This window comes from Pyxicephalus adspersus, chromosome 2, assembly GCF_032062135.1.
Source record: "Pyxicephalus adspersus chromosome 2, UCB_Pads_2.0, whole genome shotgun sequence".
NCBI lineage: Eukaryota > Metazoa > Chordata > Amphibia > Anura > Pyxicephalidae > Pyxicephalus > Pyxicephalus adspersus.
This window is the reverse complement of record NC_092859.1, coordinates 40,267,442-40,381,046: the sequence shown is the minus strand read 5'-3', so window position 1 is coordinate 40,381,046 and position 113,605 is coordinate 40,267,442. Positions and strand designations below refer to the sequence as shown.

The following is a 113,605-nucleotide window of genomic DNA, read 5'->3' as shown; positions in this document are numbered from 1 at the left end:
AATGCCTATGGGATAGAAATGGAAGGTAAGAAATAGGAGGCATTTGGTTGTCCGATTTGGAGGCAACCTACAAACATATGGAATAGCAGTTTGTTTACTGCTTGGATGTTGTTTCCCATGTCTTCTGAATTTTTTGTCCTCGGAAATTTGAGTATAAACAGGTCAGGGTGGACACAAACCTTGTCACTTTGCCCTTAACCTCCCTGGCGGTCTGATTATAAAAGTATTTTTAAATGTCAAAGCGGTACATTTAAAAATACTTATTTTTAATTTCCCGCCTGGTCCCGCCCCCAGCTGCTTGCTCGTACGTCCCATGCCCACCCGGCATCTGCATCACCCGGGGAGGCAGATGCCGGGCACCGCTAAAGGGCGCCACGGGCACGTGGGGACTAGGTAAGCTTTCCAATCCCATTTGCAATTCCACCCTGAGTGTGGCTCGGGGTTACCGCTTTTGGTACTGAAAAAAAACCCCGAGCTTAAATGGTTACACCTGCAACCTTTAAATTATTTTGCATATGCATGGACTCTTGTCTGCTCCCTCGTCATGATCTCTTCTCTTTCTCCATAGTCTACCTAAATCATTGATATGTGCAGAAAGAAGGGAATGCATTGTGTGGGTTCCATCATGTAGAGCAGCGTTGTACACCCCTTAGTTTGCCCTGGGTGGCAGCCCCCTTGTGTGGTGGTTTCTATTGCACCTCAATGCTGACTGTCTGCAGTGCTGCCATTGCCTGGGCAAGAGAGAAGGTAGAATTAAAGAGTCCTGCAGATAAGGTATTGCCTTCCCTATGGTCAGAGTATGTATCATTTTTTATCATGGTAAATATACAAAACTATTTGCGGTCTTTAAGCAGTTCTTGTAATGTCCATATTATTACCAGGAAGATAAAGCCTTATCAGGCCCTGTAATAAGTGAAAATTTAAATTTGGTTGGTAGCATACAGCCTGAGGGTAAAAGATAGAACTTCTGTAATGTGATCTACCAGTGCAAATGCCACTGGATAAATCATATATATCATATGTCTGACATAAAGGACACATAAAGGACACACAAAGGGAAAACTTCAAAAAGGTAGAAAGTCCTAAGAAATTGACATGTGGTATTTTTCAAGCCTAGGCTCAGTAGAAGAACACTATGTCCATAATGTGGCAATTCATCATTAGAAATGTAAAGAAATCCCCCCATAATCTGCACCCTACTCCCCCAGCATGTTAATGGACATTTCCCTCAGTAATCATTGCATGGATAACAAAACATAAAAAGTGTCACTATGTCCATAATTTAGTCAGACCTACAATTTCTCTAAAGGGTGCACATTTGACTCCATCCCATTTGTAAAATTTGGCTGTACAGAGTTTTGGCCTCTTATAAAACGTTTAAAATTAAGTTGGCAGCTTTGCACTATTGGAGAAGGAAAATGTAAACATTAAGGTGGCCAGGGACCATGGTGATAGGGAGATTTTAAGTCTAAACATAGACTGATGCTCAATTGGATTACTTGGAGAAGATATTACAAATAAAATAGGTAAATTATTGGTTTGTAAATGGCAGAAAATAGCAGGGGCACTCAAATGTGCCATAGTAGAATATGAAAATGTGTATATATCAGTACATAATACCATTTCACGGGGGAGGATTTTGCATGTTATCTAGCAGAACAGAATATGTAAGATCATTTAATTTCCTGCAGTATCCAATCTCATTAACCCCAGGGTCTGCCATCAGCTTTCCATAATATCCATAGTAAAATCAATAATGTCATTATAAAGCTATGCAAAGTGCAGTAAATATGTTCCACCTGGGATTCTGTGCTCGAAATTCGAAATGTCTTGCTTAAAATATAGGCTGAACTTTATTTCCCCTTTGCTTGCATCAGAATGGAAAAAAAGGGTAACACTATGTGAATAGTTACAGACCCCGGCCCTGATTTTAGATGTATCATATAGAAGATAGGAGCCAATCTCAGACATCTTCCTAAAAAGTTAGATACATCAGCAGAGAAACTCCCCCATTTGAAGTTTACCTCTGGCAAAGTGGTGAAATGTCTGTCAGGTTTTACTATGATCCCCAAAATGTGTTCTGTTCTTCTAAAAGTGTAATAAAATATTCTAATTTTATCAGTTCACAGTTTATCAGCTTGAATACAGGCACTGCTCTTCTTCATGCCCATAGACCTCATGGTCCCATACGTTTCCTCGTTCATGAAACACTATTTTGTAAGATCAGATACTAGAGGGTAGCATAGAGAGGATGAAATTGTTCTCACAATTGTTTTAGAATTCCAACACTGCCAGCCCTTTGTCAAACCACAGCTATGTGCAGGTGTCTTCATATCTTTCTTCTCTTGAACCACCCAAATACAGCTTGTAGTGTTTAACAATAAGAGAAGGGAGAACACATGCTTTAAATTTGTTAAAGGTTGGGAACTGTTGGAAAATTACATTGTTGTGCATTGTGATATCTGGAATATATACATGCAAACTTTAGGGTTGGGGGGGGCATTAGGTTGGGCTCTGCTTTCTGCTTCAAGAGCTGATCTGTGTTCTGGTTTACCTGGATCATCTACAAGGCATACCACCCTGCGTAAGCTCCACTCCAGTTCAAAGTAGGTACTGACCCTATTCTCTATTGTCTTTAGCTTGGTTGGACTGGACGTGTAGTATCCTTACCGAATCCATAATTTAGCTTCTCTAGAAAATGAAGCCTACTCTACAAATCCCAGAAGCATAATTCCAGTCTGATGGTACCTTCAAGTTAAGCTTTAAACAAGGCTAGGATATGGTAGCTTATGTAGACATTGTACCTGTGAAAGGCACGTTGTGTGTTCCAGTGGTGCTCCAGGGATTACACTGCCCCAAAATTACCTCTAATATCTGTCATCAAGGCTGGGTAGATTGCCTTTTGTCAGGAGAAGGGACTACATGGGCTAACACTTTGTATCAGTTAGTGGTTTTTCAATGTATGTTTCTTTTTGTCAGTGCTGATTCTCTCTTGCTACCTTTAACTCTGCAAAGTGCCATAACAGACCATTCAGTTTCTTTATGTTAAAGGTTAATGTAAGTAGAGATGTTTCTACTAAAAGAGTGCACTATGGCTCACATAATTTCATTAGCAATTCAGTGTAACTGGTATAGGGACCTCATAAGCAGAAAGTAGAATTTGACATAAAGCATGCTCTTCTGGTTTAATATCACATCAACTGACCCTTATATGGAAGGTCCATCTTTCCATGGAAAAGGAGGAAGTCTAATTCACTACCTGGGGCATAGACACCTCCAGGAGGGAATAAACTCGAAAGTGGGATTTTTAAGGTACTAGACAGTGTAGTATCATCAAAACATCTTTTTAAGGTCCCTCTTTATAAGCTGTATAAACCTTGGATCAACTGTACCGATACGTTTGTGAATGGAATTTTTTTTTTGTGTTTGTGCCATGAGGAAAACAAAGTACACCCTCTTTCAGTTCTAGATTTCAATGTATCAGAAACAATAAAAAAAAATATTCTGGTCCATAGCAGGTTTTAAAATGATTTAAATCTAATCTCAGGTGTAAACAACACACAACAAATTTCAATTTCATTTTTTTTACCAAACATGTTAGACAATATGGGAACCCTATGTGTAAAAAAAAATACGTATACCCTATTATTCAGCATTTGGAAACAATAAATTGAAGTTATCATTTTCTCTATGATTGTATCTGTCTCTGACATCATTATGGAGGAATTTGGGTCCACTCCTTTTTACAATATTGCTTAAGTTTATAGGCATATATTTATGCACAGCTCTCCTAAGGTCCCACCACAACATTTCAATTGGGTCGAGGTCTGGACTTTTACCGGGCCACTGCAGCACCTGGATTCTTTTTCTCAGCCATTCTGTTGTAGGTTTGCTGGTGTGCTCGGGGTCGTTGTCATTTTGCATGACCCAATTTCAGCCAAATTTTATATGTTGTGTTTGGTTTACACCAAATGTGGTACTGGACAAATATATCCACCTCGGATACGCATGTGAGAGAGATTTGAAGATACTTTCTTCTGTGGAAGTCCCATGCCTCCTGAGGAAGTAATACATGTTGTGAAACTTGTCAAGAAACAAATAATGGGACAAATGTTTTAACACCTTTATTATAATGTAATTTAAAAACTGTATACTCAGATCTCATGTTAAAAAAAAATAAAAATATTTTTTTATGTAAGCAGATGTAAGTGATACGTGGGTTATGTGATACGTTTGGGTTTTTATGCAATTTCTCTGAGCATTACAGTACACTCTAGGGAAAACTGGCAACGATGTTGAATGTTTTGCACTGTGAATAATCTTCACTGTCACTGAAGCTAGATGGACTTCAGATTTTTTGGGAATGGCCTTATGGCCCTTTTCAGATTGATGGGCACCAACAATTGAAGCTGGTTTCATGTGTCTATCATTCCCTTACTGGCCAGCAAAGCATAGAATTTACTATGCCCTGCAATGAGATGCTGTTACTGGTGACAACTTACCTATGACAGTTTTTGCTATTGTAACATGGCCATAGTGTTCAAACAGCCACTTGTAGTTCCAATTGGATCCTTTGTCAGGATGACAACACAGGAACATGTTTGGGAGACCAGGACAAAGCACTGACATTTTTCTAACAGGAAATGTCTGACATAGGGACCCTCATGGCAGAATCACAATCTATTATTTTATTGAAAGTTGCAGATTTAAAAGAATTTTTAAAAATGGGTGAATATGTTAAAGCCTTTTTGTGATTGGGTTACCATGCTTTAAGCAGGAAGCATTGTGTCTGCTATTGTAGCTGTAAAGTAAGAAAGTTTCCTGACACAAATCTCAATTCTTTTTTTTTTTTTAATGTGTCTTTTGACATGATCATAAATGACAAAAATAACCAATAGTGCAGTCTGTCACTAGCAAACCGGAGTTGTCATCCACTATTTTGTTTTTTTGCCATAGAGTGCTAACTACTTATGTATATAGATACATGCACCACTGACCTGGCCCTGTTCTGGATAAGGAGCGTCGAAGCAACCATTTTTACAATGTCACTATATATCCCATAAAAGTCATAACATATTCCTGGTCAGAAAACCAAGCCTTTTGCTGAAAATCTGGAAATGCTATTTAACCGCACTTACAGTGTACTGTATATATTTACCTATACTAATGGTAATTATTCTCTGTGTGCTTTGGCTCTTGTGAAATTTTCATTTTAGGGGTAGTTGTTTTTTTTCAGGTGTGCAGTTGCCAGCTAACACGTAATAGCTGGGTGGTTTTTAATAGGAAATCCAGCACCCATGATTTATGGGCTTGTGCATAGCCATCCCCAAATCCGTGATGGTAACAAACAGCAATATCCTATTTACTTGCATTTTTTGGCTTCATGGACACAGGAAGCAGGCCAATGGGCTATCAGAGAAGCAGGCCAATGGGCTATCAGAAAGTTTAGGTCTATTCCCTCTTCTTTTACCAGGTATGCTGACAGACCTACATTTTAGGCCTCCGGGAATTTAAACTGACTGAAAGGTAGTAATCACAATCTCTACATGAGCCTGCTGTCAAACTTCCCAAAAGTAAAGGGTATTTATTGAGACACATGACAATCATTTACCAGCGCATGTGTAGTAATACTATGTACAGGTTGTTTAACCAGCAAAAACCCATAAAACAGAAGATAATACATATATATTAAAATATTTGTTTGGAAACATTTTAATATTCAGTTTAACCTTTTCACTTTGTGTCCTAGCCTGGAGTTGTCATTTCCAATGTAACAGTATAGTTACACAAAGAGATTTAAAATTCTGTTTCTTTTATAACTAATCAAATACCTATTAAAATTGTCATCTTAGCCGTGCAGGGTGAAATTATAGTAAAAGAACCCCCATGACCCTACCCAGCCAGTGCTCCACTGCTGCAACATATCTGGCGTGTTTGGGTATGTAGGAACATGTGACCTTCTCTTATGTGGCAGCCCTAACCAATTGTTAGACCCAAGCAGTCAGATCAAGTCATCATCCTCTAGCATCTAATACCAGCCAAACCAGGGATTTTTGTTTTGGTTGTGACAGGTGAAATGGCAAGGGAGATCTGGCAAGGTGAGCCAATGTATGCCATTCTGTCAATGGGCAAAGTGGCAGTGTCTCTTTAAATCATAGGTGAGTTCACAGCTAAACTGAATCCAATAGGCCTGGATATTCAAAGTCCGAGAACCCCAGAACTGAGATAAATATGTGAAATGCCAATCTCAGACGAAACTTGCTGACTTCTTGCTAAAAATGCTAATCTAGATATCTATTTTTATTACTTACTGATGCATTGACCTGGAATAAGTTAGCAGCAAGTGAAGTCAGACCTCCTATACCAGAGGTCTCCAACCCCAGGTCTCCCTTCAGGAGAAGGGCCCCGCTCTGTATCTCGGAGCACAACCCGGCTACTCTCCCATTACAGGCTCAGACCTGCGATAGAAGGGTGGGCGAGTTCTGGGATCATGACATCACTCTGGCGGGAAGTTTCTTTCCCTTTGAGTGACACATGGCTCCTTGCGCATGTGCAGTCTGGAGTCAGTGCATTTAGTGGTCCGTGACCTGCAAAAGGTTGGGGACCACTGTCCTATAAGACATATGTGTTTTAGGTAAAATACTTAGGATGCATGGAAAGTATAGGATCAAAATAACAAACAGGCAACATACATTTACAAGACAGCAGGTTAGCTTCCATGCTTTCTTCAAGGTAATGAGAGGTCATAAAAAATACTGCAAGGGTAAAGGTTAAGCCTAACTCCAGTCAAAAAATATACATAAAAAACTTTTTGTACAGCAGTGTTAAGATAACAAAATCACATTCATTTATTAGGGTGGGGAACAATTAGAACCCACTGCCAGGTTTTCATACCTTTTGTGTATTTTTGTCCTAGTAACATCTTCCACAGGTGAGGGGAAATCCCCCCCAAAAAAGAAAAACAAATTGAACCCTGACTTTGTACATTTGGCTTTCTAGATCACAAGGGGGTGGGGAGTAGTAGCAACTGGGGTACAAACTCCTTCACAGCATTAAAACCCCAAGCCTCATTACTTGGTAATCATTTGATAGAAGGAAAATACTTGTGTGGTACTTTGAAGCGACCCTTTAATTTTTTTAAAGCTTTTTTTCCTGTAAAAGGCGGCAGTAAATACTCACTTTTTTCATGGTCCAAACCATTTAATAGTCCTGTTCCCTTCTTGAGAGCAAAACCAACACCTCCAGATGTGTCAATCCCCATGGCCCCCTGCACCTTTCACTGGTTCATCCCTTTGTCCTCAGGTCGCCCCTCCTTCTTGAAGTGACATAAGGAACCAGTGATAGATGTGGGAACCCACGGAGACTGATGATTCCAGAAGTGCTGGGGGATCATGGCAAAGTTTGCCAGTGTGAGTAAAGGTAAAATGGCTTTAAGGATGATAATAATATTAAAATGACCAAACGAGGTCTGCTTTAACACAACCATATCAATACACACACCACTGAAATATTTGAGATTCTGTTGTACAGGAGATACAGGTGACTACAGAAGCTGCAGTTACATGAAGTGACGCTTCAACAAAGGCAACCACCAAGAGAACCGTGTCAGCTGTCAGTCCAGGGTTTTAATTGCTTTTAAAAGGTGCAGTTCCACTAGGATGGAGAACAGACAAACAGGTCAAATCACACCAAGGGTAACTGAATTTCATACATTGCTGTACCATTTTCCCCGCATACAGGATTACAGAAATGGGAGGGGCGGAGTTAAAACATTTCCACTGTTTTGTTGTTAAAAGTTCATTAAAATTTACAGAGGCATTATCTGTTGTATTCTTTGACATTCATCATTGTGCAATCTAAGGCCTTAAAAGTGACATTTCTGAAAACAAAAAACGATAAGGCAAGTTAGTGAAATCATCAGTGTTATAATACCTTGCCTCTTGCTCAGAAAACCTGCAAAAACCAAGTATCCATCACGTCCGAATGAAATGTTCAAGATTTAAAAAATTGCCATGAACGGTGAGAATTGTCTGGCTGTTTATTAAATGGTGTAGACAGATACCACGTGTAAAGAAGGCATTCATTTTAATTAAGTGCAGCATTATTCACACAACAAGCCACTGTGAAACAAGCTTGATGTATATTGGTATATGAACATACAATCGCTCTAGGAGCAATTGCTCCCCATGGGGTAAAACCAGCAAGCTTTGGGTGCCACGAAACAAATGTCTTTGGTAAACAAACACAAAGACTGCACCTCCACTATTTCCCTATAAAACCTTATTGATAAGTCATAGTACCAAAAATGATAATGTTACCTCACCAGCCACATGTCCCTGCCCCTCTGATGCATACCCCCGAATAAACTTCATTGTGAAAAGAAAAGTAGAGCCTATTTTACCTTTCTAACTTCAGATAAATGAAAGTCCTAGAAAATACCAGGTACAAACAACAGCCGTATCACCATGACTGCTTCCATACTAACATACCTCTCACCATGGGGGACATTAATTAACAGAATACAGATGAACAATAATTATATTTATATTTCTAATATCAATTAAATCCTGGTGGTCCTACCAGTGAGGTATATCAATTTTCTTTCCTAGGGTGATAACCATAGGAACTGCATACAGAGTCTACAGAATGTGCACAGTACAGGATCAAAAAAGTGGGACAAGGATAAAACTAAATAAAAAATAATGAAATCTTATCGATTTACAGTGCACTACAAAATAAATTATTCTTTTTTAAGAGTTAGTTTGTACTTTCCATAAGCAGGAAATCATCTAAGGCCTGTAAATTCATTGCCTTGTCTGACCACTAGAGGGATGACAAAGCTGCAAACAAGCAGTCAATGGGATCCCAAATTTAAAGACACACCACAGCTGCTTCGTACTTCCCAATTGTCTGTCCATATATTATAAAGAGTTTCTAACATGACAGAAACATCTGAACATTTCCTACTAGGCATAATGGATACTCTGAGGACATAAAAAGGCAAAAATTGAACAAAATATGAAATGGTTGTGGTTAGGTTAACATAGGTTACATTAACAGTTTTCTTACACAGTACATACAGCAACATGGGACTGCACCTTTAAAACATTAGCACGTCTTGTTAGTGTTTGGTTGGTTAAAGAACGGCATATGTACAGAAAAGCCAATAATACTGGGGTTCACAGGACTCTCACAGGCGATACTGTACAGCAGGACTAGGCAAATGTGATCTCTAGCTAGATCGGCACAGCAGAACATGCTGGGAATGGTAACACCACAGCTAGCGTCACATCATCACCTTTCCTGTCTTAGCGGTTTGAAAACTCCAATGTAAAGTAACATTTCATCCAAAAATCCCTGAATGTTTATTGCTACAACATACTCTTAGTCAGAATCCCATAAAGGCAAAGTCACATCATTGATCTCCTGGCTCTTGTGCCCTCCAAAAGTAGAGATGAATGGGCAAATACTTCCAGATACTCCGTTTCGAACCTGGAAAGACCCCAAAAGCTTCTCTTTTTTTTTTTGTTTGTAAAAAGAAAAGCTTTCGTACCTGCATCAATAACAGTGCCACAGAAGGCAATTTAATTAGTAAATAATTCAGTACACTGCTAGCACCAAACTGTACACTAAATACACAGATTCTGAGGTTTCCCCACTCCCCCCGGACCAATCAAATGTGTTCTTTTTAATCCCCAGATTTCAAGACACAACACTTTGAACCATTATGGAAACTTCTGCAGTCTCTTCTTGGGAAGACCAGGAATTATTTGTGAAATACATGGTATTTCTTAGCTTTGTGGCACTTCCGTCTATGGATGGACAGGTTTGGAGATCTATTAGCAGTCCACAGTGTCAGAGTTTGTTTTGTTCATTGTTGTTGTTGTTGTGGACTTTCCTTCACACCTATCCAAGATTCACATGTAGCCCACATTTTCCAATCACTGGAGCTTATTACATAATAAGAAGTGGTTGAGTCCATGTAAAACAGTCAAAAGTGGAACCCCTACAAGCAGGGATCCTACACAGAATAAACAAAGCCTCTAAAACAGGCCTTGCAGAATGAGAATCAGTGGCTGTGCAGTGCCCTCAGGAAGTGAGGGGTCTTAGATGTTCATCTCAACAGGAGTCTTTCCATTTACAATGACCGAACGTCATCCGCCAAGGGGACAGGCTTTAGATCTTGATCGATGTTTGAGCTTGGCCATCCCTGGAGAATTTCTAAGACCATACCTTCGTCCCAAAAGCAGCAGCCAACAGCTACCTCGTGTTCTGCAGCTCCTCCCGTAGCCAGGTAGGCAGAGTCTGGCCCATTTTGTAGAGAAGCTTGGACAGCTCGACGTTGTGGTCCCTATAATAGTCTGTTAGGAAAGCTAGAGACTGCAAATAATAATAAAAAAAAGGCTATTAGCTGCTACTATAAAAAGTACGTGTGCACAGAACTTTCTAATTTTTAAATTAACATAAATTAGTCAAAGCAGTGATTCCATTTCTTTATTGTGCCTGAAAACATCACAGTATCCTGCACCAGTATTTCCTCAAAGGCTCTCGTTTAAGCAATGGGCTGAGTCTTGGGAGAAATTCTTCAACTATCACAATGCTGGAATGGGTGGAGAATTGGACATTATGAGGTACTTATACCAGACTTGTAATGTAAGACCTATATGTTAATGCTAAGCCTTCGTGAATGAAAGAACTTAAACCAAATAAGTGAAAGGAGCAGGCTAGGGACAGTCATGTTGGAAAAAGAAATGCCTGGGTGATCCTGGATGTCCTCAATGAGGGAGGCTCTAACCGACACCATGAGGCTTCTAATGCACACTGTGAAAAGCTGACCATATGGAATGAAATCAGAGTAAGCAGCTTCAGTACAGGAGAGGAGCAAATATAACTAGAATGAAAGGTAAGGTTGTAAAATAGTTTTTTTACACATAATAAAAAATATATCACACACTCACTCTCCACATTTTTCCAATGGACAGTGAAGCAGCTTATCATAAGGATGGGCCAAATAGAATTTCAATTGGGGGAGTAGGCAGATTATGGATTGTATATGCCCAGACTAGATAGTATCAAACTTTTTCCTGATCAGACCAATCTGGTATTCTTGTAATGGGGACATTAAAAGCAACTGTATGTATTGGCACTCAGCAGCTTTGTTTCTTTAACCTATTATCATCAAATACACCTTGCAAAGTTGCAGTGGAAACTAAACAATGAATCAGATGCTGAGATTTTAGTGATTGACACGTACCTTGTGTCTGATTTTAACAATGAGAATCTAATGCAAATAGATTGTAACATTAAAGAACTAGTACAGTTTTATAGTGTCAGTTTGCACTTGTGGGTTTGCCAGTTGCAGCCATCTGCAGAGATTGAGTTCTATACCACATAATATGTTAGTGCTTTAAAAAAAAAAAAAAAAAAAAGGTAATATTAATATTAATAGGAAACTTACATCAGAGTCCATATCTGGGTATTTCCTTCCCTTGCTCTTCCCCAGGCATTTGGTTTTCCCACCATCCAGAAGTTGGCACCAAAATCCTTTCTTGGAATCAAACCTGGAAAAAAAACACCAATGCCGATATTATGGACTTGATATAGTCCTTTTTAATGATAGGCTTGTACTGCCAAGCGAAAAGCATGAAGAATGGAAAAAAAAGTGTGCTGCTCCTTAACATATATGTAAAATCAATTTTAGATTTTATATGAGCAATAAAATATAGTATTTGTTTTACAAGTGGGAACTTGCAATTACAGCTAGGTACACATCATTGCTTGGATTAAATGAATGTTCGTTATAGTGTTTTTCAACCTTTTTTTGAGCCACGGCACATTTTTTTCATTGAAAAAATTCCGGGGCACACCACAAACTAAAACTCTTGCAAAATGATACTCTATAGCCTAATACAGTATATAAAATGATAAAATAGTTTCTCAATTTATTTATACTCACTCGAAACCTGGGCCAGTTTAGAAGACTTGGATCAGGATTGCCTACACTTTTTTGGCTTGCGAGCTACTTTTAAAATGACTAAGTCAAAATGATCTACCAACAATAAAGATGCTAAACATATATTTATTTTTTTATATACCGAGTATACTTTATATTTAAAATATATATTGTTTACCTTGCATACCAACATGAACATGTATGGCACAATACAATTATTATTTTTTGAACATGTGCAAACTTCTGGCTCAAATAGTGACATATATAACTATGTTGCCGAGTAACTAACAGTTGCAAAATTTCAACAATACGGGTTACATTAAAAATTCTTTAATATAAAAATTAAAAACAAACAATAACACAGCAAAACATGCAAACCACATATGCATTAATTATCCTCATGAATTATATGGCAGATAATTCATGCATATGTGGTTTGTTGTGTTATATATATACATATACATACTGCTTTTAAAGTCTCTCACCTTTTTTTCCCTATTATTTGTAACACAGGCTGAAAAGGTGCTAAGCTTTAAAATAATAGAATGCAAACATTTTGTGCAAATTGTGTCATATTTTAGTAGGTATATTTTTGTACTCTTCATTCATGTCTGTTAGTTATATTCTGGAATGGTGCATGGTTTCTTCAGTACCCAGTACATGGTATACCCAAATATTCAAATGCTAAAAAAAATTAGGCAGCTTTAAAGCTTGACAAAAATATTTGTCAAGTGACATGTAGCAGCCACTCTATAAAAAAATGAATGTATATTTAGATCCCCTGAAAGTTAGAATTTTAAGAACCACTAAAAATCAAGATACTGGATACAGGGAAAGAAACAAGTATATGCCTTAAATTTATAAGAATATACATAAAAGAAGTTCTAGCTAAGGTGCAATATGACTCACCCAATGGGAGAGCAACCCTTGCTGACATGAGTGGGCGGAGACAGAACTGAGCCAGGGCTCCGCGATCAATTCACGTAGCCATGACGATACACTCCCGACTTGGATAATCTCCCACGGCACACCTGAAGATCTCACACGGCACACTAGTGTGCCGCAGAACAGTGGTTGAAAATCACTGCATATAGGGTTTAGGGAAGTACTGTCTGCTTCATATACAGTTTACACTGTACTGTGCAGTAAAGAGAGGGCAACATAATAAATGTAATGTATCAGAGCTGCAGAATGACTGGAGCTTCTTCATAGCAGCCCGATAGCAATCAATGATACTCACGCCAGTGTTTTGTGATAGTCCATGACATTAGCAACTCCTAAAAATTTCTGTACAGATTCCATTACACTGGCAGGCTCAGTACGCAGCAACTTGCCATCTAAAACCAATATCTGGAAGATAAAACACAGTCAGGATTGAGGTCTTACAATCACCTTTAAGAAAACATATATAAAAGTTTAGATAATTTGGAAGGATTGTCATCATTTGTATATTGCCTTATATTGAAAACTGATTATAGCGGCTGCCACTGTTGTGTTTAATTAAAAAGCACTAGAAAAAGCTTTTGCGTGGTTGTGCAGCTGTCTGACCTCACCTGCCTTTAAGCTTCCTGTTAACAGATTGTGGTCAGGTAATTGTTTACCACCTACCTACTGAATTGCATCTACTACTAAGTTCTGCTTCCTCATTTAGACACATGGTTTCTACCGTAATGCAGGGATAAAAAACTAGTATTTTTCTTTGAGTGCCACAAAATTTGGAATGTGGCAGGTCCTTATTGGGAACAGGGACAGGCTATATCCCTTCTGCAATAAGTAATCTTACCTGCCTGATCGCTGCCCATCAACGAACATGTTCGTTTCAATGAACATGTGCAGCTGGTTGTCAGGCATGCCTGGCAAACCTGGCTTCCAAAGATCAGAATGCAGAAGAAAAGAAAGAACGGGGACAGGTGAATATCTCAGGGTTTAGTTCACACTTTAAATTCCTATTAGATAGTAATATATGAACGGAGAATCTGCCCTTTTACACATTACAAAATCGGGGATCGTTGATATAATTATTAAACAATTTTAGTGAAACTGTCTAGGCTTTCTCCATATTATTTTATTGAAAATGAAATTTTTAAAATATACATGTACTGTTTTGTATACAATAATGTACAATTTAACTTTCTGAGACTGATTAACTGACTTTAAGATTAAAAAAATAAAATCAAACATTGAAATGCATTCAGAGGCATGAAAAAATGTTCATGCAAATATAGCTATAACCCACCAGGCGATTCCTCATAATATAATCTGATTGTTATAAGTTTGAGCAGTATGAGCAACGTTAGATATATTTTGAGTCCTTTCAATTCATTGTTTGTGTGTTCTAAACCCCAGCCATTGTAGTTTAAATTTTAGAGGTTTTACAGATTTGAATTGTTCTCATAACAGCAGGGAAACTTTGTAGTTTGCTAAAAATGGTTGCATATCCATTATATACTTTAAATGGGGCGACATTTAGTTTGTTAAAACACTCTGTAGCATAAACACTATGGTATGGGATTCCTAAGTGAAATTTTTGTGATTAGAATGACATATTTTATCATGAGGTCTACTATATGGGGGTTTTAGACAAAAAAAAGCACTTGTACTTTAGTAGTAGCACACCAACAACCCTAAATTAGAATGTAACCCCCTGGCAGGTTTCATGCCTGCATCTATTTCAAGGATTTTTGGCTGGGATGTACCTTTAATGTTCCCAACAGAGAACAGTATGGCTTAGTTTGTGATGCACATAGATTATGAAAAAGGATAAATTAACAGTAATGGAATCAGTCACCTGGTTAGCGTGAAAGTGGTTTAGCCAGCGTTCAATATGAGTGGAGTACCAACCCGGGACAAGGCACCTGTTCTGTAGGGCTCTTAATTTTGGAGGAGTGTCAGGCCCAGCAGTAATGACTTCTTGGAAGGTGTATTTCAGGGCCACAGGGTCATCATGGGCTCTCTGATGCTAAAAAGAAAATACAACCTTAATATTAGTTTTCTGATCTCTAAATATTCATACAATTACTTTAGAGGCAAAGGGGGCCACACAGGCCAGAGCCAAGGACCACGTCCCCCGTATGGATCACAGGCTCAGGGAAGTGGGCGGGTTGTCTCTGGACACAACCCGCCCACTCACCCATCGCAGGCTCAGACCTGCGACGGGAGAGTTGGTGGGTTCTGGCATCATGACGTCATTAAAGGGGAAGTCTCCTCCCCTTTGAGCCACACCCAGCTCCCCGGGCATGCGTGGTCCAGAGCCGGTGAATTTAGTGGTCCGCCAGCCCGAAAAGGTTGGTGACCAATGACTTAAACATAGGTTAGGAAAAAACACTTGGAAAGGCTTGTCAATGCACCCCATGACTTTGTAACAAAAATCCCTTCATCTTACACCAACACCCTCTGAAGCTCTGTACACATCCCATTGGGAAGCAGATAATATGCTACTTACAGCGAATTGGTAGGTCCCAGCATATACACCAGGCATGGCGAATGTGCTATTTATTGTTCATTTGGTGACAGTACTAGAGTATACATTGTTCTCATAAGTCACTAATTTTTTTTTTTAACATTACAGGACAAAAATATGGAGGTGGTCACTGCATATACCCTATTCTAAAAATACGGTATTGGTTTTTTTTTGCCATCATGCTGATTTATTGGAAATTATTTTTTTTTCTCTTTTTTTATCATCTGTTTACTGTTCATCTTACACCATACAAGTCATGATGTGTATATTACAATAATGACTCTTGAAAAGTTTAAACTCTTTTGGTATATAAAACATTAAACATTTATGCTTTTCAGCAAAATACTTAGCTTTTTGCCTAAAGTACAATTTTAAATTCCAAAAATTGTTTCTGTTCAAGTGATTATATGTATATAATGTATGTAAAAAAAATAGGAAGAAATAACATAGTCTATACTTTTGTGCTAGGAAAGCTGAAAATTGAAAGATGTATTTGTGATCTAACAAATTACCTGATACCAGGAGTAAGCGCGGTCCGCAGGATTAATGAGGATGGTGATGAGTTTGGCTTTGGGAAGCAGTGCAGCCACACGCCTAGGAACTACATCTGAATCAAAGTAGTTGGCGCTTTTCTCAAAGTACAAGTCTGAAGTGGTGTTGGAAGGAATGGGAAAAAACTCCATATACCTGGAAAAATTTAAACAGTTTCATTTAGTATGACTGTTTTCACATGATTCACGGTGTACTTTGGCATGCTTTGGTATTTGCTTTTCTACATTTTAACCCCCTAAGAGTTGACTAAAATGAATTGAAAGGGTTGTGATCAAACATGTTCCTAGAAAGTGAAAAAAAAGTTGCTAACATAACAAAAGAACCAACATACCAGTCAATCCCCTTGTGGTAATTCTGCCCATTGAAGAATTGGATCTCCTCAAAAGTCTCAGAACTAGGGTAGTTACTGCTCAGGTCTGGGTGCATTCCTAGGAAGAGGTACAATGCAGTGGTTCCTGGGGAAGTAAATGGTGACAAAATGATTTAATATTGTAATCTCTGTCAGCAAACATTACCAGAATGACAAACACAAATATATTAGCATACAAAAGGTTAATGATACATTCTGAAGACGGGACCATAGACTTCAGAGGGAAGACTTATGAAGAAGTATGATGTTATTAATCTTAGATACCTGTAGTGCAGTGCCATGAAGAATATTTGATGACAAGTTTATTCCTATGCAATAAAGAGTGGCATGCAAATTCCAGTGTGGTTTTAAGAAAACAACAGTGCCCAGGTAAGGCTTTCTAAAGCTAAGTATACACATGATTGATTCTCGTCAGAGTATCGCTTCAGGTCTAGTATCAGACAAGAATTTGAGGTGTGTACAGCGGCTGTTCAACATCTTTTATGGATCTGTCCTGGCGGATTCAAGAACAATGAACAACCGTAATGGAAGTAAAGGGGAGAGAGCACAGCAGGGTTCCGCTTGCTCGTTTTCCCTCCTACCTAGAGCAGAATGGCGCTGAAGGTACAGTGCATCTTCTAGATCCTTTCCAACATCAAAAGTCTAACGTGAGTATGTAGCCTAACTCGTCTGATAATTCATTTTTCTGGGATAAATCTAGGCCAGTTTTGTCTTCAGGCATCTAGACATAGATATGACATGGCTAATAGTTTGGAGGCACCTGATTATCTGTATGGCCAAAGATTTCCTCCACATTACAAAGCTCAGGCTTTTCCAATGAATCATACTGTTAATGCTTCAGCATGTAAGGACATTTTAGACAACTGTGCACTTCCGAGGTTTTGTCAACAGTTTAGGGAAGGCCTTTCCTGTTCCATGATGATTGATGCCTTGTGCACAATGCCAGCTCCATAAACATGGTTTAATAAGTTAAAAGGAACTCAGTTGGGCTGCAGAGGGCCCTGACTTCAAGCCTACTAAACACCATTTAGATGGACGAGAAGACCTGGCTCAGAATCTGTATTACCATTCAAAATGGTCTTACAAATGCTCTTTTGGCTGAATGGACACAAATTCCCCCACACGCACCAAAATACTGTGAAAAGCCTTCCCAGAAGAAAAAGGATTTTATAGCCATGAATGAGGAACCAACTCTTTAATAATGTACATTAGAATGGTCCTTCAGGAATATACCAACTCCTCTCTCACCCTCCTCTGACGGCTCGCAGAATCAAACCTAGTTGAAGGTGCTTCATTCCCAAGTCTCCTCTATCGTTTTAAACAGTAGGTGGCCTTCTTCTTGTGTCCACATCACTGCCTGCATGACGTGGAGTCTAGCTGTTGGCTGTCTAGTGATGGGGCAATGACCCTATTGCAAGCAGTCTCCTAACGACTAGCCAGCACAGGCATTTAAGTGTTGCTGGATTAGAAGTACTAACTGTTGTATTTGGTTGCTTCAAAGCCCACCATTCACAGACCTGCACAATTTATGGATTGTGCCAGATTTTCTTAATCTAGAATAGTGTTTCTTAGCCAAGGTTGCTCCAGAGGTTTCTGTGGGTTAATTGAGCAATAAGCAGTTTGTGCCTCTCAGGTCAGTTTTAGTGACACCAATGATCTTTTTTGGCTATCTGTAAAGCTGACATTTCTCACATTGGCCAGCAGTGTAAGAGGCATTCTTCCTACTAACCATAACCCTAATATACTGTAAGCTGTGGATATAGAGTTTTTTCAGGAGTTACCCCATGTTAAAAAGAACCAAGAAAGGCTAATCTAGAAGCTTATAGGTAATATATGTGGCCCCTTAAGCAATTATACTAGAGGTGAGTCCTAATTTCAGGGAAAAAAAAAATATTCATGACACAAGTTTTTACTAATTGTTTTAGTTCTTTCACGTATTACATTTTTCTTTGCTACTTTTGTGATATGTGTTTTTTATAGTGGATCTCATACAGAAGAAGAGGAATATCACATTTGGTTCCTAATTTTTTTAGGGGTTATGGGAAGGTCAACAGTGAAAGTAATAATTTGTTATGGTGATCTTTATCAGTCCCATGTAACATGTCTCTAATGATTTCCTGGAGTAAGTTCTCCAATCACTCCTGTAGCATGCCTGCAGTCTTTGACTATCTCCTGTAATATAGCTACAGGACTTTTTTTGTAGCATGGTATAAAAAGAAAATTATGTACAGCCTATTGGTGATGTTAGGAGCTGCATGGAGTAAGATGACCACCACTAGTCAACAGACTTTCATATAAAGCAACCACTGCAGCTGCCACACGTACCAGCAGCTGTGCCAACCAATCAAATGCTTCACATTCATTCTGGTTCATGATCAGTCACTAACTGACAACTCTTCTTTTCCCACATTATTTTCACCCACCTCTTAACATCCTGTACTAATCCTGGCTCCCGCTGTGCACACACCACATCCTGTATTAATCTCAGTTTCCTCTCTTTTCATACTCTGTATCAAGTAGTAATCCTTCCTCTCTGTCTCCTCTGAAAAGCCCTGACTAATGATCCCCTTCCCAGGGGAGAAATAGCACAGTACACTAGAAGGTGTTACAGTCTCACACACACGCACACGATTAGAATTCTATCCCTCCGCTGGGCATTGGACAGGAGTTGGGGGGAGATACCTGTTTTCTGAGGTCCGACTATAAGAAGCTTGGGAAATCGGTCACACGTCTTCTCCTTAGACCAAATGTCTTTATGTCGTTTATCCTCACAAGGATCCTGTAGAAAAATCATAATTTTGTTACTGGGCTATAAATCACATAAACTTATTTCACCTATGGGAATGGAAAAGTCAACAACGCTGAATAATAGAGTCACCAGCCCGGAAATGATATTTCTTACTTACTTCTGTGTTCTAATCTAATTTACTAAGGAAAGAGATGATTGAGGTCTGCAGAGAGTAACCCCTCACCTTCCCTTAGGACTTGTGGATTGCAGCGGGCTTGGCAGCTCTTCAAGTCCCAATCATTTTAGGCGGCCAAGTGGTCACAGAGAACAAAATGGATGCACAGAGCACACTGGGATGTATAGAAAGCTATTACTGCCAAGTCACACTCAATATATTAAAACATCAGGTAACATAAGGTGAAGTGTTATGGCTAACTTCACAGATACGAAATGAGCAATGTGATATTTCAGGGAGCAAATTACTTAAACACTGGAAGAAAGAAATGTATATTTACACAGAAGTTTTATCCCTTTATTTTAGACCACAAAACAGAGTAATTAAGTTTAAAGTTAAAGGGATATACGGATGAATGACTTAACTTCTATCAGTTAGGCAATACAGCTACTTCACTTCCCCACCCTGTGATTGGACAGCGAAGAAGCAAAAACAGCCTAATAAGGTTATCTCTCTACTTTGTTTCCATCAACATGTTCCTTACCAGCATGCCTGTAGCAGAGCCTTAAGCTACGTACACACGTCAGATTTTTATCGCCCGATAATCGGCATCGGCCAAATATCGGGCGAAAATCTGCCGTGTGTACAGTCGGTGTCGTCCATCGTCCGGACGACCGACCTGCCGGATCCACGGATGATGGACGACAGCCGATCCTAATGAAAGGGAAGGGGAGAGCGACGGAGCGGCACCCTGCTGCACGCTCTCCCCTTCCCTTTCATTAGGATCGGCTGTCGTCCATCGTACGTGGATCCGGCAGGTCGGTCGTCCGGACGATGGACGACACCGACTCCCCTCTCCATAGAGCATGAACGGTGCTGTATGTACAGCACCGTTCATGCATCGTGCACTCCCTTGTCGTTGGAAAGGATCGTGAAAGATCCTTTCCAACGACAAAAATTGGCAGTGTGTACGCAGCTTTACTGTCTTCCAGTGTTTGCACATGGGATTTAGACATTTACAAAAGACACACATCACAATTTCTTGGAATCCTAACTAAATGATAATGTGTTAGTTTACCTGTCAGTTTTCATGTTCAAGTAAAAAATAAACCAATAAATTATATATAATACCAAAAAAATACAGGATATCAATTTATAACTTGTAAATTCCTTAGCGTCCAATAATCCAAATTAATACATTTTCTGATATTCTCCTCTTAAGCAAACCTTGGGATTTGATTTAACGCAACTAATGATACAATTCCCTTCCCCAACCTGAAAAAAAAGCTCAGTAAAATACCTGTTTAAAAAAAAAATAAAAACATCTGGAGATGCTGAGGTGTAGGTTATGGTAATATTCTTGGTCCTCACTGTATGATCTGGGAAAGCTCAGGATCCTAAGCTGCATTAGGAGACCAGCAATGTGCAAGAAAGCATTTTACAAAAATTTGGGATGCTCATCTTCCCCAGGATCATGTAGGAAGATTCAGAGATGTCACCTATGCCTAAACAATAATGCCAAAACCTGAGATAAAGGTATTGCTTACAATACCACCTTCCAAGGATGGTTGTATTATAGGTGGGCCTAGCAATTTCTAGCTTCAAGCCGTAAACTAAGTGAGACTTTGTGGTTGGTATATTGCAGCAAAGGCCATAAGTAATGCATTAAAACAAAGTTCCCCCAATGCTGCCAAGCATAAATGTGCACTAATTAGATTCAGCAGATTTAAGGATCAATATTTCTAAGTGCCTGAGCAATGGAACTGGTCTGGGTGTCAGTGGATCTTCTATACACAGATAAGAATCTATCTGGTCCATTACAGGATGCATTTTATAGATACGGCTTCAGCTAAATGACTGGTAATAGATGCCAAGGAGAAACTATACAGTTGTCCCATTCAATCTCTTGTTCTCTAGGTGTTTTAAAGGGCTGTACACCATCATCGCACACATACAGTGATTATATCCAGTAAACTTTTGAGAAAGACTGATCTAAACAATGTGAAAGGCCATGGCAGTCAGATTTTGCTAAGTATGTAGCAGACAAGATATGTACTGTATCCATCTTTAAATGTAGAGAATTTGCGCCTTTGTAAATTCTGTGACATTTTATTCAGGTTACAAGTACAGTTTACCCAGTGGTCCTGTATAAAACTCAAAAACTTTGTCATCCAGTGTGTTTTCCTACCTGCCACAAGGGGTCCTTCTCCTCGGGAAATATCTGGAAATACTTGTGAGCGAGCTCTACAGGAGGCAGAGTCTGTAGCTTGAGGTTTGTCCAGGTGTTCAGAAACTGCACCAAGTGCTTAAAAGTGTACAGGCCGAGACGGTCATTACCGTAGTTAGACAAGTGGGTCATGAAAATGCTGATCTGAAACAACATTGCGTCACACATAAGTCAGAAGTTTGAAAGAAAATGCAAGCCATGCATAAACAAAAAAAGTTAATAAATTAAAGTATAAGAAGAAAGCAGGCAAAATAAAAAATGAAAATCCACTATAGTCCCGAGGGGGAAAAAATACATCATGCTTTCTCTCTAGAGGGAATCTGTATCTGTCATTGTTGTCCTTTACTGAAATTGCTTGGATGCCATGCTGATTTAGAAAATTTATGGGCAAAAAACCCAGAACAAATATGCAACTCTAAAGTTTGACATTACTCCGACTTGTCCTAGGTCTGCGACTCAAAGTAATAAAAACTGCCAGGTAACTAGTAATTATCAAAGGAGGTCAGCAGTTTCAGCCTTTATATTTCATTCTGTTTATTATAAATACATTCCTGTATTATGCATCAACATGGACAGAGCTGGATTCATACTTTTTTTTCCCCCTGGGGCCAGCTAGCTTGTGCTGAACCCCCCCCCCCCCCCCCCCAGGACAGTAGATTGCCACTACATTGCAGTTCCAGCACCTTGATGACTGATCATAAGACTAACTTAACAGAATTACACATCTTTTGCTAAGTAACACAATTTACTGTGTACATTTGATTAAAGTTTTACTTAATGTTAGTTTTTACTTTTGTATGGAGCCACTTAACAGGACAGAATATTTGCTGTACTCGAAGGAACGTGAAATCAGTGATTTGTCAAGCCCAGAACAGAACATTGCGATTCCCGGAGTCAGTGTCCCAGCTGCCTGATAAACACCTTCCAGGAAATCAAGCTTGTTCTCTGCTATCTAAGAGAAATAAATCTCAGAATTTTCAAGCAACTTGAGCATTATGTGTGTACTACAATACATTTATCCCAGGAAGAACCCTGAGGTACAATTGCTGCTTCATTAAATATTAATGCTGTATTTAATGGTACTTTTATAGCCTACAACAACCTGCAGTTTATTGATTTAAGGGACTGAAACAATCTCAAAATTTGCACCCGGTGTTCATCACTGGCAGCCTTAAAGTGAAACTGAAATTACAAGGAATAATAAAGCTACATGTCTAGCTTTAGGCCTAGTTTAGGCATGCGTGCAGTTATCTGCTATTTGGTGCATATCAAACTATTGCTATGTGCCCAGGAGTGGCAAACTACACCCTAGGCCAACGCCTTAGCACGCATTTCTCTTGAGGATGTAGTTCTTTCTCCAAAGGAGGAAATACAACTGTGCAGCCAGAAGCCATGTCATGTCCAAGATCCAAGCCACAACCCCACAGCAAACATGAATATATCCGTGTGGATAAAATAGTTCCCAACTGCTTCTATTTTGTTGAATATTAGTAGCACAGATGAGCAGCAGTTTACAGCACATCTGAATTTACCCTGGGAACCTTTGCAAAGAACGCTTGTCTAATTTGCACCACTTTCCAACTTTATTATGCAACTAATGGGATTTCTTTGCATCCCAGTCCCTTGTGTATCTGATTCTTCCTTTCAGCACCCTCTACGTTCCTCTACCCTCTTGTCTGTAAATACAAGAGATTTGTATTTTGAACTCTAATATTTGTGTTCTTTGCATATTGTTTCAGATCTGTGCATTATTCCAGGGTGGAAGACTAGTCACTGCCGTACTCTTCATGTACAATATAGCTGGTCTTATATGAACCCTGCTTTCTGCAGGTCCCTGCTGACTGTGCTTGGTCTGTCCCACAGCTGTATGTTGATCAAAGCCCAAAGGTATCAAGACAAACAAAGTGCTCTTCACTGTATCTGTTCCAAAATATTGTATTCCTGATGTATGTTTCTGACTAAGAAGCTATTTACTTTCTTTTTATTAACAAACTGTCCATTTAAACAATGATGGAAAAACATTTAAACAAGGATGAAAGTTCCAACTTGAAGCTTGCACAGGAATGACAATGTGACAGCCTTAGGTTCCTGAGTGGCCAATTATGGATGCTGAAGGATAGTGAGCAAATATCCGAGGAGGGGGAGAAAAATCACCTGATGTCCAGTATTTCATGGACGTAAACTATTATGTTACCTTCAGGGGTCACTTTGACAGCGCTGCTAACAATGTTACTAGAATTAGCTGCACAGAGCTGCTACCGAGTGCCCTAGAGTTGATATTTTTATGTAGGTACAGGAACTCTTATGGTTTCTATTTTTACCTTTTTGCACTATACAAGTAAATGGGAATGAACCCAGAAGTAACTGAAATTCCTGAAAACATGCTTTGTTTACTTGTCTACACAAGCCCCAATACACACACATTTGTAAATGGTAAAAGTAGCTCTTTCACATAAAGTTATGATTTTCATTTAAGGTTTAATTGTCCATTACAATTTTGTAGAGCACAATTGGAACAGACATTTCTTTTTCAGAAAAAACAATAATTTATTGGTGGTTTTTACATGTACCCAGGGTTCTGTAAAATCAGAGGCTTCAAACAAATTCGTCAGCACTAGTTACATTTGTTAACAAAATTTACGGCCAAAACATGTATGTACCTTACTGAATCTCCAAATCAATATTGTGGGGGCTTATCCTGGTCCTGAGAGTGTTAGGCTATGTTCGGACTGGCAGTGAAGTTGTGGTGCGGTTACTGTTTCCTTATGCCAATGAGCCATTGTTTGGGGAAGATGCTACATGTAGATTCTACTCGTGGCAGCAGTGAGTGGTTTAGTACCACCGACTGATACCAGTTCCTATATGTGCAGATGCTCAGCAGTTCTCTTTTATTTAGACAACTGCATGTCTATATAAAACTATACATTGTCATCTTACATCCGAACGCAGCCAGTTTTTGCTCCTAGACACACTTTATGCTCAACCCTGGTTTGAAAATGACATCCTCCACTTCTGACTATCTACTGAGAGTGCCTTAGTTGCCTATAACAGAGTTCTTATTGGCTTGTGTTCAGCAGGAGGATTGGAACTCGAAGTTGGAAAAGTTGAGGCCTCCATTATTATGTAAAATACATATTCAGGACTAGAGGTCGGCCCAGGTGCACAGAAGATAATTTGGAACTTCAGTTGCCAGCACTTAATATACAAATGTAATTAATGCGGACACATTTGCCTTATAGGATCAGGTAAAACAGATGTTCAGCAATACCTGATTATACTTCTGATACCAAAAGCAGTTTATGACTTACAAAGAACACAGTAAAAAGTCACAAGGGGTTACACATGTTCATAGACTTTGCTCATCCAGACACACAGTATTTTTTGTACTTACAGGATTTAGCAATACTGTAAGGAAAAGTTCTCCACCGTTAATAATCTTGTCCAGTTCCACAGGCCCTCCAGGATATTCATTATAGAATATGGTGTGTGTGAAGAGGCCACAAGTCTGCCGAGGTAGGACCTGAAGGAGAGATAACAACACGTGCCAAGTAAGGAATCAAAATTTCAATTAGGCTCGGCATTGCAACTCAAGAATCTGTGTTCTAAGTAGTGTTCGCAAGAGGAATGAAGTCAGGAGGTACATAAGAATGGTTTTCTGCCAGCACAAGATAGGAACAAGCAAAGGCAGATCTTTATGGACTAATTTCACCAGAAATAATCACACCTCAAGGTGTTGTATCACTCTATTCTTCTATACAAGATACCTAAAATCCTCTCATTCCCTGGAAGTTCTGATAAGAGATCTGCACGCTGCTGTGAAATAAATCAGTTTGTGAATTTAAGCCATTACTACAGGAAGGTCAAGAATTTTATTCGGTAGAGGTTAAATGAAATTTAACAATATTTCTCTATAAAAATAGAAAGTATAGTCAATCATTTTTTAAAATTACATGTGTGAGGTCTACGGCACATTTGCAAGAATCAGAATTAGACAGCAACAAAATAATTTTCCAGGTTAGAGAAGAGTTGAAAAGTAAAAATCACCCCTCAGAGATATAAGGCTATGATCACACTAGTGGTTTTTGAAATCAGTTTTAAGCAGCTTTAACGCTTGCAGAAAATGGTTAGCATTGTAAGTAAAGGGCCTGTATTTTTTTTTTATTTTTCAGCCAGTTGAAGTGTTTACATTCGTTTTCTTTCAGATGCTATATGCAGTGTCCAAGGGTGGTTTTCTGTCCCAGCCACCTAAATGGACTTGAATTGAAACTGCTTGTCTTCAATAATGAAAGCATATTGTTGAATGAAATGTTTGCAAGCATTTTTTCAAGTAGTTTCAATAAAAAAAATAAAAATAAAAAAAAGTGCACAAATATTTACAAGCACCTGAAAAAGCCTAATTGTCACTGTTACCTCTCCCAAGCCCCAAGAAGTTGCCAGTAGGTGCCTTGGAGAGTAAAATGCAGTTTTACGGCTAGTCAGAAGATGCCCTAAGTATATTTCTATAAACACATATACAGGAGATGAAGTTTATCTTGTGTCTGGACAATACCAAATGTCACTTACCATGATTCCATTGTGGATAAAGCCCCTCCTGAACCGTGCAGGCTTCAGATGAGGGTACTCTTCTGTACTGGTCACCTTGATTCCCCAGATCTGTTTCCAAGCTTCATATAGTTGCACATGAATGGGATAGACACCAGAATGGTGAGGGGCTACAGCATAGCCCATATCAGTGGGGATACCATGCTCCTAAAATGAAAACAAAAACATTTTTCTAATATCAAATAAATATTCTGTTGACCAAGTAATTGGTGGAGGACAGTTTAAATTCAATCCCAAATATTTATCTAGCCTATTGTTGGACAAAGTTAGGAGCAGAATACTTATGAGCCATAATACCTGTACTTTGCTTTCTCCTCCTATTAAGTTTCCTGTCAGCACATGTGCACTGCAGCGGAGCTGGGTTACTAGTGTTGGTCCTCCTATTCCCAAAAGATTAAGAACTTTGGGGTAAATTGCAAAGGACAGCAGAAGGTAACTCTAATGTGTTAATTATGGTAGTTCTGGCACTAGTCTTACTCTAAATTTTACTATAGATTGTAACTTCTTTCTATTCATATAGAAGAGATAAATTGTTAAAGTGGTGGAATTAGAAAAATAATTATTACCAACACACAGAGCAGGGATTTTTGAGATGTATATAAAAATATGGAATATTCTGCCTTTATTATGGCCAAATAGGAATTTCTAGCATACCTTTAATCTGAGGCTTATCTCAAAAGTATCCAGCCAAATATTAAAATATAGCCCCTGTTGCAGGGCATGCGTGGAATTTTGCTTCAAATACTGTACTAGACTAAATAATAAAAACACAGCAACAAAAAATAATTCTGGGAGAGTGCTGTACTAAATATACAAAGTACATATAGGTAGCTATACTGCAAGGAAGCTACATTTACATCTTTATCCATTTTTAGCCAATGTGGAGTTTTATGTTAAATGCTGTCATTTTGAACTGGGTTTATTGTGAGCAGCATAAAACATGATGCCAGTGCAATCACAAAGACAGCACAGCTGGAGTTGTGAAATCTAAATGGAAAGAGGCTGAAATCAACATCTATGTCTTTGAGTAGCCGGCGGGCACAACATACTGTTGGATGCCAGCGAGTTCCTCATGGAGACAAACTGTGGCCAGGTGGCACCATGGTTAAAGAGGCGTCAACAGGAGGCCAACATTAATCCGTCATGGTTCAGTACAAAAAGCCATATAAACAGCAGCTGTTGTTAATGGGGAGCCTGTAGGCAGGCTAACCCCACATGTGTTACTACATGGAAGAGAGAGAATATTTTAGAATATTCTCTTCCTTCCATGTAGAATAATATTTTAGGATACAATAAAAAGAATGATTTATACAAAAGGCATTAAGGGTGTTTTCACAATCCATCAAAATTATTTTGGAAATTGCAGAGTCACATTATTTGAAACTGACCTGTCATTTATGTACAACAGTGCTGAAGTGGAGTAGTAATGTTTGCAGGTTATTCCTTGTGGAATTCTTAAGATCCTAGGCTAAAGCTAATTGGCATCGGCCAAATATCGGGCGAAAATCTGCCGTGTGTACAGTCGGTGTCGTCCATCGTCCGAACGACCGACCTGCCGGATCCACGGACGATGGACGACGACCGATCCTAATGAAAGGGAAGGGGGAGAGCGCGCAGCAGGGTGCCGCTCCGTCGCTCTCCCCCTCCCCTCTCCATAGAGCATGAACGGTGCTGTATGTACAGCACCGTTCATGCATCGTGCAGTCCCTTGTCTTTGGAAAGGATTGTGAAAGATCCTTTCCAACGACAAAAATTGCAAGTGTGTACGCAGCTTAAGACTGTACAAAAGACATTAACTTCTTCCAAATTAAAGTTTCACATTAGGCTCTGCTTTAGTAGGCAGTTTTTGACAGGTAAATGAAGGAGGTAGGAGTAGGACCATGGTCAGCTTAATACCAGCTTGGACAGAACACAGGACAATGTCTAAAGCTTGGACCTACGATCCAAAGGAGCCCAACAGAACACTGAGATCAATAAAACCTACACTTTAGTACTGTCATAACTCAAACTGACCAAGGCAAATTCCATCACCAATCAGGCTGATAAGTGAATATGGTGCATAAAGGGAAAAGTGAATGGAATACCCATTTCATGGGCTATGTGTGCTTGCATATTGCATTTCAGCTATTATCTCCCAACTCTGGATTCAGCCAGTGAGAGGGTCAATTTGATATATAATGATCATGTTAAAGCCAAAGTTGTAGGAACAATAGATTTAAGACTACATTTCCCAGCATCCCTTAATCACAATAGACACTATACGTCTACTTGAGGATGTGGGATTTTTAGTCACAGGAAATAGTTGGTGAGCAATTGTCTGTTAAACGAAAACTAGAGGTCCTGGCTTTGTGGATGGGTGCGTGGTTACAAACAAGAACAAACACACAATGGATTTTTGAATTTGTGAAATTCAATTAAAAAGTTAATCCTGTATGCATTAAGTAAAGCTGGGTATAAGAATCTCCCAAAATGAAAAGAGACTAACCACAGCAAACTTTCTGTTTAAGGCCATCTGTTCAGCCAGTACAGATTGGTTGTGGAAGAGGTGAGGTTGCATGTGACTCCACATGTGAGGGAACCACCAGAACTGTTTGACATAAGACAGCAAGAGGTCATCTCCTTCATCTTCTGCATCAGTACCTGTGTAAACAATGCAAGGAAAACACAAAATTAAACTGGAAGAAATTATTATATATATATATATATTAATATTACCATAGAAATTATTGTTATTCTGCTAATCTACTGAATCTGCCCTTCTACACCACGCAAGAAGTAACAAGAGCTAATTAGACCTCAGAAAGTGTGCACAGGACGGCTCTCAATTTTTTACATAACCAGCAGCCATTTGATTTTGAACATGTGAAAGAGAAATGGGGGGGTTGAAGATGTCAGAACACTGCAGTTCGCTGTGGTTCTGAAATTGTCCCTACTATATTTACTGTTGCATTTTCTAAAATCCTATAATTCTAAAGCAAATACAATAACTTTAATACATCACATGTTTATAGGTTTTCTCACTCACCTGTGTGAAAGAACTTTCCAGAAAAGCCTAGATTGAAGGTGAAATTGGGGATGTGAGCTCTTAACTCATTTTGGGTGTCATACAGTGCCTAAAAGAAAAAATGGTTGAAGTCACACAAATATCACACAGGAGTCTTAATACAAGATGAAAGCTTACGTCACCATATTAAGCAATCCTACCTTTACATCTTCAACTTTCATGCGTGTTCCTTCCTTTCCAACAAATATATCGTCAATATCCACCAGTACATAGCGATTGAGGGGAAGAGACAACCTTTTCCCAGTCAAGAATGACACTGCATCCACAAACACAAGTTTATGGAGCCAGAAGTTCAAGTTGTTGCCAAAAAGCACCCTTTGGATGCCATCGTGCAGTCCCAGGTCCTGAACCACTGTTGTGTGGAGGGCCGCGTCTACACTGAGGTGTGGTATTGTTTCTGCTGACTTGGTTTTGGCCAATAGAACTGGTTCATAAGTGGTGTGGTTGGACTGAAACACTGTCCAGTCTTCTCCAGGTAGGTCACCTTTTTCCACCTGGTTGGGTTTGGTTATATACAAGAGAGGGGATTTGGGGTTGATACTGCAGTCCTTGAGGCCGAGATTGGAGTGAAGGTACAAGGGGAAGCCTTTCAGCTGAGCACTAAGCAGACTGTTTTCATTGGCCTGTAGAAAAAAAAAGGGCACTTAGAAATGTACATTCAAAGTCAACAACAAAACAGCTCTCTTTTGTCAGAGAAAGGTTATGAGCGATCTAAAAAAAACTTCAGATAACATTTTTGGATGTTGTGTAACATTTTTGGGCAATTGTGATTGCCTATGAAAGCCTACTACATAAAGAGGATTCTCACTCTGGGCAAATGATTCATATTCTTTCTCAATGCGTTTCACAGAAACTAGTCTGCTTCTTCAGGAGTGTAGGAGGTATGTATTCTACATAACAAGAAATATTAATAATAGTAAGTATATATAAGTATATATTCAAAAGTATCAAAGCTGACACTTATATAACTTATATTTCTCCAAGCTAAATAAAGCATCACTTACGCCTAAAAGGCAAAAAATTACCACCAAAGTTGTCAACCCTGCAAAATCCTTACTTCTATTTTCCAACTAATAATTTAGTACAGGTTTACTTTAGGCACACTATCCTTTGACAACTTGGCGAAACGCAGTCTAAATACTGCTAATTACAATCTGAAATTCCAATGGATTTAATAGGAATTTTATTTCACTTGTCTACACAAAATAGTCCATAACCTCGAAGTGTAAAGAATCTTTACAGTTTTTCAAATTATCTACAAATTAAAACTGAAAAGACTTGATTGTGCGAGCATTCATCTCCTTAGCTATAAAACTCCTAAATAAGATTTGTTGCAGCTAATTGCTTTCAGAAGTCACGTAATTAGTTAAATGGAGTCACCTGCGTACAATTACCTATCATGGGATCACATATTGGATGCACCTGTATCCGAGGGGTTCTGCGGTTTGTAAGGGAACATAGCTACACAAACAGTAATGATCAATGATAAAATATGTTAGGATTACATTCCTGAAAAGATCAAGTATGTACTGGGATATATTAAAATATTCCTAACTTTCAGCACCTACATATCCATGATTCAAAGATGGGATAATTATGGAACTCAGGTGTAAGATCACCCACTAAAGCAGGGGTGTCAGACTTAAGTACACAGTTGGACAAAATTAAATACTTTGACTAAGTCACGAGCCAACCTTGAAATTTATTGAAAAAAAGTGAGGTGGGCTAAATCAGAGTGGCCCGCTGCTAGAACTCAGGCAGAGAGCCCGTTGGTCTATAGGCGTGAATGATGCCGGGGATTGTAGTAGAGGCGCTATTTCAATGCAGCGGCAGGCCAGCTGCAGTTCATATTTAGGATCACTTTGGGGGCCAAAAAAAAAGGACGTTGAAGGCAAGATTTGGCCCTTGGGACACAGTTTGACACCCCTGCACTAGTGCTTTGGTGGACTAGGTAAGAGGGCATTGTATGTGGGTAACGCTAGAATAATTTTAAATCGTACATTTTACACCTATTTATTTGCCTAATAAAGGGCGATTTGTAAAGGGGAGACGACCCAGAGTGTACCCTGTACTTTTCTTCAAATTCTGCTGTAGGTGGTTATCCAGTAAGAGCTAAGGTGAGAGAACAAATATAACCCACATGCTTCTCAAAACTGGAATTTAAGGAAATGTTAGCCATTGCTAAGAAACCCTGACATTAAAGCGTATCTACAAACAAACCCTTTCCTTAGAATTCTCCAGATTTATTTTTGTGCTGTCTGTGGCTGTTTGGAAGTATTACCCTCACTTCCTGTACCTAAGATACAACAGGAAGTAAGGGGAAATCTCTGCAAAATGAGGAGAACCCCTCTTACTTTTTTAGACTGAAACCTGATGTAATAATAGTCACTGGCATTGAGGTTTCCAGTGATGGTAGAATTACTGAGAATTATAAAAGCAGGGTTGTTATCAACTTTATTTATAAAACACCAACACAATACATAGGGTTGTACATGAAATGGGTTGTAAATGACAAACCTGCCTATTAGACAATTACAAATACGGACACAGGGATGGGAGTACCCCCCCTAAAAGAGCTTAGAAATATAAGAGGTGGGCAGAATAGTATACAATAAGATGGGGTGGCTAAGTAGTGATGGGTTAAGAGACAAATGAAGACGCGTAGGCAAGCTTAAAAATGATAAGTTTTAGAATATTTTTTAATGTGTGGGAAGTAGGAGCAAGCCTAAAAGGATTAGGAAGAAGCAGCACTAGAGAAGTCTTGGGCCGTGCATGTGACGAGGTTATGAGTGAAGAAGTACATAGTAAGTCATTGGAGGAGTGGAGAAGACGGTTAGGAGTGTATTTTGTGTACCAGGTCAGAAAGGTAAATGGGACAAGCACTGTAGAGGGATTTAAAGGCAAAACACAATAGCTTCAACTTATTTTGTAAGGTTATGAGGAGAGGATTAATTAGGAATGTTTCCAATTAGGAAACAATGTCAGTTGTTCCTGGCAGTCAGTTAGTGATCCGTCCTTCCAAAGATTCTCACCCATGATTACTACAAATGTTAATCCCAAAGTGATGAAAACCTAGCATCTGTACACAGCTCGAGATGTTGGCAGATAGATGAAACAAAAGCCTGTCAATGGCCTGCAAAATGTTCATAGCTTTGTGCATACAAATGAAATGTATATTCTACTAAAATGCTACACTTGTAAAAAAAAAAAATTTAAATATACACAGTGTTCCCCCCAGCACTTTTCAGTAACCATCCGGATGTTTTTGGGTGGTTACTGAAGAGTTGGGTCACAATACAGGGGCTGGGTTTAGGATTGTGTGTATGTATGTCTTTATATATATAAAAATATATATCACTCGCTATTTTATATACATATAATCCCATAATTGAGTGATGAATTGAGTGGATGGTTATTTTAATAAAGACAAAATTCCACTCTTTCAGCAGAACTTCTCTGCTCCCACCTTTTTATTATTATTATTATTATTATTAAACAGGATTTATATAGCGCCAACATATTACCCAGCACTGCACCTTTTTCCAAGGGTCTTCCTGCTGGTCCTATGATGATGGTGGTAATTGTTTCTGTAATTAATATTATTCACTGAATGATACATAAGCACTGCTTAGTTCAGCTAGTGTGATGACCTCCCTTTAATGTTTGGAGAATATGGAATAAATAACAGGCCCTGATCTAGTTTGGAAGACTAGAGACATTCACAGGTGGAAAGGAACTACTGCGGGAGACGGATTTGGAATTAATGTAAGTAATAAAGCAAAAGCTTTAATATTTTCTTTTTTTGCAAGGCTTTATTTTTACCTGGAGTTCTGCTTAATATGATTTCCCTTAGTTCAGTTTCTCTCACTATTACAGATCACACTCACCTACACAGCTTTGCTTAGCCAGCAAAAAGAAATTTGCACCTGCTCATTAGTGGAAACAAGCTGCATACTGGGCTCCGATGATGATGAGAGAGCCATTTGTTGAATGCCGTTGCTTTCAAAACAAAATTACAGATGTTTTTTTTATCACTTTTTTTGTCAAGTGTTGCACACAGCAAGACAGCAAGATAATGTTTTGTCAATAACACTCTCAGCTTGCATTTCAGTACCAGTTGTCTATTCGAAGATGCCTATTAGAATGTAACTTTATCACCATCTGATCAGTGGTTGAAGGGTGCCAACACCAAAAGTAAAACACTAAACTTATATATAGACAATAGCAAATTCATTCAAATGCACCCATTTTATCAGTGTATTGGGCACCAATTCGCCATAATAGGTGACAAATATATACAAATTTTGGGACTGACAATTCTGGCAGTAAATTATTCATAAACTTATTGTAGACTAAAATAAGGATGGTCCCCATTGACTACAGTCACTACTAGTACAATAAATGATGGCAATTTCAAAAGAAATCCAAGAACAAGAGGTGAGTGGGAACAGAGGACAATTGGGACATATGTGAAAAAATGTATAAGATTTAAAGTCATCGCATTTTGGGAAAATTCCCTATTAAATAAAAAAACAACACTTTGGCTATATATAACTTCGAAAATTATTTGTCACAACTACATTGTACTCAATACACAACTTGCCAGTGCAGTGGTACTTCTATACAGAAGATACCAGCTTAAAGGAGATTATACTAAATATATATATAAATCTACCCTACTGGCAGCCTGTTTCTTGAAAAGTCATTTGTTGGGTGGTAGACTGTATGCTGTTCCACTCATATGTACTAAAGTATGAACCGTAGGAGAAACCACAGTGAGTGGAGGTGAGTGAGGGGAACAGAAATTTATGCATGCTGAAACACATGAACCATTGGCTTTTCAACACATGAACCATTGGCTTACAGGCCGCATAAAGGTAACAAGAACCTTCTGTATCAGCTGTAATAAAAGCCTCCAGAAAACTAAAATTCCTGACTTCCTGGAACACAGTTGCCTGTAATGCTGGTACATAAAAATACTCCAAATCCTGGAAACTGTCCCCCTTGATATTGCTGCCCCAAAGCTGGCATTGCTTTCAGGAGTAGGTGAATAGAAGGATGCAAAGCAGCCCATCATAGTGATGGTCCATGTGGTGGGAGAGGACAACCAAGCACTGAAAGTGTCAGATAATTTAACCATAGGCAGTGTCTTTTTTAATTTTAGTGGATTTACCTAAAACTGCAGATCATCTCAGTGCTCAACCCAGAAATTTTTTTGAGCCGGGAGGGAAGAAATTGTAGGCGGGTATTAGCCTCCAGTATTGTGATCCAACTCTTCAATAACCACCCAAAAAACGTGAGGTTACTGAAAAGTGCCGAGTGGTCCGCCCACGGGGGCAGGGGAGAACACTGTATCTTCCATCTTTCTCAGTCTTCTTGCCTCCTGCTAGAAGGAATGATTGAAAGCAGGAGAATAAGACAATGCAAAATGTAATGTCTTGGGAGGAGTAATGCGAAACCATGCAAGACCACATATTGTGATGATTGCAGAGGATTTCTCTTGCATGCAAACCGATGTGGAGCACAGCCAACAGCCTCTGAGCTCACCATCTTTAGTAGATCAAGGCACAGAGCTTCCATAGAGTTGGTAGCTCTTCATGCCATCCAGGACACATGCAACCACCAGGAAAACCCTTACTAAAGATGAATGTATGGGTTGCAGTACTGCTTTAAATATACACAGCAAAAGTCGGCATTAAAGTGGAAAAAGTTATCTGGGGCACCTAGCATTTCCATTAATGATCTGTGACATTGAACTGTAATGGAGTACAGTTGAAGCAAATGAAGCAGCACAAAATGCTTAACAGCATCTCTGAAAGAGTCCAAACATGAATGAGCCTAGGATGGACAGATACACAAGCAGAAGTTATCAGATGTAAAAAACACAGGTCAAGCTAATCACTAAGGGATTGTTCACATACAGTAAGGCCCACGAGTATTGCATGTTAAAGCAGAGCCACCTTATGCATATGAATGGGCTGCAGTAATGCAGAACATGGAACACGCAGGCACACATGTGGGAGCGTAATCATTCCGATTAACTGCCCAACATTCAGCCCTACGATGGGCATAGTGGTGACAACAAAAGCTGCAAAACCAAACCAGAAATCTGTGGTGTCACCCGCTGAACAGCACAGCCAAGCCACATGGATCGAAGGATTGTTTACACTGAATTACAGATTCTTTGGCCGGTGAAGCACATTATATATATATTTATTTCACCTCCGTGTTTCGTCTTTTGCTTGGATCTTAAAATTAGGCACACATTAGGCAGCAAGCCAGAGGGAAGGTAATCTACGCAGAACAACACGGTAACCGACATCATGTTTGTGGATTTCAGAAATACGCACAGAAACAGTCTATTTATTTTTCCTTGGCCGCAGCTGATGGCGCAGGATTACTTGTGAAAAGTTAAGTAAACAGGTGGCCCGTGCAATTCCAGCCATGGCAGTAAATATCGGATTACAGAGAAACCTGCTGACACGGCCAGACCTCATGTGTTGTGCAACATAAAATCTATATTGTTACTGTAATTCCTGACATATGGCTACACCAACAGACCCATCTCACATACTCTGTGGATCTGCTCCGCACTATGCAGCTGCATGTGCTAAAATCTGTGCACGCCAAGAATGGCCATCTAAAAACGCCCACCGCAGTATACGAGGGTGAAAATGTTTTGGTTGCCATCATAATAAACCCAATATTAAATATGAAGATAGCAACTTTAGAAAACAAGTGAAATTTATCAGCATCATGGAACCCCTCCATTCTGTAATATCGCAGTTTTATATAATCTTCAGGCCAGTTGTTTTACAGACTGCGTCTTCAGAGCTTCTTCAATTGATGATGGGCCTCATACATGGTCTCTGCATCACTATACAAAAGGGCGCTGTGGTGACCCTCTAGGGGGGAGAGTTCATAGTGCACAGCATTCCCAGGATCTCCTCAGTATTCCAATGGGACATCTTGTGCTGTAAAGAAATTATTGCAATGACAGCACAGGTCAGGAGGTGAAAATCCTTGCCAGAGCTTTAGTTTGCCACAGCAATATATCCATCTGAAATTTCTAGTTGAGTTGTTCCAATGCTGATCCAATGGCTTCAATACTTTTTAGCCCACCTCCAGCTCCAAGCCAACCCAATCCAGTGACCTACCTTGAAATGTATTTTGTATTTTTTATTTAACTTATTTTTATTTTAGGACATTGTCTGGTCAATCACATGATGGACTCTGGCCTCTTTGGACTTCTCTTGGAAGTGGGTGGTAGATGATGCAGAGAGCAGCACTGACGTGATATAACAGCATCTGCACCACTTTCTAATTCTGGACTACTAGGAGGTGACTGTTCTCAATTAAAGGTGAGTATTGTAGCTATGTAGGAATACACATCTGAAAATCTGACTGTACTTGTTGCATTCTTGTTATAGCCAGAGATAGCCAGGGAATAAACATTTCTGGAGGACAACCATGGTGGCCTATGTACAGGTATCATTTAGGTTAGTAAGTCAGTAATGGTCAATTCAACCAAAGTGGATCATATAGGTTTTGGGCTGGCGGTTCCAAACTGATTTTCTTGTATCCCTTGTAGGTTAAACTCAGCACAACATATATTTTAAGTGAAGTACTCATTTTGGATGAAGTGATTTCAAACAAAAAAATCTACCTGTTAATATTTTAGAAGTGTTTGTAAAGATTAGAATAGTTGGTAAGTTTCACTGATAACTTGTTTGATTGCTGGGAAAAATATAACCAACCTAATGTTTAAAGTGGCACAAATACACCGGACAGGAAGAGAATCCTCCTACGGGGTCACAAAATATTAAAGATAGAAGCAGCCACTAAAAAGTAATGTTACAGGAATTATCCTACAATTACCTTAACACCCATAAAGACATGACAAGATTTCTAAACCCTCCCAATCTACCGAAAGCTAAGCTTTTTTCCCCTATAGTGGAATGGTGTCTCTGTAGGTAGCACTCTGGCCTTGCAGCCCCAGGATCCCAGGACACGCTCTCTATGAACTTTGTATGTTCTCCCTGTATGGTATATTGGTTGGCACTCAAACTTTCCCTTAAAAATACACAAACCCAACAGCCGTTAACTACGCCTAGTAGACAAAGTGTTGTTCAGCCAACCGGGAGGCAAAGGAAGGGGTATTTTATGAATAGAAAGCTGAAAGCAGGCGTCCCAGTAAGGCCCTTCGCCAAGAATAAAGGCTCATTTACAACTTTGTCTGAGAATTGCGGCCACTTGACCTGGATTAATAAGATGCATTTTGGTGATGCCGCAGAAAGAGAATGCATGAGTCAGCCTTCACTCAGGAAACCATGTCAGTGCTCTTAGAAAGCAAACTACCAAAGACTGTGGGATCTTTGGCAATCACCCTTGGAAAGTACACAGAACAAAAAATGAAATATTTTGGACCAACATTTAACTTTAAATCATTCTATTGTGTAAAAAGAAGTTGCCAATAGGTTTGTAACACCAAACAAACTAATTTTCTTTTGTCAGATCATCATAATATTTTTCTAAAACTTGTTGAACCTCCGTTGCTCCTAAATTAATTTGTGTGCTTTAAACACAGTGCATTTGTTCCCCTAAAAGCTCAACCAACAATGTCACCCCTGGCTGCTGGACTACAGAACTCTCCCCCTTTCCCTCTGTTCTACTCAATTTGAAAACATTGAAACCCCCCAGCAAAACAATGCTGTAAATGCCTATTAACACACTGGGCCTTTAATAAAGCTCTCCAAGGCTGGATAGATCACACTTTCAGCAGCCAAGCTAGATGATCCAGCAAACCTGGCATGGATCTGGTCCAGGAATGCAAACATTTGCTAACCCCCCTAGCGTTCTATTTATGTTAGTATTTTTATGCAAAAAGCGTTACAATTTTTTGCATGAAAATTTGTTGTTTAATATTGTGGGCCTTAAATACTTACGAATACCTTCCGGGTATGATAAAGTTTGAAACACAAAATAAATAATAATTATGAAAAAAAATGAAATAATATACCAAAAATGTAATTTAAAAATGTTATTAAATCAAAAACACTACAATTTGTCCAAAATGTAAATCAGGACACTGGACAATGATAATGTATGCACTAAAAGATGTACTTGCACATTTATTATTATATGTCACAGTATTCAAGCATTTAAAAGCACACTACATTGATCACCCAGTTTCACTGATGAAAGTGTACCCTGGCCAGTCTTGGGGAGTTTTAATAAATCAGGCCCTCTGTGTGTAGAGGCATCTTGGGGGATGTAGTTCCGGGGTATGCCTCAATAGAAATTGACCTAAAGCACCCATCCTGCTGCTTCTAGCATTTGCCCTTACAAGAATTTTATGTCATAGGGCATAATAAAAGTGATCTATTCTATTATATTCTAGAGGGGTTATTGGGGGTAATTTCAAGTCATGCCTAAATAAATTCATTAGAAAGACTTCACTAATCCACAGTGATGAACACCGCATATTCTGACCCTTATAAAGCTAAATAACTAATAAAAAATATGATACTTTGTTTTGTTTTTTTTTACATCCATCTGAATATTTCCAGCTATGTTGTATTTTGCAGCAGTTTCCAAGCCATCACTTGACAACTGCTTCTGTGGTGCAGTTCAATAAATGCTTCAACTGTTCACTTTTCTGTAACTGGGAGACTGCTACTTGCAATCTAAACACTTGTTGGTTGTCAAGGGAGTACTTGCACCTGTTTAAGAGACAAATTATCTAGAATCAAGAAAACTGTACGGCAGGGTATAAATAGAACACGTCAAGCCATCAATCCCTGAAACCTGGCATTTATTCAAGATACACTTACCTTGAAAAAGCCAATAATCCCCACGCCATACTCCACACAGTACTTGTCCAGCAACTCTCGATTCCATGCATCCAAATTAACATATTTAAGAATGTTTTCATACACAATTAGTGCAAATCGCCCCCTGTCCTTATCAGTGAGAGTGGGCATATCACCCTTGCCCGGGGCTATCTCGGTCCGATATTTAAAACGACTTGACTCCAATATTGCCACTATTTCCTGGCCAAGCTGTGAGTAGAGGCTCTCCACAAAGACAAGCACCAGCGGGTCTGTACGGGATGAATCCGCTGATCTCATAGGCTTCACAGGGAGAAGACGGGAAGGGCTGATTTTAGGTTCATCACAGTCCAGGGATTGTGCGTCATTACCCGAAGGCTCCAGTCCCCTTTTCCAGCCATAAAGGTAATAGGCTGAGATGAAAACGCTAAGAAGACAGAAGGCAAAAAGAAGGAAGAGGACCAGTTGCGGGCTTAATGGCCTCCCAAACCTGCGTGGCTTCAGGGACAAGCTCATGGTCCTTGTACCTTCCCAGAAGGAGTGGGCACAAGCACTCACAAACACAAGCCCAGACACCTCTGTTACTTTGCAAGAACCCTTAACTCATCCTCCTCATGTCACCATGGCATGTCCATTGAAAGTCCAGGTCCAGGATGAATCGGGTGTGCGAGCTTAACCTATCTATGGCTTCCCTGTCAAAACTGAGGAGATGATGCGCCGGAGGGAGTCTCTGGTCTAAGTGCTTGAAGTGACGATCACACATCATTTGATGAATCAGGCCTGTGATGGTGTATTATACTTCTGAATGCCTTTATTAGCTAAAAAACAAACGAACAAAAAAAAGTAAATAAATAAAACATGGAAATACAGTCCAGCAAACAACTACATTGTGCAGAAATAGGGTTGTCTAAAACAACCCAACCAACAGGCTTAGCACCCATGACACTTGCAACTGATCTTTGGCTATGTACACACATCAGATGATTCTCGTCCGATTTAGGGCTAGTATAGAACGAAAATCTGATCTGTGTATAGAGGCCATAGGACATGGTTCACTGATCCGTCCTGGTAATTCCACGATCGACGAGCGACCGCAATGCAAGTGGAGAGAACGCATCGGGGCGATGCTCATTTCGTTCCCCGTCCCCTCTCCATAGAGCAGAACGGCACTGTATGTACATCACTCGTTCATGCATATTTTATTTGTCATTGGAAAGAATCGTGAAAGATCCTTTCCAATCACAAAAGTCTAATGTGTACCTAGCTTTAGACGCATCACAAACCGCTGCTATATGCCAGGGATCAGCAAAGCACATCCAAGGCTAAACGTTGCCCTTGCATTAGTGGTGGTGGGTGTGGGTCTTCCATCATAGAAGCTTCCAGGAACCATGCTGCAACCTCACCTCAACCATGTGCACAAAATGGAGTGTGGTTAGGCCTGTGGAACACATCTGAAACTGGCCTTATTCATACAAAGCATTATTGCAACATTTACCAGTTAGTAATATTTGAGCGGTGCGTGTTCACTGCTGAGCACATTCACATGTATATCTTTAAAGCCATAGTTCCCGTTTAACGTTCACAGCTGTATTTCCCAAGAGTGTATGGTAATAAGATTGATTGGAGGGAGCAGACAGTGCTGGACCTAGTCTTATCTCAGGGAAAACCAATCGAACTGGCTGGTGCCTTGTCCATCTGATAAGGCAAGAGAAGAAAATGTTGGGATAATTCTAGGTGTCAATCAGGAGGATATTAACTGCCCATATTACTTTTCTGCCCTTCATTAAAATGAAAAGATATAAACCTGGCGGTGCCCGTCATCCATGATTGCCAATTGCAGAACTCCTAATGTCACTTTTTTAACCGCTGATATCATCCTCCAACCACTTATGTGAGTACCAGGCCATACATATGAATGTTTTCTTTTCACCACACGTGAGTATTTGAGCCACCAGTATGAACTAAACCTAAATAAGGAACTGGGTGGCTTCTGGTATCCATGGATAAGAGTATCATTGCGTATTCAGCCCAAAACTACTAATGATATTCCTTTAACCTCAGATACCTTTACAGCACCATCTGAAGTGCTGACAGCCAACATTTACTCTTACTGGACAAAGAACACAAAACCAAGAAGGGGAGGGAGGAAAGCAGACATTCCTCACATTGGTCTCTATTGGGTGAAAATAAAATAATCCACTGTGGAATCTAATTCCATCAACTTCCTACTTTCCTGGTAAGGTGAAGGTAGGGTTGGAGACGAAGGGCTATGTTTGGAAATGGACTGAAAAAGTTGCTAGCAGAATCAAGAGGGGAAAATTATCATTTATGAAAAATAAAAACACTTGATTTCTCTTTGCTTTCACACATTGTTTTTTTTTTAATTTGGCAACTGCTTCTCTTTAACATGCAATCAATAATAATCTGCCGAAAATAAAATCCAACTCATTGATCTACTCCCAATCTCCAGTTAAGGAATGTCTGCTTCTCTCTGAAAAGGCCTCCAGACATACGAACTCCCCTGATTTCTCAGTAAACAGAAAGAATGGGCAAACATTCCTTGATGTCCGCAGGCAGCAGAAGATATTTGCTTTTAGCACTGTGATATTCCTGAATTGTGTTAATACCCCTGAGATATTTGAATGTTTCCATTTTAATCACCATTGCTCTTATCTGCAAACACCCTTTCAATATCAGAGGAGGTGAGAACATCCCACACAATGCAGCTCTGCTGGAGCTACTAAGCTCTCATTACTAAAGCTTCATTTGCATTCTCAACTCCCAAAACATTTTTCTCCTGTCTGCCTCCCAGTGCTCCACATGAATCAAACCTGCCCAGTGACAAGCAGATAGAATGCTGCTATCTAGGTCACACTCCCTCTGGGGAGAAGCCAGCTCCTTGCTATGCCTCAACACCTTGACAGGTGCTCCTCAGCGATCTAATCTTCTACTGCCAAGCGAGCGGTCAGACTGACTTCAAGTTTCCCCAAAGCTTTTTTTAACAGACTACCTTTTATTCTTCCCAGATCTGCAGGATCCGACACGACTAATGCGCTTTCCAAGGGCACCCAAATGCTGCCCTGCAGCTTTCAGCTACTCCACTTACAGCATTAGCATTCTGCAAACACGGCTCTCAAACTGCACCCTAATCCCATCCTACTGTGCTGAGCTACCCTAACACAATCCCACACATATCCCTGCCAGTGCTCACAATGCTAAGACCAGTAATGGGTCCATATGTGGGGGAGGTGGTACATGACAGAAGAAAAAAATGCAATTCACAGAACTAAGGATGTAGGGAGAAAGACATTAATATCAAGAATTATATTCTCCTACAGACAGCTGACTTCCATCTCGTACAGTATGGAGTAATAATGGTATATTGGACAAGCTTCATTAAAGCAAACCTGTCACCATGAAATTCCTTAATGCACTGCAACCATTCTCTTGTGAGCCAATTTACCTTAAGGGCCAGTTACTGTTATGGGTTGCTGTAATGCCTTTTTGAAGCACCAAGTTGCCTGCTGTCAGGCAGTCTATTCACCCTGAAGGTCACCAACACATTAGAATGTATATCTTAATGGGTATGCACCAGATTTTACAACACTACAACCACAAAAATGCTATGCAAGTTGTGTGACGTTGGGTAGATTTTCAGGGTAAAGACAAAATTTAAAATAAATGGCACCCCAACCTACAGCAACTAGGAAGAAAATGAGGAAGAAGTAGTGTTGCACCCCTTTTGTTATATGCTTTATGCCTCAATAAAACAAAGGTGTGATGGTGACATATACTCTCAGGATTTGATGTAATTTTATCTTTCTCACATTAAGGTAGCCAATGCAGATACTTGTGCTTCTGATTTAAAATTTCAGCTGCCATGGAGACAACACAAACACATTCATTCTTTAATAAAATACCATCCTTTGTTCACTTGTTTCATTATTTCCTCTTTTTGTACCCGTGAACCTCCTAAAACATTATGGGAATAGGTTGAATATTGACTGACGCTATGAATATATTATCAAAAGGTGATTGTCAGGGACATTACAGAATCCCCAGCACATTGTAGTAGACAGGAGAGGTGACTTTGGTAATTTGCCTCTGCTTTTCCCTGGGCAACATGGCAATGCCAACAATCGCTGTCATAAAACAATTTACACATGAGACAGAAGCGGGTCATGGTACGACACTCTACTCAGACAGCAAAGAATGTCTTTAAACACACCTGTGCTACAAGAATAAATATTTCATATCTATGTCATCCACTCTACACTAGGCTGAGCAAAAGGAATAAAATATTCCCTTAGCTGAACAAAAATAGAGATGGCGGGACCTAATTCTGTTTCTATGAGCTGGTGCTGGTATTTTACTTGTTTCTGTTACTTAATTCCAAGATAAAAAACAAATAGGAAAAACTTGAACATAAATGTTTGAATATGCAGCCAGGTGTTGCTCTAGGCTCCTGTTCACGTTTTCAGGCTGCACACCGACTATTCTGCTAAATAATGACTGTTTGCAGAGCTCAACAACTCAAGCCCGAATTTATAGCGCCAACTGAATAAATGAGAGGAATGAGTTTAGTGTAGCCAGGTACTGATTGGCAAGCTACCGGCATTTATAGTCATGACACTGACAACTGTAGAATCTTTCACAATCCTTTCCAACAACAAACGACTGCACGATGCATGAACGAGCGCTGTACATACAGCACCGTTCTGCTCTATAGAGAGGGGATGGGGAGAACGATTGAGTGGCACCCCGCTGCATTCTCTCCCTTTCACTTTATTTACGATCCTTCCTCGTCCGTGGATCCGCCAGGAAAGTCATCCGGGTGTCGAACGCCGTACAAGCCAGATTCTCATCTGATAGAGAGAGAATCAGCCGAGAATCATCTGACGTGTGTACAGCCCTAGCCCAGATGTCGGCAAACTCCGGCAGTTTGTTCCGCCTAAACGCCCCCCGGCCGATCCGGCCTAATGCCGGCTGGCAACCCGCGGCCGAAACAAACTACTGGAGCCGGATTCTGGTGGGGGGCGGAGCCATTAGGGCAGGACTTGAGAGAGAGAGTCTGGCCTGGTGTGCTCCTGCCCACCCCTGAAATGGCCTAGTGCCAAAAAAAGTTTGATGACCCATGCCTTAGCCATTAAAATAAACCACTAGATACTTTGGGGCAATGGTAACTTTGCAATGTATGCAAATGAATACATTTCTTTTTCTTGTGTACTAATCAATTATAATGTGGACAAACTTCTAAAAAAATTAGACTTTATTATCTTTTGTTTTTAAGATTTTCAGTGATGAAGACTCAGATGTTTAAACATTCAAATCAAATGACAAAAATTTCAAATGCAAAAAGTAGGCTGTTTTATTAACATGCCATGTAAAATAAAATCTGCTGTCAAAGCTTTGCTAACAAACAGAATAGAAAATAGTAGCAAACCAACAAAGAGATCTGCAGTAGATCTGAGAATTCAGCCGATTAGGCCTCTATATGTGTGCTCCAGTCACATGACTCATTTTAGGATTGCCATACTTGTGTGATCTGCCAGTATACAGCTGGGCTAGGTATACCAAAGGTGCCCATCCATAACTTTTACACTTACATTTGGGAATAGGTAGAAAAAGAAATGTTTGGATCTTTCCCTGCTGAGCTTTCTAATACTTCCTGACCTCATGACACTGATGTAAACTATGGAAATTCAACTAGGTATCAGGTGACAGCAGCTCTCAGTGGATTCTCCAAAGGAATAGATTAAAATGGTCTCCAGAGAAAGAAAACGGGAAGTTCAGTTCTCAGCTCGTACGATGGATGCCACAAGCTACTGCAATCGGTTAATTTCCCTGCCAAACATCTGCTAAAAGGAAAAGAGCACCCACTGTAACAAAGTATGGCTGCATCAATATACATATGTATTTTTATTTTTTTTTGAGGAGATTAGGTTTATACAAAAAAAAATTACAATAGTACAGGTAAAAAAAAAAAGAAAAGAAAAAAAGAATCAGCTCTATACAAAATTACATACTGAGGAGGAATACAGATAATTATTCCGGGTACATCAGTACATGATCGAGGGATCATTATCAAGTAGGCGATAGGCATACCATGCTAAACAGATACGACTGATCTAAAATCAGTACAATTAGGTGCACAGCTAGGGGAAACCACAGCTATCTTCAGTTCCAAAAGTAACACTCCTTTACACACAAAGACCTGCAGAAATATGGGCTAACATGCACGTATTGGGAAGTCTCATCTTTATTGTAATAGTTGGGGCCGGTCCTTTCACTCCTCAGCATTGATTCTGTAAGGTGATGGGGGCCTCATGGACCAAAGGGCAGGACCATGGGTGAAAGGAACATCTACGAACCCAACAGCTACAGGAAATCCCAGCTATCTACTGTACATGTCTATATCCATGTGCACACACAAAAATCATTTTTCAGATGCATTTGTTTGTAATTTGCTAAGACTGAATTGAAAAAGGCTGAAAACATTTCAGCTAATGCTTGGCTATGCAACACAAATTGGAGTCTAACTTAAAAAAAAAATGTTCTAACCCTTACAAATTAGGTCCGGCATGGACAGTCTCCATTTATTCTTCTTTCTCTTTTAGTTTCACACTTTACTGTGAAAACTATCCCCTAGTCATCACTTTCTAAGATTCATGTAAAGTAATATCTGCCAGACCGATTAACAATAACCGCCATTGTGCACGCTCTCACAATTTATATGTCTGCCTTGTATGAGCACATAGGAGGCAAGAAACCATGATATTAACCCCTTAGTAACAAATCTAGAAAAAAGTAACTACGGGCTTTTACTGTCTTATATGGAGTCACAAGAAGAATCTGGAGACAGTATAAACATGCCATGAAAAAAAAAATGGCAAAACAATGGAAAATTTGAGGGTGAAAGATGTGCTCAGTTTTCCAGTTTCAATAATGGGTAATTTATTAACTTACTTCCATTGAACCCAGGTTTTCATGAGCCCACCCCAAACCTGTACCTGATCAGTGAAGGGGAAGCATCACAGTGACTCATCTCTTTGTGGTTCTGCTTCATGAACCGATTGGCCCAAAGTTCTGTTTCTTCCTCTCCCACAATAAAGCTCATGCACACATACCCGGAGTGATCAGGCAGGTAGGAGGAATTATAAAAGAAGGGTCACTGACTTTCCATTTTCTGAAATATTGACAGGCCTGATCATGAAAAGCTAAAGCAAAACTTAGGTTCTACCTAACCTCACTATTAATAATTATAGGTAATACCACTATAGAACATTGATTGACTTTGGGAACCAAGAAGGAATTTTTCCAACCTGCACCAAATCAGACCATTCTTTAAAACATAATTTTTGTGTAATTTGTGGGATTAGGTTTTTATTTAATTTTTGTCTTTTAGTTGTAACCCATAGACATGTACCGTTTATTCAACCTATTTATTCAATGCACTGCGGTGCTAAAGATTTGAGCCTGACTTAAATGTACCTTTAACAGAATTTATTTTCCCCCTGTATACACCTGGAGTCTTCTATTAACTTCCACATATTGCAATCTAACAAATGACTTTACCCATGTTTGTTATTTTACTGCTAGCAGAAGATATTTAGAGAGATTTCCCGCATTTTAAGCCGTCAGATCCAGCAGCGCATCCTAGAGCAATTAGTTCCAGGCTGGATGGATGGGAGACGGAGAAGTAACAATGCCTAAAGCTGATTATTTTTGTTATCACACAGCAGGCAACCTGAAGATGAGATTTTTTTCCCCTCCTCTTTGCATGTCTTATCATAAAGAAGACACACAGCTGGGTGTCTGCAATGTCTGGAAAGTATAGCAGCAGAGAATGCTGAGGCTGGGATGTAGCATACATACAGTAGGATCTGTGTTCCCTGTCAATTAAGTCAGCTCCATTAAATGTGTGAACTGTGTGTGAACTTGGAAATCAGGAAAATGCACATCCAAGCCTATAGAGCTGATATTGTCTGGGAAACATAGGGTGGAGCGTATAGGAACAGACTGCAAACCAATCATGCCTAATGGAACCATACTATAGAGACTCTGCGATCAATTCACAAAGCTACGGTAAATTACTTGGGGTCATGGAGGAAAGATTTATTGAACTGAATTTAGGGGTGGTTTATATCAGGGGTACCCAACCCCTGGTCTGCCTCCCACTAGTGGGCCATGGATCACATCTCCCGTATGCATCACAGGCTCAGGGCGGTGGGGGGACACAACCTGCCCACTCTTCCATCACAGGCTCATACCTGCCTTGGGAGAGTGGGCAGGTGCTGGCATCATGATGTCACTATGAGGGGAAGTTTCTTCCGCATGCGCGGTCTGGAGTTCATGCATTTAGTAGTCCGCGAGCTCCAAAAGGTTGGGGACCACTGGTTTATATAGTATACTACAGTGTTTACTAGAAAAGAAAAAAATAAAGAGTCCATTAAAAGATCAAACAACAAAATGCAGTGTTTGCTCCAAATCGTATCTTAAGGCATGCGTAGCTCAACTTTTTAAAATATAACCTGATGTAATCAAGCAGGCAAGACAGGGTATTGCAGAAGGCACCTCATCTGTCCCTTGCTGCAATAACCGCCTGCCTGATTCTTCAGTTTGTAAAGTGGGACTTTAGTTCCACTTTATAGTTTACTGAGCTGTTTGAGCGTCCAGGTTAAATGATACTCCCATTAAAATACATTCATTTACCCCAGGCCATCATAGTCCCCCTAAGCTGTGACCGGAAATTAATATTATTATTATTATTAAACAGGATTTATGTAGCGCAAACATATTACACAGCACTGTACATTAAATAGGGGTTGCAAATGATAGACAGATACAGAAAGTGACACAGAAGGAGGAGAGGACTTTGTCCTGAAGAATTTACAATCTAGGAGATTAGAGGAGTAAGCAGAGTGACACAGAGAAAGGCCAATCAGATTGCTTCATGAACTGATTGGTTCTATGTGCTTCGACTTTCTCCCACACTTTAAGCTTCACTGTATGCAAGCATCTGATACTGAGTTACACTTATGTACTTGCACTGCTTGTATTGCCACTACATGGCATTATTTGTATCTTGATAGAACCACAACATACATAGAGACCCTAAGCACAATTCACAAAGTTAACACCAGGATCAGGAGCCTTTTCTTCAAAACAAGACTATTTTCAGCTGAGTTTACTGGGATTTAAACAGACACATGGATACAAAAAATTCATTATACTTGTGAATTCAGGCTTTTGTCTGTAAACATGAACAGATAATTCTGTCTTTGTTTCTCTCATATGGCACTGAAGAACCAGAACACCAGACAGATATGTTGCTGCCACTGGCTGCACAGAAGAAAGCGTATTGCCCTCTGCTCTCATTGAGTTCTACTAAGAAGAAAGGGCTTCCAGCTTGTTTTCATCAACTAAAACACACCAGGACAAGTGATAAGCAAAGGGCTTCAAAAACCAGGGGAAGCAGCTTATTCTTCTATTGGTCTGATTGTGTGTGTAAACTGCGGAAAATCAATGTAAAAATTGAGATGGCGCAGAGATTGAAGAGTTACACAATATTCTGCAGAACAAATATATGTGAAATTTGGTGAATCGAAAATTTGATCATACCTGCCAAGTCCATTAGCTGAAGCGGTTTGTTTTGGCAAACCAAAGCTCTGACATGGTAGGGTTTTGTTTAAAGTGGAAGATGCACAACTTAGTAGAAGCAGGTTTTATTCCTCGCAATACTGGGTAGCATTGGGTATTCTGTAGCAGCTAAGATGAAGCCGGATATGGGAGTATGTGTAGGCAAAGTGATGGAGTCCTGTTAGAAACAACTTATAAAGATACCCAAATCTTCCATGGTAAAGGCCTCTTGTGGATCACCATACAGAACTGGGAAACAGAGGGTCCCAGAGGAACTTGGGAAAAAACCCACCATAAACATGGGGAGATCATACCCACTGCAGAGACAAGTCTTTGGTGGTAATTTCACTCATGACCTCAGCACAAGGTAGCAGTACTAGGAATATTTTAATCCCAGGGATGGTACAACATAGAAGAAAGGGGCATCAACAGTGTAATAGAGAAAAGAAGACAACCTTGTCCTTCTTTATGGCTAAGTACTAGAAAGTTCTATGTTGAATTATATATTTAGGAACCTTTTTACCTATGAAATCAATCCATCTGCAATTATGGCATCAGAAACAGTGATAAAGAAATGTATTGTGTAGAATCTCTGGTTGCATTTGTGCCATGCTCCAGGGGAACCCACATGGCCATTATAGACATGCCAGTTCCATGCTGCCATTACATTCAGGAAGTGTTTAGCTGCAAAGCTTCAACGTTTCCTTTAGGTCAAATCACATGTATTGTTTACCTGTACTAATAGAAGTAATGGGGACTCCAGACCAAAACAGATTTATCAATTAGAGAATGGACCATGTAGTACTATTTCTTTGAATAGAGGTGTCTGAGCCTTGAAATAGAAAAGACTTAAATGTCTATTCGTCCTAAATAGGGTTTGTGTTTCAGTAACGCATGATCTCGTTCCTAATGTAACAAGCTACAGCAACATAAAAAAAATCTCTGCACATTGCCATTAAAAAGAAGTCCTTCAGCTGCACTTTGGTGACTTTGCCTAGGCTAGGATCATGTCATCACTCTGCTGCAAGCAGAAGAAACTACTTCTTCAGTCTCCTCTCCACAGGGTTCAGACTAAACACTGTACTAAGTCAAAAGGTGAGATGCTGCAGTTACATCAGGGATTTGAGAACTTCACAGGTCCCTGGATTTGTATGTCCAACCTCTGATCCAGCATCTCAGTTGAGGAAGTAAACGCTGACCCTGGATAATGCCTGGAAAAAGATGGTGATGTGCTATGAGGAAGAAAAGCAGATGATGATATTTTTATGGAGAGCACTGTAAACTGCAATTGCTAAAAACCTGTTTTTCATCTCTATGTTACATTAAAAGAGCATGTTCTAATAATGGTGTACACATGCAACAGTACCTGAACACACGCTTTTGATTTATTATTGTGCGGACTGTACTTCCTATAAATTCCACTTAGTGAAACATGGAAGATTAGGATAGATCTCAGCCCACACACACAACATTCTTTATCAGGAACTGAAAAAAAAGAAATCTCTCCCTCCCCAGTCAGCGCACTCGCCCCTCACTGCTAATCTGTGGTGTACATGTTGTATTTACTGCCTCTCCTGCTGGTCAGTAATGATTGCCGCACTTGGGCTGAGATACCAATCCCCTCCTCCTGGCCACACGGTGACTGATATTCCCTTGTGGTATTACTCCCAGCATCACCAGCTTTCTGAGCTCATACACATGGGGTGCTGATGTAATGACAAGCCGCACTGACTCACTTCATCTGCTTCGTCTTGTGTTCACTGGAAATTTCTTCACATACTGCCGACACCGCGATGAGGAAAGAAAAACTGGCCATACAAGTAGGGCTCGTTAACACCTGTGCATGTGATTTTAAATGATATATTCAGCATGATGATTTTCATACAATTTTTGAAACATCAGAAACTTGGTAGTATTTGTATTGAACTGCTGATCATTCATAAAAGTGACAATTATTATTTGAATGAAAGGGGCAATGTTAATAATGCTATTATTTCCATGTAAAGTGCACTCAACTGTTGCAAAAACTGGTTTAGGAGGGCACATCTAAATGGACCAGAGAGCCATGGATGGGATGTGAGCCCGCCTAATACCTGGCATGAGAAAGGGAGGACTAAAGTTTCAGCAGCTCAAATCATATATTCTGGTTATCGTAGCTCTATTTATATTAATGCAAGCATACTGAAATTTACATGCACCCGAAACTATGCTCTGCAGAAATATTAGCAATTATAATATTGCCCTTTTTATTCAAATAATATTAATTGTCACTTTTATGAATGATCGCCAGTTAAATTCATATACTACCAGGTTTTTGATTGTCACATATTGTATGACAATGCCGAGATTGCCACCATACAATATCTGATCCTTCATTTTATAAACAAGGAACTATAAAAGTTTTCAGCTTTTAGAAAACAGAGCTTGCCACGTTTTTGTAATAAAGTCTAGATGGACAGTGAAGCCGCGTTTCAATCTCTTCCAAGTTACTACATGTAGTATCTCACCTATGGCCCCCATGGGAATGAATGGTGTGAGTAAGTAGTGAGTTGTTAAATGTTGACATGTTGGTTCTTAAGTACCAGCCCAGAGGTTGGAGTGGCCAGAAAAACTGTCTGTCAGAAGTCGCCCAGAAATGTCTTTGAGGGGCTCTTCTAAAGGATCTTCCAGCTGCTTTGCAAGACCTGTGGTTGTTCATGACTTCTTGGCTTTAACTCTTAACTCACAGGTCATAGGCTTTCCATGCTTCCTATTAGTCATTACGCCCCTATATTTATATAAGACACAGAGACCATCACTGTACAGAAGGTATGTGACTTCTCCTAGTCCTGTCCTCTGCAAATTTAAAAACATGTAACCAACAGGAAGAGATATTGTGGGACAGTAGTCCCCAAGTGTCCTATTACTGACCTAGTTTTTACAAAAATGAATGACTACATCACAGCCCTCATCACCTCACTAATGATAATAAACAGACTAGGCAGGAAGGCAGATTTGCAAATATGCATGAATGCACAATTTTCAAATTTGTCAATACATTTGCATTTAATTTTCATACAACTGGGAATCTAGTTTTTTCCCCATTACCTTAAAGAGATTTCATCTCACTTTCTACTAGGTTCCATCTGTAAAGATCAGATCATAGTGATATGACTAATACAGCCTCCTTTACGTATAAGCAACCCCCCAAAAAAGTTCTCTTATTTAGTCCACTTTGATCTATATACCCAAATATACTATTGAATGTGTTCTGTTGGATGAGTGCAGAAAGCACCCATTGATCTTGTGAGCTGATCATTTCCTTTTCTCCACTCTTATCTGTAAGATTCAGCTAATTCTGAGGTCTGGAAGTGTTGTACTGGCAGAATCTCCATGTAAAAAAGTAAACGACTGATAGACTCACTATATCTAAAGACTAGTAAACTGTAATAAATTAAACTTTTGTTTTTTGGTTACACTTTAAAGAGCCTCCCGGACCCCAAATGACACAAGCAGGTACCAAAATTCTGTGGCTCAAGGCTAAAGGGTTATTCAGGTTTTAGCGAAAAGGCAAAGGTGTTTTTAGAGAAGGTAAATAACTCCCCTTATGTTCTATTCCTGAGAGAGATGTTTCACACAACTCCCACTACATCAAAAGGTGTGAAAACCCTTTTAAGCTACTGTCAAGTTACAGCTACTAAGAGGAATATGTCTAATATTAACATTATCCATGTTATTACCAATCTAGGCACCGAAGGCAAGAATGCAATTTCTATATGAAGGCATGCAAAGCTCCAAACACGGGTTAAATACTCTTCTAAGACTCTAGACTAAGTCTAGTCCAATGTGATCACATACAAATCAGGACCAGCAGTCCTGCAATATACACAAGGACGTCCAGGCCCAGTCCACAAACCCAGAAAAGGGGAAGTGCTGGCTACCCTGGAAATAAGGAATTGGTAAATGTTCCTTCTTATGTTTGGCGAGAGGCCCCAGTACATTCTTTTTTTGTGTAGTAGTTTACTTCCACTGACTTAATCTATGAAACATTTTTGGCTTTGGGCTACAAAACTGCAATCCCCTACCAAGGTAAATCTTCAATGGCAGCAGTCGCCAACCGGTGGTCCGCGACTTTGGCCAGCGGGGACAAGAGAAGGACTCCTCTCTGGACACCACCTGCCCACCAGTAGCCGGGTTCTGGCATCATGACATCACTCTGGGGGAAGCGTCTTCCCCTTTGAGTAACACATGACTCCCGCGCATGCGTGCTATGGAGTCCGTAAAATTAGTGGTCGGTGACAACCAAAAGGAGATATTTCTTGCTCCTACCAAGAAGGTAGATATTTCTTGCTCCTACCAAGAAGTCATGACTAAGAATGGACAAAAATGATTAATAAAAAAACACAGCTTCATAAGCAAACAAGTGCAACATAACAAGAAAATGTTCTGACAATTACATGATACATAGGGTAACATGCAGACACAGAATAGTGATCAATATAAATAAAAGCAAAAAAAAAAAATCAATAAATATGCATTGCTGCTAATGAATGAAATACTAGCAACGACACTTTGAAAAGAGAGTCCACCAACCTCCCAATAATGTTGTAGTGTCACACCAGAGTAGGTTAAAACCACCATGAGATTTCTTGACCCCTTGCTCCAGGGCTTTTAAAATCTCCTTCTCTCTCTCTGCTCTCTCTGCCCTCTTGGTATCCCTCTGCATACCACGTGACCGCACTCTCCGAAGAAGCACATACGGCTTACTTTCGGGGTAGGCCTTATATTTCCCCCTTGCATGATTAGCATGCTGGGGTTTTATTTACGGGATAGGACTTTTTTTCGGGAAACACTGTAGGAAAGCCCAAGCCAGCCATTAGATTCTGTACCGAGGACAGTCTGGTGCAAGAGTAGCCTTAACATGGTGCATGTATGTCCAACAGTTTCGAATTCTATGCCAGTTTTGAAGAGCTATATATCTTGTAACTACAACACCGCCTGCATGAAAGGTGAATCCAATATGGGATTCAGAAAGTTGTTGGTGCCTGTGCTGATACCAATGGATTAAATCATACGGCAAGCCTCATCAATAGGCAGGCTGGTTTCTTTATCTGCAGCAAGCACAAAACTACTTTGAGAAAAAGCTAAACAAGCTATGCAACTATATACAGGTCATAATAATGACTTTGTTTTTTGTCCAAGATCCTTTTGTCAATTACCTTAAACTACATAAACTATAACAAAAACTATTTTAGTGCCGAATGGTGGCTGAGTGATGACTAGGACTTTGTCTCTATGATGGTGTTTAGATTGTGGGAGAAAATCTACATAAACATAATGAAACAACATACAGGTACATTACACTTTGCTACTCCATAGACTACTTCAATAAAAACTTTCAATAGTTCTTACACCATTCCACTACTGAGCATCGCCATAAATATTTAAGGCCACTACAGAAGAAAAGAAAGAAACTTTAAACAATGGTACTGTTTGCATCCTACTACAACCAGAAACAAGGCAGATCTCTTTGGCCAGCTTAATTTGAAATGACACATTTCTTCCACAAGAGGCAAAGCCACAGTCACTTTGTTTCTTACCTTCCCTGCTGTCCCTCTCTGCTTCATTCAGCTGCAGGCTGCAGAAAACATGTACCTACACCCACCATAACAAACATTCCTTTTTCTTAAAGCACTAGTTGATTGGCCTTTAGGCTAGGCTCACACTGACATTACTGCAACACGTTAGCTCCTTGAAGTTATTTCCGAAAGGCCCAATAAGCTCCAAGTCTATGCTATGCATACTTCCTCGACAACATTACAGTTCTGCTTGAAAGTAAATGGTAATAGAATCACACAGCAATGCATGACAATCCTAGAAAGGCAATCTCTAACAATGATATCTAAACAAACCAGTGTTCTGATCCATCATCATGTCAGAACTTGGGTTGTAAAACCTCACATATACTGCTAAACTGACAAGTAACTGGTATTCTATAAAACATTTGCAAATTTACCAGAGGAGGATAGTATTCTTGTATGCTAGTAAGTGGATTGCTTTCAAAGCATGTGGCATTAATAAACAGCTTGCAGAATATAGAAACTCTGGGCTATTCGTATACAACACGCAAAGTGTCAATGTGGTCTTCTACATAAGCTGTGAGATTTTGACTCTGGGTCTGCAAATCACTGGGGAATATCATATTTGTAGAGGCGGTGTTTACCAGCATCGGCCCATCTCTCTAGGTACCTGGAAAAATTACCACTCTCCCAGGGGGAGATGTCTGGAAGAAAGCTCATACAAAAGGCTTTGCTAATTTCCCACTGAGAGTCTCAGACAGGTGATAACCCTACCAGCAAGCAGCAAAACAAACATCCGCCTCATACATGTACAACAGACAATGGTTAGGATCTTAAAAAGGAATATATTGAAGAGGAACTCAATACAATGCACTCCTAAACTCAATTGAGAGAACTCCTGAAAAGCATCGGCATTGATTGATATATTTTGATATTTTTTGTTGCATTGGTCTTCACAGAGTATGTCCACCTAAAAACTTTTGGCAACTTTTTAGGTTGAAGTTTCTGGATCCCTTTAACTAGTAAAAGTAGATGTACCAACTACCATGGCACATTGCAGCAGTTGGAGGCAAATATTCTACCCTTAACGATGTGTAGTCATCTATTCTGCATCACTTGACATGGCACAAAAAAGAATTTAAGACGTTATTGCTGGCGTGCACCATGATTTACCAGCAATTTTCACAGACGTCAATTGCTTATATCTGCAATTTGAAACTACAATAATTTCCAGACGTAAGGCCGCAATTAATTCTCACCTCCATCCACAGTCAGAAGCTATGAGACAAGCAACCCAGATTAACATTTACAATGCTATCAGTGATAACATGATCTAACAGCGAGTGCCAGTGACCTGTAACCAAGGGCTGGTGACCCACACTTTGCAATTTCCTCTTTCTGCACATGTAAAGGGCAGCCAGAAAGGGCTCTAGGACATTCGGTGTCATTTTATCATCTCGGTATATTAACATAAATGGAAACTACAAGATATTTTGGGTAGCTCCTTTTTGCCATGATTGCATATATTACTTTACAACACTGTCATTTTTATTTGTTCATTTTAAATAGATTTGTAGGTGCTTCATTTAGTGGCTGTGTGCCACATACAGAGCTCATGCTGAATCACTGCTGCATGAAATTCAATTACACAACAAACCACTAATGGTTGTATTGCATGTACAGAAACATTATGATTTCATTTAAAAAATCTTATATTTCAAAAGCAAAGTGCTGCATAACTAATTTTAATTGCTCCTATTCTGAAGAATCAACACCCTGGTAACAAACATCTAATTTGCAACATATGGATTAAAACAGCCAGTTAAAAAACTATAAAAAATAATATTAATAAAAAGAGATCTCCATGAAAGCTGCTAAACAAACAACAAAAATGTACTGGGCTGATTTATCCCAACAAATGCTTTGTAATTATGTGCAGCCAGTTTTGTGATCCAGGTACTTGTGACATACAGAACAGTCAGACTTTTGACTTTATGCTGCACTACAACTTGGACAAAACAGAACAGGCATCAAAAACACCCCCCAGCCTGCATATATATTTGACAATAAAGAAGAAATCACACACTGATAAAGTCATCGCTCTTTTTGTCAGCACATGTGCACTGCTGGAGAGCCTGATTGGCCATTTGTGCTGTCTGTCATTTAACCCAAACATTCCTATACACAGTATATATATAAAAAAGAAGAATTCCTTGAATGTTGCACTATTTGCCAAAGAATGTGTTTACATTTTTTGTTCACTACATCTATATACTGCTCACAAGTGTGAAATGCTTTACATTTTTTGGATTTTGACAAAGTAAGACAGTCAATAGAAGAAGGTGAGTAAGAACAACAATAGGGAAGTACGGCAGTAACCTGACTTATGTAAGACACAACCAATGTCATCTCTAATCCCAGTGTATCCTTAACCGCACAATATACACACATGACAGTGCACTAATTAAGTTACAGTTTGCTGCTTTTGTGGTTGAGTCCTCAGCTTCTCCACATCATACAAATTAGACTGCTCTTAACGAGGATCTACAATCAGATCCTTGCTTTTCAGAAACAGTGTGAAGGAGCAGCTTGGAAGCAACGCATGCCCAACGTATCAAACCCTGAGAATTCCTAAATCAGCTAAAGGAGAGGATCAGAGTTTTACATTGGTTGATCAAATATTTTAAAAGTCTCTTCTTATGGCAAATTAGTTCACTCGATCTACTTTTTCTTCTAGCTTGCTCCTCCGTGCCTGCTTCTAGTTTTGGATCGGGTTACCTATTGTGAACTGGTGCTGAGGATGGAGACCTGCCTGCCCAACCTGAAGGAAAGTTTTTTTAAAGGGATCATGTTTACTTTTAAAAGGGTTTGTCCGAATGCTGATCAATTGTTCAATATGACAGATCTGTTTAACAACCACCTTAAGACACAAAAAAAGAGAAAAAAAACACCTGACATTCTACAGCTGGACTGAACCAGCTTCTGCACATTCCATGCTTAAAATTCAGGTGCCCCAGGCAGCAAATAACTGCTGCAAAATGTATTCCATTCCAGCCAGTAAAGGTATGGCTCTGCCTAAGCGCTTCACCTTGCGCTTCCATCTGGTGGCTGAGATATCTGTGCTGACAATACATCGATACCTCACACTCCCAAAGGAAACACAGACCAGCTTGTCCATTATTCTTTATAATGGCCTCTGCAATCCACACACAGGGCTTGCAGAAATGGTTAGTCACGTCATTGCTGGACCGGTAATGCTTTGCAGAGAAAAGGATTTAAATGCCATAATTGCCTCTGGGATGCAAAAGCATTAGACTTCATAGAGTGCATTGCTACACTGCTCGATTCTCCGAAGGACTGTACTGAGCGAGCCTGTCACTGCGCATTGTGCCGTTTGACTGAGACGCAAATTATCATCCTTTATTTAAACAGAGCAAATATATTCGACGGCACTGTACAATGATGAACAATACACCGGAGACCCGGAACAAAGAAGTCTGTATTAGGTTTATTTAAAACAGACTGAAAAGGTGTTGGCTTCGTTTGTGACAGCAAGCAATCCAAAATGTCAGGCTTGCATAATCAGCGCAAGAGAGAAAGACGTGCAAGATTTGTTTAACTTTGTTCAGTCAGTAACGCTGGCTAGAGGGAAATCTTTTCTCCACTGCTAACACTTTTATGCTTATTAAATGTTTAAAAATCATATACCAGAAATAAATATCAAATGAAGATGATGGTGCAAGGAATGGGGCTTATGACCCTATCTCTTCCAACACAACAGCATCATTATAGCCCATGCAATTCCTGAAACTAAATAGAAGTTAGACTTGCAAGTTGGTTATTTTTCAAATATCTATTTACCTTATAAGAACTGAGGGGTGGTGGCCAGAGTTAAAACTTTGTAAAGGGTCTTGTCCTTGTCAGGATGAGAAAAAAAAAAGGTTGTACACCATCAAGGGAAAACCTTTTTGTTCTCATCTTGAGTAGAAAAGGACAAGACCCTTTACCTAGTTTTAACTCTGGTCACCCCTCAATTCTTATTGTTCACCACTACTACCAAGACGCATAGAATATAATTTAGAAGTATAGAAAACAGTAGAAAGATATGGAAGATCCTAAGTTTTAGAATTATGGAAGCATGAAGAAAATACTCCAACAAGCACAAATGATTTAAATTTTAATTGAAATGTGGGAAACTTACAAACTACCCTTGAAGTGGGGCTTCCCTGCACCCCAAAGGTACAATGCTCTTTTTTTGTCTAGGGGAACATTACAAAGCAGTTGTAGTTACCTTATCCATTGATTCTTCCTCTTGTGCAACCAGAAAAATCTGCTGCTTCTCTTTGGCTGCCATGGGTCCCAGGCAATCAAACATCATGGACCAGCAGTGCTGCATTGAAGGAGAGGACATGCAGGGAAGAGGAGAACGCCAATTCCTGGGGGTAAAACTGCTTTTAAATGGTGCTCTAAATAAAAATGGAATGTAAACCCCTTGCAGTACAGGGGGAATCTTACTACAAGGGTAATTTTGTCATTTTCCCCCTGCAGCTTTAACATTAGCCTATCTCGTCTAAAACAAAAAAAATGTCAAAGTACCCCAAAGCCAATCACATTAAAAAAAATGGTCTGGTGTTGTGATCAGTTTTGGACAGATTAAGGAAGAGTTACAGCCTCTGCTACTTGTGGGAAGATTTCATATTACTTCTTCTCCTGATCACAAGTGTTTTGAAGAGTAAGAAAAAAGTAGAGCTGGCATCAGCTATTTATTGTCTGTATCTCTGCTGCATTTCAAAATAGTAAAAACTTGCTTGCCAACATACCCAACATAGAGAATGTCTCGATTTTTCAGTTCATCTTAGCATTCATCCTGTTGAGTTGTCTAGCCTCCTCACTAAATCTTTAGCATTGATTAAAGCATTACTTCCTGAATGACCCTGAAGCCACTAAAATCCAGGCCAAGTGTTTCCAGAACCACCCTCTGTAGTTCTCAAGGTGAAAGACAGAAGCAAGTGACAGGATGCAATGCCACACCAATGCACTGTAAAAAAAATGCTGAATCTAGTTGTACTGTAAACTATGATTAAAGGTAGAATAAGTGAATGTTCTGATCTTAGCACAGCTGCAGAGCTTCTGGGTCAGCTTTAGCAACACATTGAACGATTCTGCTTACACTTTATGTATATAGACTTCTAGCATGAAGGAGGGAACAGGCAAAGAGAAACAGGACATTCTTCAGCAGGATAGACAAAACAAGTATAAGTACTTCTAAAGTTAGCCAGAAAGACGTTGATTCCATCTAAGAGCCAAAGGATTTCTTTTAGCGACCAGTGAACATGTTTTTCAGCTGACAACACGAAGAGCTGCTCGGAGACATCAAGCATTAGACTGCTCAGAAAAGTCAAGCACTTTTTTTATACACCTTGGCTATCAGCCTACTGGGATTTGTGCAGTCCTGACAGACAACACATTACAAAGGCATCTAGGAGAAACACTATCAGCTTGTAACAAAACCGGGATGTGTTCTAAAATCAGAACTCGGCATACCCTAAAAATCTGTCTTAGGACCAATGTATATGAATATTACTATTGATACCCAAAATGATGAGATTAATTCAACATCTGATTTTTGGGTTTTATTTGGTTGAATATTGACATTACACAGGTCATGTATGCAGGAATAATCAATGGAATCTCATCATCTGCCCTGTGGTCCGTCCTAAATCCACCCTACTATCAGAAGGGCAGAATATCGTACACATGTGCGCCTTTTGAGATTTGGATCAAGGTATTACTGAGATCGATCCGACTGGTCAGTCGATAGCAAAATTAGCAGCAGATCTGCTTTTGTGAACTAGGCATAAGGATACCTAGCAGTAACTGTTGATATTTACATTGATCTACCAAAAAAATAAGACCACCTGCCTAATATTCTGGAGGTCTACATTTACCACCAGCTCTGGCTCATCAAGACCAGAACTCCACAAGACCTGGAGAGAATACACTTTCATCAGTGAAGCTGGGTGATCCAGCAGACCTGGAACGGATCTGGTCCAGGATTAAAAACAATTGCTAATAGCAAATGACTTTAGGAAATCCATATCAAGGTTTGCTGGACCACCCAGCTTCACTGATGAAAGTGTATTCTCTCCAGCCTTGGAGAGCTTTAATAAACCAGGCCCAGTGTATCCATTAGTATCTGGCACTATACTTAAAGTCACATTGCCTCTGCCAGCCTGCTATCTTCCTATGATGAATCCTGCTACCATCTTTTCCTCAGGAAAACAATGCACACACACACCTAGCTTTCCACATTATCTAAAATAAAACATGATTTATCATACCAAACCACATTCTGTTACTGCTCCACGGTCCAGGTCTGACCTTAGTGCATCACATTTCTGTAATGAATAAGGGTCAAGCATGGTCACTGTGACTGGAATGCAGCTACAAGCCCATGCACAGAAAGTTGGAATGTACCTCTAACTCACATAGTCATCATTATGTTTTTTCAGGAATTTATGCTATAGTGATTCTTCTATGCAAATTATTGAGCCTTGGGCAACCACTATCCTACTGTTGGTTCATAATTGTCCTTCCTTGAACTACTTTATGTAGGTATCCACACCGGGAACATCCCGCAAGGGTGGTGGTATAGCCTAGATCAGGGGTGCCCACACTTTATCGGCTTGCAAGCTACTTTTAAAATGACCGAGTCAAAATGATCTACCAACAATAAAAACTTGGACTTCTTAACTCCTGTGCGCGGTGGAGTTTATTTTAAAAGGCAGGGCTTTGCGATCTACTTGCGTTGCCTTTGCGATCTACCAGTAGATCGGCATCCACCTGTTGGGCACTCTGGGCGTAGACAGTCTGGGAACGATGTCTAAAGGACTGAGGACATCAAGGACTGTTTTCACTGTATAATCACAGGGTGGTGGGGATATCCGTATGTGAAACTGCTGTAAGGAAATATCAGATCCCTCACAGGCTAGGCAGGGCTATGCTATATTTTGTGTATCAACCTCTGCTTGGAGTTCTAAATCCCATGTGTACTTTTTTTTTTTTGCTCCAGTATTCATCTGGTATTGCTATCATTACTTCTAACCTAAATGAGCATGAAAATTCCTGTTCTAGATAAAAATGCCTGCGTATGTGGTGTTATATGTTGGCTCTAGCAAAAGGAATTGCTTAATTAATTCCACTTTTTTTTAAGTCTAAACATATCCAAGTGCCTATTCCACTTATTTTAACGTTTAAATCAAACAGGTTTTATTTTACACTTACTAAAAATATTTTCAGGTAAAGATCCAATGATATTTCAATGTTACATGGTAATGAAGGTTGAACTCTCTTGGGAGGCTTTAATGTGATGAAAAAAGCAATTTTAGCCATTGCCAATTAGTGCTGATAATCCTATATGACAGTTGATAAATGTGCCCCTGGTTGGAGGAATTGGGCTTTCAATGTAATTACGGGAAGTAGTGGAAACCCAGGGAGTATGCGAATGAGAAGCTTTTATATATTTTTATGATTTCAGTTTTCTTGGACTCTAACAGTCACTCATGTACTGAGGGGAACAAAAAACAAAAAAGCAATGATACTGCAAAAAATTTAACCAGACAGGTTCCATTTAAAGCCCAAATGAAATCAATTTTATTGTCATATGGCTGTCTGGCTGTAAACTAGTGGGAAAATGTTTTTTTTGTTTTATGAAGTTAGATTTCTAAATAGTGTAAGCTCTTAAAAACTATGTTAAATATGTAAAGTTGACAGCTCAATGTAGACCCAGACTGCTGCTCTCACGCATTCCCTGTGCACGGGCAGTGCGGGCTCCGTGCAGAGAACCTCCTTAGAATCAGAGTGGCACAGCACACGCCCACTATAACGTAGGGGATTCTCTGTGCACACATGGGGACTCCCGTCCTGCCAATTATATCCGCCGAGTAGCGGGCCAATAAATGCAAGGTGGGTAATCAGCTACAATGAAATATAAAATAGCTGTTTTGTACACATGTATTTTTTACTGTGGTCAACAGTGCTGGCGGGCCGCATAATATTGATTTTTTTGACAGAGGCTGCGGGCCAGTTGAATGCTGAACACGGGCACAGATGGCCCCCGGGCCGGACTTTGCCCCTGCTTGGCCTAAGATCTCACACTGCAGGTATATAGCTATAAAGCTGAAGGCAAAAAAAGCCCAGGCACACTCACATACTATGGTAAACTGCTGCTATGAACCTGTCACAGCAAACAGCACCACGGGCTATGTAATTTGTATGCATTGCCCCTGCGTTTAAGGCAGTGGTGTGGATAGAAGATAGAGAACAATAGCTCAATCCTGCTAATTTTATTAGACATGGAAAAAGATTGGGGTGTTTACAGGTAGCCCCAGACTTCAGTAGACACTCTGGTTGGTCTTTAAAACTGTCTTATTCTAGCCAACAAATGGCAATCTACCCATCAATGTTCTAAAATGAAAGACTGCAGATTTTCAGCTATCATACAGACAATCAATTTATAGCTTCACTATTTCCGCTGTTGCTTCAATCCACCCCCAAACTTTGCTGTTTTTCTCCCTTTGTCCGTAAGTGCGTGCCCATTTCCAGAGAAAGCCTTCATTATTCTGAGAGAATCACATAAATGAAACACTTCCAGACACACAGAAAAATACCACCACTGACTTTTCTTCAGACAATGACTCCTATGACTGATTAGACGCCATAAACTTGATGACAGTCAAGCAAATATTTCTTCCAACTTTCTTTTTAGTTTCTCCAGGGAGGAGGTTATCACTTAGAGAAAAGAACCTCAAATTATCACACAACTGGGACCAGCTAAAAACCTCAGCTGGATAACACATGGCAAAGAATACTCATATCAGACTTTTTACATTCTTCTATCAAGCTGCCATCATTGTCACATAGAAGATCGATCAGGCTAAAAATCTAATGGATAAAGAAGGCTCCCTATAATCAACCTGATTGGTACTGTGATCCTCTTATTTTAACATTATCCCTTCATTTATTCTATAAAATAAACTTTCTTATAGGGACAAAAAACAGATGGAACTAGACAACCCCCACCTAAGGTATATACCAGAGAGTTGTGTGTCTCCAGTCCTCGGAGCTAACCAAGAACAATGTAACGGATAACAGCCCATACAGGCAGAAAGAACAGTAAGGTATTATTTTACAAGATTTCAGGTACTTTTTTTTTTAATTCTTATTTTACAGATATAGCAAAACACTTTCTGCTGCATAATTAAAAGAACAAAAGCAACAAAATAAATTAAACTTATTGTTAGGTTTTAATTTCCCCAGCAATCTTTGAATTCCAGTTTTTGACCATGTTGTCACGTGGCCAAATGCCAGCATTGGATCACATGATCGTAGCAAAGGGGCTTGGGGAAATGTCAATCAGGTAAAACTTTCCAGTAAGTAACTCTGCCTGGAATAGGATGATCTTCTTCAAATGAGGCCCCATGACCAAATAATGGCACTTGGTCACATGATTAGCACTTGTGAAAAGAAGCACTCCAAATGAACGACTTTTTCTGACCTGCCTGAACCATTTTATTCCAAGAATTATTACACAAAAGGCATCTGAAAATAAATGTAACCTTGCCGACTTATAAATACATGAATAAAAGTTATGGTATAGGATGTTTATGTTAAAAGACTCCCTTGCATCCATCCCATCCTATGAATATATGTCCATGTTGCCCCCCCAGCTGCTACATCACCAGTTTCTTCCCCATGTAGACCCCCATATTATGTCCCTAGAGTTCCCCTAGTGTGGTTCTGAACTAAGGGTCCCCTGACCTCCTCCACCACCTCTCCACATCATCATTGTGGCCCTTCACAGCTCCAAACACCCAGAAGTATCAGATACGAAAGATTCCTTGCAGCTGAAGTTTGTAACCATAAGAAGCAAGAAATCCCAAAATAAATTGCCTCCTTTCATATGTACATATCTACATATGTAAAGAGGCAAACATTCAATTTTTATTATTAAAACAGTGCCTACAGATTGGGGATATACTTACCATAGGGACCTTCGCTTTTTTAGTCATTTTGGTAACACAAATACCAAGGGATGTAACGGAGTACTGTGTAAAAGGTAAGTGGTCTCAGTGGCAGGTTTTGGCATCATAAGCAGAAAACACCTATTGTAACCATTTTTCATAAATGTCCACCAGTCACTGATTTGGTGAAGTTTTGGACCACTCGTCCAGACTCAATTCCTTATGTTGCAAGAGATTTGGGGATTACTCTGCCTACCTACCAGTTTCAACTCATCTACAACATTTTATTGGGATTCAAATCAGGGCCTAAACAGACCACAATCCTCCATGTATTTAATTTTATATTTCTTGGTGGATGTGCTAGTTTGCTTCCAAATATTATAATGTCAAAAGATCCATTTCACCTTAACCATGATTCACAGTTGGTATGATGTTCTACAGCTGGAATTCTGTGCCAAACATGCCTACAGTTAAGCTGCGTACACACTGCCAATTTTTGTCGTTGGAAAGGATCTTTCACGATCCTTTCCAACGACAAGGGAGTGCACGATGCATGAACGGTGCTGTACATACAGCACCGTTCATGCTCTATGGAGAGGGGAGGGGGAGAGCGACGGAGCGGCACCCTGCTGCGCGCTCTCCCCTTCACTTTCATTACGATCGGCTGTCGTCCATCGTCCGTGGATCCGGCAGGTCGGTCGTCCGGACGATGGACGACACCGACTGTACACACGGCAGATTTTCGCCCGATAATTGGCCGATGCCGATTATCGGGCGATAAAAATCTGACGTGTGTACGTAGCTTTACTGTGGCCAAACAGCTTTATTAGCCTACAACTCATTGTTACAAAAGCCCATTAGTCTTCACCCATGTCTTAAATAGAAATAGTTGTGCTCTTCTTGTTGCACAGTAAATGCTTTTATATTGGTGGAGTCTCTTTTTTTATTGGAGGTACATGGACTTTGACATAAACTTAAAGTTACTTATAGATCCTATGATGACATTTTGGCGTTCTTGAAGACTCTTTAGGCAAAGTTTACTTTTTCGTCTGCATTTTTATTCATATAGGTTAGGAGAATGAATACATATCAATTGTATGAATTAAGAATTAATGTTTGCCTGTTCAAAAAAAAAAAATCAACTATTTTGATGGGATGTACTAACTTCTTTATATGATCATACACACAGTTGGGCTTGCCTATTTCAGCCAAGCCCAGCTCAGAGCAATCCTCAGCGTTAATATATATTTGTTAATATTGTATGCTGCCTCCCCTTAGATTGTAAGCTCTTCTGGGCAGGGTCGTCGCCTTCTCCTGTGTCACTCTCTGTCTCATCTGCAAGCCCTATTTAATGTACAGCACTGCGTAATATGTTGGTGCTACACTGTTCATTATTAATAATAACAATAATTATATGCTCGTAAATTGAGCATTCATCGCCCAGCAGCTGGCTGCCAACCTAATAAAATCCTTGGTCATCTTCTGGAAGCTACTTACCACGCATATAACATACAAAGCAGTCACACAAATGAATGGTTTAAATACGTTTAGGTGTTGTAAAAGAAAACCTGAACTTGTATCCGTCCACTCATAGTGGATGTTTTAGTATTAGGTAACTCCTACGGCCTTCTATTTCCCAGGAGCTCCAGTAGTGAGGTGTCACCACCTGAGGTCCCAGGTCCTCCCACCTGCCATGTCTTTTCTACATCCAAACCTAAGTACACCGAAATTAATGGAAGGAGCAGGCTTCAGGGAAGTGTTTGAATAGGAGTTTCCAGCAGGGAAATCTCAAAGCTGTACTTCTCAAGAGATTACTAGCCAGTGTGCGATTCAGTCCAGCAACATCCACCCACAACTAACCATCATTGTGGACCAACTCCGCACAACAACTCCCTTCATATAACTGATCAGAGAAAGATGACCCTGTCATCCCCAACACATTTTATTGTGCAAACAATGCACAGAACAAAAGAACATTCTTGCTCCAAGTTCCCCAGTGTGAAGCTGACTGTACTGTCTTGAGTTCCTCTAGGCCAGATTCCCACCTTTCTGTGTGCGCGTATACCAACATTTGTAACATGCACTGACGCAGGATTCTGTGAGCTGCCACTGTCACCAACTGGCCTTTAAAGATAGAAAACTTTTCAGCCCATGCTGGATGTGAAGAATCGCATTATTAAACAATGGCCAATCTGTATGCATGTGATGACATGCGTTTATGTGCAATTTGATCTCCATTGCACCCAAAAACACCATGGCAATGGCCAGGAGTTACAGGGCACCCCAACATACACTGAAGCATTACCACAAATTTTAGCATTGCTTTATAAAAATATAAGCTACTTATTTAGTGCATTTTGTGCATTAGGCAGCCCCAATGCAACAATCATGTGTAGCATTAAGCAATGCAACAGGCCCTTAAAGTGAGGACAAAATATATTGTTGACTTGGTTGTTCAGTGTAAATGATCCAGGACTGTCACTGACCTGAAATGAGCATTGCACAGAATATTTAACCAGTTGCATGCTTTCTCCCATTCCTGCAAGGTAAGGAATCCAAGGTTTGTGCACCCTGGACTTTTAAAATCCAAGTCAGCCATGGCAGTTACCATGTTAGTATACTCACATGATCACCCCATAAATGATCCTTCTACCTCCAGGCCTGCTGCCTTGTCTGCTCCAACTCCTAAGAAATGCTCCAGGGCATTCCCCCATCACAGATCATCTATGCAGCCTGCAGCCATAACTTTATAGCCCTGGATGTGACCCAAATGGCCCCTGACACCTCCTCAGGGGTGCTGACACACGTGGACCCCCTGTGTGCCCACTCATCCTAGGCTGACATTGCTATGATTGCTGTGAAATGTGTAGACACACATAATTACAGAGTCAGACAGCCAGAGACAGGCACATGCATCTGTACAGAGATCCACAACAGTGCATGTGTGCAATCCTGTGCCTGGGATCTGCTACATCACACGATCTGATCGGTGCTTACATGTATGTATGTGTGCATGTATGTATGTATGTATGTATGTGTGATCCCAGGCACAGGATCCACCAGGACCATCCAGGCACTGTATGGAAAATCCCAGTCTCCAGATACACCCAGATCGGCACAGCATGGAGATCCAAGGCGATCCCCAGGCTTATCCCCCCCTCTTACCTGTTGTACTCATGGTGGTTGGGGTGTGGGCCCCCGATCCCCGGCCTGTCCGTGCTCCCTCTGCCTCCCCAGCCCGGTCCCTGTGCAGGCAGAGAGCTGTTCTCAGGCTGGGAAGGGTAGAGGGAGGGAGAGAGGGGGAGGAGGAGGAGAGACTCGGAGGAGGGGGGAGGTTAGCAAACCCTTCACAAAGGCTGATTCACATTAACCCGTGCCGTGCTGCAAGGCTGCCTGACCACCCAGCACTGAACCAGTTAAAGCTGAGCTGCCACCTACCTGCAACCTACCTGCCACCTGCCGTCTTCCCATTGATATCTGTGGGGGGTGGGTATGGTTACCTGTCTCCTCTCTCAGCGTCAGTCACCTGCTTGACCTTATTTTTGTGACTTTCGCCTCCCTCGCCAAGTTTCTAAAATATCTACAGGGTCGGTGTGATGCTAATGGTGGAGCTGAGCATTAAAATGTTCTTTTGCCATGTGTGTCTTGTGAACGACTTTCATTTCCAGGGATATTTTGGTGCTGGATATACAGCGCATGTATGTAATGTTCATAGAGCGTTTGATGTGCGTCTTGGTATAGATGAAGGGTGGATTCACACTTTTCATGAGGCGTTCATATCCAACACCCGTATGACAAGCACCGCCGCTGTGTTCTCCCCAGCCCCTTCTAGCTGGGGGTACCACCTGGCACTTTTCAGTAACCACCGGGCTGTTTTTGGGTGGTTACTGAAGAGCTGGGTCACAATACCAGGGCTGCCACCGGCCTACAATTTCCTCCCACCTGGCTTAAGAAAATTGCTGGGTTCAATACTGCTCCAGGTAAAAAAACAGCCAACCTTTTGCCAATAAAACAATGGTGAGCGTATGAAAACGTCTCAGGTATGAATGGGGCCGTGCCATGAAGTCCACCCAGGCTTCCTATGGGCTTTTCTGCTGGCCAGGCCTCAGCCATAATGGTAGACAATGTCAGGCCTTCTATAGTCAATCCCATCTCAAAAATAAATTCCCTCATACATTCCTTACCATGTGGAGGATTTACTGACCTAAACCTGCCAGCCAGGGCCCATGACAGCACCGTTGTTCGGGTGCCGGGGACCCCTATGTGTCTCGCAGTCTCCCCTTGTATTGACGTCACTGCTGATGTCTTCTTTTCTGGATCCTAAGAGGACCCCCGAAGTTGGGCCGCCGATAGGAGGCGACCACCATATCACACAGACAGCTATGTGGACACATGACGAAGGTTCCGGCCTGTTGTAAATAAAGAAAGACAGACGACTCAGGATCGGAGTGTCACATGACCACGGCTTTATGTCAGGAAAATGGTCATTTAGATTTCATTTTGTTATTACATGACAGGAATTGGAGAGAAGAGGTTGAGGGGTTTTCTGTCTGCATCGCCCTAATCTTTCTCTTCATTCCAGGTTAAAAGTCTTCCGCCATCTTGAATGTGTATACTGACAAGAGACTTGCAGGCAGGCAGGGAAGAAGAATGCATTACATGTATAAGAGACATACAAAGCCTGCAACAAATGCCCACTTGCTAGCTGTCAGCATACCAGAAAATAAATGGTTTTACTGGTTTTACCTTTTCTTAGTCAGTTATCAGCCCTGAGCTCAGGGGAATGGTCAGTCTTCATGGAGGCCTGGCAGCTTAATGTCACTGCTAGGCCAGGGAGAGAAAACAAGTGAATAATAGCAAATACAGGTATTACTGAGAGGTAAGGCTGCTCCAATATAACAACTGACCCACATACTTCTGAAACTGAAACGGGTACAGATAAGGAAAGCCAGAGAAGGTCAGCAATCCTTATCTGCATCCTTGTTTAAAGTTACTGGCATATTCAGGAAAAGTTAGCAATGGCACCCTACATGTTTCTCTCCTGATAAACTTCCGTGCTGCAACCCATAATAACCAATGAAATCCATTCAGCAACACATATCAACCAATCAAATCCACTCAGTAGCCCATATTAACTAATTAAATCCATTCAGCAACCCATATTAACTAATCAAATCCACTCAGCAACAAAAATAAACCAATCAAATTCACTTAGCAGCCCTTATCAACCAATCGAATCCAATCTGTGAGTTACTGCACCTAACACTTGTCCGGTTACAAAAAATCTATAAAGAAGGTTCCTGTAATGCAAGAGCTCATATACTTACATTTCATACCTTCATTCCATTTTAGCATTTAGTGTCCACAAGTCTGTTCAGTATTTGACCCTTCAGGAAGTGTCAGATTCCTGTGACCTTACCACATGTCGTGGTTCCATCTTCGGACCACTATGTTACCACCAGACACCATAGTGACGTATGGATCAGAGGAACAAACCACAGAGCGTGGTGAATGCTGACTATCCCACTACATAAGGGTTAAATGTACCATCTTTTGGCCCTGCCAACTTCACCCTTTCATGCGAAGGATCTGTCCTTCAAAATTTCTCCTCTTCGGGTCTCCATGCAGCAGTCACAGGCCTGATATCATTTTCTACAATGCAGGGCTATAATGAGAACACTGGCGGCCACCTAAACCATAGGAGGGAAAATGGGCATGCTAATTGTTGAGTGCGAATGGGAGAACATCAGAAAAAGACAGGCGATGTCCATTCTGCAATAAAATAAAGTTACCTGTCTGATCATATTTAGTAAAATAAACTTACCTGTTCTTGCTCTGGCATGGGTGCCACCATCTTCACCTGGTTGTCTACTGAGATCTAAATCTTTGTCCATCTTGATTGACCAAGGCAAGATACAAATTCTTACATTCCTAGTATGTAGGAGGGATGCAGACATTGTGTATGCACGGCTCCCTGTATTTTACAAAGAAGATGTAGGTTAAGGTGCGTACACACTTCCAATTTGTATCGTTCCAATCGAACGACGAACGATCGATTGGGCAAAAAATCGTTCGTAAAAAAGTAACCAACGACGCCGACGAACGAGGAAACTCGTTGGAAACGAACGACCGGACCGGCGGATCGGATTGGACGACGATCGTTGAACATCGTTCGTGTGTACGGTCGTTCGTTGATCGTCCATGTTCAGAGCATGCGTGATGAACGAACGTCCGTTCACTTTCCTGTCGTGCACATAGTTCCTCTATCGCTTAAACGATCGTATCTATTGTGTGTACAATATCTACGAACGATCGTGTCGTTACCTCTATGTGCAGGATCGGTGCTATACGATTGTTCGTAGATATCGTGCAGGATCGTTCGTCGTTCGTTTTCCAACGATAATAATTGGAAGTGTGTACGTAGCTTAAGTATGTTCTATTGCAGAAGGGACCTCAACTGTCTCTTAAAGAGACTCTCTCTCTCTCTCTGCAATATAAAAATGCTTTTTTATTCCACTTTAATCTTTGAAATTCCTTTATGACTTGTTCACATCACACATAAATGTGTATGCACTACTGTGCATTGTAAATGCTTATTACCATACACTGCAATGCGTTGTTAAAACCCAGTGAACTGCTTGCTTTCCTTCTTTTCATTAACATCTATGTGCAGCCGTGGGATGTGTTACAGCATGTTCTAAAAAATTCTGACATGTAATGTTTCTTCAGTGCCATAGGACATAAAGCAAACTGTGTCGTTCTTACATCAGGACTGCTTTCATCAAATGAAGTTTTCTGTCCCCTACATTCAAGTTGCATTTGAAATCTGTTCGAGTCACTTCTCTGTTTCCTCCGACTTGCATGAGACCTTCCTCTGACCTGCATTCAGCCGCCTTCTAAGCTGCATCAAGCTGCTTGTGCATTCCCAGAGACTTTTATGAGGAAAAAATGCCATTCTGATAAGAACAAAGACCAGCGTTTATAAGTCCTTATTCTGACATCAGTGTGTTTGAGGTCTGAACAATTACTACAATAATATTTCAAAGAAACACAGTGACTTTAAATCCATTACAGCATATTGTATAAACTCAATCTATTGTATTTTTTATTTTTTCTATTTATCTGTTACCTACAAACAAGTGGTTCTTTTGTTATAATGGAAAAGGATTGAAAGCTATATCAGTTTATATTTTACATCCCATTTGGTGGACACCGCAGGAAGTGAAAGACAATCTATTTAAAGTACAGCGCTGCGTAATATGTTGGCGCTATATAAATCCTGTTAATTCATATTTATATTAATATTTCATGGTAAGGGGTAATCCGGAATATATCTTCCCATTGGAAGATTTACCCCAACCTCTGTTTTTTTTTTTGGTGATTGTTACTAGTAGCAGCAGTTGTGGGGACAAATAGAGAGGGATTATTACCCTAGTGTTTATCAGCCAGGGTTCATGGAACTCTAGACGTCCTCCAGAGGTTGCTAGGGGTTCCTTGAGCCATGAGCATATTGGATCTCTCAGGTCAATTACTATTGACACCATTGATCTTTTTGGGTATCTGCAAGGGTGGCCTTCTTCCCACCGGCCAGCAATTTAGAAGGCACCTGATAAATAAACTAATATACTGTGAGCTGTGGATATAGTAATTACCCTTAAATGTAAAATTTATTTCCAGGGGTTCCCCCATGAAAAAAAGGAGGTGTTAGGCTACGCACACAATTGCGATGGTTCTCGTCCAATAATTGGCTCAGGGCCAATATCAGATGAGAATCTGGGGTGTGTACAGCGCTCGTCGTTCATTGTCCGAACGACCGTCTTGGTGTATCCACGGACGATGGACGACGAACGATCCTAATGGAAGTGAAGGGGGAGAGAGCGCAGCGGGTGCCGCTTCATTGTTCTCCCCCTTCCCTCTCCATAGAACAGAACGGTGCTGTATGTACAGCACTCCATTATGCATCGCGCAGTGCTAGTCGTTGGAAAGGATCGTGAAAGATCCTTCCAACGTCAATTATTGCACGTGTGTATGCAGCCCAAGTCTTCATTATACAATCTCTATAGTGGTCAGCCTATCTATCTATCTATCTATCTATCTATCTATCTATCTATCTATCTATCTCTCTCTCTCTCTCTCTCTCTCTCTCTCCCATATTGCTCCACTTTCTGTATGCATTTTGTTTGCCAAAGGCTGAAGTTATAAATATACCTGGGAGCAGTGACAGTTTTACACATACTTCATTAGTGTTTTTGTGGCTATGAACGGGTACAACAGTTTATGATCCTCATCAGCCTGCAAGGCGAGGGGTGCCTGTGGTGCTCAAACCTAACTGAATGCTTTACAAGGCAATAAGTCATTGTGAAGTTAGAATGGAATTGTGGTTTTAATTAAAAGGACACTAACAGGCAAGAGGAGAGAGTGGTTTTTCAGCCAGTAAAGACAGACACGCATAGATTGCAATGATGACACAGACTGAATGACATTGGCAGACATTGATTAATAAATGCGGATAGACTTTATTAATTATGCCTGAGCCTAGGAAATTCTTGGACAAAATTAGGCTAGGCTACCCCTTAGACGCTGCAGGGTGGTCAGCCATGCAGGCTTGATCAGGCTTCTGCACACACTCCTGACACTGCTATAAACATGAACACTTGGCTTGATTGTTCATGTTTAACCAATGGAGAGGGATGAGGGAGATCCCTGCAGACCCCTCCAGCCTTCTGGTCTGTTAATTGGACAACAGGGCCACCCATCCCAGTGATGGCTCAATAGAATGACTTATGCAGGAAAGAGGGTGCGAGGTGAATGCAACAGAGGCTGGAACAATTATTATATTGAAGCTTGGATTCTCAATATGGTCCATCTGACACCTTTGCCATCTCTAATGATATAAAAGAAGCCATAATGCACTTGGTATCCAGAGACCGCGCCATGTGGGTATAGGTTGTAGAGACACAATCAGGAACAGAACAACATTTTTTATTGGTATACTTTTGTACTGAGAAATAGGAAGTAGTAAATATAATTCTAGAATGCTGTCCAACTCACTTCATTAGGTGACATCGTAACATATGCAAGCCTAGCTTTTATTAATAAAAGTTAATCATTATTTCTGATTACAGACTGCAGACAAGTAAATCTGTCCTCAGATTACAAGGGTCATCTAAACTGCTTAATTGGGCAATATATTGAATTAATATTTCTTCAGTTATCCTAACCCTCTCCCCAATTTCTTTCTTTTTTATTTGGAACTTTGATGGGTCTATTTATGAAGCAGTAAATCTGACATTCCCTGAAACATTCCCCTGAATCACCATGCTTGCCATTCAAACACATGGACCTGGAAGATTCTCCACCATGGAATGTCAGATTCACTACTTTATAAATAAATCCTGACGTAGCTGAGATGTATCCTGTTCATCGTGTATCGTTTTTTCTTTTTCAGAACTACTGTGCAATGTTCATTTTTGTGTTTAAAATTGTCATGTATTTTAATTTTTTTTCATATTAAATATTCATCTTAATAAAAATGACTAAAAGTAACAAAGAATGATGTGGTCATCGTCTTTTGTGTAAAGTTATATAAAAAAAGAGAATATTTTTAAATCTACATAAAATGTTTCCAGGTTCTGTGGTCTGTCCTCTGTAGGTCTCAGATAAAGGGTAAGGATCCTGCACTGGAGAATTGTATTATAATGGAATCCATTATCTTCAAGAACCACTAAGAAAAGGTTGATCAGACTGGCTATGATTTGGTAAAATTATATCAAGTCTGAATTTAATGAAAACCTCAGTAAAATCAGAAATCATCAGTAAATTTACATAAAATCAAGCAATGGGACTGCTTTAAAATAAATACATAGCTAAAACCTTTTTGTTTAATTTTTTTTATAAAGTAGGATCATGTTATGTCTGCCTCAAACTGGGGAGAGCTCCCTTCAATTCCTGCAAAGAAGGGGAGATTTTAGTACACAAACAGCAATACAAATTTGTGATTGCAATTTTTTACCCTAATGCTATCAAAATATAAAGATAATAAATAGATATTCAAGATTTAAATATAAAGATACCTTAAAATCCACCCTATTGATTTCTGTTTTTTTAGTCTTCCTGTTAATTTATGATTACATATTTCTTTTTAGTTGTAACCTCTGCAAGGGACATGCAAATGGTGGACCTGAAAATATGTATTCAACTGACTGTTCACATTTTGATCCACCAAACCTGCAATGGATCAGGCACAGGATTGAAAACATCTACCAACTAATAGCAAATCATTTTTAAGAAATCTATTCCAGGTTTTTTACCCAGGTTCGTCCATGATAGTCTATCCTCTCCAGTCTTGGAGAACTCTAATAAATCAGGCCCATAGTATATGGGGGGATTTATAGCTAGTTTATCAAATGATAAATACAGCACTATGGAAGTGGTTCCCTATAGATTCCTCTAGTGTGCCCCCCTTCCCCAGCACCACCACCACCAGGAAAATAGATACATACCTGTTAGAACACCACATTGTGTTAGATGCTCTTGTTTATTCAATGTAGTTTGAGGAATATCAATCACTAGCATTGATTCTGAGCCTGTTTATTTCACTTCACACAATAAGCAAGATTATGTTGAGGATCACCCTAGGTAAAGACCAAATTTATTCCAATCATGTTTCTAATAAATACGCACAGTATAAAATAAATCATTCCTCCTGGCACAATAGGGTGTTCAGGATATTGAAGACCAAAATCTGATGTAGATTATGTGCCTTCTTTATATAAAAAAATAAAAATGTGGACAATGGTAAATGATGTAAATATACCATTGACCATATTTTTTCTTTTCATAAAGAAGTCAAATAATCTAATAGTAATTTAAAGTTTTAGATATTATTAGAATATTTCTCTAAATTAAAATACAATCTGTGGACAATGGTAAATTACTGTTCTGGAAATATCTATTCTTATTTATACACATCACCTAGCGTTTTGTAAAAAGGTAAATTGAGAGAACAAGGATTCTGACAGGGACCGTGTTTCCTGGATCACTCAGGCAAGTCACTGACTGATTATAATACTTGTTTCCCATAGGTCATCATTAAAGCATAACTCCAGAAAACTAAAAACAAATGTTTTCCTTTACTGATAGGCTGTTCCTTTCCTGCAAAGTTTAATTGTTTTTTTAGGGTTTGGGGGATGAAAATAGGAATTTTTCTTCCTTTACTGTTTTGTTCCTGCAGCCTTCTCCTCTATACTACTGACTGGTCCATTAATGCCTGTTACCTAAGGCTGTGTACACACGTGCAATATTTGTCGTTGAAAAGGATCGTTCACAATCCTTTCCAACGACTAACGACTGCACAATGCATGAACGAGTGTTGTAGACACAGCACAGTTCTTCTCTATGGAGAGGGAAGTGGGAGAACTACAGAGCCGCACCCTGCTGTGTTCTCTCCCCCTTTGCTTCCATCGGTCATTCAGACGATGGATGACGGGCGCTGTACACACTCCTGATTCTCATCCGATATTTGCCCTGAGAACCATTGGAGGTGTGTACGTAAGTCATTCTGTGCAGTAGTCACAAACACTGACATCATCTCTACAAATGCAGGACTAATAACAATGCATTGTAGGTGAGGACACACAGGAGCGCACTGAACATGGGGTTAGCAAGTGAAGGGTACGTAAATCTCCTTATTATGTTCCCTCTAGACCAGGGGTCTGGAACCTGCGGCTCTTCAGCCTCCTTGTTGTGGCTCCCTTCGGCTGCCGCGGGGAGATCTCTGATGGGGGATCCCCTTCCTCCCAAGACACTGCGGAGGAGGGGGATTCCCTATCCGGTGTTCTAATGAAAAAAATCTACCAGTGAAATAAATCTACCATGGGGTGTGTACAAATGGGTGTGTACAATGACATCCCCCTCCTTTGAACCCCAATTCCTCTGAAATGGGGAGATGTACAAAACCAAAAATGTAGGTGCAAGTGAGGGACACCTGTGACTGACACCCCCTAAAATTTAATTGTTAGGCTATCATCAGAACATAAAGAACTCTGCCCATCAAAAAAAATCTACCGTTACACATTGCTGGAGGCACCTGAACCCCAATTTCTCTGGAACAGGAAGGGGGTACAGGTGAACAAAATTAGAGGTGCAAGTGGGGGACACCTGTGGCTAACACCTCCTAAAAACTCCACCCATCAGAAAACCCCTACCCTGTTACACATTGTTGGAGGCTTCTAGCACCTAAACCCCAATTTATCTGGAAACGGGGGTACAGGTGAACAAAAATTTGAGGTGCAAGTACGGGACACCTGTGGCTAACACCTCCTAAAAATTCATAAAAACTCTGCCTATCAAAAAAAATCTACCGTTACACATTGCTGGAAGCATCTAGCATCTGAACCCCAATTTCTCTGGAACGGGGGGGAGGCGGTATAGGTGACCAAAATAGAGGTGCAAGTGGGGGACACTTATGGCTAACACCACCTACAATTGAATCGCTAAGGCATCGTCAGAAAATAAAGAACTCTGCCCATCAAAATAATTTACCCTGTTACACATTGCCGGAGGCTTCTAGCACCTGAACCCCAATTACTCAAGATTGGGGGGTACAGGTGAACAAAATTAAAGCTGCAAATGAGGGACACCTGTGGCTAACACCCCTTAAAATTTCATCGCTAAGGCATCGTCAGAACATAAAGAACTCTGCCCATCAAAAAAATCTACCCTGTTACGTTAGAAGCCTCCAGCTAATGTAACAGGATGATACGTTAGAAGCTGGAGGCTTCTAGGGGAATAGTTCAGTGTTTAATTTATTTCAAAGTAGGCCTACACATGCACACTTGTTGTAACAGGTAAAATTTAAAAAATATTAAAACTTTTAAAAGTTTATAAACTGTGTTATGTTTTGCGGCTCTAGAATATTTTTCTTTAGTGGAAGAGGAGGCAAAATGGCTCTTTTGATAGTAAAGGTTGCTGACCCCTGCTCTAGATCGATGTTTCTTTTTAACATCAGCCCTTGAATTAACTTTCAGTTCTTCAGGGAATCACTGCTATATGTAGTATATCTACAATTCACAATAAATTAGCGTGGTAGTCAATAGGAAGAATGCCTCTTACATTGCTGGCCAGTGGGAGGAATGTCACCCTTACAGATAACTTAAAAGATCATCGGTGTCAGTGGTAACTGACCTGAGCGGCAATAACGGCTCATTGCTCAAGGAACCCCTAGCATCCTCTGGAGGGGAAACACTACTCCAGAAATCCCAAACATTTCACAATTGTTGTGCATGGTAGCCCCACTGCAAGGGAAGTTTTTTTTAATCCTGTAGTTCAGCTTTGAATAGACTTAAACCTTATCACTTGAATATCATGTAACCTTTTGTATCTTTTGTATGTCATTTAAAAGTCATTTCATTCTTTTTACAGTCATTAAAATGACACATAGTGATCCTATCTTCTTTTAAGTTGCAATGTTTTGTCTCCTAGCTGTGGTTTTTGCATAATGATCCTTGTATTTGACAGATACTACATGTTGAAGATACATTGCACAGACATGATCTACTGTTGTCCCCATAAGCAAAACTTCCTGGAAAAATGCATTGCAACCATCACCAGAGTGCATAGAGTAGACAGTAAGTTCCAAGGAGTCCTGGGACAGAAGCAGAAAGATGCAACAAAATATAAAAAAATGGTGAAAACACATCAGTTTTTATGATTTGCAGTGCTTATTCTTACAACTCACATATAAATCAGTTATGGTTCACTTGGTTGGGGATCCTATGTCATTAGAAAAATACCCACATTGAAGGTTAGGTGTTTGGAGTCATCACTCATGTTCATGTATTGATTCATTTATTGCTGCAACTGAATTTCCATGGCATTCAACCAGAAATGAACTGGATTGCCTAGTGGAAAATAAAATAAAAAAGATTATTCCACAGACAATGATTTTCCTGTTTACCTTGGCTGTGCACACAGCAATGAAGGGTCATACAACAGCAACATGGACAAAGCAGAAGCATTAGGATAACTCCTAATATATATATATATATATATATATATATGATCTCAGTCTGACTTTCTGATTATATGAGTACTGAGTAAAGTAATCCTTGCATGCATTTTGTTTTAATCTAATTTAATGATAATTGTCTCATGTTCAGGTTTAGGCTTAGCACACAATAGCTAATTTTGTGTGTAACTAACCAGTTTGATCAAATTTCCAATTGGTTGTCAGTGGTTCAGAAGTTACAGAACATGGCACATATGTGCACAATAGTCTGTCATTCTGATTGGCTCATTTGGAAAGTGATTGGAATGTATAAAAATGTATACTGTATTTTTGAACAATATATATCAACTTGTCTGATCGCTTCACTTATGATCAAGGACCAAAAAATTGGATCAGAGCTAAAAATTGGCCATTGTGTACTAGGTTTATCTTCTCTGCCTGATCAGCTGCTTGCGTATGGATTGGGTGGAAGGGAAAGATATTTCTGAATGCCTATTTTATGTCCAATCTGCATCTCAAAAAATTAATGCTAAGCAGATCTGATAAGTGTTCAGTCAACTAATCTGTATGGTTCCATTTAGGTGAACCAGGCAGACGGAACTCTGTCTACCCAGTTGCAGAACATATTTCTGAATATTAATATGTGTAATGTGGAATAATAATGGAAACTGTTAGGAATGTAATTGAATGGTAGACATATCAATTAAACTAAAGTAACAAAGTTATCCTAAGAGCTAAATTAAAGAGGAATTAAACTCCATTTTGCAAAAATTGCTGACAGGCTAGATTTTTATGACAGAGAAGGCTATGAAGTCTCTTCTCTCAAATTGACTTTTGCCTGCCTGTCAGCAATTCTTTTTTATTGCTGTACACTGGGATGCACATGCCCACCCCAATGTACAGACTAGGATGGATTCTGTACAAAGGTGCCAAACCTAGAAGAACACCAAGAGACTAAACTGGCAGGAATACCAGGATCATCACAGCCATGACAGTGCTGGAAGGGGGAACCTTCTTCCATAGTCCTGCTTGAGTCCCTTGATATCCTCTGAATGTACTGTGCACATGTCATTGATTCTTTAAGGTTGCTTTAAGAATGCAATTGATGCAGATATAGAGTAAGAGAATTACAATAACCTAACAGTATGTGCTGTCAGAGAGTTTTTCCTTCTCATGATTTGTGCTGGAGCTGTTGATGTAGGATTGTGTTTGCTTGAAAAAGGCAATGATTAGTAATATAGGCAATTTCATTTTAGATGAAGCTTTAGTGATTAGGTTGTACAAATGCCTTTACCAGAGACTCCTGCTTTCAAATGGGGACTTGCAATTTTGTATTTTTCTATAATTACTGTGCTGTTTTAGGGCTTTGATTTTTCATTTTTAGATCCACTTGACATTATACTGCATAAGTCAACTAAAAGTCACACATCATCTTTGAGAAACTTAGGCACCTACCTACATTGAAGGCATGCAGTAGGTTACTATGTGGCAGTGCATGCGTAAGCACTTACCCAAACCTAGCTCTTAGGGTAAGGCACATGGTAGGTTGTACACTAACACAGTGCATGTCTTCACTATGGGTAGATTCTAATGGTGTGTCAGAGCTGTTTGCTTCCCCCACTCATTTTGTAGTTTATCCATCTTTGTCACTTCAATGTCTTCTAGTAATCAAGGGGCAGGCAGGAGAAACCACTGAATGTTGAAGGGAATGCAAGCATCTGGCAATTCCTAAAATGCTGGATGTGAGGATACTTAGGGTGGTTGAGAACAGCAGGGGAACAAAGATTCTAAAACAGGTGCCAGATAAGTATGAATTATGTTTTTACAGCTGCATTTAAAATACCATAATTTCTTTTAGCAAAGGGTGCTTAAAAGTGGACATGAACTAACTTATTTGAAACAATTAGAAAATGTGCTTGGAGTGCGATATAGTGATTGCATTAAGCTGCGTACACACGTGCAAAAATTATCGTTGGAAATGAACGACTAACAACCGTTCGCCCAATAATCGTTAACAAAAAAAGTGCACAACAACGCCGATGAACGAGGATTGTCGCTTTAAACGAACGACCGTCCCAGCGGATCTGTGTGTGTACGGTCCTTCAGTGATCGTGGATGGTTCTGCAGTACACTTTCCATGGTACACGTCACTTGCTGCATCATTGTATCTAGCGTGTGTACATTATTGGTGGATTATTTTTGAACCATCGTATCGTTACAGCATGTACAGGATTGTGCACAATACGATCGTTCAAAATAATCGTGCATAATCGTTAGTCGTTTTTCAAACAACAATTATTGCACGTGTGTACCTAGCTTTACTGTATTGCCTAATCTTTGAACTCTGTGTATTAGCCTCCCCTGACACCTGCACTCTGTGTGTTATCTTCCCCTGACCCCTGCACTCTGTGTGTTATCTTCCCCTGACCCCTGCACTCTGTACATTACACACTCATGAACTATGTACTTTGCATTTCATACTCCAGACTGCTGCACCCTGTATTCTGGGCTGTGTATGACATATTCATGACCACTATACTCTTAAGAGCTTTAAATATTCCTGACCCCTGCACTGCTGTTGTGTTCATTACACATTCCTGACTACAGTGTCTTTTTGTCTTAGCAGTTTCAGTTTCCTATGTTAGTGGTATTCTTTTTTATGGTTAAAGGTGTTCAGAAAAGCATAAACTCTGGTACAGTAATTAAAGCATATTTTGTGGTTACAAGAACTATGGTATAAAAAGAAAAACAAATGTAAACATTTAAAGTGACAATACACAAATACCAACACAGTAAAATAAGAAAAATGAAAAATAAAAACAACATAAGTAAAATAATGTACCTTAAAGAGAGTAGGTTTTTTTGTTCCAAGAAAACTTTGCCTAAGCAGCACAATGAGAACAACTGGAAGTTTTCACTATACTGTTCTGAACACTCAAGTCACTCTTTTCATCCCTTCCCACAAAACAACAGCTAGTTTAAAGTGAAAAGTAATAATTTATTTAAAGGTGCATTCCACTTTAAATAAAAAAATCTCAGAATTCCAGAGTAAGGATAATTACAAACTCATACCACATACAATATCCTTCTGCAAACATTGATTTCACCCATTTAATCTGTAATAAAATTACATTTTATTGTGGATAAAGAATAAGGACATTTTGCCTGTGGCCATTACATTTCAGCTGCTGATATGTTTTTCTTCTTGTTTCCAATTACACTCCTATTTCTAATTTATTTTCAATTCCCAAATATCATCAACTCCACCCCCCCCCCCCCCCCCCCCCCCAAACAAAACTCTCATATTTCATTCTGAGTTTTATACATCTCATACAGACAATGAATACATTCTGCTTCCTTCTATGTATGAACTGCACCCTGTTCCTGGAATGTTTAGCAGTACACCAGCAGGGCTCTCATTTTTTTTTTGTAGAATCTTCATTTTCTTCATCTTCATTTTTACAAGACATCTGTATAAAATGCTGATAGCAGCGCCAGTGAAATATTCAAATCCTGTTTTTTTATCTGCTGATTTGCAAAATATATTGCAATGGATGGTAACCCAGTGGCTTTTTATGTTAATGCTGACTGTAACTAACTTGAATTTCTTGGCAAGTGTCATATTATGAAAATGAAATGAGAAGGGTAATATACCACTGAGACAGTAGCGCTAGATGAATGCACACAACATTTGCATTTACAAAAAAACGACTTTACAACCTCAAACATGTGGCAGCATAAAAACAGCTATGGCAACAATGACCCTTTGCAATGATCAGGAACAATACAAAGAAAAATATAGCAGCCAAGAGATTGAAGGCACAGAACAGGCAGAGGTTTGTATTCCATTTGAGGATGAGTGGTGCACAACAGGGATCACAATGGAAGCAAAGTCCCAGAAACAGAAACAGAATAAAACTTTGCCCCGCAGTCCTAGTTTTGATTGATCTGCCTTTATGTGGCTCTGTATATAGGGTCTGAAAGTTCCCCACTGTCCTAGTCAAAACTCCCTGCCTAGGGTTTCTTAGGTGCCTAAATACACTTTTACTCAGAATTAAAGATGTACCTAGTAGTGGTTGTCAGATAGTTCAGAACAGAGTCCATTCCAACTTGGATCAAAGCTTTTCTGACCTCGCATCTGAACTTAAACAATTCAAGTTCTGATTCAATGTGACAGTAGGCTATACAACTCATTAAAGATTTTTAATTCTGATTCTAACCAGATTAAATCCATTTTTAACCCCCCCCCCCACCATTACCTAACTTCATTGGGGTAAGCCTTGTCTTTACTCTCATATTCATATGGGGAACCATATCCTGCCTACAGACCAAAATCTTTCATGGAGCAACATAGTCACTTACTGATACCAACCCCAAGCTTCCTATTGTGCCAACCTTCAGGTCAAGACTTACCCTAGCCCCTGCAGCAGGGTCCCCCATGCCTCATGAAGCTATCAGTAATGTGGCCCATTTTTGAAAGTCTTGAAGCTTCCTTACAAAAATATATTTGTTTAAAATTAGATTTAAGTAAATATGAAAGACATGCATCATTAAATATTTATTTGCTAGCAGGAGGTACCCTAAATTAACTTGGTTTCAGCCTCCTGCAATCTCCTGTACAGCAGAGCTCAAAACTGGAGAGGAAGAAGCAGTGCCATGAGACAGCAAGTTGCATTGCAAAGCTTTTGTGCTAACATAGGACATATCAATAGGAGTGGAGTGAAAAGTGACAGAGACATAAGTTCATCAGTCTATTGCACTTCCTTTAACTGTCCAGCTGCAGTTAACGGCATTCTGCAGAAATCAAAATAGGGGGAATTAAAAGATAACTGCACATAAGCTTTTTCATATTAGGAAGACCAAGAACAAAAGGACATTGTACTCGGATAGTAAAGTTACAAGCGGGAATCAACTTGGAAATTTCCATTAACATATCAGTTTTTTGGGACTCCCAGTGCTCCTGTATTTTATCCCTTTATTAGAAAATGTTCTTTTTTTTTTGCTGAATATGAATAGCCACTGCCTTCTCATGTTCTAATTCCCCCATATGTTGACCTTAGTAGAAAAGACAAGAAGAAAAGACTATGGCATGCAGCGAATTAAGAGTCATGTTTGGGTGTGCAGGCCAGCCAACTGTGAGACGCTGGGGACACTATTCATGAGAAACTAAAATAACTTATTGTCTTTTTTTATCTTCCCTAAATTCCATTGTGTTCTGTGGGGATTTCTGAGCCTCTTGCAATGCAAACAAGGCACTGCTTACTGTAAAATATATTTTATTCATTACAACCAACATCTATAAACATAGACAGTCTGTGACAAATGGTACACTTAATGTATATGTAAACTCAATAAAAAAATAACATAAATCTTATAACTATAACATTGTATTGTTATTTGTAAAGTAATTTTTATTATTTGTACATCTGCAGCTTTGATTTAAATAATACTTGGTAGTCCTGATAGGATGGTCTTTGTTCAGACACTTCTTGGTAAACAGTATATGACAACGCTCCGGTCCTGCCTCACAATTGCTTCCTGTGTTGTCACCCTGACACATGCACTCATGAAGAAGGTTATAAGTAACTTTGCCAATGAATATTAATAAAAATTACCTTGTATTTATATAGCACTGACATACCATGCACTGCTCTATAATATTCATAATCATGTCACTAGCTGTCCATCAAAGGAGCTCACAATCTAATGTCCCTACAATAAACATATGTCATTACCACAGTCCAAGGCCAAATTTATGAGGAAGCAAAATAACCTAACTGCATTTTTTTGGGATGTAGGAGGAAAACAGAGTACCCAGAGGAAACACATGCTACACGGGGAGAACATACAAACTCTCAAACCTGGTCAAATCCGGGAGCTGCAAAGGCAAGAGAGCTAACCACTGAGCTAACCTTGCTGCCACAGGCAAGATCCACTCTCGTCACCAGTAGGAAGTATATCCTGAGCAATGCCAATGGAATGCATGTAGACAAGTAGCTGAAGATCAGCAGTAGTACATGTAAAAAGGGATGAGTAAAGGTCGAATAGTATTCTCTATACATTGTGATACATTGTGCCTTAGCAAAATAAATGTAATTTCATTTTAATCAGACATTAAAGATTTGTATTACATTTCCATTCAATTTAAAATGACACCTAATAGTTTAAATAACCTAAAACATTTACCTTTGGAAAGCAAAACTGAACTCTCAGGTAAAATCAACTAATTACATGATTAAAGCTCTGGTTGTGACTCAACAGGGGGCTGTCAGGCCTCTGCAGTGCTGAGATCCTGTACCATGCTGCCAGTAGATTTTCCTTTCTACTCAGTCTGCAGCTGCTTTAAAAATAAAACAAACTGTAATATATTATTCACCATTTTCACACACATGGCATGCATTTTGCAAATTCAGATTGAACCATAATTGGACTTTTAAATATATATTTATTTTCATACCAGCAAAAGACCTCCTACTGATCACCCATAGTCAGTTTTTAAAAGTTTAGGGTTACTTTTTTTTTTTTGTATTTTACTGTGAACTAAATCTGGCTTTCATTTGCCTTATTTTAGTGAAGAGTGGGCACAACTTGGCACACCAGCAAAAAAAAAATATAACGGTATTTGTAAAAAGACTTCACAAGGAGGATGTTACACTTTAGAATAATAGAATGGGACAGCACCTCATCCTTCCACATGTGGAATGAAATCCTGTTTTAGAGGTGTCAGGTTAATTCAGAAGACACTGCTTCTGCTTACAATCATTTTTTTGACATGAGAGATGTAACTTTTAAAGACTAGACAGTCCTGGAACTGTTTCAGATGGATTACTGATAGTTGTTCTCAGGGAACATCCAAAAAGTTAGTTGAGCATTGCCAGGTCTACAAAGACAAGATTGCAAACTGAAGATTTCACTGCCAACTCATTTTATTGAATCTTCTGACTCTACAGACATAATTCAGCAGGGAGTCTTGAGATGCAGTATGTATTCCTTAAGGATGTTTTCCAGTCTATGTTCTCATATTACCTGTTCTATCTTTGTATTCCAAAACAAAAAAACCCTCTCTTCTTTGACTTTTCATTTCTAGCAGTTTTATATCTGTCATCTTCTTAGCACAGTGACCCAAAATTCAGTGTCATTCACAGCTCATTAAAGAGCAACTCCAGGCAACATGCTAAATCAAACTGCTAAGGCGATCCAGGAAGTATTACCCTGGGCCAAAATATCTACTAAGTTTATTTAGGTGAATTTGATGTACTGACACTTCATGCCTTTCACATGTGATTCTAGGTGAAGATGTCAAACTCTTCTCACATTATTCAGTGCTGTGCCACTTCTATCTCTCTAAGAGAAAATGCAATGCAAGAGCTAAGAACACTTCCACATACTCCCAAAATACTTGCAGAACACCATATTACTTGAATAAATCCATTTTTCCTAGAGTGTCCTGGTGTATCGGTGTTATGTCTGGATTAAACCTAATTAAAACCTTACAAATATAAGTTGCCATTACTGGCCTTAAATAAAAACTGAAGCAAATAAAAAGTAAAGAAATGAGTCAGACATATAACTGCAATCAGCAAATCTCAAATCCCTGCTGTTAGAAGAACGTTAATATTATTTTTTTTACAGGGAGCATGTTGAACTTCTGCAAGGAGAACAGGAGTCTTCCTCTAGACCAGCCTTTCTTGAAATAACTTTCCAATCTTAGGGAACCCCTACAATAATCATTATATCCACAGCTTACAGTATATTATTGTGGTGGGATGAATGCTTCTTACAAGACTTTTTATATCTTTTGTTTCATGCACATGAAAGTTTAATTTGACTTTAACATGGGGATATTTTAAAAAAAAAACAATTGTTAGCTGTAATCTTTTGCATGTCATGGCAGCCATGAATGCTAAACAGCAGCTTTGCTGTAAAATGCAATGATCTGGGCATCTGTAAAGCCCCCTAACAATTTCTACAGGCCGGGGCCTAATTACAAATATGTGCCCCTTCCCAACAAAGCTTTGAATGGGGCCTCTCTGCCCCAACCCCTCGGAAGAAAAATTGGAGACTCATAAGAAAGGTGACAATTTTAGGGCCCCCTATACCTCCCTACAAGTCTTACAGTATTAGTTATATGACAAACACATGCCACACCACTCACACATACACTAACATGCAAACATTTATTGCACACATACTGTACACCTAATAAGATACTTTCCTCAAACCCAGGCAGTTTATCTCACACGCTGTTCTTCATCCTGTAGCTCTCCAATCTCACTGGCTAGAAAGGAAAGCTCCTCTCCCTGGGCCAACAGACATGGCTTTTTCTGGCTCCCAGCCATGTCTTCTTGCATGAAGCTCCAAAGCAGGGCTAAATTGGGTAAATGCATCTATTGAAAGCCATTACTATCGACAGGGGCCAGTGACAATGTTCCTCACTCCATATAATGAGGTGGCAATCAAAAAACCAGGGACACAGGCCCAAAAAAAACCCTTAAAGGGTCAGCAAATATCAGTCCCTCCCTAAACCCCTGTACAAAAGCAGGGCTGATCATTAACCCCCCTATCTATAGGTCCTGGTGCCAAAATATAAAACTTCTAACAAAGTATTTTACAAATAAAATGAAAAGAAAACTTTTAAAAACAATGAAATTGAATCTCAAAGACAGGAAAAAATATTGAATTTTTGCACAGCTGGACACTGCACAAATACAGTTCAGGCTGATGTTAGAGAAAGCGGGATACTATAAGAAAGGAGATAGTATAAAAAAAATAATAGTAATAGATAGTAATAAAAAAATATTCAACAAAGATAAAAGTAGTTAAGACAAAGAAGAAAAAGTGACCACATGTTGGGCTGCCAATTCCTATGCAACATTATAGGATAATGGAAAGCCTATTACACGTGGCAGATGTCTATACCAATACACTCCAAACTTTAAAAATTAATGAAAAGCTGAACTGTTCATGGAAGTCAATACTACAGAACAATTGCAGCACAGGAGAACTCCTGCAGACCAGAGGAGTAAGTAGTTATAAACGAGGTTGAAGCAAAACTACACCTAATCATAGAAGTGCAAGCAGACGTAGAAATGCCAGGCTTTGTAGGTCGGCAAGTAAGTTTGTTTTGCCACAGAGGCATCGCCTGTCCCTTCTGGAAAAGAGAACCTGCCTGTTTACAGTTTTTTTACTTTTGGGTTTAGTTTTGCCCTAACAGCTGTAGCTGTGTTTGAAGAAGTAAGAAAATATATGTGTAGGATGGAAAATGGAATATTTGTATAAAAGTCTGAAATTAAAATGTAACTCAGGGCTATCCAACAGTAGTTCTCATGGGCAGGGCTCTGCACACATATTAGGTATTTCTGTACCAGACAACAATAGATTCAGTAAGGTATTGTTTACAGAGAATCACAATTCTGGCCTGTATGTGGCATTCAAGATCTGGCATTGGACCTCCCTGTTCTAAAGCCTAATAAGTTGATACCTGCTACTGTGCATCGTAAACTACAATTTTTTTCTTTGAGATATAACAGTTTATCATGACTGATGCAGCTCAAAGGTTCACCCCTATCTTAAACAGCTAAAAAACATTCAACCCCAATAAATACAATGACACCCATCTGTGGGTCAAATGGCTATGACAGCCTTTTATTGTAAAACAGATATTAGCCAAAAAAGGCAGACAGAATTTAACTATTTTCCCAACCTAACCAACCATCTCAACCTATTTTCCTTCTATAACATGATTAACATCAAGGGCCATGGCAATGTTTTTCCTCGGGAATGATATCAGCTCCTTGTAAGGAGCAGTTTACAACATAAACCCCCAAGGTTCAACCTTCTTCACCTTACTAACATGGGAACACCACAGCTCAGATGGGTCCCCAACCATTACCAAGAACTGACCTCAACCTGCTACCCCCCAACCACACGTTCAACCCCTCCTGTGCACACCACAACTTTTCTCCTCTGTTGTCCAAGGGCTTACTGATCTTTTCCAGAACTTTCCTCACTATTCCCCTTCCCTTCAAACATCCTAATCAGAAACTCCCACCCTCCCCCATTTCAAGACCCCTTCTTCTAAACTCTTCATCCCCGTACTTGGCTCCAGGCCTTCGATATACACACTATCCATAGATGGCTGTAGGTCATTTATTTCATGAATGCCATTACACTGTCAACAGTCAACTATGCCTGCCCATTACCTGTTCTTTTATTGCAACAGTGGCTTAAGGTTATATATGCAAGTTTAATGCAGGGGAGCAATTATGTGGTAGGGTAGGAGTGTTGTTACTCTATTACAGAAACTGACTTAACAAAGACCCGAATGGCAGGAGTACCAGGAATTCATTTAAAAAGTAAAATACCATAATAAAGAATATTTATATTAGTAAAATTATTATTTTGTATTAGTAATGTTTAGAAAGATAAATAGTGCATCTCCATTTAGGAGAGGCTGATAAATGCCTTGATTGGTCCTTGGAAGGCCAGTTATTACAGGTTATACAACTGAGATGGGAAACAATAGCATTCATTATTGTTTGAGGTTATGTAAAAATAAACGGGGAAGAATGCTATATTGGTAGCTGCTACATAGTATATCCAATACCATCAAATACAGTGTACAATCAACATAGAAAGATGTAGGTTGCATATATACACAACAGCAAGTGGTGTAGAAATACAATCACCACCATACCACCCTAAGGAAAGAAGCAACATTTAGAGGATAGATTACCCCTATTTTACTTATTTGTTAAAACAACACCCTACAAGCAGCTTTGCCAACACCACATTGTGTAGACATGTTTGTAATAGTGAGATATGTGAAGCCAAGTTTCGAGGGTATTTATCAGAATTCTCTTTATTTTTACCTGGGAAAGGCTAAAAGTTGTTGTGTTGCAGACGAATGCTGTTGGACCATACACTCCATACCTTCCTAGGTCAGAAATTGGAGGTGGCTAGGAAACACCTGGCTGATGATAATAAAAGGGAGCTGATGTTTGAAAATGGTGGTGGAGTTGGACCCTGAGGCAAGGTGCCTTGGACAAAAGGCTGTGTGAAGGCGATTAGAAGCCCATGAATTGGGAGGGCCAAGAAGGTCTCCCAAAGTTTACATCTACTGAAAAATGTAGTTTGGGAAAGAGCCTGTCAGATATAGTCAGGAGGTTATACTTAAGTTACTTTGACGACATTGATTCCTTGTAAAAGAGAACCATGGATGTTACTTTTGCTTTCATGTGGTTGGAGTGAATAAAAGTGGGCAGAGTGCCCTCAATACCTGGAGTCAAGATTACCTCTGTTCAAGCAGTGCGTTTGATGCTAATCCCTCACACCGCCCTCACAGTGAAATGATGTTGTGATGTTAAAAAGAATAAAGAAGAGAATTGTAATGACCAGATAATTACCATTATTTATAATATACAATACCTTACCAAACTAAATGTCATCCAATGTCCTTGCAAATTCAGATCAGTAGAAGCAGCGTGTTGTCATGCCACAGCAGGAAATTAGAAGCTAAGTGCATATGTATTTAGGATTAATTTTCTGTACTTGCAAGAACTTTAAAGGGAAAAAAACATTGGGAAACGTGCATGTATGGCAGAAACGTACTATATATGTTTGGGTTTTTTGGTAATGCCCTGAAAAATACTTTAATGATGGCAACGGTGATGAAATAACAGATTCCTCTTCTAGGCCACTGTTGCCAAATCTCCCACTGATCTGATTTCAGAATACTGCACTAACCATACTTATTCCAACTCTTTAAATGGAAATGATTGTCGTTGTCTTCATATGTCTGGCTTAGTTTAAAGTCCCAGATTTGTGACTAGGAGACATTTGTAAATAATCTGCGAGTCCCAGCCTTCCTTTTCATCTTTTTTTAGAATTCACGGCACATTGAATGTTCTTTTGTTGACATCCTTCTATGAAGATTATGAAGTGTACCAAGCTTTTCCATACAGAAGATGAAGAATGTGGCAGGTGTCCTCGGTGTCATATGAAAGGAGTTTTCTTTGTACTTTTGAAGTTTGTAGCTTTTAAGTCCAATCAATGGCACACAATGCTCCTGAGGGAATGTGCTAGCTGCACCTGTGCCATCGACTCAGGCAAAAGAGAACATATATTAGATATTTAGAAGAGGTTTGGAATAGGGAAGACAGTGAAACTGAAATGATGAGACTGAAATAGTAAGCTGAAACTTTTTTATATTTTGGATAAACCTCAGATTTGCGTTACTGCCCAAAAATGATATCAAAGGGAAATCTTAGTATAACAAAGATTTTATTGAAAGATATAGACAGAATATATAAAGGGGATACAAATTTAGCCTTAGTGAATGCAAAATGTATTGTCCTTTCTATGTTGTACAAGTCTCCAGTAATTGTATTCAGATTATTTTACATATTGCTTATGAAGGTGTGGTCTCCTTGGAGATTTTACGTACATTTATTGCATTTTTCAAAAGTGAAACAGTTATGGACTCAGATCTTTTCTCTAATGGGACAGGAAATGATAGAACCCATTCAGCCCCCCCTTCATACCTAATAGCACACAGAATGCAGAAAAAAACTTGCATGGGTTTTAACTACTCTCCATTCTACATAAAACTAAAAAGAAGTATATTGTACACAGTATACACTATGCTGCGATGTATTAATATACATTTAATATACATTTATTAATAAACATTTTAACACACTGACTCCTAATAAAAAAAAAGCTTGCTAAACCTCAATTTAAATCCCCTATCACCAATGTAAAAATAAAGTTAAAAGAACAGAAACATCACATATTGTGAATGTCTATTTTGGGTGTTTTTTTTTTTTTTTTACTTGCTGTTATATTTAATTTCTTCAGGAGGAATCATTTCTCTAGCCCTGTTTCTGCCTATTTACATCATCAACCCTCTCTGTGGGTTTTGAATATTTTTTGTCTTGAGCTAGCTCCTCTGCTCCTCACCTTACCATGCTAAATGACTTTAAATATAGCTTTCAGGGGAGAAGAAGAGGAATATAATGGAGCAAGGGTCGCCAGATATGGCTTAGCTCGTAGTTCGTTCAGGCCTAACGCCTCCTGGCCGATCTGGCCTAATGCCGGCTGGCAACACGCGTCTCTGGAGCTACGGGTTGCCAGGGGATCGCCCAGGGGGGCGTTAGGCAATACCTGAGCCGCTGGAGCTCTGGTGCCGCCCCCTTGCAGTTGCTCCCCTATTTCCTGCGGCTGGCGTTTTTGTACTTCCACCGCCGCGGTAAATAGGGAAAGCTCCCTGAAGGTAAATGTAAATCCCTCCCCTCCGATATTCATACGGAGGAGAGGGATTTCACTTCAAGGGGCGTTCCCTCGTGGTGGGTGGGGCCATTAGGATGGGTCCGGCCTAGTGTGCTCCCGCCCACCACATAAATGGCCTAGTGGCCATAAAACTTTGCCAACCCCTTAATAGAGTATAACTTTGGTTATAGTTCCGGAGCTGCTCGGGCTGCGGACATAACTTCCAAAATGGCAGGGACCCAGTGCCAGTCCCAGGCTTTTTAGATGTGGGAGGCTTTTACAGCTTAACACAATAAATGCACTTTTAATCTTAATGAAAAAATGCTATTGAAATGAATGTCCTGGTGACACTTTTTTTTTAAGTGCTGATCAGCAGGTTGCATTTACTCAGTATTGAAATCAGCATCACTTCTGCTTTGACCTCTTTAGATATTTTTGCAGCTTGCATGGTGCTATAAATTGTTTTTTTGTGTCCTGTGTGTCTTTTTCCAGGTCATAAAATTAGGTCAAGACTGCATAGAGAATGAATTGCTGTGAGATATCACATAAAGACCCTATGAACAAATTGGTGGTATATTTTAAGCTATAAAAACTCTTTCTGGAAAAAACAGAATAACAACAAAGATATAAATAAAACACCTTATATTATTATTCCTCTTTTCTGGAGTATTTCCAAGCTTCCAAATGTTAAATATCCTTATGCTTTAACTGCTTTCAAACGTTCCCTATGCTTTCATAAGAAACCTGTATCTAAAACAAGCCATAGATGTAGAGGGAGGTCAGATGTGAACAGACAGCTTCTAAACAATAGAAGAATGTTTGAATATCTCCAGAACAGAGCCAAGTGCAATAAAGTTTATAGTAAAATCCTTTTTTCCTCTTTTAAGAAGAGTTGGGGTTGACACTGGAGAATGTCCATATAGAGAGTTAGAATGTCTATAAATATATTCATTTCTAAGAGAAAAAGTTTGCTTAAAGCATTAAAGTTAATATTGATGTTATATTGGACTTGTCATTCGGACAACATTATACTAAAACTTCACTAAACCTGATATAAGACAGAAGAAAAGCCAAGATTTTCTGAATGTTTTTTGCAAATGTAGTAAGTAATGAATTCCTTAGAAGTCGTGGCAGAGGGCATGCTTACTGTGCTTGATAGAATTGTGCTTTGCTGAAGAATGTTCACAGCATTTTCCTCTGACTCCTGACTGGCTTTCACTGATCACACGCTGTTCAGAGTAAAAAGCTTTTGCTATGGCTTTTCATACTAAGAATTTTACTGTTACGTTTCTAATGGAAGCTATATGTAGGAAGATATCGCAGTTCGGCTTTTTACTGATTTTGTCATATTGCCAGTAAATACTTAGGGGCTGAGAAATGGGACAGTCCTTTTAAAAAAGAAGATTATATCATACAATATGATTATATCATAGAATATAAAGGGGATGTATACTTACCACCTCTGTGAGATACATTTTAGCACACGCTATATGGGAAAACAGGACACCCTGGTACCAGTTACAAAGAAGAAAAATAATACAAAAAAAAATTAGACATAGTAATGATTTTTAAAGCAACATTTCTAATAAATTTCCAAAAAAAAATGCAATTACTTAGGGTCCCATTTATAACGGAGAACAGATATCACCGTTGGCTTTTAGTGTTCACCTGACCCACCACTTGCACATTGATCTGTGTTCTTCTTCGTATTCCCTTGTTAACCATCATCTGCTTGACCCTTCTAGATAACTGCCCTGCTTGACCACTCTCTCGCCTCTGCCCCCTTGCATATAGCATCTGACTGCCCATCTCTTGTATATGAGCCCAGATTCTAAACACTCACGTCTCTGGCCCCTTGGTCACATCATCTGGTTTACCATCTCTCATGTTTAACCCTTGGCTGATCTTTGTCCTGTCCTCATCATCATCAAGTTCTGTTCTTGTTGCAGGTCACTCTGTTAACCCTACCTTAGACTCGTGGGACCAACTGAATCCTACCTTAGTCCTGGGACCAACTGAGTGCTTACTAAGGGGAGAATGGAGGGACTGGAGTCTGACTTACACTGACACCAGACCAAGGTGAGACATTTGCTTTCCATCTCAAGATTACTTCCGTCTTTTACAGTCCATGTGAACCAAAGTGGACCTACCATTGAAAGATTATGAAAGCTACCAATTGAAAGATTATGAAAGCTACCATAATTATTTAGAATCAGTTGCTTAACTGATTCTAAAGAATACGAATTGCCTGGATATAAAGTTAATCTTTTGGTTTCGGTTATTTTAGCCACACACCTGAAACAAGCACGCAGTTTTACTTTAAACTCTATTTACTTTAATACCACTTCGCTGGCTTGGAGTCAGAGGAAGCCTAGACATGTGCTGTGGTTTTTACATATTTGCATAGTTTGTCAGGCTCAAAAAGGCAAAAGTCCACTGAGTTCAACTACACATTTTAAATGTGTGAATTTGGCTAATTCGATATTTCTGAATGCGACCAGCATCTGCACAGGCATCATGATTTATATGACTGCATCGTCTTTACGCCAGCATTTCAATCCAAGAAGTGAATGCTAAACCTGGCAAATACAAATAGTGACAACATTGTCGGAGGAATACTGTGATTTCTATGAGAGGTAATAAAATGCCTGTATATGTCACACTTACATATTACTTAACATGTAGGCACTTACTATAAATAAAAATGCATGACCACTTGTACTATGTACAATGTAAACACACAACTAATAATTTAGAGTACTGCACAGGCACCAGGATGAACGTGATTACAGTTAGTATAAAAAAGAATCACCCTATTCCAAATGTTCACATTTTGTTGCTTTGCATCTTGAAATGAAGAAACACACAGAATAGTTTTATTCCCGCTTTTTTTACAATGCAATCTGTAACATCCAAGTAAAAGATTTAATGAAAAAAAAGTAAAGAAACCATGGAAGAGTCTCTATGAGAGTGAAAAACATGGTAAATGCCCTTTCCAGAAATAAAACCACTATTACCATCAGGAGTGCCAGTCTTTTTAGAAGGTGCCAAAGCTATGTATTAAAAAAATAGTTCTAATTCAATACGCCAATTCCTGTAGATCACACAATTATATGCAAATTGTAAGATACTTCTGTGGTCACCACCTTTGGCCAGTCTCCTTCCCCCTACGTCTTACCATTTGTCCAATGATGTGGTGTAGAAGAGGTCAGACTAAAGCTGGTTGCTGTTTGGGTATTTTACAATGATTTGTAGGCACATGAATAGTGCGTGCTATAAAACTTAAGCAGCAGTTTATTAGTATGCAAACAAACAAATCAATTTTTTGGGGTCCATACTACTAATGCATATTGCATTGTATATTTTTAATTTTAGTAGTAGCATAAAGAAAAAATGTATGTATCCAATAGTAATTGATTAAATGGAAGTTTTCATTTTTTACTTGTCAAAGTAAAATGAAATTTGGTTGCTCTGGGCTATGTGAAATGATGATAGAGTATTAGGATTGTGGTAAGGGCATTTGCTGTGTTTTTGATTGCTATTTAAAGTGAACCTATAGTTTGCTCAGGGCAAAGCAACAGACTCACTTTAAAGCAACTTGTTTGCTTGAAAACAAGAATATAAAAACAGTGGCCTGCAATAATGACTTTTAATGCTTACCTCTACAGCAGGCATTGGACCACCACAGATCTGACACATATCTATCTGTATTGGATAGCTGGTCCCCTGTGCTGTATATCCTCCAGCCAGCCAATATGTCATTATTGTGATCTGTAGAGATGTAGGGGCCAGCAGATGAGTGGTAGTGCATGGAGGAGATTGCAGGCATTTGAAAATTCTGGAAGTGTTGAATGTTGAAGTTTTTTCTAGATGCTGTAGCTTGAAGACAGACAAAGGAGGACTTGTTGTCCTCTGGATAGGTATGTATAAAATACTTCTATTGCTGGAATTGTTGGTTGGATTTGTTTTTAAGCTTTAAAGCTGGTTGCTGCCACAATTTATTCTTCACTTCCCTTCACACATGGAGTGGGGAGAAGTAGTTGGTGCTGTATATAAAGGTATTTCCCAAAGTTGTTGCACAGATCTTTGTTTCTCGAACAATTATATAAAGTATAAATTACAACCACCCTTGCATTTGGGCTCCCCATCTTCTCTTTTTATCAGGCATTCTTCTCTATGCAACTGGTTCTCCTAAAATCCTTTCACTAAGGCACTCCTGATACTGTCAGTCACAAACCTGATGTCATCATGTACAATATAGGACCAGCTGAGGGCCCATCCACAATTCTGGACATCAGAGAGAAGAGGAGCCTGTTGACTGCTAGGTTGAAATGAGCGGTTAAACCCCACAACCAAATATAGGCAACAATGCCAATGTGTTACTATGGTGTATTTATTAAAGAGAGGAAAAAATAAAGCCATTCTTGGTGAAAGAAAAAAAAAATATTCAATAATACAGATTATTGAAGAAGAGAAGGCTTACAAAGTAGAGGGTTACAGGAGACTTTATTGTGACCAGGAATGGTGCAGAAATTAGTCAAGGTAAAGTACATTAGAAGTGCAGAAAAAAATGTCTCACATTCTGACGTGTTTCACCTAATCAGGGTTCTTCAGAGGAAAACAGAGGAAGACAGAGCAGTGTGAATATTTCACGGATAATATATACTGCAAGACTTGTCCCCGAGGTTTCGTTTGTGGTGTTGTGATTGGCGTGGTTAGTTGTGTTCCACGGTGGGTTCCAGGAAAAGCATCCGCTTCCCATCCAAAGACACAAAACAGGTAAATGTTAAAGCATAACTCCAAGCAATTCGTTTTTTAGTTTTTGGCACAGTGAAGCAGTCCACAATCATTTTGAGAAAATATGATTTTGCAGCAAAGTTATTATATCTATTGAAACTCCAAGTTGCTTGAAATAAAAGTTCTATTTTTTTTCTCATGACCTGTGCTTATTTGGGGCTGGGGTGTATTCAGTGTAGTTCAGTTTATTTTATTAATGACAGTGCCGGGACATTATAGCACAAAGCATGCTTTGATATAGGCCTGAAAATGTGTTTTCAATTCTGAGCAATGCATGAGAAAAAAATAAAACAAATAAGCAGTTACTCACTTTACATTTTTATTGCAGAATTTTTATCTTCCTGTTTTTTTTCTGTGAAGGATGCCGAAATCAATTTTTGACTACGGCAGAGAACAGCAATTGCTGTTGAACTGGAACATATGTGACGTTTTTACATTTTGAAGATGATTATAAACTTGATCAGAGCCATCATCGAATAATAACGTGTTATCCACAGAATTTGCTTTGCAGCTGTTGCCTTCTTGTTTATTTAATATGAAATTTGGAGCCAGACACGTATGGAATGTAGGAATTAAATTGCGCAAGTGTGATTCGCTGTTGAACTGTTGCACAGTTGCTACATATATTACTTTACCAGAAGGACAATGATTAATATCACCAAAACAACACTATAAGCTGAAAGGGTTAGTGGTAACGTCGCCTTTGTCTTATAGCTGGGATGCTTGCTTCCTGCCCTGACCTGCTATTGAATTCTCGGCATTCCATGGAGCTGATATTTAAAAAGCACAGCTACCCCTATGTCACCCCGGGGCTGAAATGAGCTCTCAAGGCAAGAAAACGGAGAGAAATATGGCAGCCAGTGATGAATATACCCACCAGGCAACCTAGAAAAATGTTTAGGCCTTGATAATATTCTTTTATCAAGTCCTCTGATAAGTTAGCAGTTAAAGTGGACCCAGGATGTTATACTTCGGGGTTGATTTACCAGAGGAATTTAGGCTGTTTACTTACCACCCATCTCTTCCGCTTAAGCTATTGTGGCAATTGATTGCCACAATGCATCATATTCTGTGCACTTACTTTGTCTGTCCTGTACTCTTCCCTTTTAAGTTCGCCCCTTCTTGCCCCTATGCCCACCTGCTGTCCTTGCCTATCCTGCTAATAGAAGAGCATATTTGAAAAAATAGGTTTTAGGTTTTGAGTGCTCTTTTCAATGAATTCTGAGCAATGAATAGGAGCAAGCCGAATAGCATGTGGAAGACCATTCCAGAGAGTCGGGCAGCTCTAAAAAAGTCTTGCAGCCGTGCATGTGATCAGGTTATTCTGTTCCTCTCCTTTTCTCTTCATTTGAGGTCAGGGATGTAGTCTAGCAGGCACGCGTGGACACGTCATGTCCTCACTTTTTTTCAGGAATGAGCCCTTTATGTTCCACCATGTAGTAAATTACAGAAAGCATGTCCACCTTACCCCTGCTTTCATTTTCTATTAGCCCATGATGTCATATACAGACAGCGCTATCAGTCGATGATTACTTAGCCTTCTTTCTCCTCACCTAAGGCTATGTACACACGTGCAATTGTTCCCATCTAATAATCGGCCCAGGGCCCATATTGGACAATAATCTTACGTGTGTACAGCGCTTGTCATCCATTGTCCGAACGACCGTCCTGGAAGATCTACAAACGATTGACGACAAATGATCGTAATAGAAATGAAGAGGGAGGAAGCACAGCACGCGTACATGCATCGTGTAGTTGCTAGTCATTGGAAAGGATCGTAAAAGACCTTTTTGTGCAGTTGCTGTAGAGTAGAGGTTTTGGGCAACATGTCCTATACTGAAAGATGGTTCAGTTCAAATATTATTTTTTTAAGTTTTAGTATGTTTTTTTTAAATTTGCATTGAAAGTTGTTTTAAAGAATAGACATTTTCATTGTATTGTATTTTGTTTTTTGAAATATTAAAAAAGATCAAAGATATACAAAAAAATTTGCATCAAATACACTGACCAATTTTATTTTTTTTTTGAATCAGCAAAAACCCAGACCCTCCAGTATTAGTAGAAGTATTTCAACCAGAGCCTTTTCCAGGCATGCAGTGTGGGTGGCCAGGAAAAAGGGGGACAAACAATGTGCAACTCTCTGCCTCCTGCACCATAGTAGGCCCCTTGCCTTCTTTCAACACTTTGGGGGGGGGGGGGGATCTAATGTTGAGGGAACTGCGGGATTAGAGTTTTGACATTAGTTGATGTGTATGAATGGATGACTGCTAATGTGATGAATGAAATTCAAGATATTTCTCTTTTGGCTTCCTATCAGTGATCATAGGATGTTGTTTAGTGATTGCCATGCCAGATTGCTAAACAATTAATAAGAGTTCTAGTAAGATGCCTCCCAATTGTCCTCCTCTCACCTTTTTCTTCTTCATAAAAATATCAGTGTCTACTTTTGCTGGAAAACTGGAAATGAGCAACAAATATTGGACATTTATATGTAGCTTTAATACTCATCTTTTAAACTTTGCTGTGTTATTGAGGAAAGCATCATTCTAAATAAGCAGTACATATATAGTTTTACAGAGTCAGGACTGCAGATAGTTAACATTAGAAACAAAAGTCCAGACTGACACGTCTCCTCATTTGTCTCCAAGGGGTACTTCCACGAAGATGAGATACTCGTAAATAGAGGAAATATTCATACAAACACTGATTCATCCTGCATCGAAAATTTCCTGGGACTAGCTTCCAAACATGAAATAAGAGAATAGGTATTTTGGTGTTGAGTAAAGATAATGGCATGTCACCCCAGGACAAGAATGAGGCTGCTTTGCACTTGAATAAGCCTATCTTACCATACTAATAATTAGCTAGCCTGGGGCCACAGTTGAGCTAAGGATGGAGATCTTCAAAAGACCAAGATGGATTGTGAGCTGGGAGGGGGTGGAAAAGTCGGGGCTGGAGGGAAGAAAGTTTAAATGTACACATAGAAGTGTATCAGCTTTGGTACCTGCTGCTGGATTATATGTATAATGACCTGAAAAGAGCCTAATTAGCAGCCTAAATGATTCCCACCATGCACATTTTGTAATGTAGTGACCACATCTGTTTGGAGAGTGGCCTACTATGGTTCTTTTAATCTACTACTAAAGAAGCTTTGCTTTAAGTGTACCATCAATACACATAACTCTTCACCTAGAAAATGAGAAACAGATTTTTGATGTTAAAGTTTATGCCTAGGTATAATGGTAATATAAAAAGGATGAAGTTATGAAGTAGTGCTGCTGAATCGTACCTTTGTTCTGTTTAACTACTGTTAATCAATGGTAAGAAACATTTGTGAGTCCAACATTTTTGAATTGTATACAGTAGCTATTGACCACTATGTACAATTGCTCATTGCCACTACTACTGTTTGTATACAATGGGCTGTAAACTACCTGCTGTGTACTAAAAGAGCTAACTTAGCTTGAACAGAGCAAATATTCAGTGCTATTAGAACAAAGACAAATGTCAAATGTTTGGAGTGTATTTTCCACTTGGGTTTACATCAACACTAGCATAAAGAATGGTCAAAGCAATCCTATGTGATATTATTGTTGATTTAGGCTATAGAGCTATGATAGACATAGTCAGGTAAATTTCTCCCTGTGAATAACAGATATAAAGAGGCTGCCCTGTTCTCAAGCAGATTATTTAGATGATGGAACTGGATAAAGATCTCCTGACACACATGCTATACTTTAATGTTCCCCTTTTTCAATTCCAGACTTTAATAAATGGGTTCATAATGTCTATTGTGCAATAATGAAGGACTAATTATCTTTTAATGGTGAACATACATATTGATTGAAGTTAGGTCAGCTATTGACAGTGGTATTGGGTTCCCCAAGATTGCTTTGCCTTTTTTTTTATTTTGTGACCTTCCCAAATGTCCTGCTTGATCTGAACTGAATTTCAATCTACAAGGTTGAAAAGCAAGTTTCACAGTAACTTTTTTCCTTTTAATTACCCAGAATGTGAGGAATATCCCATCAGGACTATTTTAAACTACTGTAGTTATTAATGGCTGCATATCCATTCACTTTGTAATATCTGCAGTAGCCAAATTTTTGAGTCAAAAAAGAGAATTCCCAATCATTTGGTTATTTTTAAGGGTGATGGGAACTGTTTACAATAATTTTGCAGGTGAAACTTGGATAAACAGGAGGCTAAATGTTCAGTTCTTAGTGATCATTAAGGATGAAGTATGTGCTTGCCACTAGGTTTGTGATGTTTGTGTGTTGTATGCCATTTTTGCAAATATATGTGTATGTTCATGTAGGAAAACAAGAATCTGTAATGCCTTGTCTGACCTTCCATCTATAGTCAGTATACTATAGTACACAATAACTAGTACTACAACAGCCAATAGAGAAGAATTAGGTATTTGTCAGCACTCTTACTATAAAAGTTTGTTTTCCCTAAAGCCTTTTTCTATTGTTTGAGCCAATTAGGGGGAAATGACAGTGTAGGTAAAGTTAGGTGATTTACGGAAAAAAAAAATACACAAAAAATCCTGGAGAAGGGTCTGATATCAGTATTGTGGGTTGGACCATGTAGTTTGTTTTTTATAAATAAAAAAATAAACATACAAATACAACAACGTGAACAACTTTAAGGCACGGTTTGAGCACATGTAGCACACCCCCTCTGGAGTAGTGTGGGTCTACCCAGTGGTGTAAAGACAAATCAGGCTCATTCTCTTCTTGAGGTCTGGGGTTTTATTTGAAATGTGTGGAGTATGGAAACAGGAAGAAAGAAGAGGGGGGAGGTGCATGATGGCCAGAAAAATAGAAAATCTTGTTTCGAGCTGTGAATTTTTTTTTCTGTATTAGACCAATCTCTGTGAACCTTCTATCCTTATATTGTGTTAATTCAGCCACCCAAATTTCTCTTGCTATGAAAAATGACTTTTACTGATAGTCTCCTGGGGTAATGATGCCTAAAATCTAAATCAAACCTAAAATCAAAATATTCTAAGAAAGGCCTGGATCTTTGTGCCCCAGTTTAAAGCATTAAGAGAACACATAACTTTATCATGGCCCCATCTTCATATGTGCCAGATCTAGAAACACTCGAAGCAGGCCCCAATTAGGCCCCGACAAAGTCATACACAGGCCCAGCATGCAAGGCACAGAGCGAGTAGGCACAAGCAGAGTCGGGGTCACAAGCAGAGGTCGGCCCTGGCTGCGTACAAACGATAGGTCAGGAACAGGCAATGCTCAGCTAAACGCTACAGCAGGCACTGGAATCTTAGAGCAGAGAATTGATGGGGATTATTCAGGAACCATTCTGCTAATCCGCTGCAGCACAGCTCCAAATCCCCTTCAGTTGTGCAGTCTCAGTGCGGGGGATGTGGAGAGGGAAAACACAGCTAAAGGTAAACAAGGATGCTGCAAACCAGAGGGCACTAATTCCTAGAACTCCTCTGCTGCTGCAAGCGCCACTGCCAGAGGGAATAGACCGGGTGCGCTCTACTGCCCGGGAATGTCAGCCAGAAGAGCGTCTCCTAACAGGTGGACCCCAGGGTAACCAACCCAAACCCTGGTTTAATGACCCCCCACCACTGCTTTACAGGGCCACGCAGTTACTCATACATGGCGTTCCTCCTCCAAACATATTTTTCAATTCCCCTCAGCTTACCACATTACCCATTATCCTTAATGATCAGTCTTCTCAACAAATTGGAGAACCTATGGAAAAGAGCAAAATAATCACAACTCTGGCTGGCTGACTAAAGCACTCACACCATGTGTGTCGGGCAAAAGGAAAATGGACAAGTTTACCCATCACTAGTGATCAGAATCCCATGTCCATCTTGAGAAGATTACTAAAAATGTTGTACATTGTAAAATTGAAAGTAGTATGAGGATTCTTTTGTCATACTAGCCATTTCCTGGAGAAAAAAAAATTGTAACATGATATGCCTTCAATGAGGGACAAAATTCCAACTGGGAGTGGGGAATCTCTTAAATGATGTCATCTTCGATTGCTAATGTATACCTTTACACAGACCACAAATACATTTCTATTTGTGATCAGCAAAATAAATAGTAGAAAGCACAAGCTAGTGTCATAAATTATGATGAGTGGTATGAATATATTGAAATTGTTTTTTTCTGAGAAATTTTACATAGGGGTATATTTCCAGTTTTGCCTACTGATCTGCTTAGGCGACATTTGCTTAGTTTATTCAATTTATTTAGGGAGATTTTCTAGGGGATGGTGTATTGCTTCACATGGCGTCCTTTGTATTTGTGTTTAATATCTACAGTGTACTTTTACAGTTGCTTTAGTCCCAGATTTACTGAAATGTTGCAGCAAAGCACATCATTTCCCGCTATACTACTGCAACACACTCAGGCTTTTTTTAAAACTGGCAATAGGAACAGAGGTTACTGTGTTTTTCCCACATTTGACCACTAGCACCATGGCGCTGGTTCTAAAACAATCAATGTTTAAGCATTGTACAGCAGACGAAAGCTGGAGGTATTTAACCAATCAATACTTTAAGGGCGATCACAGGGGGTGCTACATGTACCCACAGGGGGTGTGAGGAAAAGGTAACTACACCACAACCCAGTCCTAAAAAAACCTAAAGAACTATACTTCTGATGCACATGTTAAACTTCATTACATGCACAGCCAAATCAGACTAGAATGTGTGTTTTAAATAAAGGTAAGTAAGGGTTCCTCATCTAGCAAAAGCATATATCCCCATCCTAGATGATGACCAAACCCCTCACAGAATTTGTTAGGTTTATTTTCTGCATCCTTCTCTTCTTCAGAAGCCATTATGTGTGTCCTTCCAAGCTGTTTTCTGGCATTCTTTCTGAAGTCCCTTGATCTTTAGGAAAGGAAGCCTTGGGTGCTGGAAACAAGTATAGGATGTACAGATAATTAACTTGCATCCACCCTGGGTCATCGCATTGTTTTAATGGTATAAAATGATAGGGTAAAGAAAAATTAAGGTGGAGTAAACAAACTGTTTATAAACTACTAGATTGTAAGCTCTTTGGGGCAGGGTCCTCTTCTCCTGTGTCACTGTCTGTATTCATTTGTCATTGGCAACCCCTATTTATTTCACAGCGCTGCGTAATATGTTGGCGCTATATAAATTCTTTTTAAAAATAATAATTATAGTAATATTATAAAGAATGAGAGGTGGGAATACTGTTCTGTTTGGAGTCAACCAGCAGGCCTTAAAATGTTTTCCCAGCCGTGTCCCTTCGAGGTATTTCTCACACCCCTTCACCAATTTTCTTTATCTATTACAGGTTTTCACAGTTTATGTAGTATTTTCGTACCTTTGCAGTTTACACTGGTTTAGATTTCAAGACCTTTGAGAGCTTAGACTGGTTGATTGTGTGCCTATATACAGTATATATATATATATATATATATATATATATATATATATATATATTTATATAAAGTAAATGACAATAGTCTTTGTAAATTGCTGTGTAATTTGTTGGTGCTATATAAATACTGGGTAATAATTTTAATTTATAATAATAAAGATAGTATTGCTTTGTCCCAATACAATATTATAGTTATTTGTGAAAAAAATGTTTTTTTTTTGTTTTAAAACATGTTCAAATAAATAAAGCTTTTATCTCCAAAAATATACATATAGAATATATTTTATTGTTGGTGTGTTAAGAGGACATGGTTGGGTTGAGGAATAGATTGTTGGAGAGTACAATTAAGGAGAATTATGGTTAGTAGTCATGTATGGGCAATTGTGCACTACTTCTCAGCTATTACCATCAAAACCATCACATGTGCAAAACGTAAGGTAGTTCAGGCAGTGAAATAGTAAATATCTCATTGTAAGTAAAGCTTGTGTCACATGAGTAGTGATATGCGCCTTCACATTGATCAAAGCAATGGAGTAGACAGAGAGGAGCCACTGTATCCAGACTTCTCTATACATGGGGACACATGCTAAGACCTTACTAATGAATGAAAGAAACCCCAATAATTAGAAAGGTAAGCTAAACTCCCCACAACTTGGCATGTGTAAAGGTTTGCTTTAAGCATTACTGTGTGTGCTGTTTTGTAATAAATAGTATATGTCAGATTGTTAGTTGGTTTTGGTGTGTTGGGAGCCTGTTCAAATAAATAGGCTGCTATGATTCAATGCATGTTTAATTGTGTTCACATAACACACTTCAACACAGCCCAATGGGCCAAAAAGAACTAAAATGGTAATTTAAACATTTAACATTTCTATTTGCTTTTTTTTTTTTTTTTTGAGCCAGTGAGGCTCATAATAGTTTTTGGCACATGAGCAGGTCCAGGATAGTAGAACGGAGCTCATGTAACCCAAAGGAGCCATTAAGGACTCATTGCACTCTTAGAAAGCACAGATCTTCAGCTTCAAAGGCTTTAGCCAAAATAACAAAATGTTGCTAAAAATGTACTAGTTTTTACAGAAATTCTAGGTGGATGAAAACTGGTATTTTTATTTTTTTGTTTTATTGCAGTTAAAAAATTACTTTTGTTTTTCCCAAAATGTAAAAGTGAAGATTTCCAACTCAGACAACAATGAAACATAACTGAATTATTAAAATAATTACAATTATGAATTACTACTAAACAGTGGAATGTTTATTATTGCTGGATGTCTTCCTGAAGAGGGGAGTTCTCCTTATTCCCTGTCACAGTGAAACTCTTCCCCATGGTATACTTTGGTGTCACCAAGAAAGGATATGTTCTCATTGACTTACACCTAAAATCTCCATGTCCCAACGACTTTGTGATGATATCACTGGGTCTAAAGAAAAGTTTGTATGCAATAAAAAAACGCTGCGTTCCAGGATACCTCTGCTTTCTAGTGATGCTTTGTTGACCTTTTCTTGTTGGACACTACGCAGTATACCATTTTGTACAATTTTATACTCTGTTTCTTGCACTGTTATATATTTTTATATATTTTGTATGCTTTTATACTTTGTATTGTCAAATTTCCAATGTCTTTGCTGTATTGTCCCCCCCCAATGGATATGTCTTCCATCTCCCCTTTTTTTTTACCCCTTCCCCCTCCCCGATTGTTGCAAAACCTTTCAAAATAAAAATAAAAAATGTTATAAAAAAAAAAAAACTGCTTTCAATTTTGGAGCCCTTCCCATACTAAAACACATTGATAAGACATGCTATTTATTAATTTCATTAACATGGGTTGGAAGAAATCCCAGCAATGCCAAATTATCTTCCATGTTATACAGGCTTGCATGCTAATATAAAATATAAGAGGGTAAGAAAGGGGTGGGGGTTTTGGTATTTAGTTGGTTAAAGGAGCAATTATCCTGGAAATGTACTATGAGACAAAAAGGTGCATTATTGACCTCAATGTTTGTGAAGATACAAGCTAACTGACTGTCATGCTAACTTGCTACATTACTTTGAGAGGTTGACTTGCCCAATTTATAGATAAGAGCTTTTCCATGATTTTAGTATTCTTGGTGCTATTTTGGGTCAGAAAGTGATGACGTCTAACGGTCAGCATAACAACGAGCGCCATATCAGAAGGAGATCAGCAAGTGCAGCATTTATATTTCAAAGTTTTCTTTACAAATGCAGTAACATTTTTGTGTAGTCACTGAATGCTGCAAACATGTGTTCCCTGGTCAGTCACTATTAGAAGAATTTAGGCAGTGGAAGCCCTTTAATTTGTCTTATGACAGGCTTTTCTTTTTTAGAAAGTAGACCGCTTACTTCATGTGTGGTCCCTGCCACAGAAACTCAGGGTTAAATCTCCTCAACAGAGACACAGACAGTAATAAAATCCCACAGGCATACCCAGGGGTTGACAAAACTGCAATTCTTAAGGGGTGATTGCTTAAAGAAGAACTTGGGTTAAACATATATTTAACATAAAAGAAATGTTAAAGAAAAGTTACCTTTCTTGGAGTAACAGGTATGGCTGCCATCTGGGGGAGACCAGGGGTGCTTCTGTACCAGGCCCAGATTACGCTTGACTTTTGCAATGGTGGAAATTGTTTGACATGGGGAAGAGGGGTCTATGAAGTTTACTTTGGGAATCAAAAATTTGTGATGATGGTTCTAGTAACAGGCAAGTCAAATAATTTTATTAAATTTGGTTGCACGCCTCCTTTGTTTTTCCTTGGCAAATTACAGAACACTATTTACATAAAAATGATTGGGCAGAAGTTAAAAGGGAAGAAGGGAGGAGACATTTGTAACCACCTGTATTTTACCATATGATCACTCTTTTTAAAATTTTCTTGGCAGAAATGTGGCCACAGATTTCTTGTAACAATGATATTTTCATTACAATGGTAAAACATAGTTGTGTGATGTCCAACGTGATTACGGAATACATTTTGTTTACTTGGGTATGAATAGCAACCTTCTGCATCCACCATCTCTTGGAACCTTCTTCACTTTATCAAGCGCCTTTACGCAACTTGGCTACACCCTGCATTGCACGTCATCATTTCTCTTTTTATTGACTCCACATTTAGCAACTCTCTCTACTTTTCTCACTTTTGCTTATGTTGCACTCTGCTCAAGGTGTCCTTTAGGGGAAGAAAGCAATGTAAGGCACTGAGGATGGTGACATTGGCCCCGGTTCACCACCAGCTGTCTGCCATCTCTTCTTTTGGATTTTCGGAAGCCAACAAGTAGTGTAGAGGGAGTAGGAGAGGATTAAATGTGGGGGATGGGGGTATGGATCATACAACCTTACAATGAGTTTAAGTTACATGTGATTGTAGAGCACAGGGGAGAGAGGAGTTGTATTACAAGACTTGTAGCTCCACTCTACTTGTTGTAAGATCTCTATGTGTGGCAGTGGTGACAAGCCCGGCAAATATTAGTAAGGAGGAAACAATGCAGTGCATATGACAGCTCTCTCTCAGGTGACACCAATGTCCAACAAGGACCCTGACTGTCACTCATGACAGCTGCTCCTCTACAGGTAACAGATGGCCAAATGGCTATGTTGGGTCCTTGACCATCTGTCATCTGTAGAAAGAGTCATTTTTTTAGACAACAACTAAAACATTTTGGCTGATGTTACACTGTAAGTGCCCACCCTGCATTGTTATTTTCTGTCTCCAGAAATCCTCATCCTCCTCAAAAGTTATAATTTTTCTTGTAAAATAGTTTATAGATATCCTAAGAAGTTTGGAATATGTGTGGTGATGTCAGTTTAATCCATACTTCCTTTGTGGATATAAAAAATATACAATTACAAGCAGTAATGTGGAGATGTAAACTGTAGAAAGCCACAGAGATTTGGCAGGTTTGCTGGGCTATTTTTACTGTTTCCTGAGTAATTTATATTTAATAGATCCGTGACTATTAAGCACATCTACTAGTGTAACAGTAAGTGCTGTTATTTTTTCCATATGACTCGGACTGATGGACTATAATGAGGTGGTTATCTCACAACGCAGGTTTGTGGGAGGAGATGAGAGCAAGACCTATGGAAAGTAATAGGCATATAGCTGAAATATGTAGCAAATAGAGGGTTGTAAAATCTAAAACACAACTGTGATATGTCAGAAAATAGAGCAAAGCGTAATGAAAATGGGAAAATGCAGGAATAGGCCAAATAGTTTTTTATTAAATGTGTTTCATTTAGTCTAATTGATCTACTCCTTAATAAAACATCTGAATTTGTTTTACAGATCAGTGTTACTAATATCATACTCAGGTAATTAATTATCTGTATACTATGCTCTAATACAGGAATAAATATTTCAAGAATTCAGCCTCTCTATATATCCTCCTGCCTTACTACATGAAGTTAGACTTTTCATATTTGTGGATGTTTTGCATATTGACATTTTTGTATCTTTGTAATTTATTATTACTATGTGTAAAATAATGCATTTTTGTAATATTATTTTTAAATGTAGAATTAATTCTTCCTGAAGAAGTGGACCAGATCCACGAAACTCGTTGAGGATGTTTCATGCATGTGTGATTTGCATGGCTTTTTTTTTGTACTAACCTGTTTTTAATGTTATATTAATGACATTTTTAAAAAAAAGTTATTGATATGATGTACAGTTATCCCACCCTTATGGAAATGTACTCAGATATGCAAACTGATTGCCGTTAAAGTCCTTTAGTTCCCCTTTTTCTCCAAAGTTTGCCTAATCTCCAGGATGTGGCAAAGTTAAATGATTCAAATTTTATTGTTGGATATCCTGCACTTGCTTTTTTACGTTGGGTTTTTAATAAATGGGTTTAATTTAGTCTAATTGATCTCTTTATTAAAACATCTAAATTTGTTTTACAGATCAGTGTTACTAATATCATACCCAGGTAATGTATACTATGCTCTAATACAGGATTAAATATTACAGGAATTCATTTTGTGCTGCCACAGCAGCCTGTTCATTTTTGTTCCGTTGGTATGTTTCTCTGTTCCCTCCTCCTGGTAAGTGCTAGTTCAGGGGTGTCACACTCAAATACACAGAGTCACAAAATTAAAAACTTAGACAAAGTCGCGGGGCCAAACTTGAAGTTTATTGAAAAAATTGAGGACGTTTTTCCTTCTCATTAGATATAAAACCTTTTCATATGGAAACAAGGAGGTTTTGCTTAACATTCAATCTGGAACAAGGCTATAATAGAGAAATAGCACTACAATTTCCTGCGTCAAGAAAAAAGTCCAATGCGGGGCTTAATGTTATGAATGGGTGGAACTCCTTCTTCACTGAAATAGCACCTCTATCACAACTCCATGCGTCCATAAAACAGTCCAATGGGGGACCTTGCATAGGCAGAGAGGCCGCTGGTCTATAGACGCAAGTGATGCCGGGAATGGTAGTAGCGGCTCTATTTAAATGCAGCGAAGGGCCAGCTGCAAATTATATTTAGAATTTCTTTGGGGGCCAAAAAAAATCCTTTGGGGGCCAAATTTGGCCCTCGGGCCAGCATTTGACACCCCTGTGCTAGTTATTTTATTCTCTGCTTGGCTGTGTTCTTCTTTTCAGTTTAGACTACACAAGTTAGATTTCTATTGATGAAAATGATAAGGAAATGAACAAGTACCAAACAATCAGCTCTGTTCTGTTCTAAGGAGAGGGCAGGGAGGAAGAAAAGCAAATGGCTCCCTGCTGTGTCCTCCTCCAAAGAGAAGTACAGCAGTTGTCCTTGGTCGGTCATTCATTGGTCTTTCAGGATGGAACGGTGAATGACATAGGAGAAAAGATTTGTGCCAGAGATGATCACTTAAGTTACAACCATCAAGCATGTGTACAGATGCTGAACAAATATTTGTCTTGTTATACTTTAAAATGCTAAAAATACATCCTCTGTACTCTGCTTATTCTAAATAAAACTATATTGGGTTAAAGGTTTGTGTTTTAATTTGCCTGTGGATTATACCAAGTCAACAAGTAGTCATTTTGTTCACACAGATTGGCTCTAAGGAGGTATTGCAAACAAAGGCAGTACACACTTTTGACTCTGAAGCTGTGATATTACAAGGAAAGTGAGGCTCCTGCAATGTAATCTTGAGGGGAAACATGGAAGCATAAACTCTGTATAATGGGTAGGCTGCTAATGGTTTGTGGATTTGCTATTGTTTTATCTCAATAGATTATTATTATTATTATTACTATTATTATTATTAATTAACAGGATTTATATAGCGCCAACATATTACGCAGCGCTGTACATTATATAGGTATGAAGATCCTGGCAGAAGAAACGCAGTCAGCTGTCAAAGCAGTGGTATGTCATCGTATGTATCATGTTTGAAACAGAACACTTTCTGACAAATAGACATGAACCCAAACTATATAAACTTTGGTTTTGCTGTTAACTATCTTATCCTTTCTGTTGGTGATATCCTACAACCTTCTTCCTGTTAACATACATTACTGAGATGGCTGCATAGCATAGTGTAGGAGTACTTGTAGGGGCCCTTGGTGATCTCTATCAGAAGCCCATGTGTCAGTGTGACAACACAGGAGCACAATATACAGTCACCTTGGTTATCATGGAGCTAGTAGCCAAGTACTCTCTACCGAAAATGTGATTGTACAGATCAGGATCAATGTAATTAAAGCTTATTTAGGGGCAATGGTAGAGATTTGTGCTGCTGTAAGGTGTATCTGGTATATTATGTTACTTTGCATGTTATGTTATGTTGAATGTTAGATGTTTTTCTCTTCAATTTAATTTGTAAATTTCTTCTTGTTCAGTATTGACAAATCGAAAAGTAAGCTAGGAGTGGTGGGGTGTAGAAGGTGGCACCAAATAGGTAATAAATGGCTTCGTAATCTTCAGGTGAAGAAAGCATGGATGCATGTAGGAAAATATTTTTTTTTAATAGGAGGTTTTAGATCTAGTTTATTCCAGAAATTGTAATCAGTATATTAGAATTAAGTTTAGAAACAAACACCACACCGAAACACACGCACTGCATGTATACACTTTCAACACACACTTGTAGTAAAAATAACTATTTTCATTCCAGTGGGAGATTCTTTGATTTATTCACAATCGCTGTCTGGTTTCCTCTGCAAATTCCCTTTTATTCTGCATCGTGTAGAGTTTACATCATGTCTGCTCGAATTTTGTAGGTTTTTAGGGAATGTATGTAATGTGTGTCATTTCCTCTTTGAGGGAATCATGTTTCTTTCTGTGGACCTTCAATTAAATTCTTATCATATAATTCCTTGAGATGGAATAAAACATTAAAAAGATTGTTAGATATTTTTAAGCCATCTTTTATCTGAGCTGTAGAAATGCTTTGTCAGGGGAATGGGAGTTTTTCCTTAGTCGATCAATGAAATGCAAGGAAAATGGAGCATAAAAATACATTTCATTGTCTGCTATTCAGGGCTGGAGAAAAGATCAGATTAATTCAGAGGAATGTAATAAAATGAAGATAGTCAGTCTGGTCTTGAATGAGGTTGGATGCTGGTAAAGATGAAGTGATACAAAGGCACATTTTGTTCAGCTTGAGGCTTTCAAGTTTTTTTAATGTTCTGATTATTGGATCTTTGTTGTGGCAGCACAGTTACTGCCATCTTAATTAAGTACATTAGTGGGGTATGTGAGAGGTATTCAAATGTAAAGCTAAAGGGGAACTCTGTTCTTAACGTAGATCCATTCTGAAAGCACAACTAAGTTAGTTGAATTCATATAAATTTTTTTCAGACACATTAAAACTGAGGAGGATCGAAGTCTATTTGGTAATTTTGTTTGGAAAGTGACCTCTGGTTAAAAAAGTCTGTTCCTTACCAGCATGCTGCAGTGAAGGATCTTTGTTCTTCCTGTGGAAGCAGTGGCAGAAAATTGACGTAGCTCGTAGAGTTCTCCTATATGCATAGAACATGAGGTTTGCGGTTTAAGGGTCCAGCTCAGCAGGAAGCATGTTAGATCACTACAATAGGCTGCTGGAGAAGTTCTGCAGAGGTTCTGCTGCTTCCACATAGAGATCAATGGTCCTTGTCGTAAATATTCTGTTATGGGACAGGCTGCAGCTGCTTTCTAAAGATTAATGATGGGTAAAACTTTCATAGACCTCCTAAAGTATTGAAATGCTTTGGCAGTCAAACACAAGTAGAATAACAGGCAAGCTGGCCTTTAAAAATGAAATAAAAAATTAACAGAAACTGAAAAGATAGCTTGTTCTTAACAGAAAACACGCTTAATAGTACAAGACTTTATAAATGGGCATTGCCTGATGGTCAATAGAACAATCAGGCTAGTTACATTTTTCACAGGCATAAATAAATGAGGACTATACAATCTGACAAAAATACCTGTATCTGGCACTGGCATTACATTATTTTTGCAAAGTTTAAAAACAAATTAGGTAAGGCAGGCAAAGCTATTAAATCAATTAAATTTGAATTTCAAATATCCTTCATGAGTTTTTTTAGCAGAGATTAGGAACAGATTTAAATGATTAGATCTAGTAGATAGAATGCTTGAAGAACCATGGACAGAAGTTTGTGACAGTGTGCAAGCAAACAATATTAAAAGAGAAAGAAGCTTATGGAGGCAAAGTGCCTGTCTGGTAAGGATTAAAAGTTGCTGGGGAAAGTCCAAGCAACATGAGATGTGGGGCTTTTCAGAAGAAACATTTATCCAGCTAAATGCAAAGTTCTAGAAAACAGCACACAGAGATCTGGAGTGATCTAAACTGGAAGTGCAAGAAAGTGGAAGAAGATGACAGCATATGGATATGAAGAGAACTCTTTGAGAAGACCGGAAAAATGAAGGAAACCTTTAATATAAATGGGGAAAAATAAAAAGGTAAGGGACCTAAAAGCAGAAGATGGAGAAGAAGAAGAGATGATAAGAATACACAGAACACAAAAAGGATATAGACCAGTGTTTCTCAACCAGAGGTGGTCTAGGGGTTCCTTGAGAAATAAGTAGTGACACTCAGGTCAGTTTAACAGATACCAATGATCTTTTTAACTATCTGTAAGGGTGGCAGCCTTCCCGATGGCCAGAAATATAAGAGACATTCTTCCAATTGACCACCACACTAATGTACTGTGAGCTGTGGATATAGCGATTCAACCGTGAGTTCCCTAATGCCTGAAAGTTATTTTAAGGGGGTCACTCCATGTTAAAAAAATACACTGATCTAGGTATTACTTATCATATGTTCATTGAAAAAGAACCAGATGTCCGAAGAATTAAGGTAAATGGGTTTTAGACTATTTTTCTAGTAACAAAGCACCAAGAAGTGATAGAATCCTATTAAAATTCTACATGAGAATAAAGTTAGTAGTTTGTCAGCAAAGATAGAAAACTCACAATACATTGGAAAAGGTCAGTTTTCATTCATATTCCAAAAAGTGCCAATTAATAAACAATTTCTCTTTTTTACATGCACAAAATAATGTTTGGGATTCTGAAAGCTAAACTCAGAAAATTAAAAGTAAATGGCCAGATGTATGAACTAGTTTTAGAAGAGGTAGAAGCACAAGATAATGGAGAAACATTTGCTTTATTGACTACTCTAAAACATGTTACTGCATGGATCATAAACAATTGTGGCGTGTTCTTAGAGAAATGGGAATACCAGGTCATCTCATTTACCTTTTAGGGAACCTGTGTAAAATAAGAACAGTGTTAATAAATAAGTGACTGATTCACAGTTGGGAAAGGAGTGTGAAAAGGCTGTATATAGTCACCTTGCTTATATAAACTCTATGTAAAAGCAATCATTTTTTTAGTTTTTGGATACAGTTGAGAAGGCATAGATCCTTTGTCAAGATTTTATTGCTGTCTGGGGTTACTTGAGTGTCAGGAGGATATGAGATACTTTATAACCTTACAGTGTTGGCTCTGTTAGT

General features: G+C 39.3%; 1 protein-coding gene across 2 annotated transcripts; it reads right to left on the bottom strand.

The window, feature by feature from the left end:
• Positions 1–7,605: 7,605 nt before the first annotated feature.
• On the bottom strand, positions 7,606–67,485 carry NDST1 (N-deacetylase and N-sulfotransferase 1). 2 transcript variants are annotated; one of them, XM_072400529.1, is made up of 15 exons: positions 67,346–67,485; positions 38,965–39,779; positions 29,272–29,754; positions 29,093–29,180; positions 28,553–28,707; positions 26,029–26,214; positions 24,857–24,985; positions 21,427–21,609; positions 19,018–19,114; positions 16,297–16,420; positions 15,926–16,100; positions 14,742–14,912; positions 13,194–13,303; positions 11,459–11,561; positions 7,606–10,380 (listed from the first exon to the last, which is right to left on the bottom strand). In XM_072400529.1, exons 2-15 carry the CDS (start codon positions 39,475–39,477, stop codon positions 10,261–10,263), a joined length of 2,637 nt encoding a protein of 878 aa, XP_072256630.1. In that variant the 5' UTR covers positions 39,478–39,779; positions 67,346–67,485; the 3' UTR covers positions 7,606–10,260. The 2 variants fall into 2 exon arrangements, with proteins under 2 accessions (XP_072256630.1, XP_072256631.1); XM_072400530.1 differs by lacking the exon at positions 67,346–67,485 and adding an exon at positions 38,681–38,853 and having other exon boundaries at positions 38,965–39,098.
• Between the last annotated feature and the right edge of the window lie 46,120 nt (positions 67,486–113,605).

What these genes read in the sequence shown, in the direction of transcription:
- NDST1 (XM_072400529.1), bottom strand. Translation starts at nt 39,477, where the DNA reads ATGAGCTTGTCCCTGAAGCCACGCAGGTTTGGGAGGCCATTAAGCCCG. An exon ending in TAAACAGAAAGTTTGCTGTG is followed by an intron (nt 26,215 to 28,552) that starts GTTAGTCTCTTT and finishes TTTTCATTTTAG; the next exon opens with GAGCATGGTATCCCCACTGA. An exon ending in GCGCTTACTCCTGGTATCAG is followed by an intron (nt 14,913 to 15,925) that starts GTAATTTGTTAG and finishes TTTTCTTTTTAG; the next exon opens with CATCAGAGAGCCCATGATGA.